The sequence below is a fragment of the Melanostigma gelatinosum genome (assembly GCF_949748355.1).
Source record: "Melanostigma gelatinosum genome assembly, chromosome: 20".
Lineage (NCBI taxonomy): Eukaryota > Metazoa > Chordata > Actinopteri > Perciformes > Zoarcidae > Melanostigma > Melanostigma gelatinosum.
Window position 1 is genome coordinate 9,984,921 of NC_136653.1, and position 144,179 is coordinate 10,129,099.

At 43.1% G+C, this 144,179-nt stretch overlaps 1 protein-coding gene across 1 annotated transcript; it reads right to left on the reverse strand.

The window, feature by feature from the left end:
- Window positions 1-13,198: 13,198 nt before the first annotated feature.
- Window positions 13,199-93,680, reverse strand: ofcc1 (orofacial cleft 1 candidate 1; the record flags this gene model as incomplete). Its single annotated transcript, XM_079292341.1, has 24 exons — window positions 13,199-13,272; window positions 13,496-13,637; window positions 18,986-19,183; window positions 37,205-37,364; window positions 44,249-44,412; window positions 44,834-45,086; window positions 47,687-47,932; window positions 60,124-60,269; window positions 62,133-62,321; window positions 67,002-67,048; window positions 67,960-68,263; window positions 69,033-69,147; window positions 69,304-69,452; window positions 72,591-72,833; window positions 76,843-76,969; window positions 78,228-78,304; window positions 78,677-78,763; window positions 79,912-80,009; window positions 80,318-80,545; window positions 83,238-83,318; window positions 83,974-84,078; window positions 87,159-87,338; window positions 87,712-87,778; window positions 93,663-93,680. The coding sequence occupies 24 exons, from the start codon at window positions 93,678-93,680 to the stop codon at window positions 13,199-13,201; spliced, it is 3,498 nt and encodes a 1,165-aa protein (XP_079148467.1).
- Window positions 93,681-144,179: the final 50,499 nt, after the last annotated feature.

Below are 144,179 nucleotides of genomic sequence, written 5' to 3' on the forward strand. Positions count from 1 at the left end.
GGGGCACGGAAAATGTTCCTTTCCGCCGTCCAACGTCGAGTTATGATGAACAAATTGCGAGGCAGATTTGTTTACAGGAGGAAACAAAACAAGAAACAATGTTGAAGAATGGGCGCCGCAGTTAGTTTTCGCAAAAAAAACAATTAATGTCGCTTGCGGTGGGCAAAATCGCTCGCGGCCAAAACCCATCTCTCGTTCTCCTCAGCTTGTGTATGTAGCCGACGTCGCGGGCCTCTCAGTGTGTCAAGAAAGAACATATTCAAATGTGTATGGCTATTAAATGTTAATTTGCACAACAGATGAATGTCAAGTACAGTGCTTCATCAACAAAATGTCCCTCTGTTTCAGTATGCAAAGAGCTGGGGTTTTTCGCCACGTCGAATGGGCTCTTGATTTTGGCATTAACAGACCTGAAACTCATTTGTTATGAAGTTTTTTAAAGTTTTATGATTAAGTTTTCCTCCTCTTCAACGCCACGCTTCACATTCACACAGGAGCAACAGCGTAACACAAGTAGAGTTGCACAGTAGGGGAGAATGCGTACTCCTCACCTCTCCAAGGACAAAATGATTCAACTTGTTGGCTCGTACTCAACACTTGATCATCAAAACAATTCTGCCTTTGCCACTTGTATCAACTCAAGATTTCTCTATTTCCTCCGAATTGTTTTCTGTTCAGAACTTAATCTTGGGCAAACAGCTTGAATTGGCCACAGGCCAGGAGTGACGAATGGTGGTTGCTCACACAAGCGCGAGTGTTGACGTCGGAGAGTGTTGACCCGTTATTGACAAATGTCACAAGATAAACCCAATCACTGGAGATAGACCGTTTTAATGCAGCCAGCTTAGTGCGCTGACAGATGGAGATTATCACTGCGGGTGTGAACGCTTGTACCTCTCAACACACGATTGAGAATTTCAAATCCAAACTCAAACAACGTCGAAGATTCAGTCATGCCTTATGGAGGCCTTGATTGTTATGGAACATTCTCTTTTTCAGTTTTTTTTGCCTGCAAGGCTATGGCCCTGAACTGAACTTTTACTTTTATCTTTTTCATTTTACCATATAATGTTTTTACAAGCCCCCGCTTCATGTTTTGACTGCATTTTATACACATATTGATCTTGCAGGTAGAAAACAATAACTAGTTCAATAACTTTAAAACAAAAAAAATGATCCCGCATGCTGTGCCGTTTGCCGAGTGTTTTAACATTCGTAGACTAGACTGAGGCTCGAGCTTTTAACTGTAACTCAGCCATGAAGTATTGTCCAGATGTGAGTCACCCCTCTTCTCTTTTATACACACACACACACTAAAGTGTCCCTGTCAGTAGTGCTCAGGTACAGTGCGTAAGCACCTGACAGCTTCTCCCAACCACGTCTGCAATGGAGACGCAACACTCACACACACACACACACACTTACACCCGAGTTGCTGAAACAGAGACCGAAGACGGAAACGGTCTTCCTCGCCTCACACCGGAGCTTGAGCTGATGTCGCTTGACATGATCAAAAACAGAGCTCAGTGTTCCTGCGCCGCTACGTTAAGCATCGAGGCCGGAGTGTCAGGCCTTACCTGCTTCCTGTTTGAAGGCTCCATGGAAACCCGTTGTGACGACGCCACCTGGTCAGTGTCGGCAGAAGTCAGCATGAGGTACATCGGAAAAAAAGAGAGGAAGGGAGGGGGGACCTGGAAGAAAGGCACGCTATCCTCGTGTCCTCCCACTCTACTGACTTGCTTCAGGAAACTGTTGTCCATTTCACAAATATTGATTATTTTGTTCCGAAACAGCAACATGCTGTACTATTGGCATATGTTAGTTTGCCCAAAACACTGACCTTTGCACTTTATTCAGACAATTGTGGAATTAAATGTTATTTAATAGTATTTAATGTAACTCACTCAGGATTGGAATCATAAATAGTTTCCTAATTTAGCATAATTTATTTGCCGTATAGCTGGAGCATGATGATGTTCACGGCGACTAAAAGGCAGTTGGTGTCGGGACACCCGTTAGAGGTAAAGCCCTGATAAAAAGATTCATTCATCTCCTGAGCCGACTGCTCATTCTTTTGGATGCACTGTTGTCAAATGGTTACGCACTAAAGGCTACAGAACCACTTAATGCCTTCAGGGGATTCATTTATCTATTCATTTATTGAGTTACTGATGCATTTTAAGAAGATACATGCATTCAATGTATTCATTGAGTCAACCCACTATTTATTGATCACTAAAGTTGTGCCACACACTCCAATACATGTGTACCAGTTTGAGGAATAATAATCGGCTATCATAATGTGACCATTGGCTTAATATATACCATGTAGACATGGTGCAAAGTTCAAGTTACAGCTGTATGTGTGAAGCATCAGTCTGTAGTTTTTTTTAAGAAAGTGAAATATTATATAATAAGTATCTGCTGGAGTCTTTTCTCCTCTCAGTGTTGCCGTTTCCTGGCTGGATCCGACTAAAGAAACAATCACTGAAACAATTATGCAAAGCTGCTATAGGTGATTTGTAGCCTCGGCAGAAAATCATCGTGAAATCCAAAATGTTCATACAATTGCAATATGATTAAAGTAGGGCATCGAAAACAGAAGTGCAAAAGATAAAGAAGAGCAGAATGCGTGTGTGTGTTTTCAGCCTCCCCCCCCCCCCAATTGAGGCCACACTGTTAAGGTCAGCAGAGTGCGAGGAAGTGCAGCGGGGTGCAGAATGTTGCTGGCACTTAGCTTGGCGCACTTCTGAACCTCGTAGACGTCTGTGGCAAGGACATCGCAGCAAGCATAAATGGGAGTTGATGGCTCCGTTGTTCCGTGTCGTCCGCCGTGCTCTCCACCATACTATTTGGGGACGGCACTACTGAGCGCAGCTGACATGGTGTACGTACATACACAAAGGAGGCCGGCGATATTAAAAGAAGCGTTGCAGAGATATAGAGCCTGACCCGACATTATTAAGACACAAGCTTCAGTTAGCCCGCACAATGTGATGATGGGACGTAATTGATGCGTAATCCGAGAGAGCTTTTCATGCTAGTCCACACAAACATTCTTGTGTCCGACTGCATTTTAGTGGAAGTTTTTTTGTGAGTATTTTTTTGTGGGCTCGTTTTTTTTTCCACCATTTTATAAATGCAAAAGGTTTAATGGAACTTCATGATGAGAGGCCAGAGTGGTCCTGATCCTTCGCTCACCCTTTTTCTACTCAAGACTTTTTTCTTTCTACTTTGCGAATGCATTGTTTTACTGCAAATTATAACCATAAAAAGCCTCTGATCCCCCATTCTGTTAAATTAATAGAATTACGCAAAAAATGTAATGATAGCAATTAAGTCTTGAAAATGCAAATTTTATAGTCAAGGACGATTACCTCATTTATAGCATGTGCTGGAATGATGCCAGACGAAGGTAATTTAGATCCGGGTTGCTCACGGTTACATCATGATGAATATGAGGCGAGCGGGGCCTCATCACGCACCTCAAGCCGCCCAACTCTCAATCAAATGGAGAGGCCGGGGCGGAGTTTAGGGGGATAGAGGAACATGAATGCTGTCAGGGACAACCCTTCTGCAGGAGAGAAAGCCATGCATCAGGAATAAATGGGACTGAGGGAGGAGGAAAACTGCAGGTGTTCTCCAAAAGGTGGGAGTGAGAGGGCATCTCAAATGGCTGCAAAGGGGCACTTCTGCACTGACCATAAGCTTTAAAGGGCCTGCTCTTGACTTCTGTGACTTTACAAATATTATGCATTCCAGCAACTCCTCGGCAGAAGCTGTAATGTATTTTACTACGGATGCTGACATTTTAGAGCGAAATGGATTCTAACACAGGTTTGATGGAAGCCTCCCAGGACGACACTGCTTTGCCATCTTCAGCACGCCCTGTTAACCTCGTAATGTTTATTGCTCGGGATTAAGAATTCACATCTAAACTCCACGCCCCAAATGACATTTAAATGCAAGGATTTTTAAACCGTAACTGCGTTTGGCTGAGTAAAATACCCACGTTAGTTAATTATTCGAGAGAGGCAGCTGGAATGGCATGCATCTTTTATGGGGGTCTGCCTGGTGCCATGATCTCTAATAGCTTAACATTTCACTTTAGCACTCCCTCCATGCTAGTACACTCTTCTAATCAACAACTGTTTTACAAGCTGGAGCGTGACGCAGGGGGCAGCATGGCACTAAGGTCCAAATCTGTCTGACAAAGCAAAAAAAAGAGAAATCACCAGGAGCAGAGAGACTTTCATTTAGTTGTGACAATTTATCAAAACATTTCCAGTGAGTTAACATCTACATCGGGGTTAGATATTTCCCACCTATCGGTCGTATAATGTTTTCACTTGATTTAGTTTGATTTCACCTCCGGGGAGCTTTAATCGTGGAAAAAGCACAGAGATAAAATAAGAGAAATAGCACTAGTATCCCTCCTGTTTCTTTTAAAACTGGAAAGACATTTAACTAACATTTCACCCAGGTCTGGCTATTACACAGTCTATTGACATACATTGCACCCGGGTTGTGCTCTTTCTCAACCCCATCCATCGGTCACACAGATTGTCCCCTGGTAGGCAGAAGGCCTGCGACGTTAATGGAAATGGGGCGATGCTGGGAGCATAGAGCCTGGAGAGGCCTGGATGATCCCTCAGGCCATGGCTGCCACGGGATGAAATAGAGAGACTATTACAGCGGAGTTGTAAAGCCCCACACGCTCCACGCACTATCATAATAGAATATTGATTCTATCAGATGCCAGGCCCGGGCCTGTCCCCGCAATGAAGGAAAGAGCACTAAAGGTCATTGTGTAAAAAGAACAGAGTGGGGGAGAGAGACAGAAGAGCACAGAGGTAGAGAGGAATAAAATAGAGTGGACAGGAAAGAAAGAGTGGACTACTGCTGTTGTGGTACTATTTCTGTAATAAGAGAATGCATCATGCTGTGAGAGTGCGCTATAAAGCCATCAGAAAAAGTAAAAGGACAAGTAGAAATGAGTTCAATACTGTATGAATGAAGTTGAACCAATCTTAACACATTTTTGCTGTTCAATTCAATTATCTTTCTTCTTCTTTTTTTTTTTACATTGCTGCATCTGTCTCCACAGCCATAAGTAACAAGGAAGCAATTTCAACCATTAATTGTTGATCAAGGCGGTTGGGAAAAGCGCCAAAGGAAAAGGATGACAAATAAGCGCCCACCACGCGAACAGCAGTACAAATTACACCACAAGCAGGAGACGTTTATGCTTGATTGGAGCAATTTAATGTTTTCGAACCAAAAAAAAAGCTCGCAAATCCTCGGAGGACAGTTAAGGAAATGACTTTTTAATCATCCAAGGAGCCGCTGTGCCTTGTCTCTCCTGATGGCCCCATATTGAAGACTTAAAGTCATTAGGAGAAGGAGTACTGCGGAGGCCGTTCCTAGCAACAGTTGGACTGATGTGACTTAAAGAGACAACTTTTTATGATGCGACTAGTCTGACCTGAACAGAGAGTCGTTTTTTTTAGACAATTAAAAAATGATTCACTTCTCAATTTAGATGTCAGGTTTTTGTAGGTGTTTTGTTTTGTGCAAGCTTGGATTATAGCGTGCTGACCGCCTTCTACTGTTGGTAACACACTGACCGTGGAAAAGTACCTCATTCAAGCCCACTTCAAAACACGCAAACTATCCCTTTAAAATGTATAGTATGCAGTTTTAATGATGCTTTTAAAACTCCTTTTTTTTTAAACAACATAAGCCATCGCAGTCTGTCTACAACCACCAAGTCAGGGGGAGCGTATGTTCAACAATACCACACTTACATGCACAACACATTAGGAACTTGACTAATCTTTGCTGTGACATTATGGCCTGTTCAAACTTCATGATGAATTCTGTTTTTCCAGGGCCCTTGGAAAATATATTCATGAAATTTCAATGTCCGATGAAAGAAGTCATCTTTTAACCAGAGCTTGACTGTGACATACCATTCCTCATTTCTATGCCAGGCAAGGCTTTATTTTAGTCAAATAAAGATCCATTTGTCTTGTTGTATTTCTTTTTTTTTCAATCCACACACAGCCCCAGTAATTGAACAGCAGTCGTTGTCGAGGGCCTGGGCAAATGAAACCGCTATTGTAGCATCAAAAATAATCAATTTGATGAGTCTTGTATATACTCCCATACTCAAAGTAATGTGATATTGATTTGGCGCTCTGATATAGTACTCCTCTTCGGCACCAGAATGATTACTGGCTTTAGACAAATTCCAGCACAATCTTTTATCCCCCCAGCTTTGCCGGGCCACGTCTTTTGTTTCAAATCACCGTTGCCAAAGCTCCAATTCCACTCCGAGCCAGACTCTGTGTGTGTGTGTTTGTAATGCACTTGGACAATAAAAGACTCTTTTTTTATTGTCAAACAACAGCAGGAATACAATTTGCACCGATCCGTCTGCATCAAACCATTTTACACGCAACTCAATTTGCATCTAAAAGACATGCAATTTCATATAGTGTGCCTCTCTCGCTCTCTCTCTCTCTCTCTCTCTCTCTCTCTCTCTCTCTCTCTCTCTATCTCTCTCTCTTTTACCTTCACACACAAACACACACACGGGCGTACCTTTAAGTTATTATGTTTCATAGTGGTGTGAGGCATTGTGGATGGTAGCTCAGAAAATCTAATACATTATTTAAATCCAAATCACCCTCCCCTGTCCGGCCATGTTATAGATGACAATGACACTGCCTCTCTCTCACACACACACACACACACACACACACACACACACACACACACACACACACACACACACACACACACACACACACACACACACACACACACACACGCTCTCTCTCTCTTTCTTTCTTTCTTTTATCCCTTTTCTTGCTGTCTTTATCCCTCTTTTCCCTCTGTATCAAAGAGATGCCAAGGACCAAAACAATCACAAGGATGGAGTGATGGTTGAAGCGTAAGGTGAAGGGATACGGGATGATGGATGCATGGACGGATGGATGGAATTCAGGGATGGAGAGACAGAAAGTTAGATGAATGAAAGAGAAGGAACGGGAGAGATGAGTGATGGGAAGGAGGGATGACGAGGGAGAGAAGGAGGCTGCAGAGGAAGATGGAAAGATGGCAGGCCTCAACACCGGGCCAGTCCGTATTGATTAGTGTGTGTAATAAAGAAAACGACACACTTGGCCCCAGAGAGGACATGGTTCACTTTGTGTCTGCTTTAACAAGGAGTGTATGTGTGTGTGAGTGTGTGTTTGAGATCCGAAGCCACTAAATATGCCGATGCGTGCATTTTACACAAAGAAATGCCTATGGGTGTCTACAGAAATGAATATATGAAAAAGCATGTGTGTGCGTGTGTGTGTGTGTGCGTGTCTATTTGTTTGTGTCGGCCCATGTACAGAGCATGCAAGCGTGTGTGTTTGTGCACGCTGCAGGCTGCATCCCCTATGTGCCGTGCATGAAAACACCTCACACACACAACGGGGGCCTGCTCATGGAAAAATCAATACGCTGGTGATAGAAATATGCTAGAATGTTCTCGAGGTGAGAGATTGATCTGAGCTCCACAGAGGGTCTGTCCAAAACCAAATAATGGTTAGGGGCCAGCGACCTCCAGAATCTCGACAGAAAACAATAATTATTACCACACCGCGTATGCCTGAACTAAGCATAAAGGACACGATCAATGAAGGCTAAATGCTAACTCTGTAAAGGTGGTGGCTCAGCATTCAGACAAAAACAATAATTAGGTCCGCACTGTAATTGTCAAGATTGGTGTTTTTAAGGGTCCGTTCACCCAGATGACAAAAAAAGAAAGAAAGGATTCTCCGCGTGTAACTCGTCATGCAGGAAGTTTTGCTATTATTAATCCAGGTTTTGTGATCCATCCATCAACTTTTTTTTTCTTTCCCCCGAGCCAACACAATACAACAGAGATGAATGGAATTTCATTTGTGGTGCTCACAGCGCGACTATTTCTTTGGTAGAAAGTACTTCTGTTTCCGGCACATAAAACAAAAACTGTTCATTTTAATAAAGTGACCCTTTAAAATGACCATTAACAGGGCATATGGCTCTAATGTTACACTGTATAGTGCCCGGCCTTCCTGAAAACTGAATTAAAGTTTGATAAAACCTTCAGTTCCAGTTTCTACGTCAATTACCACCATTTTATGACAGACCCATTTAACATTAGCAATAATCAACACAAAGACTTCTCAACTTTTACTTGATTCTTTAAGTGATTAAACCTAGAAAGTTTATTGACGACTATAACACAGAATGTCTTCCAAAAATAAGGATGAAATGAGCCAAAACAACCTGCATCATGATCCTTGCATACTGCCTGTAACCAGCGTCTGGTTACATAATGCATATTCAGTAGAGTTGGATGCACGTATGCATGGCTGCAGTAGCCACTGGTTTGGCTCTCCAGCACCTTGCACAATGCATGAGCAACAGAGCTGCACACAGTGCTCCTACTCTATGAATAAATCAGATAAAGACGACTTGTTCAAGAGGAGGAATGTGTGTTTCAAGTCAGATCGAAATCAAATGCATAATGTGTTTAGGTCACAGATCCATAGACAGACTCTTGGCATTCCTGTTGGGGATGCCCGTGTCCAGCTCGGCCCTGACCGGTGCAGTAACACAAGCTGTCTGTGTGGAGAGCGAGCAGGCAGACAGACGGATAGAGAGAGAGAGACAGCCAAGCCGAAACCCTGTGCTGGTGTGAGGAGGTCTAGTTGCTCTGTGAGGCAGCAAACTATCTGTGCCCAACCCTCATCATCAGGCATAGCCGGATGAAAATAGGATCTCAACAATATTTAGTTATTTTATTCAATCACGCTACAGGAGGCGACTGGTTTCCATATCAACAAAAGTTGCCGGACCGAGTCCAGCGTAAATGTTTGGTTCAAAATAGTGTATGAAAACGCCCAAGTCAAAATAATAAGTCGTTCTTGTTAATCCCAAAGGAAACTTCTTTTCTCAAGGCTGGATTGGCCAACAGAACATCATGATATTACCTAGCCAGCCCATCATCAGCACAGCCTCTTTTTGAGTGATGAGTCTCCTACAGGAACCAACAGCTGTATGTGCAAATCATGCATATAAATCAATTACTGGGGCCCTATGTACTTTAAACGCACCCATTAATTAAGCAATGTCAAGCACAATGAACCGTGAAGTTCATTACATTTTTAGCATTCAAACCCGGGATTATTTGAAGAGTGCACGAGAGAGCGAGGGAGACGGGTTTTACCTAGTGATTATCCCCATAGCTCACTGTCGGGCAGACGCCAGCGGAAATGTTCACGAAAGCTGTTGCGAGAGGAGACAGAACAGCAGCGGGCTGTCTCAGCAATCGACAAAACACGAAAGGGTTGATCAAAAGGAAAGGAACAACAACAACTACAAAATGATGGCTGTGCCTACTTTTGAGCTTTCAACAACAACAACAAAAACTGGCACACAACCATCCATACAAGTTCTACCGGGAGGATTGATGTGAGTCCATTTCTTTTTCTCACTTGTCATTTTGTCACAGCCAGTGAGATTGTATGTGTGCGAAGTGCTACGGAACATCCATTCTGTGAGTGATGTGTGGAGTATATATCTACATCAGAACAATTTTTTAAATTTCATCAAGTGACGATAAGAATCAACAAAACTGAGGGTTTTCTTCCAACAGCAATATGCAGGTGTTGCAGGAGATGTGCGTGTGTGTGTGTGTGTGTGTGTGTGTGTGTGTGTGTGTGTGTCTGCATGTGCGTCTGTGACCTCTGTGTCTGTTCGTGCCAGGCTGTAGTTTGGTTCAAGTTGCTGTGAGATGACAGGAGAGGTTGGGGGTGTTGGGGGAGTGCAGAGAGGAGAAGCTGGGCCCAGCTGCCTGGCATTAAGCAATGACCTCTGCATAATGAAAGATGGCGACAACATTTCCCACTCATTACAAGGTTCCACAATGTGACAAGATTTGCATATTCATATATTTTCCCCCTCCACCTCCCCACCCTGTTTTTTCACCGCAAATTATTATTTTTTTCCCTGTGAGCAGGACATCTGCCTCCCTGACACTGCTCTGGAAGAGGAGAAATAAATAAATGTGTGTGCAGAGAGGCACATGATCTATCCAGATGCCACAGAAATATGGCACGATGTTGACATCTCCGCACACCCCGACCGTGTGTGTTTTCCACGGCTTAAGCACCAGGAAATCATGTTCGGGGTCAGTGGAGAAGAATGCAGTTTGGGCAGGAAAACCTGACAGAGGTCTGGAATGTAAATCTGGTTTGTGTATTATTGTTCGACCACAGTGACATAAATGCCACCGTAGTTCATGTAACTGGCTTGGTCTAATCTTAAATCTGAGGTGAGTTTCCTTTGTATAAATTATTATTATTATTAATAAAAGATGGTATAATGAAGAGAGCCCTAAAACACACATATGTACAGTCAAAAGTTACAAATCACAAATTAAAGTCTTTATTTTCTTACATTTTAAATGTATGTTAAAACAGCGGTTGAGATTTTTTCAGAAGAATAAAGAAGAAGTCAAGACATACATTAGGTTACAGACATTTAATTGTCAGACTTCCCTGATGGATACTATTCTGTTTCCTCTGATCAAACAACATCAGAACAGCAAGCCCCTCCACTCTGTACAAGACACAATTACATTTCGACATCAAACAAAAAGATGCCACAAATAAAGTTGGGTGAGTAGAAGTATATGCAAACGCAGTAAATGTACAAAGTTCTTCATCAAAAGAAATGCATTGGTATGTGCTTTAAAAAAAAACACACAGCAAAAGTGGGAATTTGAATCCCTTTTATTTCGTTGGTAACTTTAATTCAAATGAATCAGGCTGAGCTGTACCCGCCAACCGTGCCAGAAGAGTCGCCGGTCTCAACGTGCAGCATAACGATCACCGCAGCACTTCTGAATACAAACTGTTTTATGTGAACACCTCAAGCTGAGGGCTACATAAATATAGAATTAGACAAAGTGTTATTTTTTCTTCTTTTTATGTTTTATTTTCCCCCCGATTTTTCACACTCTCCAGCAACATCCCAGGTTGGGTTGGCTCTAAGCAGATGCAGGCACTTACTTCAAAAAGTTGCAGCTCCCTTATGATAGCTCTGCAAAAAGGTTTTCTTTTAACTTAAATCAGCAAATGTGCGGAGCAGAGACCTAGCGGCGTGTTTCTCTCCCCCAGAAATAATTGCTCCCAGGGATCAATTTGAAATTTAAATCGTGGCGAAATGGTGTTTGTCATTAACAATCAAATATTTGAACCGTTGAAATACCTTTGCCCCCACCGTATCTGCACCGTCTGGCCCCAGTTGGAAACTATTGCAGAGGGCATTGTTTTGATGATGAACTGAAGAGTTGGTGATACTCTCAGAAAACATCAAACAAGAGAAAAAGCAGGAGTATATTACAAAAAAAATCATCAAATATAGATTTATTTAACACTTCAAAACACACCAGAGCTATTTGTATGCGTTTCAGCTGTGTTGAGTTTGCTTCTGAGGCCAACATCGTGTTGCACACATACTGTACTATTGAAAACAGACATACAGGGGAAATAAAAAGAACGGGAGAGTTGGGTAAGAGGATAAGAAAAACACGGATAGGGAGAGAGGTAGTAAGGTAGGACAAATGGAGAGAGAGAGAGAGAGAGAGCGAGAGAGAGAGAGAGAGAGCTTTCTGTCATCTCAGAGCCAGCGTCTCTGCTTAATGTTCATTAGGGGGCTGATTGAATTGGGGGGTGTAGCGCTGTCACTGTTAATGGAGTGATCTCTAATTGGAAGGCATTAGCTCTATAGGTTCTGGCGAGTGTCAAAGGCAGACAGAAGGACAGGAAGCAACACCAGAGTCTACCACGTCCTGCCAATGCTGAAAATACACCAAATTAAACAAAACGTCATTATCTGTTGAGCGTTGGCACACAGTGGACACAAACAATCAATGCAATCCCTGTGTAATTATGCCGACATGTTGTGCTTTCCTCAGTTTGTATTGCAGATGGACTGATAAATCTAGAGCCGCGTCGTCTAATTTATCTAAATGTTTCAGGCCCGGGGAGGCCCGCGTCTCCATCAGAGCCGCTGATGATCAGAAACAGAGGCGTTAGGTGTGAGAGAGAATGTGTGTCCATATGCACTGTGCACCCCCGGGCCATGGCTGGGATGGTTTAAACACGGAGGTGAAACGCAACTTCAAGGTGTGTTTTTCTGGTAATGACGGGCGCGAATGGTCGCTATCGCCATCCAACAAGACCAAGAACTTGATCTGTAATGGCTGCCCATAAAGGCGAATCATCGTCAATGAAAATGACAGGTTATTAAGATCCGATCTTAGGGAAAGGGGTGGGGGCTATGGCTTTAGTATGATAGGTTAGCCATCTATAAAACCTTTAAAGCCTGGCCCTCAACGACATCAGTCCCGATTCCCATCTCCCTGCGCCCCGTGCCAGAGACACATGCTAATAAGCTCACAACCTTTAATTAAGCAATATGTGTAAGTAGGCAGCCATTATGGCCTGATTTGTGAGCCACTTCATTACACTGAGCACCGGCTAGCAGACACATATTCAATACAAATCAAGCCGGCCTGAATATTATCCTGCTTAATGTGAGGCCAATATTGATATTTTATCACTCGTGTTCTGATTAGTGAATTTTAGAATCTTCATTTTTCAACGTGTTGAGACAGCGCCGAACACCTAACGACCTGCATTCACTGGAAGTGTTGCTGGACGTTGTTTATTAGGTTACAAACTGGTTCACAAATACTATTTGTGTTTACTTGCTGGGGGATGACAGAACAAAACAATTTACAATACTGTCTTTGGTTGCTGTTATTCTGATGAGTCCACTTTCAACAAGGCTGTAAAAAGGTGTTGTACCCTGGAATTGCTACACAAATTTCATACTGAGAAAAAAAAGTTCTTGAAAAAAGTTTACGAGATCCTTTGTACCACATTTTCCAGCTGACGGCAACAATACAGCACATTTGAATCAGTGTTTTTGATATTTAAATCCTACAACTATACAAAAAGCAAAAAATGATTCAAGAAATGTAACAACTACTGCAGTATGTTGCAGAGGCCTCAAGTCAAACAGACGCTTGATGAGATGACTTACATTAGTTTAGGCTCCAACTATTTCTTCCTTTGCTTTGGTTTCATTGGTTGAGGTCTTGAAGTGCAAAACTGGAGCCACACCCACTTCCTCCTACTGGCTCAACACGATTGGACCCTGAGGGAACGAAACACCTGATGAAACTGTGCAAATTCTGCTGAACAAACAGCAGGTATAGGAAAAAGGTTTACACAAGTAAGAAGGTCACATGTGTGTGTGTGTGTGTGTGTGTGTGTGTGTGTGTGTGTGTGTGTGTGTGTGTGTGTGTGAGAGAGAGATGAGGTGAGGTGATAAGGACTATTGAATGTGTACTTTGTGTGCTCTGAAATGTAACACTCACGCCCAAATACTTTCGTCCGTTTCCGTAGCTGGTGCGGGGCACTCGTGTCTTCCTTGTCCTCTCTCTGAATGGCCGAGGCCTCACCCGGGATACAGGGCACCATCCTGGTTGCCCTGTCTGACCCTTCCACGTCACCAATCACCTTCAGAAGAAAAACGCACACGGCCCGCGGGAGTCAGCAGGGCAACATGAACGGAAGCTAAACAACAAATGAACAGTGCATGGACTGTTTCCGGACACCCAAGGGGGCCGTATATGCATCAAGCATCTCAAAGCACAGGTTGAACTTGGATGACAGTGAGTGAGATTGGCAGGAGAACTGCTATTTTGCTCGAGGCCTGCGACTAGTGTTGTCATGCATAGTCTCTACCTCTGTCCTGGTGCTTTGAGTGAACTTGGAGGAGAAGCAGAAATGGAGACTTTATATGACACACTACCTCCAGTCCCAGAGGGGAAACAGCTCCCACAACTCTGGTGTTGGCCTACTTACTGTATGTACAGCGATATGAAATGCAACTTAAATCTCATTGGTATAAGCCATGATCAAATGAAAGATTAAGCTATAAATATATCAGGAAATGCATTCAAATAACTAATGAGCAGACATTTAAACAAAAACAAAGATGGGTTCATTCAAAACGACGTCTGCATTCTTTCCACACATTCATCAGCTCTAAATATGACAACAGCATCAAGTCGTTAAAAGGTAGGCTGGCACTTTTCTAAATTTGCAAATTACACAGATAGAGCAGCAATTGAGCAAACTTGAAAAATGTGCCACATCGTGCTTCTTTATCTAAAACTAGTATAAACCTGTCAGATAATTACATGCAATGTGCTTTGGAGAAGTCCTCCTGCTAAGCAGATATAGCTGCCAGGGAGGCATTAATCTCCTCATGCAACATACAGTATGAAGCCAAGGACACCCCCCCCCCCTCTTTCTCTCCCTCTCTGTGTCTCTCGTAACCACACACACGCACACAGACACCCACATGCAGAAAAGACATCACTCACAACGCATAGAGAGCACACTCACTTCCTGTATAAATCATATTCATATTTCTGAGGGCTGCCGATGACCTCACGGCAAATGAAGCGTGGGTCCTCAGCTCCGCAGCGGCAATCAAATGTGCAGCAGAGTAATTACAAAAGAGGGGTAGGAGGGAGAGTTGATGCGGTTTGTCAATTAATGTTGCTGCAAGGTGTTTTATTTTTATTTTTTCCAAAGGTTAACTTCTTCATATTCTCCGCATGATAAATTAGGTCAATATTGATGAGGTGTCCCTCACGAAAGGACAACCCGCTGTACTTCACCTTCCATTTCTCATATCCTCTGATCATCACCAATCGTCAGTATTATCATCGCAATCATCAGCTTTGTCACCGTTATTATGAAAATCGACAAACTATAAGGGGATATCCTCTCCTTAATTATACAAAACATGCATAATACAACACAGTCCTCCCTGCTGAGGTTGTGATAATGAAATACCGTACACTTAAAACCTTACGATGTGAATAAACTGCATACTTTTTGTTTCTGCAAATGGTTAAGCACATCCCCCCCCCCCCAAAAAAAAGGGAGAGAAAAACTAAACACAGCTGAAATTGCAGAGAATAGTGTTTTTATTTATACAAGTCGCTGGAGATGCTCATCATCAGCGTTTTTTCCGAGCCATAAATAATTTGCGGAGAGAGGTAATATTCAAGCTGGCAGAGCCTTAGTTGTGCATCTTTAATGGAAGTTTTACAGAAGCAGAGCCAGTTCTTGCATATGCTGCTGCCTCCCAGATGGAGGAAAGGAGACAAAAGGGGCACAGTTGGCTTGTCCTATCTTTTTATAAGTCCATCGACACTTAAATGCTAGCCCCGGAGAAAAAACGACACAGGGGGACATAAACCCACTGTGGTTTTAGGAGGGAAGATAATGACTTTGCCTGCATTAATTTCAACATCAGCCATCTTGTTTCCTCAGACAGAGTGGTTATGAGGCCTTCTCTGAAGGTCCTAGGTTATATAGATGCATTTCCCTGCATAATTTCGGCCCTAACAGTTGTTGTCAGCAGTGCATTTTGCGAGTTGGCAGCTGGGGAACATCTGTTTATAGGTAATGAGTGTTTGAAAAGCTACACCTCACTTTACCTTTAATGTCTTTTATTGGAGCACACTGATGGGAACGTAGCTTTAACTTTTTGTATTGTTGTGATTCAGCGAGAAGATTCCTTCAACATGGTCAATGTTACAAACACCTGCCCTGGGCAACGCGCTGAATGGGAGCATATGATGGATCATTAATATTAACTTTCTTTAAACAGAATTCAATATGCAAGTCAATAAAGACTTCATTATCGTTATGTTTTTTACTCCACACCCACAACTCCTACCACTGCGCTCCTACTTCTCGCTAACGATGCAACACCGAAAGACCAAAAAAAAAAAAAACTTTCAGTCAACATTGCTGCTTCAATGATGGCTGAATAAACAACAGAAATATTGAGTTTCTCATGACTCTTGCTCATGTTTCTCACTCTCCAGCAAATCAAACAGGGCACACCTCGCTGTTCCGTTCGGTTCAAACAGTGTCTAACAGTGTCTATAGCTCAGGGCACTTCTTCCAGGACTTGCTTTTTAATGTGTTCGTTTAGACACATTTTGGATGTAAATTTGCGTGTATTTTGCAGAGCATCTGGCCCCTTGAGCTATGGTCATGTTAGTCTAAGGGAGGAGCGGGTCCTTCGGGGCACTGGCGGCCAGGACACTGCCTGAGACAACAGAGCTCTTTAAAGGAAATGAGCCGTCTGTCAATATTTCCTCAGTAAATGGAAACAGACTCCTTAAGTAGGATTAGTCTTTTTTTACTTAACGGGGAGAGAGGAGTCATGTTAATACACAGTAGAATGATGTCTTTTTGCCACTGTCGTCCTATTTCAACTGTCATCTACGCAGACAACGTCAATATTTCACAACAGAATATATAAAACAATGAACATATTGAAGATACTACTACTCATAATGATAAGCAGAAAACAAAAAGTGTGCAGAGTAGGCTACATGTTCTAAATTGACATGTTGATAAAAAAGTAATGATACTGATAGGTATACATTTGATATTTCCACAGCGGCTTTTATATACATACATACATCAGCATATTTGGCTGAAAGTCAAACAAATGACATTATTTTTTTATTGCCAAAATGAATTGGATTCCTGCTATATAATACTTAATCTGGTAACATAGCAGTGTAAATACATCACCATGAAACGTGCTATTGGATAAGTGAATATAGTAATAAGCCTATTCAGGAAAACCCATAAAAATTGCTTTAAAATGTCATAAATAAAGAACAGAGAGCAACTTCTCTGCATCACTATGGTCACTGCATCGCATGCAGTAGTAGAGCATTTTTCTATTTCATTCTATATATATTTTTTTAATCTATTTAATTTTTGTAGAAGTGCCTGCACGGCTGTTATTTCTCTCCGAGGAGCTGTCACCTTACATCTGAAGGCCAGTTTGTACACAGCACCCTGTCACAGTGTGCGTACCGCTGCCAGAATTATAGAAAGCACTAATAAAATCAGCTCAAGTGTTCTTCCGAGTGCTGGGGATGCCCTTTGGTGATTCCTGGATCTTGCTCTAGCCATAGAAAGAAAAACCAGTCTATATATTCAGGAGAGGATTAGTTTTGAATATGTAAAGTGGGGGTCCGCGCTGCGAGGCCAAGGGGAACGGCATAGTGCTCTCTCGGCGATGCTGCGCGTCGGTGTTATCGTCGGTGTTATCGCTCCCCACTACCAGCGGGTGAAAGAGGATGCCATCGGCATTTCTTGCTACTGGACGTCCCTGCCTGTTACGTTGCAAGGAACAGACAGCAACACCCAAGGGACACGGTGTGTGTGAGAAAAGAGAGCAACAGAGCGATAGAGTGTGTGTGTGTGTGTGTGTTTTTTTCCAAGGACAGTAACACCTATCTTTCACTTAAGGTGGCCTCTATGAAACTCCCTTCACAGTTAGAATAGAGAGTCAGCACAGCGGTAATGATTTTAGACAGCAGAAATGGCAGGAATTCATTATTTTACCCAGTTAGGTAATGTTTCGGGTGTCGGGGTTGTGTGTGTACTAAATCGGCATCTGCAATTGTGTATGATATTTTCATAACAGGTTTTTTTTCCACAAGAAGTGAAGATCTGTGTGCGTTTGTCTGTGTCAACGACTGTGTGCTGTTTGGCTATGAACAATCCACCCAGATGTCTCATCTGCTATGCACAGGTCTAGAGGCTACATGTGCACACACACACACCCAGACAGTGCGACACCAGTAATAAATATACCATGCTGTGTGTTTACTCACATAAGCTCACCATCACTCAAATTATGACGGAGAACCATTAGAACGCAAAAGAGCCTCAGAGCTAATTGTTAGCGCCTATAACCCCCCTCCTTCCTCACTCCTCTGACATTCAAACATCAAAATATTAATTTAGTTTGGGATGATCCAGGTTGCTCTTGGGCGACTGACAGAAATGATTGAGGAAAGGAATGACTTTGTGCGACTGCAGCAGGAGTCACAAAGCACTACTTTTAATGAGGCACCAATCGGTGGATCCGTGTGTTTCTGACCTGTCTCGCAGGTGCTTGAAGGACGAGGAGCGAAATAAATGTGGCAATAATTACAACGCACGGCGCAGCGAGGCAGCCTTGTGTGCTTTCTTTGCTGTCAAAAGTTACATTTCAACACAAAGTGTTACATAGAATGAGGCGCTGGGATCTTTAACATGCCATGTAGATTGTATATGGCTGTTACTGGCAGAAGAGACGTAGGCAAAGGTGAGTTTTGTTGACTTAGTTGTAGTCAGGAACAGTTGTATTCACATGATGAACTGAGTCTCCATTTGTTTCTCGGGGCAAATCCTTCCTGACATTTTTGGTTTGAAAAGAAGAAATCATTTCAAATCTGTTTTTACCCGAGGAAAGAAAATGGAATCTGTCATGGTTGTTCACCCTTTCAGACCACAGAGCTGTACTGTTGTCTTTTTTATTGTTCAGAAAGCAGAATAAGGAACTACTTTATGCATCCATTTCTGCCCTCCCCTTCTTAGAAAGGAGGACGGAGGAGAGAGGAGAGAGGAGAGAGGAAAGGAGGGAGTGTTTACCAAACCTCCAACTCATTTCTCCACCCTTTTCCTCTCTCTTTCTTTGTCCTCCACTCTTCATTTGTCTTTATCTTAAGTTGCAAACTTCAGTTGGAGAAGGGCCTTGTACAAAACTCAGCTTGACCAGATCCAGACGCAGATGGAAATTATTTTCTTTCATGAAAACAACTGGTTTAGAGGATTGTGCAGCTGATATGTGCTCTATCTAATGTTATTTGTGGCCAGTTAATTCATACAGTGTACTTCTAAAAGTACCCTTTTCATATTGCAGTGAATTCATTGTAAATTGAAGTATTTTGTCAAAATGTTTTGCATACAAGATGTTCATATCCCACCTCAATGATAGCCCCATCCGGTTGTCGGAGGAAGTGCCTGTATCTTTGTTTCAGCCCACTTAGGTAGAGGGTGTAGACTGCCACATGGGTGCTGGTCTCGCCCTCTGGTCGAGCTGCACCCTCCCTTGGGAGGTCGGTAGGAGCTGCAGCGCCTGCCAGTGGGTCTTCCACTGTCCAGATATAGTCATAGACCGCCACCTAATCATGCACAAACACGAAGGGAGATAACGATAGATTGAGAGCAGGCAGGGAAAAGTCTTTGTTGTACGTTTGTCCGAAAGTTTGTGGAAAGCTCTGATACTCAAGGCTTCAAGGTGGGCTGCTGAATAGTATTGCATTGACAAGTTCTGTCGTTGGAAAATCTGAGAGGATATTAAAGAAATGCTTTGAAATAGAATTGAAATGACGGAAGTAAGAGGGATGATATGTCGAGTGCATGTGAAATATATACAGTCGGCACATTCGGTCAAAATCCTACACAAATACAAGTGTCAGTAACTTTATTTCATTGAGAAAACTGTGGAGAATTTCAGCATTAAACACATTATCAGTACGATTAAATAACCCCCCTATTGATGAGTAGAAGTGTCACAATAATCATATGTTAGTCACAATATGTTTACAATATTCTTGCTTATAGAAGATATTATGTGTTACAGTATATTAACTAATTGAATGTATTAAATCATAAAAGTACAGTCACTAAAGGTATTAAAACACTGTAAGAATAGTTTGAGGGTCAGTCAGGGAAACTGGTGGGACATGCAGCAAATGGAGGATGTGGTCAGTGGGGAGGACAACTGACCAGAGGCGGAGTCAAGAAATGTTTTGCAAGGAGCAAAGCTGTTTCGCTAAAGGATCGATCCAGGGAGGGGACAGAATTCGAATGGAGCCAATCACTGATCAATGGAGGATCAGTCACACGTTTTATGACACATAAGAGACTGTTCTGGAGAGAATTCCTCAGACCACATCCGCTCTCGTTTTTCAGTACCTGAATTCAGACCTGTGAGTGAGATGCGTGCGTGTGGTCTCTGTTCTCGAGAACATTACTATTGATAGTTGGGCACTAGGAAGCTCTAGGAAGCTCGCAGCAGAAAAGTCCCTGCGGCCTGCAGGCTCTCATCCTTTTGGTTTTTAAACCCTAACAAAACCCATGTACATCATGTTAAAATCAGCCTGAACCTCACCTTGTAAACTGCTGAGATGTTCATTTTAATTACATACAACTGCAGCCACCAGATAAGCACCACTGGCGTACAGTACACCAGCACGCTAATTCCTAGCGGTGCATGAGTCCTATGGGGCCTGATCTGTGGCAGGTAAAGAGACAGGTTGTGTTGGTGATCATGCATACATAATCCGGCTGGCTGGCTTGTTTATGACTCTTTGTGTGTGTGTGTGTGTGTGTGTGTTTGTGTGTGTGTGTGTTTGTTGGGAGCTTACACACCTGTAATGCGCTGCCCTTCTGTATTAGGGTGAGACACGGGGAGCAAGCGGAGCGTGTAACATGTTATATAGGTCATGTAACTCGAAGTCATCCATGTGTGAAGATCATGGAAGCTCTCTCCCACTCCGATGGTGTCTGCCGGTGAATGTTTGAATGTGTGCTGATACATGCATCACGGTAGAGCTTATACATCATCGTATTTACTCAAAGACAGAGTTCCATACGCTCCGAGAGTAAATGTAATGACAAGATGACAAAACAGCTTTGTGCCTTACGTAAATCCCAATTCATGCTCCAGACTGCCAGGCAGAGGTAGTTCCCTGTTCTTAGGCCTCAGTGAGTGCATGGTTTCAGTTGTGTGTGTGTGTGTGTGTGTGTGTAAAATACTTTGTATGAGTGTGTTTGTATGTGTACCTGCATGTGCTATAGGCAGCCACATGGGCCACAATTCAAACTTTAACCTTTACACCACAGACTCGGAACAAGGTAAGGCAAGGCAAGTTTATTTGTGTAGCACATTTCAACAACAAGGTAATTCAAAGTGCTTCACATGAAACCATTAAAAGCATAAAGGCAAAAGTAAAGGAGATTTAAAACATACATTGAAACAATAATCGATGTCTCCCTGAGACATTACGCTGCACGCAATCAACCATACACTGCCGCAATTCTGCAATTACTCGCTCACAAACAGCGGAAACCTCATGCACACACACACACACACACACACACACACAAAGTTGGAGCAATAAAGAGGACGTTTTTCAAGTGGTTTCTAAAATCCAAGGTGACCCTCCAATTGGCTGCGTAATTATGATTCGTCTAAAAATACAGAAAAAGGAAAAAGGCAAACTCATTCAGGGGGCCGTCAGTAGCAGGGTCAAGCTGAAGGAGAGGTTTAATTTGGTGGTGTATCGCTGTCACCCCACACTTACAAACAGTTAGCCAAACACAACTCCAGGCACTTCACCGAGAAAACAGTGGGAGCCATTACCCCACTCGTAATTAGAGACATTGCATAAACTGCAAACCAGGCAGCCCCATGAGTAGAAAGGACCTCATTGTCAAAATGTCAAAGAGTCACGAGTGCAGAGAGAGAAAGAGAGAGAGGAGCAGCTGAGAACATTTAGGTGTGTGTGCATGTGTGTAAGGGGGGACGCAGGGATGCATCTCTTCAACGCTAATTAAGACGCTCATTAGTGAAATCGCCTCAACTGCGCCTTGCCTCTAGCTTGGCCTCGGCTCACACTGGGGAAAACTGATTACCTGAATTCCTTAAGTAATCAGCACCTCTGCTAGGCAGCAATCACTCTGTTTGGATAGTGTGTAGGTTGATTTGCTGTTTTTTTTTTCTTTTTGAGGAAACACAAATAGGAGTGTGCAGAAAATCCTAGATCTCTTCCTATATGGGGGTCCTCAGCTTGTTCATCATAAAGTCAGAAATCATAAACATTTAAAGTGACAAATGTGGAGAGAACCGAATAAGAAAGCATTCTTTCCCGCTGTGCTGGCCACAGGAAGTGTGCCTATAACCAAGCTGTACAGTGGTGATAGAAACACCACGTATTCAGCCGCTGTACTCAAAGTCACTTTGGTTACACACACCTGCTTAAATACCCCAGTGTGCTGTGCATGTGTATGTATTTTGGCTTGCATGAAAATAGATTTTTTTTTCAATGTTAGCCATGCCACCATCCTACGCTAATTAGCACGTGAAATCCAGTTGACAAGACCAGACAAAAGCTTGAAAAGGTGTTTGTGTGTTCGGTTTGGGTGATGCCATTTCATGCAATGCACCATGGCTCTCAGGATGCATCATTGCTGAGACACAAAAAAGGAAAGAGCATTAGAGGGCCTGTCTGCTCTACACTACTCGGTTCTGGTCTGTTGTGTTGCGTTATGGTGCTAGCCTGGCTTCTAGCCCTAGCTTGAGTGCTCTCTCCACTCCACCATTGTTCCATTTGATAGCACTAAGTGACTGATTTAGGTCCAATGCCTGCATGGAGCAGACAGGCCAGCTGTGGGTTAAGCAGATAGCATTCAAGTGAGCTAACCCAATTCAAACCCAATCAAGCCGGGATTTATTGTTGGGGTCTGTATTTATAAATCTGATAGAGTCCGCATCAGTCCCTTGACTTGCATCAGGAGAGACGGGCCTTATTTCTTTTAGCGGGGGACTATAAACGGCAAACCATGTTTTCCAGCAGGGACATAAATTTCAGGATTTGTAGACATTACCGCAAATGCGCATGAATAATGGGGAGGGAGGGACAGGGGCACAGGAAGTGGAGATGGCACAGCTGCAGACATGGCTCCATGGTTCACAAATATAGTCTGCCTGTCTTTCTGGGAGAGGATGCGATTTCACACCAACCAAATCACAACATACCACATATGAATGCAGAATAAAAGCAGTCAACACTTAAATAGAGGCGTCTGTGGATAGCTTTTATTTCTAAAAATGCACTGTGACTTGTAAGAACATTTGACTGACCTGTCAATCATTTAAATTCAAGTGTGTGCACATGTCATTCATGAGATGGATTTGGAATTCCTTTGCTGTTTTGTTAGTTTGAGGCCAACACTGCCTCAGAGACAAAAGGATAAATGCGCTACATTTTTAAACAGGATATTCTTTTGTGTTACATATAAAAAAAAGTGACCCATATTCATACCTAAATTAGGATTTTAGCTTGCAACTAACAGCTAAAAAGAGGGCAGACAGTTTCTGGGAATTAAATAGTCATTTTTCATTGGGTGACAGACTGGTCTAGTAATAGCTGTGTCTGGGGTAGGTTCCTTGACTGTCACAAATATCAATGTCTGACATTTTCCTCCATAGTGTTACATGTCGTACATAAACACGGTGTCTAGAGTTGACCGTTATTAAAAGAGGACATTTCCGCCGTCCGGCACGGTTCCAAAACTTGACCCCATGTGGAAAACTTTGCCGTCTTCAAACGGTAATCAAAGCATTGTGTCAAAATGCGAAAGCAATCATATGCCGAATGAGCAAACTCACCCGTGTTTAACTCATGCGCGCTTTAATCCACCATTTTGAGAAGACTACCAGAAGGGGGGACGCATCGCTGATTAATAAACACAAACTAACAAGGCCCCAGAGTGAGCTATCCATAGGCATTAAATATTAAGCTTTTATTGGGAGTGTGAGTATACATGTGTGTTTGAATGCATTTGTGTGTGATGTATGAGCACACACTGTATGTACATGTGCGTGTGTGTGTGTGTGTGTGTGTGACTGAACTGAAGGGAGGAGAGAAGGAGAAGTCTCTATGGCCAGGCAGACTGAGCCAGGCTGGCGACTGTCCAGGACAGGAGCCTAAGGCGTGGGCACGAACAGGCCTGTCAGTCCCCCGATCCTTTAATGATTGATCCAAACTAGATAGCCATCATTACCATTCGTGCACTCTCTCTTCCCCAGGTCTCCCTTCCTCTGTCTAATTTTACCTTCCATTTGCATGTTCCCATGGACTAATTAAATCTTTCCCCTCTCTCCGTCTCTCTACCTCTCTCTCTCTCTCTCTCTCTCTCTCTCGCTCTCTCGCTCTCTCTCTCTTTCTCTCTCCGTGTCCACTGGTATGAAAAATAATGCAGCACTTTTTTGGCAAATTATTATGTATGAAATGTGAGGGCATAATGTATTCCAGTTGGTTGAAGTTCTCCAGACCTCGTCTGTAATGAGCACAACAGAAGTGAGACTTGCTGCACTGCCTGTGTGAATGCCTCCCTTTTCTCGCCTCTCTGTCTCTCTAGCTATCTCTCCTCTTAAAAAGCTGCTGACCATCCCTCTGTCCACCATCCACACACTCTCTTCAGTTTCCAACCCTTTACCGGCTGGGGCTTTCTCCTGCCACTTCCATGATCATTCTTGGTTTGTAGTTCTGTCCCACTTGGCTTTAATTTACAGTGTGAAAATAATTAGAATCTCACTTTTGCGAAGACTGGAGTGAAAATGTAAACAATGCTTCCCTGCGGGCGGGTGCTTCATCACTTTGACAGGTGCATTTGAATTTGCCTGGGTGGCGGACAGGCTTGGTTATTGATGTGTCAGTCGTACATGGAAGCCCCTGTTGTGGCTGGGACTACGGTTGGGACCGAGACTAGGGACGAGATTGGAGGTCCGTTGAGTGGGGGATGTAGGTTTAGATTTGGGGGGAAAAAACAAACAGAGAATGGTGTTGGTTCTGCACCTGGTACTTGGGATGGGGCTGTGGCTGGTTCTGGCTGAGAACAGATTCATAGCTGTAGTGAGGAGAGGGCTGAATGCGGCAAAGTGCTAATACCTGGAGGAGGCTGGAGTAAGGAAGTGAAGGAAGGCTGAGTTTGGCCATGGCTGTTTGGATGGTGCTATCTGTTTTTGGACTTGGCTTTATAGGCTCTAGACCTTAAGTAGTGCATCCTATATAGAAAGAATCATTTTGATTCACATATAGCCTTTGAATGTTTTATAAGGTGCAGAGTCACCTGCTTATTAGCCAATCTTCTGTTCATACATTTTGATGTGTCAAATTAACCAAATCTGAGTCAGAAAAGTGTCTGGGTTTGTTTGAGCAGCTCTGGTTGTTGGTGGGCCCATCTGGACCACTGCAGCATATGCAGCAATGCCAGGCTTGCCTCACACAAACATGGAGGAACCAGGTAGTCAACTCACACAGCAATGGATGAGGCCTCAAGGTGTCCATGATGTTTTTCATTCATGACTGGTTTAAGATTAAGAGGGAAAGGAACATTCTTCTGGATCATGTAAATTAAAAACAATCTCAGGACAATGGAAACTGTTTAGGGATGCTGGGATTGTTGAACCAAATATTCTTTTGTGATAATAGATCAGCATTTTGAGTTGTATGCCTGATAGAAATGGCATATCTGCTCATAACAACTCCATCAACCACCGCATGGAAGCTATACTAAACCGGACCGTTGATTTCTGTGGCCTATCTTGTTACATCTGTTGTATATATTTTGTCACTGTAACATATTTAGGCGTTTTCCATTTGACACCGATTTTTCTGTGCAATCCAAAACAAAAAGCAGTCAGAACATAAACATAAAGTGGGCACACTAGAACAGATAGAGAAGAGAGGAGCGTCAATGAGTATTGCCAAGTGAGAGAAGAGGTAGACATGGTTGCTTCTTTTGTCCACAGATCCTCATCCACACGCACACACACGCACACACACACTCATCTACATGTTAACACACACACATTCACGCTCACAAGCAGACAAAAGCCTCACACAGTGCGAGGCAACGCATGCGTGCATCTCCAGTGCCTGCGGGCGCTTGGGGCTAGGCAGCAGGGAGTGGGGGGAGGGAGGGAGGGAGGGAGGGAGGGGAAATGGGGGTGAGGAGTGTGTACTGTGCAGAGGCTCTCTAAGCTATAGAGGTACAATCCCTCCACTCCACCCCCACTACCACCACGCTGTCTGTCAGAGCTGGCCTGGGCTCAATGCCTGTTTGCTGAGCACTGGGTTCACGCCACAGACAAAGACTGCATGTAGGCACACGCACACACACACACACATAAAACACAAGTGCCACTCCGAGCTCATGGACACACGCACACATGCACTGGGTTCACACGCCAAGTTTTAAATAATAGGCACATATACTGTAGTACAGATGCACAGGCTTCGTATGTCAGGGGTCACACTGTCCAAATGCACATGCTCATTCACAGAGATATTAATGGGCGCACACACATACGCACACAGATGCACACGCGCTGGCTTCATGCACCACATACAAGGTCAGGACAGGCTACAGCACATTGCACATGGCTGGGAACAGACCGAGCCACAAAGCATAAAAGACCACGACATACATGCATGGATAGGCCAAGCAATGTCAGCCATTAGAATGGAAATAGATATGCTATTATTGTAAATTTGGCCAATATGTGGACGGTTGGCAGATATAATTGGAGCAGCTTGAACATGGCATGGATGCACACTGTCTGCGTTGGGCCTGATTTGGCTGAGGCAAAGGTCTGAGTCTGGTTAACCGCACCACCGGACAAGACAGGCCACCCATTCACATTTGCATGCAGGGACACACGCAGATGTACACACACACACACACACAGAGTGATGAAATGGCTAGTACGCTAGAGTAGCTTTCATCCACCCTCCTCTCATTACCGTGCGTATTAAAGCAAAGATCATTGGCTATACATATTTCAACTTGAGTTATCACGGTTGTGTGCAACAACACACTCCATCCAAAAGTGGCAGACACCAAATTGGACTTCGAGAAAAGATGAACAAGCAACAACGACTATATTTACAGTCAGAACTGAACAACTTTAAAGGAGATTATCCGGTGAGATAATATCTCTGAGTGCCTGAGATAATCCAGAAAATAAGATGTGCATAATTCACTGTTACTAATCTCTTTGCAGAAAAATAAAGCCTTCTCCCAGCCTACAGCAAACAACTCCGATAGTCACCCATTCCACTTCCACACCATGTCTCACTCACCCTGGGCCCGAAGGATATCACTTTTCCAGGTTTGTGCTGGAGCGCGTTAAAGTTTACCTGCAACTTTAATTTAACAAAGGAAATGACGTGTGCAATATACAAGGATGATTAAAACATGATGAAACCAATGACTCAACTTGCAAATATGTAATAAGCTCAACCCTGCCACACTAGCACACATAGGCCAGATGCAAACAAAATGACAACACTTTTGTGCAAGTTAAGATATTAGCAAGAAGATGGAATAAAGGATTCATTTAAGAATAAATAAAGCATATGCAGCCGCCATGCACATTAAAGCAAATGCCTCTCTTGACACTTATATTTGCAAATACTGTAGTTCAATACTAGCCTGCAACCAACAAATACAGTGTTTGTAGACAAGCCCCCTTCTGGTAAATCCTTGAAAACACGTTTTTTTTTCTTTTTCTCACTGGTACATGTACTTTCAGACGTTGAGCTCAATTCTCAACACTTCAGGAGCCCAGGCTTCATATTAAGATGCTGCAGACAGATGTCAAAGTTGAGCATTGCCTTTGATATCCAAAATTTGACTTTGGAGTAGCTTCAACCTAATCAGGCCTCGTAGGCTGGAGGTGATAAGTATCCAAGCCAATAACCGAAATGAGAGCTGGAGAATCGGTGGTACGCCGCACACACACACACACACACACACACACACACACACACACACACACACACACACACACACACACACACACACTGTCTCTTTAAGGTTATGAGTGAAACCCTTATGAAAAAAAAATAAAAATCTCCAAATGTCTATTTCTCCTCGGGATGTCATGTGGGTCTGTTAAGATGCGACACCTGTCACAATCACCAGACCTTCCTCATCCCCTGCGGGCCGCAGGAAGCGGCCAAGGTCAAACTCTTTAAAGGAGAGGAAGGGAGAAAGGGGGGAAAGAAGTGACTGACGCCGGACAGTCACAAAGAATCAGATCTGTCAAGTTCAAGCTGTAAAACCTCTGTGGAGTCAGAGGCTGAAAATGCATCTTCGTATGTGTGATTGAGCCGGCGTTACGTGCAAAATTGCCGATGTGTGCACGCAAAGTAAGATTTCATGTGATGCATCCCTTGTAACATTTCTCCAGCTGACATAATTCTCTTCCACAATAATACTTACATCCTATTGGTCAGCACATGTAAGACTAATCAATAAAACCTTTTGGTTCATCCACATTTTATATCAGGTGGTTTGGTCACAAAACCTCTGGAACAGACATAAGTCCCATTCCTGTTTGTTCCATGAGTGTAACTCTTTTCTCACTCGTCAACGGTCCAATTTGTTGCCTTCTGTTTCACATCACGGGCTGGCAAGGGAACAGGCCGGGACTCTGTAGGACAGAGGAGGAAGGAGGGGAGGTAGAGGATGAGAGGAAGAAAGGGAAGATGGAGAAGCATCTCAAAAGTGGTGAAAAGCTGCCATCGATTTAACCTCCTCCAGCTGGAAATGTTTTGACAGCTGACAGGGCGAAGTCCGTATTATGAAAAAATCTCTTCCTCGCTATCGGAGTCACAAGAGGCGAGTGTCCGAAACATACGAAGAACACAATGTTTTGAAATACAGCCTCCAAGAATCTTAGCTTGATCCCTTTGTGTGACACAGGGGATGACCATATAGGCTGCGAACCAAAGGCTCTTTCTTTTTCTTTTTCACTCCCTCACTCCCTCCCTCTTTCCCTTCTGACAGAAAAGCCTGCCCAGGCCCAGGCTTTGGTAGATAATGACATCCTCTCCCTGGATTAATTGTGAGGGACACATTAAGCAATGGGGCTGACACTCCCTGTAATTAAACTGTTCACACCGACGAGTTCATACTGGAACACTCTCTCTCTCTCTCTCTCTCTCTCTCTCTCTCTCTCTCTCTCTCTCTCTCTCTCTCTCTCTCTCGCTCTCTCTCTCTCTCTCTCTCTCTCTCTCTCTCTCTCTGTGCTGCTGGAACTGTTGGCCTGTTTAGAAATGGGAGGAGACATTATAGTGGTGTGATTGTGAGGACAGTGAAATGCATCACCTTGTGAGATTTGTGGGCTCTGCCATGTGTTCACAGAACTAGAATAACCATATTGGCCAGAATAATGAACCCTGATTACAGGATGACCTCACCCTTGTTTTGGGGATTGATGATGCCATTTGTTTTAATCACAGTGATGATTTTTCGTCTCGTTGTAACAGGTGGTGAGAGTCACTCGCAGGACTCTCAATACAGAATCATTCAGAGGTTTAACTAGTGCCTTTTATTACTTGATCAAAAATGATTCTGTCTGTATTAAAACATCTGGTTACACGACACACTGTTTAGTAACAAAGCACTGTTAAGAAGCACTCACACACATTCTGGTTTTTAACTTATTTAACAGGTTTTTTTGAAAGTTAGATATTTATTTATCTCCACAGTTCTTGCACTTTTATTTCAAATATTCACTTTGAAAACCTTATGAAGGAGTTTATCAATTTTCCATTGTACTTCTCTTTGAAATTCCTGTTGCTTTTGAACTCATGAATAGAAATCTACCCGTAGTTGATCATCGCTGGCAAAACATGACAGGATTTGCCACAGCGATTTGCACCCCCACACCTGTGTCTATGTGATGCCTATTTAATCTATCGTTCCAATAAATCGCCTTGGAATACATTGAAATGAAATGCAAAATTGCAATGCATTATATGGGTATCAGCAGATATCCTAATGCAGGTGTTGGAACAAGATCAGAAGTAAGAAAAAAAACGGATCGTTGCATCGAACCACAAACAACGAATTCCTTTTTGAGAAACACCTCAAACTGCAGCCGTAATGCCAAATCAGGCCACGGTTGTAAAGTGGGAGGGCCAATGACTCCTTCCACACTTCCTACCTCCCTACTTCCAGTGCTCTTGCTGAGACCGCACCCATCTCTAAAAGCAGCCTTCATTTTGATCTCACCTGCACACCTGTAAAGTTTAAATGACAGCATCTTGCACAATTGAGACGCTTTTGCGGTGACAAAATCTGTATAAACACCTGGCAAAGTACACACACACTGTCGCGGCTGGTAATAAAATGACTCATATATAATAAATACTCACATTTGATAAATCTGATGCTGATAAAAAGAAAGACTAACTTTATAGAAAACGAAGATGCAGACATTGTGCAAAGTAAGGACAGACTAATGGAGGAAAGCGCAGCGCCCGTATCTCATTTAAGGAAGAGGTGGGTTCATGTTACATGTGCACAAAGAGCCCTTAAAAGAACTGTTGTGTGAAAAGTTGTTCTTTAAGTAATTTGTTACCATAAAATCTTATAAGTGTGAACTGGGAAGGAGGTGAGAGGGTACACGTGTCTGCTCTTTATCTGTCTACCCCCCCCCCCTTCTGTTTTAACCGCTATGTACCGCCTTCACACATTACTGCCCAGCAAAGTCCGTGACCTTTTCATGAACACAGGCATGTAGCCTTTGCAGTCATATCTCATATTGAGCTCCCTAATGCTCAGACTGTGGATGCTGTGCTTGCTGCTACGTCGCTCCTGTCCTTGCCTGCCTGCTTTGCTATCGCCTGGGGCCATCGGGGCCCTCAGTGCTGTCCACTGGAGAAAAAAAAAAAACCCATCCGCTGTAATTGAAGAAGCCATCCTAATGTGACACGCACATGCGGGCTCGCAGAGAGGTTTGCATGCTCACACTTCCAAAATGTGCATGATGGTAGACACACATGCACAGACATACTGTGTAAATGCACGCCGTGCACAGGCAGCTAAGCACACGAATGCACACACACACTGACCACATTGCTCTTTGGTAGAGGTTATTGGGGGGTTGGTAGGACTCCGGTGATCCCATGTTCACACACACACACACACACACACACACCATAGACCAATAGTTGCCCTCTGACTCTAGTCAACCCCTCCTGGAGCACTCAGCTCCTCCTCTCCTCTCCCGGTGTTCCTGTGTTGCTGTTATGGGTTCCTGTTGAGGAGCTGAGGGCTCTATTGTTGTGTGACAGCGGTTCCTGTGTACCATGTCACGGCCTACTGCTCCCTCTGTCCGCCTTCCTCTCCAAAGCCTCCTCTTCCTTTGCTTGAGTTTAGATTTGCATCTCGGGTGACCTCATCCGCACTTTACTGTACCATTGGCACAGCAAGACTGATGAATAAAGCAGGTGAAGTTGTTGTCTTGTAAATACTACTGAATTACTGCAGAAAGTTAAGAGGCCATGCTGACTACGATAACAATGACATTATGGTAAATAAGGTCTATTTAGTGTTTTGCAAGTTCATGCTATATAGCTATACATCATACTATTTTCAAAGGCAAGGCAATATAGAATATTTCTGAATTAACTTTTGCAATAAGATGAAAGCAACACACGTTATTTTCTGTCACATGGTAATTGGTAGGAAAAAGGATGACCCTGGTATCTCTCTGGTTAGATGGCACCATCGTGACGCTGCTGCATACATTAAAATGGAGAACACATCTGACATGATTAACAGCCAGCCTCCCAGACTCGGGTTGTCATTACCACTCCAATCTGTGCTGCGTGACTCTCAACAGGTTTACTCCCCACCAACCACGCTGCTGTTGCAAAGCACCTTGGGTGTTCCCAAACTCGCCCGCCGGTAACCCATTACCTAGACATACGGAGACAAACGGCGCGAAGGTGCGCAAATGTTGATGCAATCAGGTTGCGAAAACATCTCCAGGGCCACCGCACGACCCCCCCCCCTCCTCTCCGCTCTCTCCCTCCTTCCCCACTTTTAATCTCTCCCTCTCTCCTTCAATTATCACAATGTCACCACCACCGGGAAACTTTCCTTTTGGTGATTTAACAGGGAAAGAGCTTTGCAGCGGGTGAGCCGGCGCTCCACTCTGTCATTGTCATAGCTGTGGCTCTGACAAAACAGTTTGCGTACCTGCTTAAGTATTACAGAAATGAACACCTCCCTTCCAGGTACAGTAATCAACGGGGTGACGGGAGACAATTAATTAGGTCCATCTGCATCACTGCCTTTACATAATTAATGGGGCTCATTACTGCACCACTAGCATGATGTGGAGCATGCTAGCACACTCACTAGCTCAGAGCACGATAGCATCAGAAGCAGTCGGAAAGTGAAGGCTTCTGTTTGTTTCTTTCATTTTGTACAAACTGCCCTCTGGTTGACTAACCTGCAGTGCCGATTGCAGTTTCCTAACAAAACATGACGACTTCTTATTGGCTTATTCCGAAGGTTCTGTTGGCCTCCATGCTAAACCAGAGCAGCAGAAAAGAAACAGTGTGGGTGAAAGTGAATGCCAAGACCTTTACTTTACTTTTCCTTGTATTATAGAACAGCTGCGAAGTGACAACCCACTCAACCACACTTCACTATAAAGGAAGATATAAGGACATATATTATACATATATAACACTTCTTTTTTAATTCAAAGCTTTGATCGAGGGATTGGAATGAGGCTTTTAATGTGTATCATCACATTGTATGACGTCATCATCCTGAAATCATCCTATCTGAATTTGAAGACGGTGATTCATCGGAATAAATGAGTTAGTAGTTGTTTTTTTAAGACTCGTCAGTTTCGTCACACACATATATGTAGGTGTAGACTGAGCGCTGCGGAGCTCGCTGTGTGTGTGTGTGTGTGTGTGTGTGTTTGAGAGAGAGCGAGTAACAGAGAGAGGGGAAGAGAAGGTGGAAGGGGGACTGTTGTACGAAAGGTGTCTTTTAGTCAGTCAACCGCCAGCCCGAAACCGCCCCAACATGCATCACTTCTGGAATCTAAGTATACAAATAGAATAGCCAATAATAATAGTGCATGTAGCATATGTGTCCTTCATCTGCAACTGTGCAGAAAGACCGGATTGACAAAGAACGAATGGACAAGCAAAAAAATTCAGATAAACTGTGCAGAATTAAAATGTTGATTTATAATTTAAATGTCAACATTATTCGGTAAGGCAAGGCAAGGCAAGGCAAGTTTATTTGTGTAGCACATTTCAACAACAAGGTAATTAAAAGTGCTTCACATGAAACCATTAAAAGCATAAAGGCAAAAGTAAAGGAGATTTAAAACATACATTGAAACAATAATTGATGTCTCCCTGAGACATTGCGCTGCACGCAATAAACCATACACTGCCGCAATTCTGCAATTACTCGCACACAAACCACGTCTGGAAAAGATCTCTGCCGATCTGCGTTTTATAGTGTACGCCTTGCACGAACTCGGTCCCGGAGGACATGGCGATATATTGTGCAGTCCTTTTAAAACCATTAAAAGCATCAAAACATAAGGCAAACGAAAAGGAGATTTAACAGCAATTAAAAACAGTGTAAGAAATAAAATACAGTAGTAAAATGCAGAAATGCAGGAAATTGATTAATATATTAATTGAATGTGGTTCAATTAAAGGCAGCAGCAAACAGAAAAGTCTTCAATCTTGATTTAAATGAGCTGAGGGTCTCAGCAGACCTGCAGCTTTCTGGGACTTTGTTCCAGATATGTGGAGCAGAAAAACTGAACGCTGCTTCTCCAGGGTAGAACCCTAAACATTACATGAATAATAAAAAGTAAAGTAACAATGGAACAACGACACATAAAGTATGTAAAAGGTGTGACTTCTGCTACATATGTAAATATCAAAGTGTGAGGCAAGTCCTGAAGAATTTCAATTATGAAAAATGCCATAATTGGTGTGTGAGCTAATGCCTCCTCTCTCAGCTGTTATCCACAACACTTGAGGCTAATGAGCTTTGACGGAAACTCGTTCTTTTTCCTTCCTTCCTGGGATCAAATTAAAGAACACACAGGTAGATATAGAGCCTTGACTCATTCACCCGAGAGTCATATTTAAACCTTGAAGCAACTCAAATGCTCATATGGCATGGATGAATCTATACTATAAAGGTAATTGGTGAGAAAGTAAAATTAGATTATGTTTTATTACTTCCCTGTGAAAATTACAAGTTTGATAATTATAGGCCATTTGCAAGTTGGTTATTGAACGTGGATTCTTTTTTTTATTGTTTCAGTGCTGGAGGGAGATACAGACTCTTTCTGCTGACTTCTGAGTTACAGCACAGCACATCCGGAAAACTATTTTTCGCTGAATTGATTCTAATCATCTTTCATTTTGTTTTACTTGCTTCAACCTTGCTCTGCTTTGTGTTCCTGACTTGTACAAACAGTGGGTAAGTCATGAAATCGCACATGACATTGGGAAACCTCTGATGCCCTGCACACTGCAAATGCATTTCCTTCATGAAAGCCACATTTCATAGCCTGTTACCATAAATAGCCTGTGATTTTAGTCACATCACGTGCAGTTGAGTCTCCACGTGATGTGACCAGTGGTGACAGTTTAAGGTACATGCATCCCTGATATTTCAGGTAAAAAGAGGGTTGGCCGGTCAAGCAAAGTGCTAACTGACAGATTTCTAACTTGTTTCCATGACAGGTTTCCTGACTGATGCACAGTCAAGCAACAAATTACTAACTGTGATCCAGTACAGCTGAGAAGAGGTTCTAAAATGACTGCAGCGTGTTATAACCTATACCCTCAACTGCTAAATGAACCTTCAACTACTTTTCACTCGTGATTCTCTCAAAATCATTTTACATTTTGCAGTTGCCATGTCTGGCACCCTGACATACAACCGGCATCAAATTAGTCTAAAACAAACAAGAAGCATTTGCAGTTCCTGCTGCCCCAGATCTGATTTGTTGTAAATGTCATTATTTTTCCTTTCAAGAGCACACTGTTCAATAACTTTCTAAAATGTGCTCAATATCAGCCTGCTGCTGCTGCTGCTCCTGTGAGTACCTTGTTTTGCTTCTCCTCATTTCTCCTTTCTCTCGCTCAGCTAATGAAGGCCTCGTGGCCCACTGTTATTAAAATTACGCCCTTGCCTCTGATATTAATTGGGTCCGTAATAAGGAATGCGTCGGATTCATTATTTAATTGCAAGGGCACATTTGGAATACAGTTTCTGAAATGTATTTTTAATGAAAAACACTACATCCTGACCTAATCATATCAACCTTATTCTATCTAATTAAGGATGCAAAAAATCATTAGAGTTGCAAAATATTAGCTTCAGCTCTGTCGGGCTGCTCCTTTGCTCGCCTTCATGAATATATTTTTTTCCTGTCGATGATAAATAGTTAATGAGGGGAAAATGACAAAAATTTGCATGTAGGCAAATTAGTCTAATAGGGATATGTCTTTGCTGAGTTAGGAAAGTGACCCTTTTCACAGGAGAAAGTGTTACAATAATTATGAAATAATGGCACGGCCCATCTTATTTTGATGAAAAATGGCCAGCTTGAGTAATGTAAAAATCATAAAATGCAATAACCCTAAATTTTCATCATGCTGGAGAATGTGTTAACGTGTTAGCATTTTAGCAGTTTAATAACGGCAAATTAGGGACAATATGAAGTATGCTGTAATTGTTGCTTTGGAGGGAGACTTGCAGTAATGCGAGGATGATTTAACAGTGCCACCGCAGCAAGAGGCCATCAGTGGCTAAATGAAGCATTTTCTTAATCACAAACTTTGGGGGTGTAATTCCCTTCAAAGTCTCCAAACATTGGGAGGTTCAATTTTCTCCCAATAAACAGGTCCATCACCATCCCATTAGCAGTAGTGTAGTCACCTCTGGCAGCCAGGGCTACAGTATGTTAAGGACAAACAGCAGTTGAACACTTTATGTATGTAGTGAGTTACAGATAGCACAAATCTTATCTCATGAGTGTAATAGTAAATTGCAAGACAATAAGATGGATGTGCCCTTTTCCAACACTATTCATCTTCTGTCTATTTCAGGAGGTCAACTACTGATACTATGTTTAGGCAAAATGATGGTTGCTGTTCCAGCCTTTTGAAGATGTCTACGATCTGCCCTCATAGTGTTCAATAAAGAGTGTTCAAAACTAACTGGTTGTATAGACACTGACTGATGAACTGCAATCATTATTTCCATTTGTGTGACAAATTCCAAGAGATACACTATTTATTAATGGTAATCGGGTATTGGAAAATGTCAACCGCTACCAGGGGAGTTTTCTGTGAAGTGTCTGCTGCTAATTGTGTTTGCAGAGATGCAGATTGCTGCCGTTCACACTGTGGGGAGTAGACCTTCAAAAGTATGTGTTCTGACGATTCGATTTTCACAATCATACAAACATTAACTATCTTAACTCTCACAAAACATGTTTTGGATTAGTCAGACCGTTTTTACTCCCCCAGTATGGCAAAATTATTGATAAGTTCTTCCACCATAAACCGAGAATGGACCGTAGTTCCCGGTTCCATTTTACCACTTTACAGCCACATAAACGTGTGCAAGCAAAGAGCAAGGGTGTTAATGAACACCCTTGCGAACACCGAGCGATGCGTGCCACTAACAAATCCTGCGGAATAAATTAAAGGGGGCTGCAGTTTGATCGCTGTGTTCCATTTCCCTTATCTCAACAAGTCACATTTTCAATCACTATGCAAAGATTTCACATCGGGTGTGGGCTCGGTGCTAATACACTCCCCTTCCCTGTGTCATCACCATCGACCTACGCTGGGCTGTCAAACATGCGACTGCTTCTCCCAAGCAATAGTCATTTCATGGGGACATGGGATTTATGCAAACTAGCGGCCTGCATTCCCCATGACACCAAGTTGTCCACGTTAAGAGAATGCCCGGCACAGCATATGCTCATGCGCCCTAGTATGTGTGTGTTGATTGAGCAGTCTTTCTTTAATGAAATATTTTCGGAAATTGGTTTCCGCCGACTAATCAGGCAGCCCGCCAGACGACTTTCTGTTTTGGTAATTATCTTGCACTAATTAGAATGAAGCTAAAGACCTCTGAGATGAATTCTCAGCTTTCTGAAATGTAACTAAAGAAAATGTAATGATATAAAATGAGCCGATCCTATACATCCTCTCGGACGTAATATCTTCGTTTCAGTGACCAGACTGGACGCGGTGTTGATGAACCGCGTGATGCCATTATGGCTGCCGTTAAATGTTCCGTTTAGTATCGCGCTCATGACGCCACGGCCAGTCTTGCCTTCAGCGCCGCAACATGGCAGAAACCGAACTGTAATTCCTCGGCTATACACGGTCCAATCTAATGGACAAGTATCAGTGACCTTTTGGCTCATTCTCTTGTCAGGTAAACATCAATTAGCCCAATTAAACGGCAGGGTTTTGAGGGGAAGACCATTTTCTAGAGCGACAGGAGAGGCTGCAGAGTGGTGAGATGCTTACCTTGCGCCTCTCCCCATTAAAGCCTCTCCACTGCTCTGCCTTCTTCACAATGTAGCTCAGCTCCTGATTGGACAGCTCCATGTCTTGAGGCAGGAAGTACGTCCCGTCCCTGGCTGTGAGCCGCTGAAAGACGTCCAGCATGTGACCGTCGTTGTGGTATCTGGAAGGTGTGGTGTGAGAGAAGAAGTGAGGAGGGGGGGGGAGTGGTAGCAGGGGTGACGCCATCCTGAATCACTGTCATTGCCCTGTAAAGGTTGCATGGGGTCAAATGGCAAAGCAAGAAAACCTCCATGCTAAACACGTCCTCTTTTTTCACAATGGCCGGCTTTTAGGTAACTGGTCAAATCCCAACGGTCCCAACTAGCTGGTACAAAATATGAATCTTCGATTGATTTCACAAAGCATGTTTGCAGTGTGACGCTCTACAAAAGTCTAATACATCAATACAAACACAATGAAAGAGCAAAAGGAATCAAACAAATTGGCCTGTGAGTGGGAAGCACTTTGTTAACACAAGCTGCAGCGATGTCTGTGTTTTGGCTGTGGGTCTGCGTGGTTGTGCATCTGTTACTGTGTGGGAGTCAGATCCTGGGATATTCTTCAGTGTTAATGCCGAGCTTCAAAGATGGCAGATGCAATGGACGTGCTGGTTGCAGATGTGTCTGGAGAGACCGGCTTGAGTCACAAGAAAACGTTCGGCACAGCAGAAGGCATATCGATTCATACCTCCAGATGAGCGCACATCACCAAAGTGTTGGTTTTCCTTTGCACAGAAGGGTGCATGCAGCCAAGGCCTAAAAAGAATCACCATGTCTGTAAACAAATGCCTTGGCTGACCATCAAAACCGGCAGACCTTGTGCCCTTCCATAGAGATTCTAGTCTGTCAGAGGGTAATCAACTCTCAAATAAAACCAACATCAAGGAGACGGGGATTTATACAAGAAGCTGGTACGGAGCTTTGAACTCAGCATCATTCCCCATCGCTCTTGGGAGAGGGCTGTTTGTAGAATCTTGACCTCAGACACAGGAATAGCATGTATTCATTTTCATCCTACACTTGAATCTTGCTTCTCATTCATTTATGCGGTCTCTCTCTGGGAGGAATTCTCCATCTTTGCATCTCGGTGCTTCAAAACAGGCTCATTTCCTTGGTGTTGGAAGTGCCCTGAATGTAGGTTTGTGTTACTTACATCTGAGGTTCGACCTGGATGGTAAGGCTCTCATCAGCTCTTCTTCGGTGAAGGGGTCACTTTAAGGACACGTGTTAAACTCACGGAATATATTCTCACGGAATATTCATCATGACATGACCATGGCGGATCAAAAAGGGAAGGGCATTGTTGCATGGGAAGCGTACGTACATTAAATTAATTTCTAGATTCATGCAGTGTTTTCTGTCTTTGACTAAATCAAATCAATGAATATTTTTTATCTATTATTACTCTTTTATTGCAAACAAGTAAAAGAGTGGCCAACCTCCCAATTGCATGCCAATACACATGAACTGTACAAGATATTATAGCCAATCGGTGCATTTTTGATGATGATCTTTGAGTGATTTGGCTACTGTATAGCTATGGGGTCTTACCACCCCCTTACGTCCGAGTCCATGCTAAAACTATATGCTTTATATACATTTATAAACATGCAAACTCGGGAAACACAGACATTATGTAAGGGAATGCAAATCGACTATTTCTTTTTCGAGTTTTGAACCTTGTAATCGGTGGAATGTAACGACACCAATATCAATGTAACGTCACTCACTTTGTGTTTATGAAGTTTCAAAGAGGATAGAGGTGCAAAACACATCAATGATGTGTATATTTGCAGCCAGTGAATAAAGGCTGCCTAAAATGTAATTATAAAAGGATAACAGTCCATTCTATCTATACATATAGCCTGGGGGATTTTTTTTAGAAATAGGTCACGCTCTGTGTCAGAGCCCCTTCCTTGCAGCCAATAGGAAACTGTAACCCATAAAATGATCAGCCTTGCTTCAGCCTCGTGGCCTACATTCAATACAAACCCGTGTGGCGGTTGAGTGGCAGAAGTCATTATTCCCGGCTGCTGTTTTAATATTGTCCATTTAGCTGGAGCCCGATAAGCGTCCCGCTTACTGAAATTAGATGGCACGCTCTGTCAGGATCCAGGATTCCCCTGTCTGTTGTGGTGTGCCATGTGCTCTGTTTGTCCTCTGCCTTCAGACACCTCCCAGGGCCGCACCCTTAATCGTGCACGGCTGAGGACACTCAAGCTGATCACCTCCTGCAGCCTGACACACCAGACTCAGGGCCCCTTAATGAGTAGCCTGCCACTATATAAACTCTGGTCCTGCAGTCTGGGAGTGTCAGGTCGTACCGTCTTCTCCCGCTGAAACCCCGTGGTTCCTCTGCCCGCCTTGTGTCTGTGGATTACACTCCGCTCCTCTGCCCTCCTTGTGTCTGTGGATTACACTTCGCCGCTCTGCCCTCCTTGTGTTTTGTGGATGCGCTCTGCCGCTCTGCTCTCGTTGTGGTCTACGGATTACACTCTGTCGACTCCAGTATCGAGCCACGGGACTTCACGCCGTCAACTCACCAGCCCTCCAGTGTCGAGCCACGGGACTCACACCGTCGATCTGTCAACTCTCCAGTGTCGAGCCACGGGACATCACACTGTCGATCTGCCACTCGGGTGTCGGACCACGGGCTCCACACCTGCACCCACCTGTCTATAAATAAAGCCTGTTTAACATTCACTTCTGTCTCCTGTGGTCTTGCGTTTGGGTCCTATCTGTGAACTCCCGTGACAGAACGACCTGACCATAATGGACCCAGCAACCACAGGAGCAGCTACGCTGGCCGGATATAGCACGCAGCTGGAGGCACCCCAGCAGATGCTCATGGAGATGCGTCAAGCCCTGCAATCCATGGAAGCTGAGGTCTCTGGGGTTGGCCGCATCTTGCAGGGACTGGTTCGGACAGGCCAGCTTCAGCCGGCTCCAGCACCGGACCCATCACCTGCACTCCCCTCTCCTGTCCTCGCTCCGCCGGTCTGGGAATCCCCCGTGCCGGCTCCGAGTCCCTATGATGGAACACTGGGGAGGTGTCAAGGCTTCCTGTTGCTATGCCAACGGGTGTTTGACCGACAGCCCCTGACTTTCGCCTCAGACAGGTCCAAGGTGTCTTACGTGGTCTGCTTACTGCGGGGAAGGGCTTTGGACTGGGCCATGTACACAGTGAGCAGCGACCAGCCTAATACTGTGGGGTATGTGGACTTTGTGACTGCTCTGATGAGAGTTTTTGACCCTCTGGGGAACTCTGAGTATCTGGTCAAGCGCCTTCTCAGCCGGAGACTGAGCCATGCAAGGGTAGCGGAACACTCAGTGGCCCGGTCGACTCCGGCTCCCCGTAGTCAGACTGCATTGCAGCCGGCTCCTGTTCCTGTCACCTCTTCGCCGCAGCTAGCTCCGGTTCCTACCGCCTCTGCGGCACAGCTTTCGCCAGTCCCGGTCGCCGCCGTCTCCGTACCGCGGCGACCTCCAGTCCCGGCCGCCGCTGTCTCCATACCGTGGCGACCTCCAGTCCCGGCCGCCGCAGTCGCAGTGCAGCAGCGACCCCCAGTTCCCGCCGCTGTCATCCCGGAGCAGCAGCGACCTCCAGTTCCCACGGCTGCCGTCCCAGCGCAGCAGCGACCTCCAGTTCCCGCCGCTGCCGTCCCAGATCAGCAGCGACCTCCAGCTCCCGCCGCTGCCGTCCCAGAGCAGCGACCGCCAGTTCCCGCCGCTGCCGTCCCGGAGCAGCAGCGACCTCCAGTTCCCGCCGCTGTCATCCCGGAGCAGCAGCGACCTCCAGTTCCCGCCGCTGCCGTCCCAGATCAGCAGCGACCTCCAGCTCCCGCCGCTGCCGTCCCAGAGCAGCGACTGCCAGTTCCCGCCGCTGCCGTCCCAGAGCAGCGACCGCCAGTTCCCGCCGCTGCCGTCCCGGAGCAGCAGCGACCTCCAGTTCCCGCCGCTGTCATCCCGGAGCAGCAGCGACCTCCAGTTCCCGCCGCTGTCATCCCGGAGCAGCAGCAACCTCCAGTTCCTGCCGCCGCAGCTCCAGTTCCTGCCGCCGCAGGGCCAGCTCCAGTTCCTGCCGCCGCAGCTCCAGTTCCTACCGCCGCAGCTCCAGTTCCTGCCACCTCTACGCCAGTTCCTGCCGCTGCCGCCTCTACGCCGCAGCCCGCTTCAGTTCCTGCCGCCTCAGCGCCGCAGCCCGCTCCAGTTCCTGCCGCCTCAGCGCCGCAGTCCGCTCCAGTTCCTGTCGCCGCCTCCGTGCCGCAGCCTCTCCCACACCCGGCCGCCGTCCCAGAGGCGCAACGACCTCCAGTTGCCGTCTCTGAGCGGCAGCGACCTCCAGTGCCCGCTGCCGTCTCTGAGCAGCAGCGACCTCCAGTGCCCGCTGCCGTCGCGGAGCAGCAGAGACCTCCAGTACCTGCCACTGCGGCACCAGCATCCTATTCTCCAGAGCCCTTCCGCCCGCCCGGCCGCCCGCCGGAGCACCCGGGGCCGGAGCCCTTCCGCCCGCCCGGCCGTCCGCCGGAGCACCCGTGGCCGGAGCCCTTCTGCCCTCCCGGCCGTCCGCCGGAGCACCCGTGTCCGGAGCCCTTCTGCCCTCCCGGCCGGCCGCCGGAGCACCGGGGGCCGACGCTCTTCGGCGGCCCCGTGGCGGGTCAGAGCCTGTCACCCCTCCTCCGGACCCCCGCCGCCCACCCTAGTCGGCCTTATAGCTGTGGGGACATCCCTCCTCCGGACCCCCTCCACCCGCCCTGTGTTGGGTCTTGTGTTACGTCTGGAATCCGTGCCTTAAGGGGGGGGTACTGTCAGGATCCAGGATTCCCCTGTCTGTTGTGGTGTGCCATGTGCTCTGTTTGTCCTCTGCCTTCAGACACCTCCCAGGGCCGCACCCTTAATCGTGCACGGCTGAGGACACTCAAGCTGATCACCTCCTGCAGCCTGACACACCAGACTCAGGGCCCCTTAATGAGTAGCCTGCCACTATATAAACTCTGGTCCTGCAGTCTGGGAGTGTCAGGTCGTACCGTCTTCTCCCGCTGAAACCCCGTGGTTCCTCTGCCCGCCTTGTGTCTGTGGATTACACTCCGCTCCTCTGCCCTCCTTGTGTCTGTGGATTACACTTCGCCGCTCTGCCCTCCTTGTGTTTTGTGGATGCGCTCTGCCGCTCTGCTCTCGTTGTGGTCTACGGATTACACTCTGTCGACTCCAGTATCGAGCCACGGGACTTCACGCCGTCAACTCACCAGCCCTCCAGTGTCGAGCCACGGGACTCACACCGTCGATCTGTCAACTCTCCAGTGTCGAGCCACGGGACATCACACTGTCGATCTGCCACTCGGGTGTCGGACCACGGGCTCCACACCTGCACCCACCTGTCTATAAATAAAGCCTGTTTAACATTCACTTCTGTCTCCTGTGGTCTTGCGTTTGGGTCCTATCTGTGAACTCCCGTGACACGCTCTCCTCGGCCGCCAATCTCAAACTGATTAATTCAATAAGGGTTTTCTTACATTTTTGAGCCGTTAATGGGATTTGGTCTCATATGAGGGTGGGAGAACACACCTTGGACGAACACTGAGTTACATTATTCAGTAATTTATCATCCACCCTTTTGCTTTTTCCTTCCTTCCATCCTGGAAAAAATGATGTCCTTCTATTATTTAAAAAAGTGCAATAGTCATCCTTAAAGCTGTGAATTTAGAATCGGGGGTTCTGCTGTGCATGTTTAAATCTGCCCTCCCATTGCAATGCAGTGCCAATCTCCTGTCATTTTCTAAAACGGAGGGGAAAAAAGCAATATGTGACTCAACAGTTAGTGACCGCAGTCGTTTGGAATCATCTAACAGCTCTATAAAAAGGACACAAGAGCTGAGTAGAAATAATGTGTTAAAACAGTCTGAGGTGCTAAAACATAATACAAACCAAAATGTGTGACCTCAATCTGCAAGACATGAGTGGAACACCCAGTGCAGTAAAATAGAGTATGTGTGTGCACCACCATGTAGATGCAGTCCATTTCAATATGTATGAAACCTGCAATGATATCAACCATGCAAAACATTCAGCCTAATCGGATAATGCAAGGGAGTTATATATTCACGCTATATTAAAACACATCTAACTGTTGAATTACAAACGCTTGCGGTTTTCCAACCAATTGCAGAGGATGCTGTGCTCAAAAAAAGGCAACTGTGTGCTGCGTATATTTCTGCGTTTGTGTCTGGTAACTCTGTGTGTGTGTGTGTGTGTGTAGATGTGTGAGGTTGATGCATAGCCGCATAAGTAATTCCATGCGACTATAAAATCAAAATGGATTCGATCAACATTTGTTTTCATTTTATGTTGGTTTTTTTTTTTATGTGCTTTTCTGTGGACAGAGGAGGGGAGGACTTGGTAGATTGGGTGGAACATGGCACGAGGCTGCGGGGGTGAGAGGTTTAGAGTCATTTATGAACCGGTGCTTGGGAGTAGTAGGCTGGTAAGGGCTGGAGTTGTTTTCAGCAAGGGTTTTCCCCTTTTATTGGTTTTACCGTCCCTATAGGCTGCGTCAATTCAAAAATACCCAAATGATAATTCCGAGCTAGAGCTGCTTTTTGGACATCAGGAAGGTAAGACACAGAGCTCAGAGTTAGGGTTGAATGAGCAATATAGTTTAAAGAAGAAACCGGATCCAATGGATTGTATTTAACATGCTCACCGCTCTGTTTTGCCTCAATGTAAACCCAAGTACTGACATGCATTGGCATTGTGTTGGTTGCTCCTCCAGCAAGAGCCAAATTTGGTGCATTTAATTTCTTCCAGAAGATTGGCTCATAGCAGGTAGCTTTGCTGTCATATAGAGTGAACAAAGACAGCAACCTAATCCCGTTTGGCTCTCAAAATAATGCTCTTTTACTTCTCTTCTAATGGTTGAATATATTTTATATTCGATTTGGTGAAAATATGCCAGAGTTTGCCAAAAGACAGGAACTGGATCAGGTCATCGTCTTGCGGTGTGTCTCACCTGAGGATGTTAATGGAGAGGATGGTTATGGAGAGCAGGAAGAAGACTGCGTAGAGGAAGAGAGTGATGATCACTCCTGCTGCACCTGATTGGTCAACCCGATAGAAGTGCCAGTAAAGCTTGGCTGCGTCACCCACCGGTGTGTCTGGGCTGTAGGCGAGACGCTGAGGAGACAGAGATTGAAAGAAAAACAAACAAACATCTATAACTGTTAAAAAAGGCTGGACATTTACACTATTGGGAAGCTCTTGCCCAGGACAGAGATTGATCAAAGGAAGATCACGTGACAGCTCAAGGACTAAGTCTCACATGGTTTCACATCCATAACAACGCCATTTAGCTGGGATTTGATTTAGATATCACCTCTGGTCGACTGTGAACCATCCGAATCATTTCAGTCTTCCTCACTGACAAAATCCAAGCCACTAACAAAAAAGACACCCATCTAACCTTGCACATTTTCTTTCTCACCCTCTCCCCCCCCCCCCCTCCCCCCCTTTTTTGTAATCTAAAGTCACTTTGCCAAGATAAAGTGAACTCCTATTTAAAGTGCACAAGTGTCCAAGTTATTTTTAAGTGACTTACCCCGAGGACGGCGTCCACTGCAAAGACTGCCAGGGGGTCGAGGACTGTCCACACTCCCTGAGCCATGATAAACTTTGACGTGAAGGAAGGGAGTGAGCCAAACATTTGTTGACAGCCGCATCTGATCAGAACCAGCAGGAACGTTATTGCGTTCAAGGTCAGGGGACCCACCACCACCATCGCCAGCTCCTCCCGGGTGTGAAGCAGAGAACTCTGGTAGACGAGGTCCACCGTGTGTGCGTGGAACTGGAATCTGGTGGGGGGGGGGGGGGGGGGGGGAAACGGCGGTGGGTGATGTGCTGTGATGTGGGTGTGTGAGTGTGAAATATGTGTATGTGTCAACATGCATCTAGTGTATATTTGCGTTTGTGACGCTTTGCAGCTTAAGGGCAACTGGTTCCAGCAATTCACACACTACGTTGTATTGTTTGTGGTTGATTCAATCATAGTTAAGTAGTCTGATGTCAATTAACGTTGGAATTTGCTGTTTTACTAGCATGTGCTGCCTTACTGGTCACGTGTAAAATGTAAGAAAACTAACATAAGATAATCTGAATATCTATACATAAATTAAACAAAAAAATGACATACATCAAAAATTGACTGAAGCTACAAGTAACAGTGTTGACACCTGTGCTGTTACTTGAGAGAGCTTTTCTCAGCCCCCTGGTGTAAGTTAGACTCCCCATTTACTGCAAGCCTCATGAGTTTCTTAATCTTCCCATCAGTCAGGAGGAGGTAGAGCCAGTGTTGGGAGGGGAGAGGTCCAGTTTTTGCTCATTAATTTCCATCTGATTTGCTCCAAGAGTCAAGCTTCTCTCAGATACTGTCCATTAATCTGACAGTGGAGGTCCACTGGTGTTTTATCTCTGAAAAAAAACACCTAACACACAGATTCGATCCTCCAAAAGTCCTTTTAGAGCACCTTGTTGAGGTTACCTCACTGAATGGCCGGTACAGACAGAAGAGTTCACTGTTATTTTGAATACTGTAGAGTTATATATCCCAGATAAATTGCACTGATAAATCTCATTCAGAGAATGACAGGGGAATATTTCATTTATAGGGAATCTTGATATAACACAATAAAACTTTCCAGTCCAATAAATTCTAACAGCATTTTGACATTGGCTGCATCATTCCATATTAAATCTAATTCGGTGTCTCTTCAAATGTGATATTTGAAATTTCAAACCTGCATGTACAGGTACTTATGTAATGGTGTCAGCATGCACAGTGCTATTGTCAGGCAATGTGGATGTCGATTGGTTGTGGAAACTAAGACTACTAACATTTACTCCAGGACAACAGGTTAGTTCTTTATGTGCGCATTTTTTATTTCATTACAAAATAAATCTTGAAAACCTAGAATCAACATATAATACATTGTATTTTACATTGTAATAAAGTACACTTTATTTGAAAGTGTATTTATAAAGTGTATTTATTTTCTACCCAACGGGACAAAAAAAAGAATGTTGGCCCTACCTGACCCAGCAGCTAAAATGTTGCTTCGATAGTGATGCATGATTGCAATAAACGGCCAATAATATAATATCGAATAATATTCATCACTGAAAGGAGCATATGACTGGGTGCATGATGAGTAGTTTTGCATTTACTTTAGTGAAGCCAACTTTCGAAAACAGGACTTGTACAAGAGCAATTATACACCGTTGTATTACTTATGTCAGTATATAAAAAAAACTAAAAAGAAAGGAGGAAAGGAGAGCTCATAGGTGACTGAAGCAACATTTTGGCCCCTGGGCACACTTTGCTGTCCACTGATGTCCGAGGGTGAGGAAGAAGAAGGCAAAGAGAGACAGAGAGAAAGAGTGAGAGAGGAGGAAAAAACTGAGTGAGATAAAAACAAGAAGGGAGGGAGGCCTGTCATCACACTAGCCACTCTGACTGTCACTTGGCCTCTCTCTCTCCCTCTCTCTCTCTCTCTCTCTCTCTCTCTCTCTCTCTCTCTCTCTCTCTCTCTCTGGGCACCACCAGCTCTGGCCATTGCATGGAGAGAGAAGTGCTCGGAGGAAGAGCAGCAGATTTGGACATGTGGAAGTTGTCATCCAACGTTGACCCCCTCTGTTTTCGCATTTTTGTTTTTTCACCTCCAATCCACCCCCTCAGTCCATCCCTTCTTTTTATCCCTCAGCCTCTCTCGATCACTTTCCATGATTTAATGTGTGATGTTTGCACCCCCATGTTATTGTAATAAAAACCGGGTTGTATGCATGTTTGCCAGCTTGTTTTATTGTGATGAATTAAATTAGCACCATATGCCATTGAGATGTGATTTAACAGTCCTGTGGTATCTTATTGCTGTTTATTATCAATGCTGTGTACCAAATAATAACAATAAATTCCTTCCAAATAATGTAGCCTTTTGGGACTTTAAACCGTGCGGTGAAGTCAACAAACTCCCCCAGCAAATGGTTTGTTAATATTCAGAGAGTCTTGTTAAAATGTTAATGGGGGGATTCCAAACAGATGATTTGGGCGTATCCAGTGTACACACACACTGCACATCCTCGTTCTCTCCTCTGCTCCTTAACCCCTCCAAATCCCATTTCACAAACGTACTTTGCATGTGTGTGTGCTTCTGAGCTTGAATGCATGTGTCGTGGGTGAGTGCACGTGTGCGCCTCCGCAATTTGCTTCAGTTATCTATGGATGTACCTGGCCTCCATGTAAAAGGATTTATGTCAGCAGCGATGCATGTGCTAATGTAGTCCTGCTCTATGCGAGTATATCCAATGTGTGTGTGAGTGTGTGAGTGTGTGTGTGTGTGTGTGTGTGTGTGCGTGTGCGTGCGTGCGTGCAGGGTGATATCAAAGCAAGCAAACTCACTTGTTGACAGGAACTGCTATGGCCTGGAGGTAGAGCCACTGGCTGCAGTAATGCAGGTAGAGCCTCACAAACCACATCAAAGCCAGCAGCAGCATAATGAGGCCGAGCTGCAGAACGGAGCAACGCCAGCTACTATGCGACTGTTGTTGCCGCGGCAACGACAGGCCCAGCTCGGACGGCAGCATGCGGAGGGCCAGACGGGCTCGCTCGGACAGGCGTGACGGGCCGGATCCAGTCGGTGCTGATCTGTTTTTAGACAGAGGAAAATCAGATGCACAATACAGGACAAGTTTTTTTTGTATTTTTCTTTTCTTCTGACAAACATAATATGAATAAAACATATATTTAAATAGCTGTACAAATGCAATATTGTGTATCAGTGTTGTCCTCTAACTGTACAAAGTCTTAGTACAATATGTTTTTCCTCTCCTTTCATTCTTGATCTTTTGCATCACATTTCCAGCTTCGCAGCCTGTAGACCTCAGCAGTTACAAATATAAAGGTGAGCTTCCACACCAGATGTTATGTTTACAAACATACGCTGCAATTCACAGTGCAAATACGTACTTTTCAGTGCACTACGTGTAGTATTCAAAAGCATTTGTCTGCGATCATCCGATGCAGGCAATAAGAAATAGGTAGGGTAATAGCAGTATTCAAATTGACACGCATTCACACATGCACACACAAACACAAATATAAATCCCTTCCAGCAGTGCTCGGCTTCCCTCAGCACCTCTGCCTCCTTTGTGCCGCCCTTTGTCAGGCCTGCTCAACTATTCCCTTTCAAATAAGAGGGCACAGATGGAACAGTGGAGAGGAGAGAAAAATTCAAAATATGTTACAATGGGCTGGTAACAGCCTAGCATAAAACACTCCGTGCACAGCATGTGCAACACTGTACAGTGTGTGTCTGTGTGTGCAGTAAATGAGTGTGTACAGTTACAAAGTGCATAGAAATCTATTTATTACAGTTTGAACATGTCAACACAAGCAGACATTGATGAGCCCAATCGTCTGGCTGGCAGTAATTCGACGCAGGCTAAAGTCGGTAGCTATGGTTAGCATCACAGAGTGTGACTTCAGGCCTTTGCCTGTGGACATCCCTGTGTCTCACCACCGTGTCCCAGAGCACAGTTGGAATTCACTTTGTAGTGTGTATCTAGGGAAAATGGTACACTGCCTAAAGACCCAAAAATGAGAAAAAAAACAGAATCAATTGTATTACACCCCCCCCCCTCCCCTTACCAAATAATTAGGCTAGACTTACATCAAAGTGCAGCGCTGTGCTGTCTTTTGCTTGTGTTGCTGCTGAAATAAGAGCCGTCGCACAGCTGCATTTAAAACAAAAGAGATCATCTTCCCTGTTCCTGTGAGGTGGGTACACTCTCTGAAGTGTTAAATTATTTGAAGTTATCGAGTTCCTCAGTGGATGCACACGAGAGCGGCGGTGAAGCGCACGGTACACGTGGGAGAACTCGAGATTCATTCAGAAAATGCTCAGTCAACAGTTTGCGCCGCTAAATATTCATAGCTCAGGCTGAAGTAAACTCGAGCAGAGAGGATAAACATCTGACGTAAAAGTCAGTTTCAGGTTGAGATTGTAAAGTACAGCATGCGTTCCAAGCGTCCCACTGGATGTACACTGTAGATTTCCTGTGTGAGGTCAGTGAGATGCTGTTCATTCAAGATCATATATGCAGCAGGGATGTGGGAAGAATTCGTGGCATCTATTGCTTTTTCATTCCATGTAAATTAAATCATCTGATGGCCTTGGTTACTGTTGTTAGAGTAATTAATGTTAGATGAGAGAAGCAGTCTGTGGTAAAAGAACAAAGTCTCAGCTCTTTATAATGTGATGCTACATCCTCCACATTGATGAATGACACTGGCAATAAAGATAACTTTAAGATTCAGATAAATAAGCGACACATGAGACTTTTGAATTACAGAAGATATTGCAAACATCATTTTGTCAGCTTTGAGGTCACTGCAACAAATATAAGTTTTGCTTTGACTGTATTCTGGCGTCAAGTGTGTGTTTATAGAAGATTTTGAAGTGTGACGCAAACCGAAGGGTGATGATGTTTGAGCAAATGCGCGCCTCTGCCTCTCCAGTATGATTTTGACAAAGGCTCCGACATTCTGTTCCAGGCTTTTCTCACGACGCGCTTCACTGTGTGGTGGTACGAAACTGCTTTCTGCGTGTCTGCGAAAGTGGAATTACAGAGTAGACAAAAAAAAAAAAAAAAGCAGTGTGTCACAGACACAGGCAAGATGCTACCCTGTCAAGTGACATTAAACGAAAACAGCAAATACAACCTGACGCCCATCTTTCATATCATGAAGATATTGATGATGCATGAAAGAGGAATATTTTTAGCCGTCTTCATGTAGCGGCTTCTCTTCCAAAAGGAAACCGGTAACGTGATGTGAAATCTGTTATCACCACTGAATTGATTTGATTATGGCACCTCCAATTACAAAAGTACAATACAGAAAAAGAGGGAAATGCAAGGAAGGGGGTGGAGGTGTGGGCTTTTTTTTTATCTTGCAGGAAGGAAGGATGTTTCACAGCTTGTCCCCTGAACGAGTGATAGCATGTGGCGTAGCGGCCCAGAGATGATACGAACCATTTCAACAGGCATGCATTGGCACATAATACTGTATTTTAATTGTAGTGTATGATTTGGGGAAATCTGGGCCAGAAGATGTTCCCTCATTATCTCAGTCTTAATATGTCTGTTGTTCATTCCCATGTCATCAAAGCACGTCGCAAAATGACTCGTTCTCCTTAAACCTTGCCACAGAGTGCCAAAGCCTGTAAATCACATTTAACTAGCATATATCTGTCAACCACTGGCGCAAGAATCATCTCCTGGACTGGTTTTCCCGTGGCTGTGTCCCTTCGTGTTGTGCGGCATGACAACAAAGGGAAGTGTGCTTTTAAAAATAGCGCAACGTGAACAGCAAGTACAGACAGGTATTAAACCTCTAAGACGCTATGAGTAATGAGAGACGGAGGGGTTGATGAGAGGAGAGTACAGTGGGGTGTTACATTTTAAAGAGCAGATTCATGCTGAGGAGGCTCCAGGGCTGAGGAGAGCGAAGGTAACCCTCAGAACCCCTTTGCGTTGCCCTGATGTCTTAAACCCTCCAGTCTAAGGCCACTTTAAGTGTTGGACTTATCCATTTATTTTGAGGATTACGTTATTTTCTGTCACTTTATTATTTTGGCCACCGGCATTGTTTATAAATGCACTAAAACCCCAAATCTTTTCCCACATAGTCTAAGAAGGGTTTGCTGTTGGGGAAACAGAGAAAGAAAAAAAAAGAATAGTGTGAAAATAGACTGAAAAGATTGACGGATGACGTGATTGTTTTCTCAGTGGCCCAGATGCATGAGTGTTTTGGTGATTATGGAATTATCTTAGGTGTCAAGAGATAGAACTGAAGATACCACATCTTTGTTTACATTTCATTTTTGAAGAATACTAATGATGCGTTTGTTTTGGATTGTGAGAGAATCAGTCATCTGTCCTCTGTGGGTTACACAGCTAGCTCCTTTCTGGGGACTTTTGTTGTTGAGGAAAAAAGATAAATCACGTGAAACTTAATTTGCAACTTGTAAACAAATGTACAAACAACAGACGAACAGACTGCTGCACCAAACTGCAAACTATTTTGTCATTTGTGGCTGCATGCTCAAGGACCTCTCGTGGTCGCAGTGACTCAAACTTTCTCAAAATGCCTTTTATTGCCTGTTTGATACGCACATTGATTGACTGCTGGCTCCTCACTCACTACTCTTGACCACCCCCCCCCCCCCCCCACCCCGCCGACCGGTAGCTGCAGGTCAGACACAGTGAGGTTTGCTCAGTTGTATTGTTTTAGGCTGTGTGTTTGCTAACAGTTAACAAAACTGCACACTGCTGCGTTCATCGCCGCCTGCACACAGTCTGTGTCTTTTTATTGTCGAACAGGTGATGGCGCAGACGTGAAATGAGACCGTATCTGTTGTGAGACGTGCGAGTGAAAATCATGGCCGATACCCTTGCAGTCTAGACCGGGGGTTGGCCATTTGTGGGTTGTATTCATTTCATCAAACTAGAACTGCCACGATTAGTCGGCATCATCAATGACGTAGATGCTGAAAATGCGTCGTTATCAATATTCTAAACCAACTTTCAACATCCTTAATCTTTTGTTCTTGTAGCTGCTAAATACTCATGAAACCATATTTTGAAAATCTCATATATAATACTGCACCCATGAGAGAATCGTTTTATATTAGGCTTCCCCACACTCCAAACTGTACCAATATGGGGAGCATATGTTTTGCACGTACAGTCGCACATCGACATCAACCTACAGTTTTGCGCTTTAACATATAAATCTCACTTAAAAAATGTTCTTGTGCTACATTATTCAATGACATATTGTTTGTCAAAATAAAATAAACTTAAATAAAATGAAGGAAAATTAATCGTTTGGAATCATCTGTAAAATAGATGAATCAATAGAAAATAAGTTTTAGTGACAGCCCAACGTCAAACACTACAGCAGTGGTCGCTGGAGACACACCTGGCGGAGATCTGCACTCTACTGATTGCACCTTTCTAGTCAACTCTGTGATGCATAAACATGAACTAATGCACACTATGAATGCCAATCCAAGTTTATAAATCATGTACAGATGCTACAGTAATTCCCACAGTAGAAACTTTAACTGCCTATTTATTGCATTTACGCAGAAGCACATGAGCTGACGTAATGATTGGCATGTTAGCGGGGCTTTGCACAGGTGGGGCAAATATAATACAGGAAGCTATGAAACCTCACAAAGTGGAAATCACAAAGAAACCCGCTCCCACAAGATGTATTAAATGATAATCATTGGTTGCTAAGCTGGTATCGTTTTCCAAAGCACCTTGAATGTGTGTGTGCATAAAAAACAAGTTGAACAAAGCAGCAGTATATGCCTGCAAGGCTTTTAGATAATTGAGTCCTTTTGTATATCATCTTGTGAAAAGTTTTATTTGTACTGAAAAAAAAATACACAAAAAATGCCTCAGATTTAACTTTGTGCATGCTCTGTCTCTCTCTATTTTAATTGTATTTGTTCCAAGGGCAATTACCTTTATAACACAGCTCTTTACAGACACTCTGGCAAAGCAAGAATACATATAAATGACTTTCATTGACAAAATGGGACCACAATGGCAGGTATTCAGGGTGTAGCCAAAAGAGATTGGGTGTAGCATTTTTACAATGCGATGGAGGATCTAAGTGGACAGGAAAGAAACGTTCACATCAGTGCCATGCTGGTGATTGAGGGTATCATGTGGGGCATTTTATGTGGGCAACCAAAAAACCAAAAGTTGGGGTTGTGCATTCTGGAGGATGACATGGTAAGGTAATGACCATCAAAATGATCCACTATATGTAATCGACTCAGATAAAAATACTAATTGCTACTCTTTGCTTATGATCAACAATTTGGCATGCGATTGTTGCAACCATTCGCTGAGCAGTAACTTCCTGGAGTCTAGTTGGCTGGCAATCTCACGACAAAGATAAGACAGGAAGTACTGAATCAAGAAATAGCCCGGCACATGACCCCCTCATTTATACTTGTTTTGAATGGATTCAACAAATGTGTTAATGCAATAGCTTAGAGGTGAGGATATGAGGATTTGGTTACTGTTGGACAGAGCCAGGCTAGCTGTCACCAGTCCAATACACTGATATGCATTGTTGAAAGGCAAACCTTGTAGGCCATGTCTACACATCTACAGGTCTTCTTTAAAACAGATGTTTTCCTCTATGGCCTCTCATCCAAACGCAAGTAGAGTTTTAAATCACTGAAACGGATATTTTTGAAAAGACCTTTTATTAAAGGTGTCGATTTTGACTCAAATTTAGTTTTTACCACTCACCAAATATCAAAAAGTATAAATACATCAAGAAATATTTAGCTATTGCTTTACTGTTGTTTACTATTTGTTAACGCCGCCAAAGGAAAAATAAACTCACTGAGCATGCTCAGAATCTTCTTCTCTGGTATTTGAGGAAGTCACCTACTGGCAACCCTTTCGAGTTGTCTTTGCGTTCTAGTGTTGAGATATTATGTAAAACAAAAGGTAGCGTGGACAGAATTATATTTGAAATGTAGAGAAAATGTATCACATTTGTTTGTTTTTTAAAACGCAGCTAGCCAAAGCACAATTCAAGAACGCAAATTTGATGAGCGAAAATCCAGTTGTGCGACTCCTGCACCGGCCAAACAAATCCCTCCTGAATGTGCAAGAATGTGTTTTGGCCTCCTCACACACCTTGGAATAGTTTCAGTGTACATGGGGTATAGTTTCACCGTCATGCAACATGTGGCGTTTTTATGGAGCGCCTGACTTAGCACGAGAGGGGATTAAAACATGGAAATGGCAGGTCCCTTGGTGCGCCATAAACGAGGATGGAAACATTTCCAATGCAGATGCACCCGGGATCAACAAACACACAGGGACTTCCCAGGCATCCGTTACACACACACACACACACACACAGACACACACACACACACACACGGCTACTACAGCTTCCACCACAGTCCTCAACAATGAAGAACAGGTTGTTTTTCTCTCTATAAACTTTTATTTTGTGTGGGCAGTGAGAAAAATACTCAAAACATGGTGCCAGTAGATGTGTAATACATCCATTCATCAACTTGGGTGAGGCGTGCAGAGAAGAGTGCTGCGGAGGCTTGAGTATGGGCCTTGCCTCATAACTGCAGGACACTGTCACCAGAGAGATAGAGACGGAGAGAGAATGAGGAGGGGACGGCAAGGCAAAGACGGAGTAAATTAGAGGCAGAGAAAGCGAGGTAGAGAAAGAACCATCGGGAGAGAGGAAATAATTACGAGCCAGCGAGACGAACCATGTGTTATATGTGTGCACGGAGAGAGCAATTAAGTGGCTGATGGACAGAGAATAAAGTTGTTCTGTGCAAAGACATGACTTGAAATGCCACCAAGCGTCACAGAGCAGATTAGGCATCAGTTGTGTTAAACCTGTTGACTTCTGATGAGGCTGGGAAACACAGCGTACAGGGGCCACATGTTTGTGCTGGGCAGTGTGTTTTCAACAGAGTCACTCTTATGTCATATGTGTGACATGGCGTCAGTGCAACTTTCAATCAAGCGTGCTCTGGTTCTGAAGTGGCATTGGTTAAAGTAGGTTCTGATGACATCATGCATACACACACAAATGTGAGAATAAAATTGTGATTGCATCGACATCCACGGCTTGTCAGTTATATTATCAGAGCTGCCAGTCAGCGGTGTGTATCTAAAAGTTCATATTTATTTGCACAGGGCAGAGTGCGTTCGTGCATGTTTGCGCTACAGTGCATTAGCTTACATGTATCTGCATGCACAAATCCACTTTGAAGATCTTGGGGAGTTGTTTGTTGATCTTTTTTAGATGGTTATGTCAGACTGGGGTACCAGTCATTACAGATGAAAAAAGAAGAGCGTGAGGGAGGTGTCACCTCTGGTCTACCTCTCTTTCTCTCACACACACACACACACACACACACAATCATGCACACACAATCATGCTCAAATCGCAAGCAATCACTCAAATGACCCCCCCCCCCCCCCCCCACACACTCACATACACTTACTTTCTCTTCCGTGTCTGTGGGAAAGGCATACATTTGACCCAGACCACCAATGGGACTACAGTCAGCTCTGACTGACAGCCACTTCACTGCAGATTAACCAATCATATTGCAACATTAGCCTGTCACAGAGCTGACAGCTCCGATTTCCATAAAGGAAGCAGCACGTAGGTTGTGTATGTGTGTGTGTGTGTGTGTGTGTGTGTGTGTCTGTGAGATCCGAAGTGACCCAGGGCGCGTCTGGCTGCATAAAAACCCTAACATGTGCACTCGGGCCGCGGTAGCCAGGGGCCCTCTCTTTCACACATGCACTTGCATGCACTTGCGCACGCACACACACACACACACAGACGCATTCCTGCCCCCTTCAGCACAGGAAAGCACTGGAGACCCAGGGGTGAACCGCGCTGCCATCTCCACCCACCTCTCCCACCAGCATTACATCAGAATTGATTGACCCTTGCACTGAGTCGTGATTCGGAGCAGTATGCAGGGGGATTGACAGCCTGGAACTCGCTGTTATTTCAGGTGTTTTATTCTCTCTTTCTCTGTCCACTACTGGAGGCCGATCTCTCTCCCCCTCAATGATAGCAAATGGCTCTTCTTCAGAAGAGGAGTGACACTGCAGGGTGCATGTTATCATCGTCTTCCGCACATGATACCGTGTAGCTGAGCAGCCGTGAACAATGTAACGGCAGACTTTACTGCTATAACCTGACACTTGAGCATGTACAGCGTGCAGACTCAAACAGATGGAGGGCACAGGAAGAGACAGAGACACTCAGTGAGTGAGTGCTCTGATAGGCTCGGTTGGGGAGGATTGTTGGTCCCCAACGAGGCGAGCTAACTGGGGGAAATTAGGTCAGTGTGTTCCCTGACTCCACAACAAGAACAAGCTGTGCATGTGTGCGTGCGTGTTGTGCCGGTGCACCAGCGCCATACTGCACCGCTATAACATACTGTGCAGGTCTGTGCGTGTTTGTGTGTGTCATTGTGTACTGCTGCCTGCCACACGTTGGCATATGAGGGACTGTGCAACCACAGGTGATAATTATTTCCACCTTATACTCATCTACGGATTTAACAACGGTGTTTGATTTTTGGCTCGAAAGCGAAATGCTAAAACTGTATTTATTTTGACTCATCACTAGGATGTAACTAATCATAACATCATTGCCGGTAACAAAATAGTTCTGAATATGAAGGGGAAAAAAATGAATAAAGGTTAAGTGACATTTATCCCCAAAAGGCCAGAGAGTCTTTTGGAATAAACGCTTTTGGGACAGATGGATTTAGTTCTGCAGTCATTTAGCCTCCAGAGGATGTGGATTGCTCTTTTTTTGTATTCTACCTCCCATACAGCCTTGTCTTTACTCTGTCACTTTCTCTCTTCGTGTCTCCTGATCAGGACAAGTCAGACATACTATAATTGATATGAGATTTAGGGGGTATTTTTCAATGTAATTAGAATCTTGATAATTGTACTAATGAGATCTAATTGCAAAGTGAGAATGACTTTGATTAAAACAGGTTTCTCTCCTCAAAACCAGAGAAAGAAAAAAAAAATAGTTGGGTGACATTGGTGAGACACAAAGCTAATTGGCAATACTCATGGATGCATGTAAATCAAACTTTGTATAAGTAAGAACCAATAGAAGCGGCATGTTTTCCTAAAAAACAACAACTGATAAGTGATTGTTAGGTTGTAAGCAATTATTTAAAAGAATGCTAAATGTTTGTCAAGCTTAAATGCAAGCTAGCAACAGTAACCCATCACTGTGCTGAGTATACTTAGTGTAAAGTACTGCTAAAGTACCCTCTGAGCTGTGAAATCAATTTAGTCGGGGTGTGTTTACCTTTTCGAGAAGTTGTTGCCGCACAATCCAAAAGCATTAAATTGGCCCTGTATCGAATTACAACAGCTGTATTGAATCAGGTGCTTTGATTTTGCTCAGTGCTATTCTGTGAGAAAAAAAGGTGGTTGAGATTCCATTTGTAGACATCAAATAAGACGGAAGGTCGGCAGGAGCCTTTTATGCATGTTCAAACAGATAGATAGCATACCAACTCAAAGGAATCATTCCTGGCTTTTTTTCATTTTCTTATTTTTATTTGCCCGGAATTGACTTGCATTGTCAATACCTGCAGTAAAAAAATTGCGCTGTGTTGTCTTTGAAATTGTAATTCATGGTTTACGGTTGTTATGATTCCATATATCATTCAGTTCTTTTTAGGGGGATAGTTGAGCTTTTGAGGTTCAACCAGGAGCTTTTGTTAAAATAATTTAAAAAAGAACATAATCAATACTCGAACTCCAAATATGAAGTTGATCCTGGCCCCACTGAAACAACAACTTGAAATGAAATACAAGTAAAAATACAAAAAAGGCGTCAGTCATACAATAACATTATTATGAATTGTGCCAACTTGTATGTGACTGGCTAATGACTAATCATTTGATGCAAATAAACAGTTCGTTAACAATAACAATATTAGTAACAATATTTCATTTTTATATTTTCAGACGGTTTAGTTGCATTCTTAGCATAAAGTTAGACTTTGAAGTCACACCTGCAGCTACATGCATGATATGTAATGCTGTTATGCAGTAACTATATGTCCTGTACATGCTGTGGAGCTCTGCAAGACACCGGCCTGCTTCATCCCAATGCATTCCATCACATTCATTCTACTCAGTGAATAAAGTGCTGACTGTGACGTTCTGGATGCATTGTGTTAAATATTTTGTGTGATTCCGAGACGATCCGAATCTTACTGTTACTAAGTGTTTGCTTAATAATGCATGAGCATCCGATTTGCCCATTTGTACTGTGACGCCCTATGACAATTTCAATGAGCTCAATCTCTTGTGGCTCAATAGATGGCAGTAATATCCCTCAATCACTGCAGAATGAATCCTGATCCCACATGAAATGCATGTATACGCAGGCATTCCTTGCGCTCACACACACTGTAACACAGACACAGTCAAGAGATGATGTACACACAAACACGAACACACTCCCACACACGTGCACAAACGCATATAAGCACACACGCACTCACACAAAGATACAAACAGAGCAGTGCCAGAGGAGATGGAGATGACATCATTACGGCAAATAAAATCCGTAAGCAATTCCTTTCGTCTGCGTCTCTGTCAGTCCTCAGGTAATGTAGAGAATCCCAGAAGAAGTCAAACAGCACAGCGGGAGAGACGGGTGAGGCTCTGACTTTGAGACCGCAGTCTTTAACTTCCCTGTGAAAGCCATAACTGGCACCGTATCTTTCTAATGTTCTGATTAGGCGAGGGCAAAAAAAAAAGCAGCCCTCAGCTCAGAGATACTGTAATGTGTGTGCTTGTAAAGATAAAATCAATAGAAGCAGCACCTTCACAGGGCACCAGGGAACCGGCAGGGCTCCGACTCAATACAATCCGTACCTATAACTGACGGAAATGTCTCATCTCACGGAGCCCGGCAACTGCTCAGAGGTAAAAAGCGGCACTATGAATAATCGTGGAAACCATTTAATTGTGTCCCTTTGTGTGCAGCCTGCCTGGGTTTCTGTGTTCGTTTTGTATTCACTCTCCCTCAAGATAGTCCCAGTGTCGTCATTTGTTGGCAGGATACGCTGGTAATCATTTGAATTCCCCCAGTATGTTCAGAAGATGTCAGGGAGTAGTCTCTGATCTTGTTTAATATGTGACCAGCAGCTATAAATTACCAACTCCCAGAAATGAGGAAACATGGGTCCTTTTAAATCTCCAGGGAGAGCTCTCTTTCTGTCTCCCTCTCACACACACACACACACACACACACACACACACACACACACACACACACACACACACACATGCACACACACACACACACACATGCACACACAGGCTCCCTCTCTCTGCCTCTCTCTCTCTCTCTCCCCCCTAGTGTAGTAGTGTGTGTGTGGTAATCCCCTCCCCTTAATTTATTTTTGACGTTCAAATAAAAACAAATACCTGTGACTTTTTTTGTTGAAATAAGCAATTTCTCTTTCAGCCTATTGTGATGCTTCGTGGGCATACGCAGTGGTGCACCTTGTTGCGTTTAACGCGTTTGGCCAAGGTGTTAGAAATGCTTTTCTTCCTGCTTTGTTTGTATTTAATATATCCCCACTTTTTCTCATTAAAATCAAATGCTGTAAGCCACGGCAGAGACGGAAAATACATTTTTCCCAAACTTCCTTTGTTGCATTTTGTTGTGCAGAGGAAACAAATACAAACACATCGTGACGTAAGAGGCTAAATGTAATATTGTTACAAACCAAATTAGTGTGAATAAGACAGATTTTTATTTCTTTGAAAATGACTAAATGAAAAGTTGACAATATAATAAAATATTTTTCTGTGATATGATGCATCAATGTAAGCTCTTATTGATAATAGAAATTCCCTGCTTTCTTGCAAAGCTCTCACATAATTGACTTTGCCTGTGACTTATTTATGTTAACTAATTAAAGATGACCTATGCAAGATTAAAGCACCAGCAGATGCAAACTCTGGATGACACTTGGCTACTGTAACTACATCCATACAGGAGGTGTTGCAGTCGGCACATTCTGTTGTCAGCGTCTGTCTGCTTGATGCCGCGTGCGCATCACTGTGTCTGTGAGGCACAGGAAGCCGTTGTCACTCGCGTTTTTCTTCTCTCTTTTTATTTATTCCTTTCCAACGTTTCGAATTTCACAAGACTGAGGCAGGATAATGAGTGGTGAGACTCACTGTAGGGAGAATGTATACTCCTCCATCTCCTCCGTGGAGAGGTTCTCCGTTGAAGGCTGCATCTTCTGTTTGCCTGCCTGCCGAGGCGGTGCGCTGCCGCCGCTCATGCTGGGGCCGCAGCTATTTGTCTTCTTGATTGGCTTCTTCTGTGAGGAGCAGGAATCGGGGAGAACACATGCGGATGTCATTTGTAATCAAAGCAGGAAACAGGCCTCTGAATTTATCTTGGGGGATGCACACGGTGACAGTGACAGTGTGCGCGGCACTTTAGGAGTCTCTCCTATATCTCAACCGCGCCTCAATTGACATGAGACGTGAATGACGGCAAAATCGCACACGGCAGGCCATCATTCAAGTCGAGTACATTTGGGGGAAACGTGCGTACAGTGACGGGCGGCGTTAAATATGTGATATTTGAGCAGCTGGCACTGTTTTTTTCCACACAAGTCGTTTACCTTCATCGTCATAAACACAGTCAAATGGAGTTAGGAAGTGGGGTTTTAAATATTTCACCAAGGTACTTGGGAGCAGATATTATTTGTTAAGCCGCCAACATGTTAACGGCTTGCTTTCCCTGGCCCTGTCAGCCCTGCCTGTGTTGCCCTTGGGTGGGCTTAGTGTCTTTCTGCTTGAAGTTGTGAAATACTCGCTGATGTATGTTAATGAGATCCACAGTTGGAATAAGCAACCTCTCGCTTTCTTCCACCCCTGTCTCACTCTGCCTCCCTTCATTTGTTTCATCTTTTCCTCTCCTCCATCTCTGTCTTTCTCTCTCTCTCTCTCTCTCTCTCTCTCTCTCTCTCTCTCTCTCTCTCTCTCTCTCTCTCTCTCTCCCTCAGAGATGAACTGGGCCCAGGAAGTAGTAAATGGGCAGGGCCCCATAAAAGCTCCATCCGTTTTCATAGGGCAATCTTTGCCAAAGCAAGCTTGGATTCCAGAGTGATGATCACAATAAAAAAGGTGGAAAGGAGCGGGAAAGAAAGCACAGAGGAAAAGAAATGCAGGAGATATATAAACCACAATGTTCTCCGGTGTCTCCCTACGATAAATTTAATGCAATACCTTAAGAGCAGATTCCGTATATAGCTGGATTCCTGCCCTGTGGGCAAAGTGGTCGCCTGGAGAAAATTCATTTTAATTAGGCTTGCACTGCAGGTTGAAGGGTTGAAATCTGATCCCCTGCGCTCCCAGGCTGGTGCAGGTTGGAGATCACTCCACTTAATCATTGGACAACTGGGTTCCACACCATGACATTTGACAGAGTTAGCAAGGTTTTAAAGGCCAAGAGGAGAAGGGAAAAACAAAACACAGTCTACAGAGGCTGCGGAGAAATAAAACCTCATATCAACAAACTCATTAATTTAACAGGTCATCACTGATTAATGGTGGTCTGGAGAGCCTCTTGTACATCAGTGGAGGGAAGTTAGTAAGAATAAAGACTTGAAGGGATCGAGGCTCAGGCGGGAGTGGAGGATGTGTATATATATATATATGTGTGTGTGTGTGACAGACGGAGGCTTGATGTCGTTCATAGGCTTCTCACTACCTCAACAATAACATTACGACAACAAAAGGCCGCAGCCGAGGCACAATGGCGGGGCGGACCGGGAGGCAGCAATGCCAGATCAGCACACAAAGTCATTTTGCAATTACCACTTCAAAGTATGGCAGGTAACATGCAGGCTTTGATTAATTTAGCTTAAGTCCTCTGTAGCACAGGAAGAGGCGTGTTTAGAGCGGCTTGGGGAAGAAGAAAAAAAAAAGAGAGAGGCCCTGGCTGGCGTTTCTGATTTCACAGAATTTGAGCTGCTTTGGCTTGTCAAGCAGATCTGAACTGGCTTTGAAGGCTGACGAATACCTGTTAGTGTGAAATGTATTTTGACAAATCTCAGATAATAAGCCAGGGAGGTGTGTGTAGGGGTGCAGAGAGGAAAAGGGAAAGGAAGGCGAAAGCGGAGCGGGTGATCATTGCAAGGGAGGGAACACTTTGCCTTGAATCCCAACGTTACCTTGTAGTGAGTTGCACCCTCGGCTTTCTCCCTGCATGGATCACTCTTGTCTCCCGTGTTTCCAGAAATGGCTCCCGAGGAGGAATTCTTCCCTGCATCCCCCCCCCCCCCAAAAAAAGAAAGAAATAATATGCATTGAGTGTGAAAAAGAAAGAAAGGTTGATGTTTGTTTTCCTTTGCAAACCACATCTGGCAATCATAGTGAGGATCAAGGGTGGTTGAGTGGTATTTATATTACGGAATCCAAATGATTACGAGTATACACTTCAACTGCTGATGAAATATTTAAAAAATATATAATTGACAAAAAAAAGCACTCTGAATCCTATAAATAATTAAATACACCAAAATACACAATAATATAATATAAGTAAAAAAGTACGGTTTCATTCCAAAAAAAAGTCTAAAATGCCAAAAATTCCAGGTTTGTAATCAGACTTAAAATAAGAAGAATACCTGTTGTTGGATAATATGTTCTTTGCAGTACCAAGAAATAAAACAGTCTTTGTGAACACACTGGAAGTGTTGGTGCCTTTGTCTTATTGTTCTACTGTGAGGCAGTCTGAGGTACAAGGTGTTTTGGTATTCTGGTGACTCTGATTTGACTCTTTAAAGAGAGTGGGAGTGTTGACTTATAGGGCTCCCACTGCACATCATCTCTGTCTCACACAATCTCAGAGCTGAACCTTCCCAGCCTCAACGCTCTAATGTATGCAATTAGAAATGATGAAAAATCGAAAAAGAAATTAAGTTTGGTTGTAATACATTTTCAGCCATTCTTCTCTTCCTTATAAAATTACTTTTAAAGTATTTTTTCATCCTTACCCTTTTTTTTCTCCTCTCTCTCTATCTGTCTCACTCGTTTTTTTTTTTTTTGCTGTAATTTAAATGGTAAGCCGCCAGATGTGTGTCTCATGCTTGAAGAGTTGGAGATCTGCATTATTTAGCATATTAACATTCACAGAATTTAAAAAAGGGTTCCTGCATTGCCTGGAGGATGTAATTAAGTAAACCTTAGCTTGATACATGTACAAATCTCACGATGTGAAACTTTTTTCCCCCCGTCGAACCAGTCACATCTATATGATGCATATGGAAACCTCTGCGATGATAATTTTTTTTCTCGCTGCGGGATTAAATATATCAGTGATAATAATTTAAATATAGGCGACACATCAGGAATCCTCCTGACAGCTTAAATGGCAGGAAGAGTCTGCTCACTGCTATTTTTAAGCGAGTCTGAAATCAGATTTCATCCTAACACAGATGTAGACTTTAATTACCAGCGCTTTGCTGGTAAACAGGTGGAGTGCCTACAGTTACAAGGTAATAAGGTTATATTTGTTCTCGTCAAGGGATAAAATAATTTATATTTATACATTTCCATGACATTACATAACTGTAAAATCACTGTTCTGCCAAGATACCAATCATCTCCCATCAGTCAAATGTTTTTTTTAACACGGTGTAATCATATATTAATGCCGGGACAAAATATTTCGTACACACTCTGAAAGTGCATTGAAAAATGACTGCCAATGAAGAAATGTCAAAGATGGGAATGTCAGAGACCCTTTGTATCAAATATACGAAATGTTGGAACTTTGTCAGTTTTGCGTTTATCACAGATTCCAAGCAGAAATAAAAATACAGTACATTTGGCATATCTAACTTTTAAAAACATCCAAATCAGCTGTTGTTCATTTAAGTTGGAGTGCATCGTTTTGACAGTTTATCGCTAATATGTGCACTTGAGCACATTTCAGCAAAGTATGTGTGTGTTGCTGTTTAATTATGAGGCCGAGCAAAGCCAGCTGCTTTTACACACTCACACACACACACACACACACACACACACACACACACACACACATCACAATCTCTATTAGCAACAACAACAGCAGCCGTGGACTCACAGAACTGAACTAAGGTGGATAAAGATGCTTTCTTTGACTGCACAATCACACACACACACACACACACACACGCACACACACTCATTACACAAGGCCCCACTTGCTAATGCGCAGACGCCGTGGAACCAGAATGAGCGCGGAGGCAGCAGCATCGACAGCTTCGACAGCTAAGGGCTACATCTGTGAACTCAGAGCGCTGGAGCTGCCACAACTCCAGCCTCTCCGGGCACTCAAGGCCAACAACAATCTCCTTGTTATCCCCCCCCCCCCCATGCTCTGAGCTGTGTTAAGACCAGCAGACACACACACACACACACACACACACACATTCATCCAGTGCACTGCATTGACGCACCCACACACAGGAAGGCGTACAAACAAAGATATTAATATGTAGACACTTGCATACATGCACAAACATTTTCCAGGGTAGAGATACAAATGAGTGCACCTCGCAACTGCATAACTCAACACACCTCTTTTCTCTCCTGCTCGCACACAATAAAAAAAGGCAGAGGAAAGAGAAAAGCCTGAGGGCCGCAACACTGTCAAGACCCCACCGCTGTGTTACCGGTGAGATGCAACCAGGCTGGGATGGCGGTTCTTGCTCACCTAGGCCCCTAATTGCCTGTCGACTGGTCCGAAGGTACAGAGGGATCGGAGGTCATTGACTCACGGATTACCCTCGAGTCCATGTCCGGATCTTGTGTTGAGGTTGCTAGGATACGGCGAGGACTCGGTGTCGCTTCACACAAGAGTTTATCTTCTTGTAATCCACAGCATTGTAATGGCAATAACAGACGCTCAATGCATACTGGCATTTTCCAATATGCCATTTTTAAGACCCGTTCAGTCTCCCTGGTGAAGTTCTGTTGCTCTTGAAAGTTGAATCAGTCTTGACCATGTTCCAAAGGCTGTCTTTGTCTTTTTCTGGGAACTGGGAACTTTCAGTGTGCTTTTGAGGCAAGACACTGTCACCTTTGGGTCTGTTTGTCCCACATGCTCTGTATTTGCTCCCCACATGCAATCCTTTAGGCTTGTTTACTGCAACCACTGTGAGCGTTTACACGAGTATCTCTGCAAACGGGATTCAAAAGGTTGAATCCATCCATTTGGAATCCGGACATTGTTGAATTAATCGGCGGGATGCGGAGTGCGACTGATTGGGACGGCATGATGTAACGTTGCGGTTTGAAACTCTGATGACTAGGACCGGCCTGGAGGGGAGCGCATCCTGAATGTGCAGGGCAGCGTTCCAAAGAGGACATTAGATGAGGAGTCCTGGAAAAAAGGCAGGGAACTGAAGCAGCCATGCAGTTATGGGCAGACTCCTCGGCGTGCTCATAGTGATCCACTAAAAGCGATCATGAAACAAGAAGCTAATCTAATTAGTCATTTGGGTTCAATCAAACCCAATGTAACTGGATCATTCAGTTAATGTGAAAGGTCAGTTAACCCTGTGTGCCTTTAGCTTATCTCTACGTTAAAACACCGAATACACTCTCCTGAGGTAAATCAGGATAATTATCATCCAATCACACTTCATTCACAAAGACAACAATGTCGACGCAAACACAACAGCACTAAAGCAGTAAAGTAACCTTCAGATTTCTTGATCAAAACTTGTCTTTTTTTTTTTTTTATCTTGGATTGTTTTGTCAGGTTTGGTTCTGTAATAGACACCTCACCACGAACTGATTTTTCAATGGGGATTAATTAACTGAAGGCCTCAGGAATATAAACTTCCAGTCTCACTGTCAAGCTCTGCTGTGTGTGTACGTTATCGCGGTGACAAGAGGTCTCCAAATACTTGTCCCGATTCTGAGACAAACGGGTAATGAGGAAAATCCAGGCGTCACACGCGCCGAGAAAGTGATCTCCACACAGCACGCATCAGACACAGAGAGGCATGAAATGGGAAGGAAATGTCTGTAACTCCCAGACTTGACAGAGGACTGAGGAAGGGGATCATTTGTTCTTCTCCTCGCTGAATTGGATTTCCATTTTTTTTGGCTGGATTAAAAGTTGTCCGTCCGATCGTTCCCTTCAAACTTGACGTAATCTCCCCATCTGAAGGCCATAATTCGCTCCAGAGGTAATGCAAAATGAACAGATCTGTATGCAAATGAGGCGCAAACGTCAGGTCGGCTTAGGGATCGGCGTGGATGAGGTGTTGTGCAGGACACCTTTTGATCCGTTATTTCACTTACGGATCGGGTTCACTTCCCAAGCAACCTTCTCAGCTAGCTGCGAGAATGTGTGTGTGTGTGTGTATGTGTGTGTGTGTGTGCTGAAGTCCGTGTCTGTCTGTGAGCCAAGGTACGCAGACTTGGTACCTTTGCCTTGTGTGGCAGAACATAAATCTCCCATAGTGAGTGCCTCCCTCTCTTTCGCTTTCTCTCTCTGGAAAGGCAGTCAGTTTGTTGGGGACACTTCCCTTGTGGGCGTTAGGATCTCTGTGGGGGGTCACAGGTCAGTAGGCGGAGGAAGCGACAAGCTGTGAAATGTAAAAGACCAATTTCTTCCACATGTTTCAGTGCTGGGAGAACACTGCCAAGCTGTCAGCCGGCATCACGTTTAAAATGGGCCAGGGTGCTACCCAGCAGACCTGTCACAACTCATTTGTAATTAAAAAGCCTGTGTGATGTTTAAAGCAGAGCACCCCAGAAACTTTTGAGGACTGTTAAATAAAGATGAGCTGTGCGTGCAAAAAAAAAGAAAGAAAAAAAAAGGGGGGGGGGATGTATTAATAACAAAGACGCTAGCCAGTTGCCTTTGTAGTAGATCAATACCAAATGAGCCTGGATTTGATTCCTGGCAAAGGCCAGGATGTTGGATTACTGAGGTGGGAAACAAGAATAGTTTGTTTTTTGAAAATCAGGAAGTGGACTCTCATTGCTATTAACAGGAGGTCATTAGTCACCTCTAGATGTGGTTACAATTGTGGTATGACCTTGCCTGGAACACCAGAAACCACATCAGAACAGTTCATCGGTGCATCTGATGGACACACGTGTACACATTCAGGATCATATCAGGCGTATGGAAAGAAAAGCAAAGCAGTGCCAGACCATCACAGACATAAAACATGGAAACATAATCATATTCACACCTGGGAATGTCTCAAATAAACCTGACCTGCATATCTTCGGACTGCAGGAAGGAGCGACATGCACCCGGAGGAAAGTAGCACAAGTGAGGAAGGAACACGCAAGCTTCACACAGAAAGAGCATTCTTGCTGAGAAGCGACACTAACCACCGAGCCAAGAAGCAGTCGCTGCTATCTAAAATCCTTTCATGATGGATAATGGGACTTAGACATCATAATATCTTATGTTTGCATTATCACATTCAAAAAGTAGTCCGTTAAAGCCAGAACATCTACGTATATGTAATGATAAAGAAATAAAACAACATGTGTCTGCCAGGTCAAAATGCTTTGTTTAGTTTAGCTTAGTGAGACAATAAACAGATACAAATAATGCCGTACTGTGTAAATGTAAGACGAAGTGACTGCTAATATTCCTATAATTCACTATTCTAACATCTAACTGCTAAGAAAAGTTCAAAAGTAGTCCAAGTACCCACCGCTCATTTACAAAACTTGTTTTTTGAATTGTGAGAACATCGGTGTTGAGCTTGCTGCTTAACCATTTGCCTTAAGGCTACAGTGTATCTGTTGGATTTTTGAATGTAATCCAACGAAAAAACAACCTTTGTTTGATTTGACTTCTGTCTGTCAAACTTGGCCCAAGTCTCTACACCCAACCCTACCCTGGAGCACATTCACCTCAGTGGAAGACTGCTGTAAGTGAGGCCTGCCATTCTTCTCATCCCAGTGCTTGTGACATTAGGGTGACATTTTCTCCCCACTGTGGCATAGTCGGGGGTTTTAACATTGGACCCCTACCTGGCAGAGATGAGGAAGAGCAAGCGGAATCAGCTGACAGGTGGAGAGGAGACCCCCGGTGAGAATGCACCACAGCGGGCTCGCCTGCTCTGCTGCTGGGGCCCGCATGCGGCTGCTGTTGAGGGTATAACTGGGACTGGGGATGAATGGGCCGAGCAGTGAGCTGGGGCTGGAGTGGCAGTTGGCCTTGCGGTTGGTCATGATGCACCTCAGGTTGGGACACGAGGTGGGGGTTAGGTGGGGGTATTGATAGGGTGATGCAGCGCTCTGGTCCCCCAGACGTTCCGGAAGGGAGCCTCTTTACCTGAAACACCACAAACAAAAGGGCGGGGGGGGGGGGGTCTGTCCATGTGTTTCATGTCTCAGTGATCAGTGAACATTAATATAACCTCGAGTTAATGTAATCAGCAGTAATGTTCATGTCATTCCATTGCATCACCATTGTTTTTGGGGTAAACAGCACGTATGTGTAATTACACTACAGGTGTTCGTGATCAAACTGCAGACGTAGCTAACTGTTAGCGTTTGTCATAGTGGGCCATAATGGCATAAAATCATTTAATTAAGACCACAAATGTGCCGAGTACAAATACTGCACATCCTATGGCAAAGATGTACAAAAATACCTCTGTTTTCATCCCTCGGAAATGAAAGCAGTGATGATAATGCAGTAATACGAACAACATGTCACAGTTGAAGGGACAAATAAAGAGACCAACCCAAGCCAGAGAGCTTTGTTCTGGCTTTTAATTCAATTAAGATGTTTACTAATCTAATCAATGCATCAGCTCAAATGCATCCGGAATTTTTGGGTAAAGATGTGGTTCTTGTTTGCTCTCTGGGGCCAATTTCCAATTGCTTTTATCATAGAAAACCCCCAAAAATCAAACCCCCATCTACCCAGATCCACCAACCTGCCTCCCAAATAATAGGGGACAGTCAGAGTGTGGGAAAACACACACAAGTATATGATGTACCCATACCTGCACACAATTATGAATATAACATGAACAAAAACAACAGATACGCGTATGCACATGTTTCCGTCATTGCACACACACACACACACACACCTGAAAGTACAGGTTGCACAGCCAGTGGTCTAGATCAGAGGAGATGACGGCTTCAATCTTTCTGAACTGGTCCAGTTGTGTGTTCGGCTCCCCCCTGAGCAGAGGGGTTTTGAACCTGGGTCAATGACACATAACCGGTTGTGTTCACTGTAATTTCGTGTCACTCCATGTGATGTTTTGCTGAGAGGCATTGTAGTTTAGCAACCTATACTGCTTATGTACATATACACAAACTCCTTGAGGTCCATCAGCTAACTTTGATCTGACGCACCTGCCCTGGACAAGGCCGAGGCTCGGTCCGCAAACAGGAAATGCCCCCCAAGCCAGCACAGAGCTGACGTGGCTGCTGTGTCCCGGTAGCGCGATCAGTTGGAAGACCAGGACCATGGAGGGGACGACCTCACGGGCTGCAGGTAGGATCTGCAGACACAGGAAGGCGCAACAATTCACAATTCCACTCACATATGCCTATGAACACACATGCCTACAGGCGCAGACACGAACGTATACATGCACATGCAGACACATCGACACATCGACACAGACAACACTACGGTACTAAGCAGGCATGGACTTGCTCACAACCAGGAGGCCAATGGAGAACAAACACACGGAAAGCAACAAACAGGACAGGAGCCCTCAGGGAGGCACTTATTAATCTACATCCTTGACTTGAATCCTCCTTTAACTTTTTTTCCGGTTTCTTTTCAGGAACTTTCTTAACTGCCATTCTTACTCGTCCGACTCGGCAAATTGCCTAACAGGAGATGATAAAGACTGTCGCCGTCAAATGCAGGGTGGAGGAGCACTTGGGATTGCCGTTGTAGCCTCTGAGCTGACGGTTGCTGCATATCCGATGCAGTGAGGCCCGCCATCAATCAAAAGTGATGATATTAAGGGTATCTCGCAAGAGGCAAGAAGTGTTAGCGGTTAGCAGTCAACGGCAAACATTCTTATTTACCTAGAGAACGGCGGGTTTGCTTAAAAAATGAACTGACAGTGAGATGTGTGCCACTTCATCCATCACTGGGTGGAAATATTTTATCCCTTTATTAGTTGTAATGGGAAACACAGGGGACTTGTTTTAACACATAAATCATGTGTATCCCTCCCACCCACCCCTGATAATCTGCTTTTGGTATGCACCTGTGAAATGATGGGTTAGTGGTGTCTGACGCAGGACACAAATTGATGGCATAATATCACGGATTATGGATATTGAGGATATTTCATATTATTCATTTGCTGTAAGAAATATGACCTGCATAAATAGTCATTTGTGTGCGAGTGCATATGTGTGAGGGAGACGTGCGCTTGTTTGCATGTATGTGTATGTGGCAAGTGTTGCTGTGAGGTTTGTGAGGCTGGATGATGTGCTGCAGAGGTCTTCTCACTTCCTGTGTTAGCTCGGGGAGCTGCTCAAACTACCAGAAGCCGACATATTATTGTTATAGTTCTTTGTCAAATGACTAAACCTCTTTCCTCAATGATCACAACATAGGACAAAAGATTTTAACGAAAAAAATATATATATATATATATAAAAGATCTCCAAAATCACTTCCTCTGACCGTTTATCTTGTTTTCAATTTTCTTCCTGAGTCCTTCTTCTTCCCCCTTTAACAATGAAATGTGGAATCTTATGCCTGTTCCCATTCGGTGCACAAAGGCCGTGGGCCCGACTCCTCTTGTGTGCTCCCACTTGCCAGCAAATCCAAGACATCTCCAACTGAACTGCACTGTTTCTGTCTAAATCCAGACCCAGATGCACAAAGCAAAGGGTGATTGAAAAAAAAAAAAGAAGGAGAGAGAGGGAGGAAAGGAAAATAAGCTCCTGGCTTCCTCTTACCATCACTAATTCCTCATTTCCTCTTAGAAGGGACTGCAAGCACTCCTAAAATCGCACGCTACAGTGTGGGCAAGAGGGAGGGAGGGAGAGAGAGAGAGAAAACATCCAAGCCAATCCTGATAGTGGTGGAAACGCTGATCAGATTTGTCTGAGACTATCAATGGGGACAACAACAACAGGTTTGTCTATAAAGCACAGCCGAGGGTTTGGGGAGGAGAGGAGGTAAGGAAGAGTGACACGAGGCATTTACCATGCCGTACTTAAACCTTTTTTTACCTCTGAATCAGATCCCAGGTCCGCATTCAGTTTATGCCAGTTTTTACCCCGTCCTTTATGTTTGATGGGAGCTGCAGACAATATTATCAGGATGCTCTCGCTCAGTGAATACGCCCACTAGCACATTGGCAGTGTCCACATGTGCTAAATGCTCCGGCTAAGGCCTTTAGAGTTGCCATCAGAACACTGAAGAAGCCCTTTCTCAGCATGTACAAAACTATATGGAATACTTTCCGTCATATCAAGAGGTTTAAGAAAGTGGTTGTGAAATGTGCATTGACTTCATCAAATGTAATCTGCTGTGTTGTTTCATCAGAAGAAGCAAATGTGAAAACACGTTTAGTCTTTGACCATACATTGGAAATGGAAGTTGAGATTTTTAAGACTTTAGTTTATAACTTTTCCATTTCTTCTTGTATCCGGCTCAACCATGTTACAGACGGTCAAATACATGCAGAAAATAAACTAAATCTTTCACTGCATTTGTACAGTTTCATTCCAATAACACATCACTTCCTTATATAAATGAATAATTGATCTTGGGTTTGATTTACATGCATGGATTAAATGTCATGTTTGAAAAGTTGTTGTTTTATTCATATGGAGATCCCTGGAGAAAAACCCAGAGGCTGTGTGAGGCATATTTTCATATGCCGTCTTTTACAGCAATATAACTTCTCATAACCCTTTCAATATCCACTGCAACTGATGAAACCAAGCGAAACCGAAAGAGGAATTTGGAATTACTGTGTTAAATACAAAAACTAAAAACGCATTGTGGCGAGTTCTGTCATATTAGCAAAGCATGTTCTATTCTTTGCTTTTATCTGAGGGGACTGTTGGTTTTTTAAGATTGCGTTTTACAAAAAAATCTTCCATTGAATTTCACATCAAAGGCTTCGTCCATGTCATTGGAATTTAGCGTGATTTAATTCAGGTTCCCTTAATGTCAAAATTGCTTTCAGATAAGAGATGTTTTATATTTATTCTAATAGTTCGCTGGAAATAAAAGAAATATTCAAAGCAGCTTCCCCACGCATCACATGAATTAAGGGATTCTTATGAAATGAATCACAACCTGATTATGTCCTGGTTGAATAAAAACACATTATTGTCAATCGAGCGTCTCTTGCATGTTCTCTTTCAAATCTGCAACCTTGACTGTGAATGTCAATGCTGACTGCAAACAAAACATTTGGAGTTCATAGTAAATGGTTTTTTTTTAGAATTACGCCATTTATGTTTTGCCAAAATCCAAAATTTAAACAAAGCTAAAGACAAACTGAAGCTATGACTCTTGACACATTTATCTTAAATGTTCAATAAATCCATATGAATGTATTTACCACGATTTTGGATGCCTTGTGGACTTTTTCTGATTCCTGAATTGTTACAGTGTCATCATGTTGTGCTTCTGTCCCACATCTCCTCACCATGAATAGGCTCTGGTTGAGGTGCAGGTCGGTGTCCCAGAAGCGCCCCCGATGCTCGATCGGCTCGGTGGACACCGCCGACTGTTGCTGCTCTTTCTGACTGCACCGGGCCAGAGCTGGGCCCCCTAAACGACTGTGAAGGGCCACGCTGACCGCGTAGAGGCCCCTTGGTAGCTTGTCTCTGGTGGCTCTTAGGCAGCATACACACACCTCCACGGGCTGCGGGGTTGTGCTCTGGGTCACCTATAAGACAAAGTGCAGAACATACGATTTTACTACAGTATCTTATCCATTACATGTTATGACAGACACATATTAGAACTGTAAATGTACTGTACATATTACACTTTAAACAAACAAACCAACAATTTAACTCTATTATATGTATTAACTCTTTTATTTTGTAAAACTTTCATACCTCACACAACAAAATAGAGATGTTGCATCGTCAACTCTACAATCATACCCAATATAGAGCTTTACACTTATCATTACAGTAAGACCATACAGTCAAGTGTTTGTTGGTAACCAGGGTGTAATTGATAATCAACTGTGTCAAGCTGAAAGACAGTTTGTCTGTTTGCTTTCGGAATTTACCACTAAACCACTAGCGGCAATTAGTCAACCTGCCTCTAAAACAAACAATTTGTTGGCAGTGTGACGCAACCATATTGGCCAACATTGTAAATGTTGTCAGCAAATACGTTATCTAATCGAATCCACATGTGTAACTACTGTTTGGAGTGCTGTGTAAATACCTTTTACTTTGATACTCAATTGCACTGTTTCTCCACAACACCTCCTCAATGATACTTAGCTGTTATTTAAAATAGAAATCTCTCACATTTCATTGTCCGCAGGTTAAAATGGAAACTCGTGTTCTTTTTAACATCTCTGTGACAGTACCAAAATAAACATTATAGGCACTAAAAACTTCATGGCAGAACACATGTATTGGATTGTACTACCTTGTCCAGGTGTACCCAATACAGATAGTACAGGTAACACCTAATAACGTTGCCACTGAGTGTATATTTGTAAGGAATAGAGTGCTGCAGGCATGACATATTTTTGTGGGCCTACCCAGATGTTAGCATCGCACTGGTTCCCTCGACAAAGAGCCAATGGGAAGTAAAAAGCTAAAATTAGCCACGATCTCATGACTTCACGTCACCACCGCTATGCTGACTACTGCTCAGCATGATGGCGTTCAGTTGTCTTATTCCACCACCTTTTTTTTTTTTTTATTCAGGTATGTTTGCTGAACAACTGCAGTGTTTTCGTCCAATTGCTGTCAAGCAGTCATATATGTAAGACATGGCCAGTACAGCTGCAGGCTTCCATCTGGTGATCTCCATTCAACCATTTAGGGGCTAAGTGCCTCGCTTCAAGGGCACATCAGCATTCCTTGTTATCGAAAGTTGAGAGTGGCATTTATTTTCCCCTGGCCACGCTGCCCATTCAGAGGATGGTTTCCAAACGCCAACCTTCTGGTAGCACGCTCATCCCACGAACCTTCAGGCGACATCAGCCCACTTGTTGTTTATTTGCTTGTTTGTTTTGGTGACATTTGCCTCCTTTTTAGGGCTTAGGATGAGTAATAGGGTAAGCTCGTGAGACAGTTAAGTTATATATTTCTTTTTTTGATGAAACATAATCGGAGAACAATAGAAATACAAATTCAGTCTTTTGTCCCCTGTGGCATCTGTTGAACAGCACTGAATGACAAGTCAATCTGGCTTAAACAGAGCCGCTTGGTCTTCATCACCATTTAGATGTTTTTAAACTTCAAAAGCGATGCTTTTCCCATCCTATATTGCCAATCCCATCCCATCCCACCCTATCGCATCTTTTCCCACCATATCATTCCATCCCATCCCATCCTGTCCTTTCCAATCCTATCCCATTATATCTGATGTTATTTATCCATCCTATGCTATCCTGCCCTATCCCTTCCTTTCTTGAATGCCGGTATTTCTTCTTCTCTAATCATCTAAGTTGCTTCTCTTAATTCCCATTCATTTTCAACTTAATGCGCATTCATTTTATGAACTCAAATTTACACCGTGTTGACCATCTCCCCAGGGCTAGTTCTGAGTGTCTGGCAATTAAAGCCCTCAATTCTAATCAATGACATAGTAGCACTCAGGGCTACATGTGCACACACACTCATATTCATACATGGTTTACAGTATACTGTGTGCAGTGCAGTCACCAAACAACTGAGACTATCCCTATCCTTCTCCGCACACTTCACATCATAACCTAACACCGGCGGGTGGTGCCCATTGCTTTGCTAGTCTGTGAAGGAGGGGGGGGAAGGTGTGTGCTGAGCCCTCCAGTAATGCCCCTCAATCTCCCCACTGTGCGCATCTTTGCATACCAAAACAACAAAAACAATTTAGGCAGAAGTGAAATTAGTATAATTGGTGGCAAAGCGGTTTAGCCCACACATCTCACATTTTGTGGGGGGAGGTGATGGAGGCCTCCAAGTCCCCACACTGGAATAGATGTATGCATGAGGACTGGAAAGGGAAGAGGAGGAAGATGAGAAAGGACAAAAATAAGCAAAAAAAAAAACAATAACATCAAACCGGTGTCAGATTTCCACTATGTATGTTTTTTATGAGGTATTGTTATTATCCGGCCCACATGCTCGCACAGGCGACGTAAGAGACAGTCAAGACAGCAAGGCGAAGGTAAAAGGTGAAGTGAGCCAATTTTCCATATCAGAGGTGGTTTGTTTGCCCCAAGCCTGAGTTGTGCCTAAAGTGCCATAACATTACAGCACTCCTACAGATGAGATCAAAGGCTCTAGCGAGGGATCCTCCGTGGTTTTGCTGGCAAGCAGCCGTCCTTTCGCTGAAACATCTTTTCAGGGCTTTCCACACATTGACTGATCACACAAAATGCACTCTTAATAGAGAGGAAATGCCACATACAAAAACTTCCTTTCTTTCTAAGTATGGGCTAATATTCAGAGATTAAGCTTTCTCGTTAATTATTTTCATTTTAATTAGTAAATCTTAATTAACAATGAACATTTACCCTTAAAATTTTTTGGCTTCGGAATGAAGGAGGGGGGTGAAGAAAGGAGAGAATAAATATGACAATCTTTTTGGGACCTCCGGGCAGGATTACTGATGCAGGCTGCCTCCGTTATTAAACACGTTCTAAATTAAATGCCTCCATGAATTTTGCACAGAAATATATTTTCATAGTTTTGCATGCCAAATGTGACATTTTATATTTCAGATTCATCTCGCTGCAGTAATTTTAGGGAAATGTCATATAAACAAAGATTTTGTCATTTACCAAAGGAAATTACTATGCGTGGCAGGTTTGGCCATTGCTTTCTCTCTCTCTCTCCCTCTCTCTCTCTCTCTCTCTCTCTCTCTCTCTCTCTCTCTCTCGCTCTCTTTGCCCCCTATTCTGCCTGTGCCGGTTGTTTCAAGTCAGCAAGCCATAAAAAATCTTTATCTCAGTGAAACACAGCAATTTGGGAGATAATCGAATGGTGACTGGGGGGCACAAATGCCAGTCTGAGGAATTATACCACAATCTCCCCTGCATTTACAACCTTCCTCAAAGCCAGTTGTCACCCTGGAAGGAAAGCCCCCGACTGAAGATTCATTACATCTTTAAGCCAGCACGGTGGCATGGCAGCCTCATCCCCAGATGCAACACAACAGCACACTCCTCCCACAGCTGGTGATGCTACCGCTAAAGCTGCAGCTTCCTTCTCTCTTTTCCCACTTGGTTCTCTGTTCTGTCCTCTCCCTCTGTTCCCCTTTTTCATCTCCAAAGACTCCTTTTTCCTCCTACTTAGATTCCTAAAACCACAGACAACATCCACACAAAGCAGGCAGGAAAAAAACAAAAATCTTTGTGTGGCTGAATAGTTAGCATCTGTATGGTGCCTGCATGTGAATGTGCCTTTGTGTGGGCATGTGCACATACACTACCCATTAGTGTAATGAATAGCATGCAAGAATATAAAATATGGGGTATTATTTCCCCATTCATCACATGATTTCACATAATTACATCATTGGACTGTTTTTGAACAAACAACCCTCCATTTATTTGAAGATTTTGTAAACACTTTTGGGATCAATACGTTCCTCTTGTGTCTCCTCCTGTGAAACAAGCCGCTTAGCGATTCAAAAGGTATGTCACTTCCTGTTTGTGTGCTTTCTCTTTGCAACGTTTGCTACTCAGTCCACAGTCTTGAGCGGCTAGTGGAGCTTACCTGCCACGGGGGCCGTGATGCTAAAGAAGAGGATTGTGGGAGCGCTGTCATCTGCCCGTATTTGGCTATCGCTTCCTCTTGGCCTTCCCCCAGCGCTCTGAGTGACAGGTTTTCAGTGGTTCTGCTGCTACATGCACACACACACACACACACACACACACACAAACACGCGTATACAACACACAAGAATACAAGAAGCTAACCCTGTTAACAGCCACCTGCATTTTGGACTCTCTGTTGTTCCACTCTGTAGCCAACAGAGGCTCAATCTAATAACAACACAACAAAACACTTTCCACTGGGTCCCTCTCTCTCTCTCTCTCGTTCTCTCTCTCTGCCTTTCTCGGCCTTTCAATCTTATCAGTGGTAACGTAATAAGCGGTTGCTTCGCTCTGTCTCCTCGCCACCTCTCTTAATTCCTCAAAATAAAGCAATATCACAGGGGCCCTGGCCTGCCTGTGACTGGGGATAAGATGCTTGTAAAAAGGAAGGATAATTCCGCAAATAAATGCTCGGCATCAAAGGCAGGCACTGGGTCTTTCTTTCCTTTCTCTCGCTCTCTCCCTCCTTACTGTTCGCCTATCAAAAGTATTACATGTGCTTTCATCAGTTCACAACAAGGCACAATGTGCTTCCTAATGCAATTACTCGACCTCCATTAAATCAGAAACAGTGGAAACAAATGAATTACACATTTGTTACAAAAACCACAAGTCAGCTCCCCGTCTCTCCTCTTTATTTTTTTTCTTCCCTTTCATAGGCGTAGGGAGAGAGAAAAAGTGAAATCATTTCTCATTAAATTTCAGGCAGATGTAGCCCTAGGTGATGCATAGAAAGTCTCCCATGTCTAATAGCCACCCACCATTGATATCAGAAGGAATTTACTGGGTTCAAGGCTGTCGAGAGGAGGTCATCGCGCTAAACTCCGAACCACATTAATCTGACAGGGCTGGTGTCCGACTACTAGCCACCCATAAAACAACCAAACACAAGAGAAGATACTGATGTGTACAGTAGTTCCTTGATTTTATCATGTCAGCCGGCATGCTAGTCCGTAATTGCTAAAAACTTAAACATGCTAAGCCGATCGCCCGAGGCGCTCTCGCTACGAGATTTGATGCGTGATCTCCGACGAAAGTGGCGGGACCGAGAATTGATGCGCCTCCAGGCCCAATGACATGGGCAGATTTCTGTCACCTCGAGACACGCTATACCCACAATGCAATGCCCGTCAACAGGAGAAGACATGCAGAGGACGTACGACTTACTTATTCCTTGCTCGAATGTCAGTGGAATCGCAAATGCTTTTCACGCAATTAAAGATTACAGTCATGTGACATCAATTGTACATATGGAGAGGAATGTGAAAATGGGCTGGACTTTACCACCGGAGCAGTGTGCTCAGCCGGGGCTGCGGCGCTTCTCTCACTGCCTCGTCACACTCTCTTTGTGAATGAGGCACCTTTAAATATTAAAGTGGATATGTTAACAAACACTGTTAATGTGGTAACCGTCGTTAACATCATCGGCAAATTGACAATTTCGTGTAAACACCACATCACTCTAATTTACAATGCAAGATATTCATTTTTGTGACGAATTGTCATGAAATATTGTTAAAAGATGAGCACTCAGGAATGAGAATTTGTGGCGGGCTAATGTTATGGAGAAATGTAACAAGAAAGAAAATGATTGGAGGACTATGTTGAGCTTGTGAAATGATCTCTAAACAGCACACAGTCCCGAAGTTAATGTCCTGTGGGCGATTGTGCCTTTTAACTAAAAAAAGCAACGACTCCTTCACACAGCATATAAACAGTACACGGGCCTTTACCTCAACATTCCCAGCAAAGAAGGCCATTAGTCTCTTCTTTCTCTTTGCCCACTCCCTCCTCTTCAGTGGTCCCTTCTGAGCCGCTCGCTGGAAATCCGTGTAAACACACACGCACACTTTCTTTGGATGCCGCTTTGTGAAACAGTGCAGTGCACCATAATGGCAGAATTAAGCACAAGGAGCAACTGTAATGCAATCTGCAGGCAATCGATACTGAGCCAGGCCCTAAAGACATGTAGCGTTTGATGAGTATTTCTGCCGGTTTTACATTCAGTCAGCACATTCGCACTCCCCATTCAGACGCATTGACACTGCTAAGTGACAGCGTCTCGCCCTGTAGAGGCTTTGTACGACAGAATAGAGGAAGAAGAAAAACACTGTTATTTTTAAAATAGATGTGAAATCTCTGGTGGATAATGTGCTTTCAATGGGAGGTGGGTGTGGAAACAGTAGGAGAGCGCATACACATTATGGCAGAATAAGATAACACTGATCCCAATGCTGATACAGTACACAGTAGACGCTACTATCATCCAGTCAGGGAGGATGAGTCAACTGTTGCTGTGGCTTCCAAGTGATGGTGAGACATTGTTGAACCATTTTTTCCTCCAATTATGTTGACTTTATATTCATATCATTTGATGCTCCGACTCTCTTTTGAAGTGAGATTATAACTAAAAATACTGCGGATCGAAGTTCTGCATTCTTTTAACGTATGCGTTAATTTGTCGGGTTTCCCCGCAATCTAGATTTGCCAACACAATGGAAAGCACATGTTCTTGTTGTCCTCTCCCATTTCCTTTCTGACTGACGGAATACAAACACTTGTTCTGAAAAGAGCTTCAGATCTTAACGCTAGTTCACTCTGTCCCGACTCCCCAGTTGGAAAATATAAAGTAGTCACGCTCTATTTTTCCTGAAAAGACTGTAAGACGGGTAAAGAAAGAAGGAAATCAGCTGCTGTCAGAGACAAATATGCATAACAATGCACAACAAAGTTCAAAGGCAGAACAAAATATGGAAAGATAAAAGAAAGAAAATGAGTAAGCCGAGTACGTAACACACCCACATACCCATATACACATAGGCATGTGAACAGACAACATAGATAAATGTACACGCACACACACACAATGTCCATTAGCTAAAGCCACTGATACACAGCGTAATGGACATGGCTGATGTGCTGGTGAATATGGGATGATGACACAGATATTCCTCTTTGTAGCCCTGACCTGCTGCAGTGAAAGGCTGCCAAGCGTGATCATGTCAGGCCGCACACGCTCCCTCAGCTGCTGGGCGTAGTGGGGGCTCACCTCCTCAGCTGTGCTCGCTGCAAGAAATAATACAGTGGCATCACAAACCGTATAATATTTATCCAAAAAATATATAATGCCACAGCAGCATTATGCGGAAGTCTTTGAATATAATGTTATGTGTCTTATCATGTCCACCAATAAAATCGGAGGGAATAAAATAAAAGAGTCCAGAGACAAAGAATTGCATGAAAATGTACACAACTCCCTGCTAGCTTTATGAATGTTCAAAGGAAATACATGTTCTTATCATACTAAACTTAATAGTGTGATATTAAGATAACAACAAACAACATATAAAACGTAAATAAAAGGATAGCATTACTTTTTACAGTGCTTTCTCTGCCCATTACCATCCTCCCTGCTTTGAGTCCAGCCTCTCCTCCCAGCCCAGCACCACTAGCCCCAGCCTGGGTTTTGGCAATGGTATGGGCCTGGGAGGGCCTGGAGCCCGAGGCTTCACCACCACCGTGGAGCAGCAGTCGCCGCTGAAGCACCGGATCACCCGCCTTCACCTCCAACACCTCCTCATCCCTGGAGGCTGGCAGCGTACCTGGAGAGATACGCATCAGCGGGCATGCACAGACACACACACACACACACACATGCATACACATACTGATGGATGTGCATACTTACCACATCCAGTAACAGACACACATGTATATACAGACATGTATGCAGGTTGGACAGTGGTGTACTCTGAAACAGCAACTCACATGAATACAATATGAACATTCACAAAACCAAAGTCTCATATTCAGGCCTTAAATCCTGATCTTCACATATTCATATTGGAGACAAGACCTTAGTTCTGCACAAGAACCACAGTAGCCTGCTTGGCTATTCTTTTGCTAATATGATGGCGGTTGTTTATTCAAGCAAAGTCTGTGGTTTTTAGATACAAATATCTCATAACATTTATTCAAACTCGTGCAAAACGATTTGACCAAATACAAGGAAGGTTTGTTGATCTTAAGAGCAGATGTAGAATAGGATACATGAGGCTGAACTGAGGCTTTACTCTGCAAGGAATGAAAAGGAAGATGTGGTGCTTTTGTTGCTTGTAGCTGTTGTGAACAACGGGCCTATACATTGAAAGAAAGTTTGTCTTCTGCACCATACGTGAACTAGTTTTTAGTGAGCAACCTAGAATCCATTACTGGAAGCAGGGAAGCATAACTTACAGCAGCTAACCTGCTTGCTTTGTGTCTTTTCAGTTTTGCCGCACCGCCTCGGTAGAAAGCAAGAGGTATTCTTTTGAGCATCTGCGTATTCAACATGTGCAGTCCAATATGCACAACAGCCAAAGCTGTTACCACTGACTAATGCTTTCCACATAGAAGCTGATATCAATGCCCGACGTCTTACCGGGAACTAGAATGAATAGAATACCATTCTGTGTTCTTTCATCTCCAAGCCAAGGCAATAAAATGTATCACGATAAAAAAAAGGAAGAACTGAAAGATCTCAGACAGACAGAAGGGATTTCTCTAGGAATTTCTTTTTTTTGAGAAAATGTCTACAGCACTGGCCACTGCCCATTTCATTAATACTTTGTCGTATTCATGCTCTTTCTTGTGAAATGTGCATGGTGCTTTATGGCAGGCTATAGAAGCGAAGACAAAAGCCTGAGAAGCAGTCACAGAATGTCAGGATCAGCACTGACATACACTGCGCTGGCCGTGCGGCTGCAAAGAAGACATGGGGCCTACACCGGTGGGAGGCATCCATACAACAGCATAAGGTGATTGTCATGAAGCCTATTGTCGCTTGGTGAAGTGCTTACTGGCAGTCACCGCAGTCGGACTCCAACGGTACAGAAGTAGGAGCTCTCTCTCTCTCTCTCTTCCTCTCTCTCTCTTCTCTTCCCAGTCTCTCAGCCTATTGCATGGAGGAACTGTTAATCCAAGATCCTCTTTACTTTTTCAGTGGGATTTCATGAACATTCCAAGACAATGGATGGGGCTGCTAATCTCGGTGGTACAGCTAAATCCAAGACAATGGCAAATAATACAAGCCGGGCTAAATTCTACCGTGTTGAAGCGGGCCTAAACCCATCACTTGTGCGCTGGAATTACAAGGGAGATGTGCGTCATGTCAACAGGATCTGGTGCGACTGTCTTCAGCCAGAACAATGCTGAGCTTAAACCTCCTCAGTGTTGCCAGGTTGGCTACATATTTAAATAAAACTGAGCTAATGAGAAAAGGCACGCCTACTGTGAGACAATGGCTGTGCTTGGAAAGCTGACTACAAGTGACGGTCCATTTCGTATTCTTTGTTCCGCGTTAGTGCTGCGTTTTAGTGTTGGTAGCATCATATTTTTGTCTGGGTTGTTTATGATTTCACTTGTTTATGTCTTAACCTAAAGATACTGTACCTTTAAAGTCCCACTTGAACGGAAGTTAGAGCGTCTTTGGTTTCTGTTACGGTGTCAAATGTGTGATGACTCGTCCTGCACTCAGGGGCGTTTACAAAACAATAATCCAATCAAATGAGAGTTTGGGCGACTGGCTAGCCCCAATGGTCATAAAAAAACAAACTTCACCGTATGTGCACCTTTCATCTCTCCCTCGTCATCCTCCTGCATCTAACAACAGTTGAGTGAGGTGTGTGTGTATGTGTGTGTGTGTGTGTGGCAAACCAGCAGTCCTCTGTCGCTCCGTATCACGCTAAAGCACGCCCATTTTTAGTTGCCAAATATAATGTAAAGGATTTGATTTAAATCCCTTTTGTAACTGCACACCGCTAACATATTTCGTTTCGCTGTGAAATAAATCACAGTGCAGGAGATGAAGCTGCTGTAACTTCTGTCTCACTGGGACTGGGTCATTGTTTCAAATGGGGACTTTTGAAATGTTGCTTCATAATGTTAAAACGTGAACTTTTATCAATATATCACCATGCAAATTAAAATATACATCTGGTTTTAAAGTTTGGAAATTAAGTTAATCAACAAAATCTTAACAGCATTAACCAGCAGTTACACATGTGACCAGATATGGAAATATGTTGGAATCAGATACATTTTTCTAAATCAGGACATGTCAACTAAACAGTGCTCACACGGACTTTAATGAACATTATATTACCCAAAATGTAAAAGAAAAATCTTCATTTAACTCATGCAAAAGTCAAGCAAATGTTCTGAGTTAGTAAGTTGTAAAAATTGGTGTTTTTGGCAACCAATCAGCTGTGTCCTAATTACCAAGATACAGGAGTACAGTTATATGGGGATACATACCAGGGATATTTATGAAGGTATCCTCCTCATCCAGCAATGCAGACATTCTTTGATACAGTCTGTTTTCATCCGCAGTCAATACTGCGACAAGTCAAAACAATTATAAAATGAGTACACCCTCAAAGGTGCCGGGACAAATGACATGCATTTGTGTGCAAAAATTACTTTCCATTTATCAGACAAGTCAATCTAAACCACATCTTAACATGCAAACCAGATACATTAGCCGTGGCTGGAGAGGGGTGAAACTCAAGTGTATGCAGAGGGGTAATGAAATAGGAGCATTAACATGCCTGTTAGCCGGCCTGTCATCATGTGATGAGATTTGGTTTGGCGAATCCTTTGATATTACACGGCAGTGATATCCAAAAGATACAGGTGAAATGGCTTCTCCATTAATAGCCATGTTTCATTATAACATGCATATTACTTGGCTCCCAGGAGCTCGCTTTTAATAGGCTATACTTTAGGAGGGGGCTGCAAACTATTGATGTGTGCTCTGCGTGTGTCATTTGACAGGGGAAAGAAAGAAAAAAAAACACGGTGAAATGAAAGCTGACCAACGATACGTGACCTTCGTCAATGACAGCGAGTCGGGCAGCCAATCTGGCGATGCCATCACTCGGTGTATTTACATAGACGGTCCTGCCGTCACAAATGGCGGCCTGCTACCAGTGATCTCTCTCACCTCGCTGTAATGAACCGAGGAGAACCATTATGACGGAGAATGACATACTTAATTCCAGCTCATCTTCAGCGCTGACCCCAGCCATCCTGCAATGCCTTGGGTCCGTCTGCTCAGCCGACGACGGGTCAAAGTCATTTTGGGCACGTTCATTTCCTGTGGAAAGTGCGAGAGGGGAGAGAAAGAGGGGTTGGGAGTTGGGGGGGGGGGGGGGGGGGGAGTTGTACAGGTTCAGGTTAGTGGTTATTAGAAGCACATGAAGTGAAATGTTAATTTTGAAACCCACGCTGTCGAAGGGCAGGGGCAGCGGCTGCTACCAGATAAGGCAGAGCCGTGATGAGACAGGGAGTACAGAGGCAGAAGGAGAGAAGTGGGAAAGAGACTGCTGGGTTTCTCAGTGCGACTCTGCGCGGCCTGCGGTGCTCTGGGGCCTAATTAGCATGCCGCAAAAGGTCACGGCAGGCAATCTCTTAAATACAACTGCCATATGTTTGCCGTGTTCAAAAGGAACTAATGAGAAAGTCTACAAGCGCAAAAGTACCTGGAATTTCAAAGACAATACCTTCTAAATACTCCGAGGTCAGCGGCCCAGAGGACCGGGCAAGTTTGGAGGAGCAGATCCAAAGGAAAATAACCTGAGCCCATGTCTCATTGACTTCTTATTAGCAATCATTGACCTATGGGTATCAAGTCTGCTCCGCAGAGTTTATGGGAATCCAATGGCTCCAGGGCTCTTTCATTGAAGGGTACACCCCACCAAGCAGCTTTCTTAACCCCAAATCATTCTCATTACAGGTCTTGAATATTTCACTCCAATCTAAATTGCTTTACTTGTATTTCTCAGGTTGTGGGGCAAAAAATAAATGCATGGTGCATTAAATCATGTCATATTCCACACAAGGATCGCCTTCATAGTCGTCTGTGGGTATCGGCGCTTGCTTGCATAAAAATGTGAGTAAGCGTGTTTGCACAGCAGCACTACTGGCCCGCTTGGCCACTACCCGAAAAAAAAAGCTGAGTGGGATTATTTGGTGCTCATATTAAATATCTTGCAGGAGGTTTCCGCACACTGTCTTTACTCTAAGTTAAAGAGTCAAGAGTGAGAAAATGATTTTAAAAAGGAGGAGCCGCATGACACCTCGACGGCGCCATAAATTGACTGTGAAATCCACATGTTAAATCCCTCGACATCGTTAACAAAGAGTTTGAACAATTTCTCTGCAAATAGCTCTGAGGTTATGAAACCCTTTTTTCAAACACAAATTTGCATAATGGTGGTGGCTTCGTGGATCGCCTTTTGAATCATATCTGTGATTTACCCAAATAGTCTGGCCGTCCTCCAGTTCGTCTCTCTAATGAAAATTTCAATTCTCTGTTCTCATATGCACATTATCAGCAACGAGAACCTCTTGGCAGCCGGAGTTACTGCTAACGGAGAATGAGAGATGATGTCGGATTTTGGTTAAGGCCAAATAGAAGTGTCACAAACATGGAACAATCTGCCGTTGTGATCTTCCAATAAGAGGCACACGAGTCACTGAGCTGTTCTGCATATTCTGAAGAAGTGCTGCTCATTTTGTGCGAGAGATTTATAGTTTGTTTGTGTAAATCATTCAGTGTACTTACCACAAAGATATTAAGTTATAAACACATGGAGTGTGATATATATATATATATATATAAAATGCCCTTTGAGACATGAGTGTAATAAGAGGGTGTACGTGGACTTGACAGAGCCCTGTTAATAACAAAAACATATTCATATAGTGACTGTGCTGATGTGAAATATTTCATATTTTCCTGAGTTCTAATATCATTAAAATACCATATGGTTAAGTTAATTTTGTATGCTTTAAGGGTATGGCGAGTGGCCTAATTAGCATTTCCAATTAATAGAACAAAGAAGAAGAGAGGAAAATCAGTAACTTCCCTCATCAGCGTCAGCATGTCAATATCTGTTTGGAAAGAGTCGGTGCACAGAGAGACAGTGGATCCTGTTTCCCCAATAAAACTAACTCTTCAGAATTAGGCTTAGTTGTGTTCTCTTGATTTGATGAACTGTATTCCTTCATTAAAGGGATACTCTCTTGAAGTGGGGTTGAATGCAAAATCAGTGTAAACTGAAGAAAAAAACAATACCTGTTTAATAGTATGCTGTATTTCGTGTATTTGCACCACTTAATCTCGCCGTCAGACAGCCCTTTCCGACGGGAAACTGAACTCAAAGTGAATCTGTGTTCTCTTCAAAGCCACAAGACTGAAACAAGACAGTAAAGTTTCACTTTCAGCGCGGTTTTCCAACACAAATATGAAAGGGAAGCGCGCTTGACTGTAGATAATACACAGACTATGGAAAAGTACCTCATACATCCGCCACTTGAAAACACACACACACACATATATAAACAGAACAGAAACAAAGATGATGACTGGAATGTTTGATCGCTTTTGCTAAAGCCAATATCTTCAGCCAATGAAAAAGACGTTTTAATTCCTGGTTTAGATTTAACATTAGTCTCCTATATCATATATTTATGGTCTGACTTTCTGGACCTGATGGAAAATATGTTTTGCTCCCATGACGGCCAGTTCCACGCACCACGGTGAAGTGCAATCCTACCCCTTGTGCATTAAAAAACGTTGTGACAATAATTGATAATAATTGCTCGCCATGCACAGCAAAAAGCAAAATAAACCACATTAAAATCAAGAATCGTACATGTGACTCATCTCTGAGAAAACTGGCACGCTCGTAACCTTGAACGCATCCTAATTTACCATCCCATTCCTCAAGAGTTCTCCCTGACATACTGAATTATAAGGGGGCATATTCGTATGCCTGATTGGCCTTAAGCCGTGTTTCGGGGGCGTTGTGAGTACACCACACAGACAGCGGATCGGCTTGGTAGCGTAGTAGCGTATGTAAATGCACTCTCCTGTGACTCCAGCCCACCACAAGGCATGTAGCCGAGAGTGGGAGTCAAGGCTGATTGTGTCGAGGGTACTTCTAGATAGAGATAGAACACCCACTACTGTGGCGTTCTCCAGTGGAGGAAGAAGTTGTACGAGGGTTGCTTGTTAGGACACGCTTGCTTTGGAATGCAGGGACCAAGGGCCCCACGAATGGAGAGAGGCAGAGAGCGAAAGAGGAGAAGAAAGAGGGAGTGAGAGAAAGGTTAGATCAGGAACACAGCTACTGTCAACAAATTTGAGGCTAATGAAAAATGAAGCTTCACCTCTTTCTTTGGCAGGGGCTTGCAGCTCCATTTTTTTTGGGTGAGCTGCAAGGGTGCTATCTGGCCTGTCACCTCGCATTTCTCTCCCCAGCCAAACAGGAGGAACAGAGAGCTCGGTGCTTCCTCCTCCATCGAAGGCTGGGTTGTCTATGCCCACCAGAGCTGCTCTCTCCTCTCTCCCTGACAGAATAAGGCAGAACATAAATACAAATACAAACACTGACACGAAGGGGCAATACAACCGTTAGGTCAAAGTGACTCGTAAAATAACAAAGCACATTTATTGGCAACAAAATGTTTCTATTGGTGATTTGTCTGCCCCAAAATGTTCGAGCGCATCCTCGTAGAATGACACTAAAACACAATTAGGTTCAAATTAAATCAGAATCCTGCAAAGGAGGAGAAAAAAAAGAGAAGAAGAAGAAATGATTAAAATAATTACAAATTGCGCCCTGACAAGCAAGAGCAAAATTTAGCCCAAAGCCATTTGTCTGTAATTAGTTAATTAATCCTTACACAAATTATGAGCAATAACTCATCAAGCAGGACTCACCCATCAGAAATTCAGCCGACTTGGATTTCTTCTGCTTAGGTTTCTGCAGAGCCTTCTGCTGTAACTTCTGGAGGGAAATTGTTAAATGAATAAATTAGCTGCAGAATGAAGATCATCATTTATGATCCGCAACTAACGCAGTATTTTAAATATGGGACGACACTAAAATGTCATTTAATTTACATCGCCGCTAAAGGGGTCAAGCACTAATTGAACAACAGGAGTGGAAAAGAATTTAATCATAAATAGATAAGAAAAGTTTACATGAATGTGTAATGAAGGTCACATTAAAATACGTCCTCCCTGTTTCTAAAATGAATGGGCAACAACACTCTCTCCTGGAGAATTATGCATTTTGTTGCACAGGCTGCATGAGAGTACACAGTCTTGGTGTGCAAATGAGTATGGAAATCCAGGCACACTTCTCATTACTTCCATTCACATGCACTCAACCTAAACAATCTCAAAGGAGAGACGAAAATAGTCTTTAAATAGTCTTTCAACAACACCATGTCAGGCCTCCTTGTGTGCCGTACAGCTTGGAGGATTTTGAATGTAGTAATTCAATGTAAAGCATGATTAAAACAAATGCAATGTAAAGGTGATTCATCTATCTCTCTGTCTATCTATATACATATACACACACACATATATATATACATATACACACAAATATATACACACATTTATGCAAAGTCAACACTATTTTGACTTGTAGGTGGTCTGAATTGGCATGAATGGAAAGAAAAAGGAGGAATGTATGTAAGCAAGTATGGGTTCCTTTGAAAATCAAGAGAAACAAACTCTGGAGTCCCACATTTCTCTCATTTCTGCGGACAAGCCGAACAATAAGAAAGCTGAGGTAAAAAGACATAAGCAGTTGTTTTTGTTATGGATATGTTTACATAAGGATGCGCCATATGAAAGAGCTCTGTTGCTCAAAGCGTATGGAGCTCTTTAAGCATCGTTTTATGCAGATTTCAATGATGAACTGTGCTCATGCCCATGAACAGCATGTATTTGTATACAATATTTAATTTCAAAGGCAAAATCAAGGGGCAGAATGGATTGTGGGGGGGGTGGGGGGTCTTATTTCAACTGTAAATGACAGAGCAATTAAAATGGAGAAGGACTACTTCCAGACCAATCTGGTAAGAGGAGTTTTTGTAAATCTGTTTTTATATTCAACAAGCCCTACAGCAAGACATTCATTTATACCACTGAGATTAATGCTTATCTAATTGTAACTTATTTAAAAACCATTTTCATTTCGACTGGGTACCAATCAGTTTTTCTGAGTTTCACATGCGGAGTGTGAGACTGGCAAATTCGACATCAGTGGTGATTGTGTCCCTGTGTTTTCCCTCACTTTCTTATTTCCACTTCATCAGACACACCTTTTCTGCAAGACAAATATTGTTTGGGTGCATATGCAAATTGGGAAACTCCCTGAAACAATTATGGGATAATGAATCAGGTAATTTTACTAATTAAAAAGAAAAAAAATTGCAAACAATCACCATTTGCTCTGTGTGATACCAGGCCAGTTTAACGTTATTGTGTTGTAAACTGAAGCTGTTATTTAAATAAGCTACATGACATTTGCATTCATTAAATGTTATTTAAAGTTTGACTGTTAGTGAACAACCATAAAGAATGCTTTTAAAATAATGTTCCTCCTTAATAAATTCTGTGTTTACTGCACATACTGTGGAGGTCATAGATTGGAGTTGATGCATTATTTTGCCAAAGTAATTAATCATCAAATTAGAACAATGAAGGAGGATAACACTCCTTATTTGTTAAATTATTGCTCTTGCCCTAAGGACTAAAGGCACTTTGGAGAGATCAAAGGAGAAATCACATTAAGTTTTATCTTAGGCTATTCAGATGTATTTTGTTTACTACCGCAATTAGTGAACATAATAATCTAGAATATCATCTTCCACTTAACAAATGCTTTGAATAGCTGCCTGTACATATGTATAGTTCAACCTCCAATTTCACATAAAAATGTTCAAGAATATTACTTAAGATGTTTCTCTTTAAAAGTTTATATCGTCCTTTTATTCTTTGGCTTATGTAATGTTTATATCAGCTCACATGAGTTCTCCTCGAGGCGCAGTTTTTGTTTTGGTCTCATTTCTAACAGTGCCCATGTTTCTCACCATGCAAAGTAAATTAGCTCCATGTCCTGCAAATGCCAATAGGTCCTCTGATTACCATGAATGTATTCTTGCTTTAAGTTCAGTTACAGTGGGGGGGAAAAACACACACACACGGCAAAGTACACAGTAGTACAGTACATACACCCCAGGCCTAAAGCTTTGGGTCATTGTCAGTAAAAATCGAATCCACACAGCGCCATGTGAGCCTCTCTGTCTAGAGAGCTAAGAAAAATGCCTGGTTCTCATCTCGTTCCCCAGACCCCACTGACATTGACAGCATGCTCCTTGTAATACACGGACTGTTGTTTAATGTGCCATAACCGGATGGAACATGCAGATGCTGCAATTCAATCCTGAGGAAAAAAAGAATAGGATGGTAGAAACTGGATTCTCAGAGGGAGGAATGGTAGTTCAGTGCCACTGTGATAGCAGTGTAAACGGGCCCAGTGCAATGCTAACACTTTTAAGATTCCCTGTCGACATTGCACATTAATGTTAAATTCACGGCGCTGCGCCAAAATCCAGTGCCAAGAAATGTGGGTACATTACAACATACATATAGAGTAACGCAATAGCCCCTGAGTTCATTGTGGTGTCATCTGACAGCATCCATGCGTGCCCCCTTAAGCCGTCACACTTTCTTCATTGCACTGTGCAGCACACAAACTGCTTATTTTGCCGTCAACATGAGAGAAAAAATCATTTATAACTGGTGTCAAAAAAAAGAAAGAAATCATGACTTTTTTTTCTCTTTCTCTCTTTTCTCTCTTTTTTAAATGTGATTGTTGTCAAAAAGAATTGAGCACAACAATGCCTTGTTCAGTTCTTGTTGCATTCAAAGGCATAGCTAGAAGGGCTTGGGGAAGACCGCTCGCTGCTAGGGGCTGGTGGGCACAGACCAGCTAGAAAGTGAATTTTGCATACTGTACGGATCATCGCCCAGTTCAGCACAGTCACATTGAATCTGCCGTCAACCAATTGTGCTTCATGAAACCGTCAGCCCTCATTTACGTCTGCCTGTTTTCTTTCCCCACGCAGCTGTAAACAAGGCCCCGGCTTTGAGCCGTCTTCCTCCGTCCCTGTTGCTGCTTGCCTCGTCTTCACAGAGCGACTTGCAGCTTCCCTTTCTGGACAAGCACCCTGTGCGCTAGGTAAAGGAGTCGAGGGCATGAGTGTTTCTGGAAATGACAAGAGTTTTAAGAGCTTTACAGAGAGACCCCTGCACATATTTTGTCTCTCCCTTCAAAAAACAAATCTATAACGTTCGGTTTGTGTTTGTTCTCAGGCTATTCTGCCAGCAGAGTGGCAAAGTAAATGCAGAGTGGTAAAATTGATCAGAATTTGAATGTAAATGAATGTGCAAGTGAATAGAGTCATGTTGGCCTAATATAAATATATGTGTGACTAAATGTCATAATGGGGTGGTAATAAACGGATAAATGACGCAATAAAGATGAGACTGACTGCCTTGCTAAATCAATAGACATAAAAGTGGATTTTGTTTTTATGTTTATAAAGTCGTGTTTTATCTAGCAACATAATAGCAATGACCATATCGATAAAATGTCACGGGAATAATGAAAACATCTACAAAGCGTCCTTATTTAAATCACTGCAGATAAGGTCAGCGTTTTGTTTCAAAGGCACACAAAGCCAGTTCTACCCTTAAAATGTGAAGCCCTCTTAATTTATGGAAAAGCCTTATATGTGCACGGTAATTGTGACCCACCAAACTGTTTCTTATTAAACAACAACCGCGTCAGTTGGTGTAGACAGAAAACATAATTAGTATTCAAGCTTAATTAATCTACGCTGGCCCCCTTTAAGTGAATTAGTCAATTATTTATGCATGTGTGCTCCTTTGATGCTAACAGATTATGTATGTTACTGGAAAAGAACCTTGAAAAAATGAACTTTGAAAACTTTCCACCATAAAATGTCACTACAGGCTTCTGCACCGACTTAAGAATGTCAATGAAGACCATGAACGCGGAATGATTATGAAAAATACAGCTGAACTTGAACTGTGAAACTTGTACAAATTCTCATAATGGAAAAATGCCAGTGCCAGTCGAGGAAAAACGTTGCAGTTCATTGTCCGAAATCCAGAGCAGAAGATAAAATATATCAGCCAAAGATGTACCGTTTTGTGTGCCCTAATCCGTGGAATGGAAATCTAACACAGGTCGGCTCAAGGTCTTTCCTGGGATCATGGGAACTCCTTGGGATTTTCAAGAGCCTTTTTGTTTTTACCCTTGAGAACCAGGCTCTGGCCTCTGCACCCTACAATCCCCCATTGAGAACCCAGCGGCAGCGCAGAGGAATGCTAAATGTCAATGGTCAGACTGCACCAGCACCTTCAGTGAGAGAGACGGAGGTACAAGGCCTGACCTCCCTGCGTTCAGCTATGCTCTGCTATGAGGGGGGGGGGGGCAGAAGTGAAAACTGTACTCACGCTGCTGAAGGTGTCCATCTCCACACACTGCAAAAGATCACCACTGGCTGACCCGGATCGCTGAACAATGGCAAGGCCTGCAAAACAGAACGTGTGAGAAAACATTTAAGATAAATACGACGTTGAATGGCCTCCAATAATCTGAACGGCACGTGAGGAGAATATGTTATTGACAACCCAAACTTTAAATTTGCCTTACAATTCAAAGTTTGTCCATGTCATTAGAGTCAGAGCTCTTTCAATAGCTTACTGTGCAGCACTAAATCCTTGCTCCATGCAGCGTTACACTATCTCTCCCCTGCTTGTCTGTTTAAACCTGTTATCTCTGCAATGCATCTCGGTGAATAAAAAAAGACAACAAACACTATTTATTATCAGACAACAAATTATTTGCCCTGATTATTCAAATAGTGTATTCATTTACATCCGATACAACATCATTTGGTATTTTGATGGTCTTTTTTCCTATGCTAATTCACATGGCTTGCACAAGTTTCTGCTGAAATAGCAAAACAAACCCCAGGCAAAACGTGAAAGATTATCCCATACCATGCGAGCTACGATGAAACGCGATACTTTTTCACACTGAACACTACTCCACTGGGTGTGATTGAAAAACATGTAAAGCTATTGAATCTGTGGTTTGTATATGTGAGGGGAAAATGAGTGTTGTAACAAGTGGGCCAGTGTTTTTGTAATTGTTTCAAATTACACTCGGCGTAATAACTCAGTGAAAGCAGAGCCAGTGTGCGGTCTGTACACATTAACTAGGCAAAGACCACAGGATATCCACGCACCTTATCGCGGCCCACGGAGAAACTTGATTGTGTAAACAACTGTGGAGACTAAAAACGCCTTAGCTGTATTTCCAGCTGTGTCTATTTGTGTCCAATGGCGCTTATCACCAGCGACACAAAAGAAGGACAATACTTTTAGATAAAGAGGCACTTTGCAGCATTTCCTTTACATGTGTATTTTATTGAATTAAAGACGGCTTTAAATTCATGTTTTTAATTCGTTATTAATACGGACGTGTGAGAATGTGTGTGTGTGTGTGTGTGTGAATGTTTTATACAGGCTGTAAAATCGTGATGCTGTGAGAAAAATAAGTACATACGTTGTTAAAACTGCACGCCTCCTGCCAAATACTGGCTCCCTAACCAATGGGATTGCCAACATCATTGTTAACCACATAAATGTCTGACTCACTTTTCAGCTCGAGGTTCAAGCCTTCTGTCAAAAAGTCGTATGCAGATTTTTACAGTACGTGCAACAAACCCCTAAAGTCCCACACCGTGTGATGGACTTTGCTGGACTTCAGTTCTTACCGATCCAAAGAGAGCCATGTTTGAGTTCACTGCTGTGGAAAACTCCCCCACAGAATCCATTGCTGTTTGGCCTTCTGTGAAACCCCCCCCCCCATCCCCTTTTTTAAACCAGTACAATGAATGAAGTTATTTAAAATCCCTACAAAGTCTACAAATAATGACAGTAGGAACCAAAAAAAACGGACCTACCTTCCAAATAACACAATAGTTATGAAGAAAGCAAGTGTGTACACTGGTGCCCCAGAATGACATGCCACTATATTTGACCTGCGAATATATTTTTTTGAACCCCATCTCCCTCTCCTGCCCTGAGAATGACCATCTCCTCTGTCATCTAGTCAGCTAAACTCAATCGACCCTTAATCCAGAATGACAGTGGGGTCTGTGTTGCACCAGACGAGGCACTTCCCCTTCTCTATGGCATAGTGCGACCTGAAATCTTTGCTTGACATTCTTTTTCTTCCCCACCAACATGGATAAGGGATGTAATTCAATAGTCACAGAGGGACAGGGCTACCGCGCACCAAAGACTATTTGATTTGCTTGTGAACAGAGGCCTTTTCTTAATGTTTGACAACAGCCAGTCTCCCTGAAGACACAGAGTTCACACAGCTGACGATAAGGGTAGAAAAAGGGCAGACTCGTTCGACTTCGCTGGGCAGTGGAGACGTTTTGCATGCGCATTTGCTCTAAATGTCCTCAACAAACGCTTTTATCAGCAGTGCACTGTGAAGGGAACAACAGTGGAGTATTTCGGAGTGAATTCATGCAAGTCTTTTACATTGTATTTATGGGAATAAAGGGTGCATTGCTCTGGTAACGCCTTTCTAAGTACACTTCAGAATGTAACTTCGTCATACTGGGTTGGAAGCCACATTTATTTCCAGTAACTGGCACATTATATTCGTAACCGTACACATGCATGTTGTTTTTGTTAAGAATCAAATGGTGTTTTACCTTGTGAGGCCCGAATTCTTCCTCTTCATGGTCAGCTACACCTCAGTCGTCATGGTGATGACGACGCGGTCCCTAACAACACACACACACACGCACACACACATGTACACGTCGTCTCAGGTAACCGCCTCATGTTCACTTTCACTCACTGAAACAGAAAGCATAAGAGACAGTCTGAATTAGATTATACACCTCAAAAATGTATACAATACGTCATTTAGATCTCAGGTTTCTACCCGAGTGTCTGTTAGATACGCCGTATGTTATAAATTAACTTGCGCAAAAGGAAAATGGTACTTTATTGATAGAAGCAGGAAGTGTGTGTATTTAAATCCGGGGAAGGAGAGATGTCTGACCAAAACTATAACCGTTGAGTTGTGCCAAGATAAAGTTTCATCCGTGTCAATCTCCTCTCCCAGAAGGCATCACTGCTTTTGTGTTTTAAATGCGCTTTCATTATTAATGGCGAGTGTGGGATAGCTTCCCTTCAAAGAGACGCTTACTCATTGTTTCACCAGAGCCAGACATATTACGATCAACTCCCCCAAACTGAAGGTAAACTCACACTGCTTTGTAAACATCCATTATGCAGGTTATGACAATTCACACTAAAGCCCCCCCCCCCCCCATGCATTATTTAGAGTGAACTGCAGACAAACGAATGTGCCCAGCCAAAGACAAGCCAGCAAGCTTTGCAGCGGCTGTGAAGAATAGGTGCAGAACGCCCGGCGGATTGGCCCGCTCACGTTCGGCATCCGGCATATTAACACTAATGTCCCCCTTAGAACAGATCATGGACTAAACCTAATCCATCCCTCCCAACAAACAAGCCAGACTGGGCTTTATTTATGACGGCAAAGCCATCAGGCCATTGGTGGCCTTTTCGACTGAGGGAGAGAGATTGCTCGCGCGTAATGGGAATGAATAGTCCTCGTTTTGAAAGATGAAGTTATTGTTTGATGTCAAGTTCATGATTGGTGCTGTGAATTCTGTTCTGTTCAAGTGACCCGTGTTACAATGTCTCCTTGATTATCCCGCAACGCTGAAAACAATCAGGAGTTAACAAGGCACAATAATACATCATTAATGCACATTTTAATCAATACGGTGCATGCGAAGGGGATCTTTACCGCATCTATGTTACAAACCAGTGGGATCTTTATTTATTTTTTGCTCATTAAGCTGATAAAATGTGATCTAAATAAGATGCCCACCGATTTGGACCTCCCGTTACAGGGCTAAGCTGTCGTTGATCGTTTATGTGATTAAATGTAGACCTAAATCTCCATTTTATCCAATTAATTCTTCGTGCAGGCATGAGAGTGGCTAATGATGTTATCTTACCTAATTAACCTGTATAGGGATTCAACTCCAGGACAGGGGATTGTTCATCCTTCAGCCATGTGTTCATTATTATCATTATCATAAAGGGGCTAACTTATGATGTTGGCCATTCTATCACCATTAATCGAGATGAGTCCTTTTTTTTTTTTTTTTTTTTGGATAGGGGGATCCTTTGGGGTCATTTTTAATCATCACTAAAAAGGATGGGAATTCTGGCAAAACCGATTTAAGTTCAGTTGTGGTCACAGCAATCACTGGAATCCCGTGAGAACGCGTTACTCGGATGTGACTCGACTACTCGTGACTGAGGGGACCGTTTCCGGGCCCCGAGTCCCGCACGCTGCGAAACTCTCCTCGCAGTTTCCTGTCAGCTCTCCCATTGAATGTCGGCTTCAACCTATTAACACAGCAGACTCGGAGCGGATCGATAGCCCTCGTTGGGCCATGTGTCATTAGTTAATCGGATATTGATGAGGCTATCGACACGCTCCTAATTAATCTCAGGCCCACTGCCGGCTTTCATACGTTTCCTTAATTATGCACTTCATCTTAGTCCTTAGTACATCAGCGGGCTGTCGCTTCCCGTTTGACAGTGAGTAGTTTGCTGTCAAGTCTCACTCTTGTATGATAAGTTTATTTTCTGTCTTTACTCTTTTTAAACTGTCACATACTAGCAGCAGCCGCACAGTAAACAGGCATGCTTAGCTTTAACTTAGTCACATGCCATTCGCATTGCCTCACAGCTATGAGGAAGCAAAGATAAAGTTATTTTCTTGAAAGTTTAAGCAATTGTAGAAGTGTTATTTTTTGGTCAATCACAAAATGCAACTACGCAAGCCAACAGCGCACATATTGATATTCATTAGGGATATCCTCAATTTAAGAAGTCCGTCAATTAACACTCATAGGATTGTGTCAACTCATCGATTAGTTGATTTAATTGACAGATCTGTGGAACTGAATTCCTCCACAAAGAAACATGCAAAAGTTCACCTTTAAATATTGTGTTCACCAAAAAATTGTGCGCATACGTTTCTTGGAAATTCATGACTTGGAAAGTCATTCAGCATTAAAAAAAAAGCATTAAACGACTAATCGACGAAAGAAATCATAAGACCAAAACAACAAATTAGTCGACCAATCAACTAAAACAGGACAGCCCTAAAATAAATGAATAAATACATTCATACATGAATGTATTGCTCAAAGCATATCTCTACCATCCCAGTACCCTGATGTGTATCTTAGCATGTGTATAAGTGCTGATGAAGCATCATGCGTGTAACCCTCTGCCTATGTTCATGCTACTGAATGTGAGCTCATATCTGTGTGCTTTGTGTGTGTGTGCGTGTGTGTGTTGACGCATACATGCAGATCAATAGAGCTGCGCATTAGCGCGCTGGTGTACAGATGAGGGAGCACCTGAAGGTGACCCTGACTGCTGGCATCACCACAGGTCTCCAATAAGCTCCTCCGCCGCTGCTCGGCAAAGCGCAAATCTCAAACTTTTAGCCCGCTGCTGTTGGTGTGATTATTGTTTATAGATACAGCCGAGAATTAAAGTATGGCCCGCAGGCAGCATAATTATTTACAGCTGAAAACTCATATCATTACCAGCATGCTCCTAATTGCCAGAAGTAATATCAATGTTAGTTGATTAAGTGTATTTTTTTTTTTTTTTTTCATCTTCGCTCTCCATAATGTGCAGAGATTGTTTTCCCTCAGCATATGGGGTGACGGTTTATCTCAATACAGCTGTTCATCTGGCTTGACTTCTATTTCTTTCTTCTTCCTTTTTTTTCACTGTTCATTCCAAAATACAATACTGCGGCATCTTCAGAGGGTAGCGATCGATTGCTCCACTTTTTGTAGTTTGTTCACAAGGTCAAAGAAAACACGGGAGATTCATCCTTCGTTGCTCCAAAAAAAAAAAAAAAAAGATTTATCTCCGTAAAGATTTTCCTTAAATAGATACAGATGTGACTAACGGGGGCAGACTTCTGACTCAAGGTGATGTGAGAGCTGAAAGAGAAAGGCCAGTGGGCTGTAAAAGCTACCTCTTAATTCACAATCTAGTGATTAATTAAAACAAATGTTTATTTGTCCTGGACCTCCCTCCCTCTGCTATGAACATGTCAAAATATTTCATCCTGTATTTAAGGCGGCAAGAAAGATGAGGCTATTAATAACACCGCCTGTGAAGGGGAAAATACATGAACCTTGAAGGCTACTTTATTATTCACATGTGGATTACTCAAACATGAATGTGGTGCTGCAGCACTGAGTGAGCATAGACGTCTCTGAGTTCAGAGAGTGAACCTATGTTGAAAAATTATATTTCAAAAGGGCAAAGGTCAAATGTAGATTGACATCCGCCATTCTTTTAAAGAGTACAATTGTACAATTGACGCGTCATTAAAACGATTGCTAATAACAACATCAGATGTGTTCCTGTGTGTTACTAACACATTAGTGTAGTTCTGTGGGAGAAAATGAATGCGTCAAGCGTGGATTCTGGTCGTCCAATCAGGAGTCAGTGTCATTTAGTTTGACTTTTTGGTTGAAGTTATTTCTATCGCACTTGCTTTGCTTTCTCTTTGACCACAGAGTCTGTGCAGCCTCATAAGAGTGGGAGTGAGTGACATTTAAGAAGAGGAAGAAAAAAAAAAAAAAAAGGTTTCTATGTGAAGCCTCAACTTTGCTTCAATCAAACGTGGGAGCAACTGCTGTGGAAGTCAGATCGCCTTGCATGATACAGCGTCAGAAATACGTAGAGGAAAATTCATGAGAGCCAATATTTCTACGTTCAGTGCACCATATCTGGTGAGGAAAAAAAAACAGATGCGCCCCCCTCCCCCTAAAGATTGTGTCTATGAGGCATTTAACAATCACAGTCATCCATCTCATACTTCTCGAGTTACATTGTGTAGAGCAGTGGAATCAATGTTAAAAGGGCAACGCAAATAGTGATTAAAAGTGGGCCTATGGTCATCATTAGGGCATGATCCCAGATAAATTGAGAGTGTAAGAAATTTGAGTAAAAAACTGTAGTTAGTAGATATAATAAAAGTGTTTAATAATTCATAATTAATAATTCATAGTTAGTCATAATCATAAGGGTTTCGAGGATGCATAATTAAGATAAACAAACATGCAGAAGCATGAAACTTCTGCCAAGTTGCAGAAGTATAAACTTTCATTTTGAAGGATTATTATAGATGGGATTAAAACGTAACTGACAGTCATTGAATGTGATGATGAACTCAGAGCCAGACAAGTGAATACGCTCCTGGAGGATAGCCAATAGGAATCGGGATAAACGGAGGAGGAGGTGTTTCGAACAGATGTGGGAGGTTTAATTTAAAAGACTTTTTTCCTCGCCCTTGTTCTGTGATGGCTCCCGGACGACAGACGTGTTTACACCGGAGGAGCCGGGTGAGGTTTTTGCAAATGGGGTTTTATTGTTTTAATATGTCATAGGAGTGTACACTCCAATGTATAACTGTAATCGTGCTTACATCAGTGGAATTAAATTCCTTATAATTGTAAACCAGTTTTGGTAGCGTTATTGATGCAGCGTGTCGACGGCACAAGCCGGCAGCATGGCTCCGGCCTCCCCTTTGTTATGAGGTAAAAATACTATCTTAACAAATTTGGCGAACCCCAGATGGGACAGTCTTACCGGCCTCGCTGTGTGTGCGGAAGGCGGCGGTAGTCAAGCAGACAATCCCGGGCCCACAATATCGGTAGGCAGAGCCGTTTCATGAAATCTGTGAGTTAGCGTCTAGGAACCTTAGGGGAATCTCTGCTTGGCTAAGCGCTGCTAACGGCTAACGCTCCGTTGCCGGTGGGTACGTTCCAACGAGGGAGGCCATGTTCCACTGAGGTAAGTACGATTTGCTGTCTGAAGTATGATGAACTTAAGGGATTAGTCAAGAGTATAAGGATCCTAAGAATTAATTAAAGACGGACAGCGCTGTGTAAGTAAATCACCACATTGGAATCAAACAAGCTGTGGTACGGGCGAAACTGCTTTGCTCATGCTGGGAGCCTCCTTCGGCCCAACATAAGTATTGTTAGGCCTGCAGATAGCTAGTTTAAAGCAGTTATGTAGCGAGGCGAACTGAGATGTTGTGGCTTTGAGAGGCTTAGGTGTGCAAACCTTTGTGGGCTTAGTCCACGAATGTCGGGTCACGTCGCATAAGCTGCTTAGAGAGCTAGGCTAGCGGGAGTTAGCTTCTGAGGCCGCAGGCTCCAGGAAAGACACTCTTGCTAGCTTTGGCTGTGAATATAATTAGTGGATCATGTGGGTGATTCAGAGGGCGTAGAATAAGGGCTTTGGTGAAACTAGACAGACTGGGTGAGTGGTTTGTGGCGTTGGAAGTGAATAACTCGCGTTTCATATACGTAACAGTGAGCTCGGGTCCGGATGAGCTAAAGCCCGTTAACCGGAGGTTTAAGGGTTAATAAAACAATAATACGTGTGACTAGTCTGTGTTTTAGCAGCGTGGAAATACGTTTAAAATGATGACTAAATAAGTCCAATAATACGTGTGACTAGTCTGTGTTTTAGCAGCGTGGAAATACGTTTAAAATGATTGATATTGCATGACCGCGCTGTGGGGAGCTAACGCTAGCTACGTGTAGCTCCGGCGTTGCGGTACTATGTATGTAAAATAAGTGCTTATAAAATAAAATAACGGCTGGATTGAGAGAGGAGACAGAAGGCGTATGAGTGGAATTAAAGTGTGGGATTTTGGTGATACTTGTGTGTGCGTACGCTGTATTAGAAGCTCCGTTTTTTTCGTTAGCATTGCGGTTAGCATATCTGTACAAAAAAGCCGGTTTCATGACAACTTCCGGTTTGGCGCAGAACAACTTCCGGTTCGGCGCAGACGGCAAGGCAAGTTTATTTGTATAGCACATTTCAAGGTGCTTCACATAAAACCATTGGAGGCATCAAAACATAAGGCAAAAGAAAAGGAGATTTAAAAACAATTAAACAGAAGGAGAAACTGCAGATAACTGTAAATAAGTGAGTAGAATCTGAATTTTTCAGAGATTCATTGTCTAAGAGCTGTGAGCTTATATCCTGACCTTAGTTTTAATTAAGCATTATAACTTTAGTCGTTGACTTTGGTTTTAGTTCAGCATTTTAACAAAGATTAATGGTTTCAGTTGTGTTTCTTCAATTCTTGAACTTAATTGTGACTCAGTATTGTGCAGACCAGAGTGTAAGTGCAGTTCAACAGTTTGACTTACATTGGTATTTCTGATTGAATATCTTTGAACACAGTTATTGATTTTTAAAGTTGAATTTAATATTTAATTGATTAATTATTCATTGTTTTTTAATTTCATTTTACTTCCAATTTTAAACCTTTCGAATTCTGATTTGGAACTGGATTGTGATTGTGATTCTGATTTAGATGTTGAGTTTGATTTCGGAATTCCAGCTTCAATTTTGGATTCGAGATTCCTTCACATATCCAGTATTGACTAATTTTGGTACATTTACTATTTTACATAGTTCCTAAGAATCAATTTTGACACGGACGGCGCAACATATTTGAGAGATCGTTGACCTCTCTTACACTACAGACGTATGCTAACATTTACTGCTGAACTTTTGGCAGTTCTGTGTTTGTTTTAGTCAAGGTGCGTGGTTGAGTGGGTCCAGATCTGGGAAGTGGAGCAGCGGATCCCAGTTTTGGAGTCAACGGCCACACGCCATACAGCACAGAGGGTGAGTTGACTTTGATTCATGTGATGACAAGCGTGCACATTTAATACACACATTTGAATACTCCTAGGCTGCATAATGTTTACATTAAAGAAGCAGAGTAAGGAAGTAGGAGCACTGGTAAGAAGACTAAAATGTGAAGTAAGAGAAGTAGAATGCATCAGAAAAGATTTGCAACAGCAGATAGAGGAAAGACGAGCAGAAAGTAAAGAAGACGAGGATATAAAGAGCATGCAGCGGCGGCTGCTGAAACTTCAAATAGCGGCGGCTGACAGAGAAATAAGTAGAAAACATCTGGCCAAGAAACAGATGGCCGTAGCCAAGGCTCAGGCCTCACAACAGCCCCAATATCCAGCTGCACCCCCGACCTCATACCAACCAAATCCAGCAGTACCAGCCCACACAGTGGTGTACTACCAACCTCCACCACATTATAGAGGCAGAGGACGTGCACGAGCATCTAACAGAGGGAGAGGTAACTACAGAGGAGGTTATGAAAGACCTGTAGGTAGAGGGAAGTGCTACGTATGTGGGAGAGAGGGTCATTGGGTAAGAGATTGCCCACATAAAAGGAGAGGAAGACAGATCAGTGCAGCACCACAACATGCTCCGTTCCCACCACAACATCAGCAGCACCTACGACCAGGTCCAGCTGGACCTCCTCCCGTGAGACATCAACAGATGCCCATGCTGTCACCAGGACCATGGGGGGGTTCACTGTATAGCCAAGATACATAGATGGTTGCCATGTGATCCCTTACAGCAGAGATATCGAGGTGAAGGGGGGATATGGTAAGGTGTCAAACATTTATGGTAAGGTGTCAAACATTTTTTGTAGATCCACATTTAGAATCGTTTTCAGTAAAGGTGCTACTCACAAATTTTGAGATTTAATAACGTCATGATAAACCACAACTAGACTTGCTAACTCTAGAAATTGAGAAATATACGGGAGCTCTAACTAACATGAGCCGAGTGTTGTTTTCTCAGGTGACAAACGCAGAAGCAGCAGCTGACGAAAGGAAGCAGGCTGATGTGTCACCAGGCAGTCTGGTGTGGATAAGAGTCCATGAGCGCAGGTGGAGTGAACCAAGGTGGACCGGTCCATGGGAGGTAGTATTGGCAACCTCACATGCAGTAAAGGTGAAAGGTAAAACTGGAGCTACTTGACACCACCTCACTCACTGTGCAGCAGCGAAGGTAACGAGTGTGACACTCGCAGAGACAGGAGTGAACATCAGACAGGAAAATTTGAAGCCAAAGACACCTCAAAAGAGGGGTTAGACAGTACTGAAGATGACGTTTCCCCCACAGTTTAAGCGAGGGCGTCCATTAGGAGACTCTAGGGTCAGTGGGTTATGGAAGTCTGTAATTATTTTATTCCTGAGTTCAGTAGCTTCCCTCTTAGTATGTGGAATTAACCACAGACAGGAACCAGAACACATGCATGACTACATCAGGATTCGAAATTTAGCTTCAGTAACTAATCAAACCGATCTTAGACCACGTAGAGAGGCTTCTCCGACGACACTCACCTATGAAAATGTAACTCTCACTCTTACGTTCAAAGAAGGTACAACATCAACGGTCCAGTTCGACTTCTGTGAAGTCGTTTCCGGTCCCAGGTATGAACACATCTACGGGTGGATGTCCAAAACCTTGTGCATCATAACTGACGAGTGTGGGCCCGCCACAAATAAGTATGGTAAGCTGTTATCGTATCATAACTGTGATTGTGAAGATTGGGGATGGGCAACGATGAACACAGGTGGCGAGGGTTTAGGAAAAGACCCCAACCCAGGTCTTAAAGACCGACTAAAGATGTTAAATGCCCCAGCTTCTTATCACATGTGTAGAAAAGGGGTGGGTAGATGTAATCCTTTAAGACTTACCTTAACAGACCCAAAATTGACTGACGGAGGACTTTACGTAGTACAGGGAAAGGCTACTGATAGTCCTGCCCCACAAGGGCTCATTAGGATTATTGTTAAGCCTGTAAAAAGACCAGGTTCGACATACGACTGACGTAGAGAATGAGGTAAGGGGTGGAAACTGGAATGGCAGATGGGAATTTATGGTGGGTACAATAGACGGCTTCAAGTCAGTAGTACAGATTGTATTGTGTGTTTAGGATCTAGACCCCTAGCAACACCAGTTCCTTCAAGATTCAGACTCCTAAGTCCTGAATTAGTTGTATTTTAACTCTGTTTACTGATGACACTTTGCCCCTCCAACACACTTGTCAGAGGCTACACTGGCATTACCCACCTGTAGAATATAATACCCCACCTCTGTTCAAGGTTACAGAGGGTCCATTTGATTGTATAGTCTCAGATACAGCTATGGGGCCCAATGTAGGTAGTATTATTGCAAATTGTAGCCACAGTCACAATGCTAGCGACTATCTATATAACAGTGTGTTAAGACAGACAGCACCTAGAGCTGATTTATGGTGATGGTGTGGAGGAAGAACCATACATCCAATCCTGTCTAAAGATTGGACAGATAGATGTGCGTTGATGCAACTTATATTGTCATTCTATATCCTGCCTGTCACTGATGCAACTTATGGAGAACTCATCTCTCCACGCCCACATGCTAACAGAAGATCCAAAAGAGATGCCGGTGGCCCGAAGGGGGCCTTTGATGACCAAGTGTACATAAGATGACATAAGACTGCCAAGGGGGGTGTCTAATGACTTTCAAGCCAGAAATCAAATAGCAGCAGATTTAGAATCTGTTTTCTCTCAGAGGGTGATGATTAATAAAAATGTCGATTGGATCAACTACATTTACTATAACCAACAGCGTTTAGTAAACTTCACCAGTGACGCCATATCAGGACTGCATGCACAGCTGGCGAAGACTAGTTTAATGACCTTGCAGAACAGAATGGCATTAGATATGATTTAGCAGAGAAAAGTGGCGTGTGCCAGATGTTTGGGTCTGCGTGCTGTACTTTCATTCCAAATAACACAGCTCCTGATGGATGGGTGACCAGGGAGCTGGAGGGACTGACAGCACTCAGCCAAGAGCTAGCAGACAACTCTGGTGTCACTGATCCGTTCACCGACTGGTTGGGAAGTATGCTTGGCCTGTGAAAACATACATTTTTGGCAAGCGTAATTATTCTGTGTGCTGTCATCATAGACCGCCTAGTTGTCTGTGGATGGGGGTTCCCGTGCATCCGTGGACCTCTACAGGGGTTTATTGTTTCACCGATGAGCCAGACACCAGTCCAGGCAACCAGTTATGTGACGAGGATGAGGACGAATTGGAGCTTCTGATGGCCACAGTCTAGATGAGGCCACCAGAGGGACTTCACGAGCGGTTCCTGACCATCCAGATGGACTTCTAAAACATCCAGTGAGATGTTGGAAGTTTGGAAAATAGACGGATTGTTTTGGATGAGTATTTGGAGATTAAATTTTTTGTTTAATTGGGTTATAAAGGGATTTTAGGGTGTAAAAGATTAAGAAATGTAATTTTGTCACGTGTAAAAGAACAGTCAAGGCTTCTCAGTATGTGTTCTCTAGCCTACAGGCTGTATCCTGATCCTGCCAGCCCCAAGACATGGAAGGCAGTGACTTTCAACGCACTCTATCTTGAAACGAACTGAACAGAAATACTTGAAATGATATCTGTGTGCATGAATTGTTTGCCTCTGTTTAGATAGATAGGGAGCCTTTCCCTGGATTGAGTAGGGGGGAGGTCTCCAGGGACATTTGCATAACTAACTACATTTGAGTAGCTAACTCACAGTGAACTGTGAGTTAGGGGGGAATTGTAAGAAATTTGAGTAAAAAACTGTAGTTAGTAGATATAATAAAAGTGTTTAATAATTCATAATTAATAATTCATAGTTAGTCATAATCATAAGGGTTTCGAGGATGCATAATTAAGATAAACAAACATGCAGAAGCATGAAACTTCTGCCAAGTTGCAGAAGTATAAACTTTCATTTTGAAGGATTATTATAGATGGGATTAAAACGTAACTGACAGTCATTGAATGTGATGATGAACTCAGAGCCAGACAAGTGAATACGCTCCTGGAGGATAGCCAATAGGAATCGGGATAAACGGAGGAGGAGGTGTTTCGAACAGATGTGGGAGGTTTAATTTAAAAGACTTTTTTCCTCGCCCTTGTTCTGTGATGGCTCCCGGACGACAGACGTGTTTACACCGGAGGAGCCGGGTGAGGTTTTTGCAAATGGGGTTTTATTGTTTTAATATGTCATAGGAGTGTACACTCCAATGTATAACTGTAATCGTGCTTACATCAGTGGAATTAAATTCCTTATAATTGTAAACCAGTTTTGGTAGCGTTATTGATGCAGCGTGTCGACGGCACAAGCCGGCAGCATGGCTCCGGCCTCCCCTTTGTTATGAGGTAAAAATACTATCTTAACAAGAGCAGGGGGGGGGGGGGGGTTGAGAAACATCCTGCTGACCAACAAGTGGCAGCTTGCATGCCAGTGACTCCTCTATGACTAGGATTTAGTATGTGCCTCGTGACAGGCAGTGACTCGGCCCCTTTGATGAGTTCACCCATGGAACGCTTGAGGGAATTAGACAATTGTCGGAATGAAACTTTGCACTTATAAATACATGTTCTTGTCTTTCTTTTGTCGTTCATTGTGAGACGCGGTGATGTCATCGCACAGTGATCCATTTGGAAAGATCAAGAGGCCACAGGCGGTGGAGCGACAGTGGCTCAAAGGGTCGGAACGTATAGGACAAGTTACCAAGTACAGTCTGAGGCATTAAACTACATGAGCGGACGGATGAGTTTGACTCTATTTCAAGAACCACACTTTGGTGACTCATGATACATGAAGAGAAATGTGAAAAACTGGGAGATATTGACTGGCATGCTTTGTTGAGCTCATACATTGATTTATATTCTGGTAATGCTTATAATATCTACAAATAGTTTTCTTAGTTGGACTGCTAAAACAGCACCAAAGCCTCAAACATGTGTGTCCAGTGGCTTTGAGACATCTTCCTTCTTCTTTTTAAAAAGGCTGTGTATAAGATGAAATCTGAACTGCTATAGCTCTCCTTTAAATAGAAGTTTACAGTTGAAGTAAGTGTTTTTCCAGCCAACTTAATTCAATTAGTCTGCAGCTCTGTTCGTCTTCTTCGACTTGACAATGAAGCCTATGTTTCATGGCTGTCATTTGTTGAAAAGCAGGGTGATTATAGGCGCCCCTAACTACTTAACAGTTTGAATTCCCTAGAGGTGGTGTAATGACATGTTCACTTTGTTTCTGTAATAGCGTCAGCAGTTGCAGTTGTAGTTACTAAACACCTGACGGTGTATCTTCTTGAATTAAATAAATTTGATGATGGTGCAAACAACTTGATGTGCAAACTAAACTTTGCTGTTCATCGCCACAGAGTTGTGAAGTAAGAAGAGCCGCTGGTTCGGATTTTAGTGTTACTTAGCAACTTAAAATGACACACAAAATGGTGCCATAGTAACTATAGCCATCCGAAATCAACCCTGAATCCGGGATTTAAACTGCAGATGTCTCAATAGCATCATCTGTAGCTTCCCTGTCTGCCATTAAGCTCCGTGATTGGATGTTTCTTACCAAAATGCACGTTGGGGGTCATATACAACATCTTATCTTTACATTTCCATGCATGCACTAAAGCAGTTGTTGATTGTTGTGTAACTGGAATTCCATACCCAGCTGTCAGTGACATAACATTGTGTACAGAAAATAATTTGTGGGACTTTTACCTCAGACACTCTATGCCACAAGGCAGGTGAGTCATGGGTGAGAGGTTAATTCAAACGTTCTCTGGTTTCTAGTTCTGGCCTGTGCATTTCTTGAGGAACCACTGATACAAGATAGTTGTACCTTGTACACAGCGGCCCAGACAGTAACGTCACAGCGACACACACACACACCGTGTCATTGGTGTGGAAGTTGTTCTGCGCGAGTGAAGAAGACGTAAAGCTTGCAATGTGTTACAAAAGCAGTGCCAAAATAAGCTGAGAAGGGGGGAACAGGAAGAAAAAGTAACTTAGACGGTTAATATATTGTAATTCATTCCCATGCATGCTGCTCGGAGTAAGACCGCAGTGACCTGCTCGTCTGCCAGCAGCACAGGGTCTCTCCCTAGCACACAGTCCAGCTTACAACAGAACAAGACAGCCAACATTAACTGAGGTTGCATTGACATGATTATGTGTTCAAGCCGCATTCAATAGTAGCTAGAATAGAAACTTGAGTAAATACAGTTGTCCATAACAATCCATAACAGGCATGGGTTATTGCACAGCTCTAAGGACAGACACAAAAACACTTTCCTGACATCCATTCAAAGTTAGAGCAACAGAGGTACCTGACACAAAATGAACACATTTCTTTCAATGAACCCACAATGAATTGCAATGCTTTTTTCTGCCAAGATTTTTTGAATCAAAGCAAGTATTTAAAGGAAAATACAATCATTTATTTCCTAGTCATTTGAATGTGTGTGTGTTACGCAAATAACCACTTTAGATGACGATGACAAAGTACAGAGTGACTTCAGTTTGGAGCCATTCTGTCAATTAGATCGTTAAATTAGAATCAGCAAAAATCTGAATCAGCAGGTCAGACTTCTTCTTTTTTGATTTTTTTTATCAGTGCATCTCTACAGTCTGGTTCACGGGAAAAAACACCCCGAAGTCTGGCTACTCGCGGTCGGTTCATGGGGAAAAAAACACCAGGGCCAGATTTGACAATGTTGCAAGGTAGACAACTGCCTGGAGCCCCCAACTAAAAGGGCCCCTTGTAAAAATAGACTTGTCTTGATGTTTAGATGTTAAAATGATCTAATAAGTAACTAAAAATAACTAACAAAAGGGCCACCACAGCACTGAAAGATATGCAACTCAACTGTATAGGTTACTATACTAACTCTGTACTTCTACTATTTTAGGCCAATTCGTTTTTAAATGCTTTTGAGACCGAAAGTCTTACGAATCTAAATTTGAGATTGGATTTTTGCAGCCAAATAAAATAGTTTCCAGGATATTCAAACTATGTTTCTTAATAATGTATTGAATACTTGACTTATTTCTTTACAGGGCTTGTATAAAGGCAGTAAAGTAGTCCATGAATATAAAGAAATAGTTTGCAGTTCATTTCAATTCCTAGTAGGCAATATGGAGTTTGGTTTGTAGTGTTTTGCCGGTTACACTTGCTGTCTTTTTGCCCTTACATTTCCTGTCACTCTGCACTCTCATTTTCTGACTGCAAAACATTTGATACTGCCAAATGCAAAACATATGCCTTGGCATCATTTACTGTGAAGCAGCTACGTAGAACAAGTCTTGTTTTTTTCCTGCTACTTTTTGATAAAGCTGTTATTCATTGCAGCATCAGTGTGATCAGGAACAACTACTGTACATCCAACAATGATTTAGAGTTTCAGCTCATGTACAACAGCGGGGAAAAAAAAATTTCAATGTGTTGTGCTTAATATCAGGATGTTTAAAACTAAGCATTAAAATAGTCAACACTAAAGAGAAGTTTTATGGGCTTGTTTACTAAAAAAAATCTCATTGACTGATGAGTCACAAGGCTGTAAGCCTGTTTGTCCTTGTTGGATTCCTGCTACAACAGCCTGAAATCAGATCAACCCTGATCTCCCAGTTCACTGGCTAACCCACACATCTGTCTTAATATCTCGGAGAATGTTTGAAATGTAAATGCCTTCAATGACCAACTCCACTCAGCCAGCCTTCAATGGACATGCAACGTTGACCCTTAGGGCAGTAGCGAGCTCATTGGACTATTCATAGACTGTGTCCTCTGCCTCTTTCCTTTTAAGTTGTTTTAAAGGGTGTAATGTTCACTCTGTGAGTTTAACCTGGATCTCTTTTGAACTTTTAATGATCTATTTCCAACAGTTAATGATTCAACACTCAGTTTACTACTGTGTGTGCACTGACATATTAACGCACAGGCAAAGGAAGGACACGTTATGATGTCGAAGTTAACTGAGGTAACACTGTAGTTCTGTGTTTGCCTCATTCAACCCACTGGATATTTCATATTTCAACATTTTGGCGATACGTTTCGAATTCACGTTTGTCAGCAGAAGATCTAATGCATCAGTGAAAACCGTAGAGGACTGTCTGTAGTTTTGGCCTAATGCTATCTCCCACAAATAATCCACTGTCCTTGTATTGTTACACAATATGTTGAACAGGTTTAGTGCAGTTTTTTGAAGTTTTCCCAGCATGAATTAAATGAGCTTTAGGCAATCAAATTATTGCCTTTAGCATTTGCTAAGTAGGCTATATTTGTTTTGGGCAAAACAGTATAACTACTCACCCAGGTTCCATAACTTCAAGCTACTGTAGGCTTAACCTGAAATCGTTTAAAAGATTGTTGTAAATGTGGCTCAAAGTGCCCAATGACACATTATCAGCAACTTGGTGAGGGACTGTGACACTCACTATAACCTGCTACAGTGCATTAGGTTAGTAACAATGTAGTAATTCTGAAGAGAAGGAGTAGTTTCCACTGTATGTTTGGTCATATTTCTCATAGTTTTCTTATTTTATTTTATTTCAGATTAAAGAAAACATCAAGAACACGGCATATATCTGTGAACTCCTCTCGGGGGTCACTAACTGCCGTGGTTGTTCTTACCGACAAGTCCCAACAAATACTTTTTTTCAAGTTTCCAATGAATCTTTGTTTTGGCATTGTAAGGTTCATGAGATTATCTCTATTCACTTCAGGGATAAAGAGAGAGGCTGATCAAACGGAACAGACAGAAAGTCCGTTCCAAAAAGGTGTGAGAAAAGGCCCCGTTTGACAATATAATTGTATAGTATTCATACATATTATTTATTGCACTCTATTATGGTACACATAAAAGTGAGCACAAGTGTTGAAAGCTCACACCCTAAACTCAAACTGGATTTTTAAGAATGCGGCGCATAAAGCCAGATAATCCAACTGACTTTGTTTGCTGTGAGATGAACGGCATTAACAGTCACTTTGAGGAAGTTGTTCAGCCAGACGTGAAAAACACATGAAAGGCAAAGTCAATCCAGGTGATGCATGATGTCAGCATGAGTCTTTAATTGCTTGCGTCTTACTCCACATTTCCGTGCAACAGCTCAGAGATCAGATGGATTTGTTGATATAGTGTAAATCCTGCACATTGCATTGGATTTTTTTTCTGTCTGTTTTTCATACAAACAAGGAAACACTCAAGAGGAGCATCAAGAAAAGGGCGAGGTTAAGCAACTGTTTCAAAGCTGTTGCAGGCCTTTTTCAGTTCAACTTGTTAGTACTTCTTATTCCTGAAGACATAATAACTCCTTTTTGTCAATAATGATTGAGATTACATGACATAATCATATTTGCGCCCTTTCTTTATGTATGCTGTACAATATAGTCAAGGTTTCATATTGTTTAGACATTCAGAGGTTTTTTTCTCATTTCTTTTCTGAATCTCAATAAAGCTCCAGCTTTATCATCGTGGGGGTATCTTAGAGTGATGACTGGCGTTCAATTGCGCTCTCTCGTCAATATTTCTTGTCCTCTCTATCTCTCTCTTTCTCTGCGAGACATGGAAAAAATAAAATAAAATAGAGAACGCAGTCAAAGCTGAAGGCAATCGCAGCACCATTCTCACATGAGCGTGTGTTAGATGTGGGCCTGCGTGGGGCAAGTCTAAGAGCTCCATATCTCCAGCACATGAAGTTATAAAGACAGAAGCAAAGCATCCTCTGTTGTATAAAAGTCATACATTGCTCCCAGGCACCGAAACACAGAAGAAGTTGAGCCGTGAACGTATTATGAAACAAGATTGGAGAGTGGCAAATTGGTAATTAGCCTCTACGTTGCAAATGAGCATTACAGTCTTGCTTATGACTTTCCTCTCTTGTCCCCAAAGCCTCTTCTATTAATTTAGCTCTGAGGGGCCATCCATAAACAGGCTGAATAAGCTGTTAGCCTTAACGACGAGTGCAAATGAAGGGTTGGCTAAATATGCTGAAGGTAAAAGAGATTGCGAAACATCCAATACTCAAAATTACAGGGAGTAGAGGAACAAATTAGTTTTCTCAGGTATTGCTGGAATCATGCACACTTCTTGTGTAATGTCAGAGAAAATATGTTGTATCAATTTGAAAATAATTTAAACAATTTGCTATTTGCATATAACTACTTCCACCGTGCAGGAAAACACATCATTGCCTGATGAAGTTTTCAAAAAAGCTAAATCGTCAAAAACATTAATTGTACATGCATGTTTTACATACATGTATTTTACATGTAAGTAACTCTTCGTATGTATTTTCTAATTGCTTTATGAAAATGTCTTTATTTGGCAAAACAGTTTAATCCATTACATGAAACTGTTTGTTTAACTTACGGGTTACAAAAACAATCTAGAATACTTCAAGGCAAGGCAAGGCAAGGCGAGGTAAGGCAAGGCAAGTTTATTTGTATAGCACATTTCAACAACAAGGTAATTCAAAGTGCTTCACATAAAACCATTAAAAGCATCAAAACACAAGGCAAAAGAAAAGGAGATTTAAAAACAATTAAGAACATTCATTAAAACATAAAAAAACAGTGCAAGAAATAAAATGCAGTAGTAAAATGCAGAAATGCAGGAAATTGATTAATATATGAATTGAATGTGGTTCAATTAAAGGCAGCAATTAAAGAAAAAATGTAATGTATAAAATCAAATATTCAACCGTTTACAGCTAAATTATTATGTTAATGATGTGTTGAACTTTTTTGTACACGACAGAGAGTCAAACAGCAATAATCTACGTGTAAGCTTTTCTGCATGCATGTAGCGACTTGGCACAATATGCTCGTCTGGCATCGTTTGTCACATATCATGTTCTGTCTCCCGGCTTTAATGGAAATAGCTCTGAACTCTTGAAATTCTGTCTCCCTCCCTCATGAGGTCAGTTTCCTGCCTCAGAATTCATTCAGCCCTCTGGTTGTCTTGCATAAGAACAAGTACAGGCCATTACTACCAAAATGAAAAGGAAGTAAGACAGAAACTTCCAAATTAATTTACAGTAGAACACACCTTACAGGTAACTGACTTGAGTTTGATGTAATTACTCCAGAAACCATAAATGGCTGTAATTGAGAAAAAAAAAGCCTGCAGCATACAAGGATAACGAATGGTGAGATAATGGAGGCAGTGAAAGTCTTAGCTATTTAGATTGATGTTCCGGGGAGAAATATCTGGCTTCCTTCAGATGGGCAATTCTCACAAATACACCTCACCAACACTGGTAGCACTGCTGCCCTGCGCTTGCCCTCCCCTAAGCATGGCGCTTATATTCAGATGAGCCAGCCATTAGCTCTAAGTGGTCTTTACCCCCAAATTCTGCCATTTCACAAATTAGCCAATTTTCAACATTAGATGTTAGCCAGTGGCTCAGGTCAGAAGGTCAGCTGTGGTAAATATGAGGTGCAAACCTGCAGTTAGGGGGATTAATAAGGGCTCGTTCAAAAGCACTTAAATGGAGCGTGCGGCGCGTTTAGGGATGGGTGCTGGCCATTCAAGATGAGCGACATTTCAGCTTTTAAAATGTTGGGAAATATTTCACTGTGACTGAGTTATGTGCTGCTCCGACCTCAACTGGCTCAGGTTTTAAAGCCGTAACTCTCTCCCTGCCGTGGCCTACATAGTGTCCTAAATGGCCGCTGCATGGTTTAATGCAATAGACAAAACAGCATTAGCTCTGCACCAGAGTGGGGAGAAAGGCTTGTCAGCCCTGCAAAGTAGACTGGAAATAGAGAGAGAGAGAAAGAAAAAGGGAGCGAGCACTCTCGCATCCCTGCCATTCCACTCCAGCGAGTATGCACCAGGGCAGACGGACATATGGGTGACGCTACATTCTTTAAAGGGAGTGAGGCAAATTCCTGACCCTCCCTTCCCGCCCCCATCCCCGTCGCTCACAAATTGCCCGTTCGAATGTCAGCCCTCCTCTTTATCAAACAAGTCCATTGTCTGCCAATTCGCGGGGCACTGACAAGAAGAGGCTAGCAAACTGTGGAACCTCTCGCCTGCGAGTGTGTGTGTGTGTTTAGATATGCTCGCTAGCTGCCGTATAAGCAGTCAGCCTTTTTTTAACGTGGTGGCACACGGTCAGACACACGGCCCACAAAATCAATACAGCTTTGCATGGGCCTGACCCACATACAGTGAGGCCAGTGGCTGCCGAGTCCAGGTTGTTCCATTATTTCCGATGTGTGCGTATACACCTGTGCATGTGCCTACATGTGTGTCTGTGTTTTGCATTTGTGAATGTATGCATGTGAGTCAAAGTGCGTGCATGTATACACGCGCTTGAGGAGGTCAGGTGTTTCTTGACACGGCTTAGGACACGTTTGTGTCTGTCTGTGTGTGTGTGTGTGTGTGTGTGTGTGTGTGCAAATCGAAACATCGAGTCCGAGTGGGTGTTGAGTTCACACAAGCCCTTCCTGCTGCCTGACTTCACTGTCACTGATTGCAAGCGACGCAGAGCTAATAAAAGAGCAAAGCTGACTGTCAGCAGCGATTAGGCTGGCTACACAGACAAGACAAAGAGAGGGGAGAGCGCAGCGGCATTAGCTGTGGTCATTAAACAACTTGAGTCAAGGAGAAGACTAACCTGGTTTATTAAAGGGGAGGAGGGCAGCGGCACAGAGCTGGTTGCAATAATTCTCTAACCACATTGTACAACAAAATCTTAATTGAGTGCTTTCGAGTTTGGACAATGAAGGTGGTAAATATAGGCACGCAGTCATGTAAATAAGCCTTTATTTAGTGATGTACGCAACAGCTATTCTTCTTCTTCTCAGCATCCCACCTGTGTGCCTGTATCTGTCCCTTCTGCTTGCCCAGTAAACATTATAACGGCAGAAAGAAGGATACAGGATGCCAACTCCAACTTCTAATGGACCTTGACGATTCCTTCGCAATAATCTTGCTCTTACTCGTGTTTTGCGCTCGTCTTCAACGGCTTTCTTGGAGGCTGCTCAGTGTTGACATTTTTTTTTGTATGACAGGGAAAGGAAGTGATGTAATTGTATGGTGCAGAACTACAGGTGAGTCAGCATGAGTGTTGCTCAGATGCACAGCTGCAGAGTATGTCTGTATTGTGAGCTTTATGTGTGGCCGTTTCTGTCTAATACCAGATCTCATGCATGAAAAAGCTTTTTCACCCAAAAAGTCTCTCCTGAAGATATTTTCCTTTCTTTTCTTTTTGCGTGGTGCAGTCATTTGCACGCTCACAAGCACACAGGCCATTTTTGTTCCCGCCGTGTCACATGCACCCTCAGTTGTTTCTTTTCGACTCACTAGCTTGTTCGTGCACATGCAAACATACACACACACACACGCACATGATCACATTGAGTCAGTTCCAATATTCATTCCAGTACCTGGCTGCTTTAGCAGGTAACTGAAAATCTCCTGACAAGCAGGTGGGGATTAGTAAGTCTCCTCTCTTTGCCTTTCAGCAATGGTCGCGCTCTGGCTGGCTGGCTGGCAGGAAGGTTACCTCACTCTTCCTTTAACATCATGCATGCCAATGATATTATCTCGAGATAAATCAAATCTGAAACCAACCCATCTGCTTTTTTTTTTAGGATTAAGGGGGTACAAGTCATGTGTGCAAATGCACTGAAAACGGCAGAGGATGTGTGTTGGTATTGCACAGAAGGCTGCTAAGGCAACAATCAACCAGTTAAGGAGGGCTCCTGGCACATCAGCACTGAGTGAGACATATTTCAGCCAAACTAGCAGCTACGTTTCATCTTCAGTGGCTTCTAGGAGGAAATGCAAGCTTAAATCTGAATCGGTTGATGACAGCATGGATTATTAGCGAGAGAGAGAGAGAGAGAGAGTAAACAGGAGGCAACACATATTTTGGATAGATACACAACAGAGACAAAAACTGTATATTTGGATCAGAATCATTAGCCTGTGATAACAACTCAACCTTCAAGTCCCGCAGTTCACAGCAATCTTTTTCTACTATATTAGTTATGGCGATGCCGAATGTATCAACACAAAGCCGTACATGTGTCACATGCCCGAACCAGAAAATATATGTTGCACATTTGGATTCCCCGGTGATAAGGTTTACAAAAAGCCAATACTTGTGTGATCAACAGTCTAACACATTGTGATGAAGTAAAAACTCACCCAAGTGGTTAAGACCGCACGCAGGCCTTTTGTGCTTCAAACGTAACAAGTGCTGCTCAACACCAGAGAGCTGCAAGAAATGTAAAAAAAAAAACTGGTCTTTCGTACTTTAATCATTCCCACGAAGGAGCCAACAGGTAGAATTGGAAGAATGAATATATGGATGGAGGGATGCAGGGATGGACAGATGGAGGTAATTAAAGGTAAGAGGTGACCTGAAAGCCCAGACAGGAGGCAGTAAAAACAGCAGTTAGAAGTGCATGTGGTATTTCTTAGGAAAGCGTGTAAGTGAGATGTAAACGGATATCCTTCTTTTAAACTTTGCCTCAGAATTGATATCATGACCCTGATCATTTAAATTGTGTTATTGTGGTCTGATGGCACACATTGAACTATGCCTTTTCTCTACTGTTGTGATATACAATGCAAGTTCTCAAATTTGCCGAAAAGCTACTGATATTGAAACACAGAATTAGAATAACTCAGATATGAAAACTCTTTGTACAGTGTGAAGACAGTGTGTCTGAGTAACACGATATGAAATGTTAAAGATTTTTCTTTGTGCCCCTGAGGCAATTTAGCCCAAATAAAATGAAAGAATAGAACATGCTTAAAATGTAGACTCTGCCCTTCTATCATTGACATATAAATCCAAAAAAAATGTCCTGCATAAAAACATTTAGAAATCCTTTTGTTGCATGTACAAAAAGTCAGAAGGAGTTTTTTAGAAACCATACATTTTTAGAAACCATACATTTTTAGAAACCATACATTTTTAGAAACCATACATGTCAAGTTGGAGCTGGATCCGTCTTTTCTTATTCTCTAACTGATTGTCGTGTCCTCACATATTTTGTCATTTATTTTCCAGCGTCTCCATCTATTTATAGCTCTGTTTTTGCCTGCTACAATCTGCACACACAGGGAAATGTGCATGCAAAGCAGAGGCATGCAGACACGTTATCACCCGAATAAAATGCACAAGCCTTACAAAAACACACTCACACTCATGTGAAAACTGAAGTGACTCAGAAGCACGGACACGCACACACAAAAACCCAAAGCCTGTTTTTCCGGCTTGTGTTAGAAATGACTGCCAAGAAGCAGGGGTATCCCACAAGCCCTGTAGCCAAGAGACCAGGGCTGATAACCAGATTGAACTTTCTCTCCCTCACTGAGTGTGTGTTTGTGTGTGTGTGTGTGTGAGGTGAAGGAGAAAGAGAGTTGTTTTGTTTGCAGAAGTGAGAATCTCTGTCCTATGTGTGTTGGTGTTCAGGTATACAAAGCGTTTTTTTCTTGATTCGGACTGTATAGCTTTTGTGTTTACCACATGTGGTTGTGCACTAAATTATGTATCTGGGCTCAAGTCCTCTGCTTGTTTTATATGAATGTGGTTTTTGCATTAATATGGCAGTATTGGCTCCCTGAATCCCTCCCACTAACCTGAGCTTGAAGGCCCAGTCTTATTGCTCCCCTAACCGTCTGCGGGTCACCGTCTCTGGGAAGAGGTTAGCAGTCTGCCCCCTAAGGCCGGCCAACATGGGGGTCTCCTTCAAAAAGCACTTGAGAAGGATTTTACACATCTCCTCTGCAGCAATTATTCCATTACCATCTGTGTCTAAATGTTTTTTTGCTGCTGCAAATTGATGTTTGCAGACATCTGACACTCTTTCAAGACTGTAATGGGCTGACTTGAGGTTGGAATCAGGAATGCTTTCAGAATCCCTCAGGTGCTTTCACACCTGTAGTTCGGTTTATTTGATCCGGACTAAGGAAAAAAAAAAGATACATCGTTGCATTTTAGTTCTGGTTCACTTTGACTAGAGACAGGACATAGAGGAGGCGTCTTGTAGCGTAATGATTAGGTGCTTATTACAGTGGGATCAATGTCAAACACTTGTTAATGGACTTAATGAACTGACACAGTACACAGTTAGAAATACAAGCACATCAGTTTATAGACATGGCCTTTAACAGATCAATGATCCTGAACAGATTTTGTGATCATCACGTGGATTTATTAGTAGTTTGGCTTTTAAAATCATCCTAAAATCAGTTCGGTTTTTTTTTTTTGGTCCACACCAGGGTTAGAATGACAGCTTTCACACAAGTCCAAACAAACTGTACTAATCAGGCAAAACGGACCAGATCAAACAGGTTAGGTGTGAGTGCACCCGTAGGTGTCTGAGAGGACTGACTCCATAACTGCCACATCTGAGACGACTGTGCTAGAATGCACATTGTGTTCACTGGACACAACCAGAGCCGCTGCAGAAAACACCCTTCCAGGCAAAAAGGCAAAGACAGCTTCTCACTTTTCTTGCTTATTTCTTCTTTTTATGTCGCTTGCACAAAGATGGACAAACAAAGGAGTGAAATAAAGCTCATGGTTTATGCTGGCCTCTGTTCCTCCATTAGCTTCTACCAGCACAACAGCTTCTTCTTCCTGGGGTCCAAAGAAAAATGATTACTGCAGCCATGTGATCATGTAAATACAATGATGTGAAAGCAATATTACATGCATATGCATATGGACATACCTAACAAATGTACTTACAAAGAAAGCGGGTAATAAATATAAAAATACATTCAAAAAAAGTACACCACTAAGTTGTAATGTGCATCAATCAGTATTCATAATCATTATTGAATTAGTATTATTGCATGCATGTATGTGTTCGAACATACGATAAAGGCAAAGAGAGCATAATAACTCTTTTGCTATTTGGCTCTTCTATGGACATTCACACTGTTCCAGTCGAGTAGCTGCCTTTATCAATGCACCGCTTCAAGCAACAGAGAGAGTGAGAGCAAGCAGAGAGAGAGAGAGTAGCTTGCCTATAGATGAGGAAATGTTTTCCCTGAGCCATCAGCCATAACTGACATTTCCGGTTCCTCTTAGTGAGTCTGATTAACTGTCGTCACTGACTTTGTTCAGACGCAGCCCTGAAATGCTATACGGTGAAAGCGACCATGAAATGCCATTTTATTCCGTATTAAAAGACCAAACGCAGCCACGGTATGTGCTGTCGTTGAAGTCCCCTGCTGTGCACTTGTTCACTGGATTGCATTGAAAATGCAGAATGCTTTATCAACACTTAAACGACTTAAAATGAACCAAACAACAGGGAGGCCATCCTATGACTTTAAGCGACTTGCCTTCTCACTCTCTGTCACACAATCCATATTTGCACCATTATGCAGTTACACATTTACACAAACACACCGACTGAAATGTGTTCAAAACGTTTTTGCCTGCAAGTCTGCATCTTTCATCTTAGTTTCTGGGCCCTTTAAGCTTCTTCTCAAACTCAAGATAAAAAAGCCCAATGATCCTCCTTTGTTTGCAGCATTGGTGAGAGCTCTGTCAAAACGAACACACACTGACGCAATCCAGATACACAAGCCAGCAAATGCACGCGTGCACTCGTAAAAATACACATTCACAGTCTCGGCGCTCAAAACATTACCAACAGACACTTTTTTGAACTACTCCACATGCTCAACAAATCAATACAATTATCTTTTGTTCGTGGGAGGTGTTTTAATTCCCCAATAGAAATCGAAATTTATTTTTATATGCCTAACACACAGCGGCAGCATGTTCAATGACAACACAGCGTCTGGGGAATGAGGGAAGTCTTCGTCCCGGCAAACAAATACGTGCATGCTATTTTCTGCTCCTCCAAGATCAGATATTTGGGGCAAGGTGTTCACAGTTTCCTCGTGGGTCTCTCAAGGGAGTTGTGTTTTGTGCTTCGTCTTCGGTCTGAGATAAATGAAAAACCTTTTGACATTCCCTCCAAAGAGAGAGTGCGAGCAGGGAGAAACTGTGAGCTATGCTGTGGAGAACGCTGGATGCCTCTAACGGAGAGTAAAGGCAAGAGAAGAGGGGGGAAACATCAATAAAACAATTTATTCTCATTATAATGCTGTTCGGCTTTCTATTTTTATTTTGCGTTGGGGAACCTGCGTGTCACTTTAGTTGGGAATGAATTTGACACAGAACACTTTGCCACAGTGGCATATTGTTGCATGTCTTTCTCATTACTCAATGTCACTTTTTTTTTTATGGCATTCCATAATGTCATATATTTGCCTGTTGAAATAATCATTACAACAGTTGCATATCTCTCTGTTTTTTTCAGCAAGTCAGTTTTAGACGTAGAAGCCAAACGTTTTATTCAGATTATTAACTGTGCTCCTGTCAGCTGGGCAGGCATGTTTCCAAAATAATTCCTTGGGGATTGGGTGACAGAGAAGTCCTTCTTTTAGCACCGTCATCTGGTCTTTTGTTGAACCCTTTATTGGCCTTTCAGCATCTGCTGTATTTGGCTGGTCAACTGCCCATCAGTCTGTATGTTGCACCATTAACCTGAACTGTGTTTTGGGCGAAGAAACTGTCCACTCGCCATCCATCCATTTCTACACCCATCTCTCCGTCCTTCTTGTTATCATCCTTGTGTTTTTCTGTGTGCCTGGCCGTCAATGCCACATCACTTCGTCAGTCGGCATCCAACAGTTCCCTATGATTGACTGAGTAAAGAGCGAGATGCGAGTGTGTTGACAAGGCTTTGGTGATCAAGCAGAGGTGCCAGCTTGCGCCAGGCCGTTGATGGATATTAATACAGAACCTTGGGGTTACTCTGACACTCTGAGACACTCTGAGGGGGGATGATTGAATTGACTGTGGAAGTAAATCATGTATCGGAAAAGTACTTTTTGCATTTGGTTCGTCATTGTAACTGCACTTCCCATGACAGGAAGGTTAATGCGATTAAGCTCGTCGTACAGTACCTTTGTTTGCAAAGAGTCAGCAATATGGGCATTTTGCCCGACACTATATTTGCACTTATAAAGTCAATATGTTAGAGTGCGTGCTAGTGTAGTAGGGTGATTTATTGACACTTTAGATGGCAGGAGCGCAACATGTGAAGGAAACATTGTCATCTACTGTAAACTCTATGCGTGTGTTCATTTTATGGCGGTCTTTCTGTAACAGCCTGCCTCTGGGTAACATTATGAACAACGCTAACCAGCCTGTGCAGAAACATCGTCTAAGCCCATGAAGAAGTTTACATGAACAAGTTGTCGCTAGATTTAATGACTCTTGACTGCCTAACAATAATATCTCTTCTTCTTCTTCTTCTTCTTCTTCTTCTTCTTCTTCTACTACGACCCTGTTGTAAGTCAACTCAGTGTGAACAGTTAAATAAAACATGCAGTATTTACAGAAATACCACAGCTCTTCCGCACACACATGCGCAGTCATCGATACAGGATTTAATATGTGCCGAGAGCAACATATATGCAGCAGAGCATGAGACTTTTCATACTGTGTTCCAACGAGCCCGCTGTATAGGTGTGTAATCTAAGTGCGTGTGAGTGTTTGTGTGGTTGTGGGTGTGTTTGTGTATGTGTGGGCGTGTAGGTGTGTGTGGAGGGTGTGAGTGATGTGGGGTAAAGGGAAAAAAAAAGAAGGTGTGGCGTCATTAACCGGCTTGTTGCCACCTGCCAGAATCACAGATGGGTAGCGTTGGGCCATGCCTGAGTATGTTTATGTGTCACTTGACACTGAACGTTAAATCAATGAAAAGACTTGACAGTTAAAGTTAAATGAAGATGCTTATTTGTGCAATCTTCCCACCGTGGTGGATGACATACATGCACGCGCACACACTCACCCACACACACAAACTAGTCTCCATCTTTGATTTGACTTGCTCTCATGTTCTCGCTCTGCAGTAATGCGTCACCTCCACCTGTTCGTCATCAGTGTATCAGACTTCTCTCTATGCGGCTTTAGGTCTGCTATGACTCAGATCTGTCTTTACTATTTGGTTAAATAATTCATGTTTGGCAGTATAGAGTATGTGAGTATGGCCTCGCAACCATTTGTGCTGCAGTGTTCCAGTACCACGCAGTATGGGAATTCAAAAAACCAAAATCCAAAGCACTGAGTGACCCTTGTTTCTCTGCATTTGGCAACATACACAATTGTCATCATGAACAACAATGCTGAAAAAAAAGTTCAAAAGAGGAATTATTTGAAAAAAACATGCACTCACCACCGACATTAAATGAAGGCACTTAAATATCTACCACTGCTGTAAAAAAGCAGAAGCTTGGCCATTTATTTTCTCCATTGCTTAAAGACTGGGAAGAGGGAGGGTTGAGCAAAAGCCACCTCCATCATCTTCATCAAAGTGTCCCTAACCACATGTTGAGAGGAGAGAAATCCCGTAAACTTGCTCAAGTGGAGGTGTACGTTCAACTTAAGGCAGGGCAAAAACAGCATTAAAAAAGCTCAATGTTCCCCAGTAATCCAATCGCATCACACCAGTCCCTAAATCTTTGTCAAGGAAATGCAATTGTTATAATGCGTTTATTGAAACTTGGGCAAGGTTTTATTTCATCATGCTGCTCTCTAACAGCACTGGCGGTAGATGAGAAAAACACACAATCTTTCATCACACCATCATCCTTGGGAAATCCAATTTGTTGCTGTTCCTCTCGCCCCGGTGCGCACCACACGTGTGATTGCTACATGGTACAGCTTAAAACATGGAGTAAACTCTGTGTTAATGTGTGTTGCATGTGTTTCTTTCCCTCTTTATGTCCTATTGTGTGTCATAACGGTTTCATTTTTCTAGTGATTATCAGAGTATTTCAGTGTGTTGGTAAAGGTAGAGGGTCTCTGCTGAAGTGTGTGTGGGAACCTTGATGAAACCCAGAACTAAGAGCATAAACCTATTGACCTAAAACCAATACAAAAATGTATTCTTATTGTGTAGCATCTGATTCCACATGGAATCTGCTTTGATGGTTTGCAACATAAAGGCTGGTTGTTCACAGCTCACAATTGTTAAAAGAAAAAAAAGCATGTCAAGGTTATCCTGAAAAAGATACAGCATTGACTGTAAATGAGAGGTGGCCGTATCACCGTGACACCCACCCCACAGGTTCATGGACTGCCGTCTTCAGGACTGAAGTTCGGCATTTTGGCTGTTCCCATATCTTGGCTTTTTGTGACCAGAAGTGACACAAGAGGAAGAGTAAGTGCAACAGAACGCTGAATACGATATTCAACTTTCATCAACTAAAAAACACACTGTGAAAAGGTTAATGTTGTAAGACGAAAACATGGACGACTCCCAGACCGGACAACGCCTTGGCAGCGACGTGTCAATACCAAGGCGCTCACACCCCAATGCATAACCAGCGTTACCGTCTGTGCTACTCTGAATGGGACCATGATCTACTAAATAAACATCATGCTGTATTGAAGACAACTTGAAACTAGAGATTGAGACCATGAACACTTGTTTACAATGTTTACTGAGGTAATACATCACGTGAGAAGAAGGGTCAATTTCCTACATACTCATATACGTTTTATTGCAATCAGAGGACTCACTCCCTGCTGTCCTTCAGAAAGAATGCAAGATTACTGCACTTCTGCATTTATTTTTGCAGACCTGGAGTTTGTTGTCTGATCAACAGACATTTCCAAATGATCCCCGAGCACTCACAAGCAACTTTAACATTGCTCAACAACTTTGTATAATAGTGATTTGGTCTTTCACAACAGTAATTACTGTTGTGCATTCATTTGTGGGTCTGTTTGTACTTTTTTTAATGGCCTCTGGGTTTTAACTGAGCAGACCTGTGCTGTAGGCCTACTCTGAGTAGCATTTTATTAGAGTAGTACAGAGATGTGCCGCTTGGCATCAGTATCCGCCACACCTTGGCAATGGAAAGTCTTGTGTGTACATGTGTATGTGTGTGTGTGCGGCTATATAAATGGATTATGAGTGCTCCTCACTCCTCCACCTGCCAACCTGGCATCATTTTCTCCCTCCCTTCGCTCATAAAATTTGCCAGATGTTACCAATTAGTCAGCATTTCACTTTGGCTCTAGTCTCAAGTCAAATGCCATCACCCCGAGCCACCCGTAGGTAACCATAAAGGCTTGAGGTCAACCAAATGGAGGAGGGCAACAAAACATAGTTGGGCATTGTTTGCAGATGGGAAACCTTATGGTTGTAAACCAGAGAGGCTCTAATCCAGCTGTGTTTTAAGCCATTACCGTGATGTAGCCTCAGAGAAAAGGAATTTCACTCCAACATTTCAGCCAATCGGGTTCTGCTCAAAGATTCACAATGTGGTTGATAATATGATGAAGGCAAACAGTGACAGTTGGCAACTCTCTTCATCAGGGGACCAACAGCGTGTGGAGTGGGACCTGACACTGTTTGTAAGGTGTTCCCAGAACAACATAGTTGACATCTGTATTGACTATGTAAAACACACAGAAGGCATCACCCTCCTGTGTTATAATCATATGGCCTTTATCATAAATCCAGTGGATCTAATGTGCTTGCTTACGAGCCATCACTGGCCTTTTCTTGGCCTGTTACACACACATGCATTAGAAGCAGCATAAAACGATGGTCTGTTTGTATGGAATTACATGGAATTCAAATTGTTAAGCTTTTTCTTCGGTTCTACAAAGCATGTGCACTTGTGAAAACTCACTCAAAAGAGAATCAACCGAGTCTCCGACCTTATTAATCCCAACCCAAACATCACCACAGGCATACACATACACAGAGCCACACCATACCAATGTCTTGATGTGTTATAGTGTTTGTTGTGTATAAGGTCTGTGTGCGTGTGCGTGTGTGTGTTGGTGTGGCTGAGGTTAAATTTCAAAACAGGTTCAGGTCAAAGAGTGTGTGATGTTCAGTGTATAAAGTGTCCACAGCTCCAATGATGTTGCATGCGTGTTTGTGTATGAGTTGCAGTGCGTGTGTGTGTGTGTGTGTGTGTGTGTAGCATTAAGGTGCTTCAGATGTTCTGGAAGCTCAGGGCCTCTGGCTTCAGCCAGCTGGAGTTCTCCAAATTAGCCCAGCGCTTCATTATGCGGATGCTGTCTCCTCCTCTTCCCTCACCCCCGCCTCACCTCCCCAACTCTCCCTTCTTCCACATTCTCACCTCCCTCTTCTTCCTCACCCCTTACCCCAACAGCTATCCTTATCATCCTCGCTCCGCTGCCCCAGTCTCCTTTTTCATCATCAAATTTTTAACCATTTCAGCCGTGTCTGTGATCTCTAAAAAAAATCCTGCTCCTGAGCAATCTCAAGTTAAAAATGATATTAAGAGGAAATTATCAAAAGTGGTGATCAGATAACGATCGACAAAACTGTTAAAAGTGTTCTATCCAACCTTACAATAGTTGCCGAAAAGCACCTGCTCTCCCCTCTCTTCACCCTTCTCCTCGACTCTTCCCCGCTTGTCCCCCTACCCTGTCCTCCCCCATGCTTCTCCCTCTCCTCCTCCCCCTGCCCTCCCTCATCTCCCACACCTCCCTCTCCTCTCTGACTCCCCTCCGCTTTAGATATTTAGCTCCAGGTGAAACAGCGAGCCGACCCTTATGTTGCTTCTGTCTGTGAAGCTTTTGTCCTCTTCCTCGTAATTGCACCAAGGCTCAATGCAGAGAGCGTGTGCGGCTGTCTGTGTGTGTGTGTGTCTGTGTCTGTGTGTGTGTGTGTATGTGTCAGAGAGCAAGACCAAAAAAGAGAGGGTGGTTGGGGGGCGTTGGGTTATTTGTGTGTGTGTGTGTGTGTGTGTGTGTGTGTGTGTGTGTGTGTGTGTGTGTGTGTGTGTGTGTGTGCGCGCTTGTGTTTGTGTGAGTCCGCCTCCTTTGCTTTTCATCTGTTGCCTATGGTGCAATCCACAACCCCACTCCCAACCGGCTGCCCACACACACACACACACACACACACACACACACACACACACACACATAGCCCTGCAGTGAGGTTGTTAGCAGGTGTGTTTAGTTTATGTTAGCATTAGCTATGTTAGCCTAGCCGCCATGCCCCCCAGTGAGTCTCTGTCTCAATGGAAGGCAGGGATTTTGTTTCATTTGAGGGCTGAAGGGAGGGCCTTGTTGCGCACGCATACAGACACACACACACACACACACACGCACCTAAACACACACATTGCGGGGCCTGAGGGAGGGCCAGTAACTGAGCCACCAGCCAAGGGAGCTGGACCAATTACATTGTTAGGATAAATGTAGCGTCGGCTATGCATGGTTGTGGTACTTAACAGCCGGCGCGAAAAAGAAAAACCCTCCCTTCACTCGCCGTGTCTTTTCTGCAGTTCTTCTGGGCGTTTTTAAATGGAGGGGAATTTAAAAACAGATTTATGGGTCAGTTAAATATAGTAGGCAAAACTGATTCCCTAACCAACCACCCCTCCTCCGTAACTCCCTCCATTGTACCACCATCACTACCTTCCATCCCCCCCCCCCCCCAGTTTTTGTCTCCTTTTCCCTCCCTTTGGTCTTTTATAAAATGATATATCTCTTAAAAAGGATGGAAAAGTTTCCCCAGTGGAACGCTCAAACACAAATTGACAATCCAGGCCTTGTGGTTTAATAGGCACCCTGTATCTCTCTCTCCAGCTTCCCCTCCCTTTCCTTCTTTCTTTCTATCTCTGTCTCCCTCCCACCTTCCTCTCTCCTGTCTCTTTTCTCCTGACCAACAAGGACTTATTAAATGAAGCCTTAACTAAATCTGAGTTAATGAATTATTCTAACACCTGCGATGTGATTATTGTAATTAATGGGCCACCGACGTACCTACCTTCACACCAGGTTTCCTAAATGAACATCTTGCACAGGCCTAATGTCTTTCTTTTTGACACAGATTTAAAGCTTCCTCTGTCTGCCTTTCCTCCTCTTCAATTTACAACCCCAAATGCATTGTGGGATAGAAATCTGGGTCTGATATTCATTTTTCCTCTGCTAGGAGAAAAAAAAATACACATGAGTATTTATATTATGGTTTTAATAAAACCGAGAGCACAGTGTTTAAAGGATTAGCATGATCTCAGTAGGTAACTTATATTTCGATGCAGGTTTCTGTGGGGACGGTGCCCTCACATGAGTTGCTTTCCATTTAGTCAAAAAGTTTAAGTCCATGCGATGGTATCAGGGAATGTTTGCATTTGGATGACAAGCATCATTTGGCAATCCAAAATGTTTGTTTTAGGGGCAAACAGAATCCCTCCTCTGGAGCATTGCTATTTTGGATATGTCTTTGCTGCTTTTCCTTTAAAAATCGGCAGGAGGAGGGGGCGGAGGGGGTTCACTAAAAATGTGTTTACCTCACCATACTGAGAGTTGTAAATGCAACGGTTAGCAGGTTTTCAGCAGCGTGCATGGAGGTGCGAATCTCCCTCCTCACCACACGCTAGCCTCCAGCGCCGACACACAGACATGCACACACACACACACACATACACACACACATACAAGTTACACACGCTGCCTGCTGCTGCCTCCTGCTAATCCACAGCACCAGCGCAATCCACTTTCAGGGCTGCGCTGCTGCGACCGCGCCAAACAGGCCCCAAGTTTGGTTCCTTCTCCAAGACACACAGTTCCAGGCCATGTTTGAGATTATGTTTCAGCAGCATACACACAGGCCAGCACTGTTCAAAGTTCTGGTTGTATAAAAGCAGATCATTTGACAAAAAAAAAAAAAAACCTTCCTGGTGTCGGCGCTGGTTCACGAACCCCGGCCAAGCCTTTCATCCCGAAGCCAATGTGTATGGGGCAAACTTTCAGTGCGCTTTGATTTTATAACCACTTAAGAAGATTCAGTCATGCTTAATCCAGTTTCTCAGCCGAATTTCCCTCCAAGCTGGTAATTATGGCTGAATAAAGTGTATATTTGAAGTGTTGCCGTTGTTATAGCTCTGGTGTAGTACCCCCCTTGTTAACCCGCAGGTAAATTGAGGAAGTTATCACCCAACCTGATGAAGTGGATTAAGGGCCTGCACTTCAGGTACATTTCTGCTATTAAGTTTCTCAGTTCTATGAAGAAATCAATGTAATATTGTCGTAGTTCTGCACATACTTTATTTACTCATAGAGATAGGGAATGACCAGTATCACTTTACCTTTGCGTCAATTTATTAACCTACCTGGCGGCCGGTCACAACTCATTTTTCAAAGCTGGAGAAGAAGCCGTAAGCCGCTCACTGTGACATTTGAAGTTTTGTTGTGCATTCTCACTGTTCTCACCAAGTGTCTGCAACACATTTCATAGTCACACGTCTTAGTTATAGTCCCCGCTGTGGTATGGCAAAGACGACGATGTACAAGTAACCGAACACGTAAAAAATGTTTGCAAACTACATTTGATTACCATTTAATAATCAAACATGCCCGTATGTTCATGTGGCATTCCTCCTCCAGACATTCTTTTCAATGTGAGCCTGATAGCAGAGGGAAATCTGGACAGACTGTTTCCTTGTCTGCCTGTTTTCCTGTGTTTCAACAGGTGCATGTTGAAGTTAGTGTTATCATTCCTGAATTTCAATTTCGAGAGATCCCTGCCACTATTTCTATGTATTTATTTTACCCAGAATTGTTTATTGGATAAATTATACCAAAAGGCTACATCATTTATTTCGCTGTATCAGCTTAATTTCTAGTTTGTATGCTGCTTCTGTTTGCACAGTCTTTGTCAATGGTTGAATTGTAATATAACATTTTGTCCTATGTTGCAAACATATTTTATTTTTTTTTACATTTTTTTTTTATACTTCAGATCTGCCAAAACCAGCAGCACTGCATCTCCCAGGTATGCTCATTGTGTGGAGATGTGAGGGGTACAGGGCTGACCCGTGTGGACCCTCGGCTGGTCTGTATGCTCTGAGCCTGCAGCAAAAAGGCAACCCGGCACTGATGAGAACCCCTATAATTGGCCCGAAACCTGCACACATGGCCTCAAGCTCCTCCACTCTACATTGCCAATGAGAGTGGAGGATACAGATGGAGAAAGTAAAGCCGAGGAAGAGAGCTGACCTGACTGAAGATGCAGCTACATATTGGTGTCTGTGAAAGGATGCGGTTTACTAAATTCTAGGTAATGACGCTGCTCACCTCACCACAAGAATGTAACACTGAGTTATTTTTCTTTTTATTATGCAGTCAAACAGCTACTTAGCAGGCCTTGAAAACTATTCCAAGAGACACGAACATTGTTTCTCTTACTTCTTTTCTCTTTCATTTCTTTTCGCGGTTTCTGTTGTTGTTTTTCTTACAGTATATCCTGTCTCTTCAGCAGAATTTCTCTTGTCCATCTTGATACATGCATTGCTCCATCCCCTCCTTTTGACTGTCAGTGCATGTGTGTGTATGTCTGTATGCATGGTGCACCACTACACGTGGGCCTGCTATCTCCCAGCCACACTTCTGGGGCTGGCAGTGGGACAGAACATCCTGAGGGCCCTAACTTTCCCCGGCTCCCCAACCCCTCCCTCCTCTCTCTTTTCCTCTGTCTGTTAGCCGTCCAAGAATATGCCCGGTCCTGGGCAATCTGCATGCTGCCCTCCTGCCATCTTCCACCTACTCTCTCATCCTCTCTCTGACTCCCTTTCCTCTGTACACCCATTATCATTCCCACTTTCACTTTTCCTTTCTCTCTTTTCCTCACCTTCTCTTTGCATCTCTCTGTCCCACATTTTCCCTCCGCCTACCCTCCATGCTCCTCTCCTCTCTGGCCTTTGGCAGCCGCTGTCAACCCGTTGCATGAAGCGGTGTCTGTTCGTAGCTCAGTACCGTATGTGTGGCGACGCCCTCTGGACACGCTGGCACGCTCGCTGACAGCTTGATTTGGACCCAGTGTGGCAGAGAGTAGCAGGCTAGTATTAGAAAGCTTGTGAATCTCCATATGAGTGCAATATTAACTAGAAAAAGCATTTCCTGCTGAAAATGCATTGGAATGCTGAAAACTGAAATTAATCGCAAAAACATTGCTGAAAATAGATATCCAATTCAAAAACAAATTGCAAAAAGCTTAATAATTCAAAAGGTTTAAAGATTACAAATATGAAAAGTCATATCACACCTCTCCTGAAAGAGCTGAACATTTTGATATTTGAACAGTTTCTGCGGCTTAAAAAAATTCTTCAGTGGTGATATTTATAGTAGTATAAGTTGTAGTATAAGTATTATTCGTAGAAGTATTAGTAGCATTAAATTGTAGTAATAGTAAATTGCTGAAGTTCAAAAAGTTTAAAAGATATCAGAAATTATGAATTATGCGGCAATAGTTGAGGGTTTTCTCAACATTTGAAAGTTGAAATGGTGTCTGTAGCTGAAAGTATGAGGAAGTTGAAGGATTTGAAAGTTGAAGAAGACCCATTCAAATATAGAGACCCATTCAAAAATAAAGTTGCTAAAAGCTTAATAATTCAAAAAGTTTAAAGGTTAGAAATATGAAGAGATATAGCACCCCTCTGCTGAAAGAGCTGAACATTTTGATAGTTGAACGGTTTCTGTAGCTTAAAATATGAAGGAGAAGAAGAGTTGCAACGAAAAATGGGGGGGACGGAAGAAATAGTGGAATAAAGATTCGAAGAACAATAGTTGGAATTAACAGCATTCCAACAATAATATATAGTTTGTTTGTTTTGATGAGTTGAGTTAAAAGTGAAAGTGATATATTGAATGATATCCGGTTGGTGATAAAATGTCAAACTCTTGTGTATATGTATTTTTTCAACAGTTGAAGTAAATCAACACTCTTTTTTCAAAAGAGCTCCATTATATGTGTGCTACTTTTATTTTACTGGTCAAAGATAATTGTGTTTGCCGTCTATTCTTAGGCTGTCATTTACAATTCCCGATTTGAATAACTTTTCATTCACATTCAGCTACATGTGCTGAAGGCAACATTAGGCAGTATTGACTGCTACAGAACAAAACTACCATCTAAAATCTAAACGTGATCTGTAAACCGAACACTGCTCCACTGAAGCCTGATGTTGCTGCATCTGGCTTGCACCTGTTGCAACGGGAAATATCACAATTAAGAGCATTATCCAAACAGTTTTGACAGTTTTAAGCTCCTGCATGTCTTCTAAAGTTGGCTTTTCAAACAATTCAGTACCTTAAAAATCCATAAGACCTTTCTGTGTCTTATCATTGCAGAATGGATTGAAACGTTTTTCAAATGCTGTTGCATGTAAGATTGATCAGAGTTTCATCATGTTTAAATTTCATGATTTACCTTTCATAATGTCGTCATTTCCCTTGCTGATATTTAATTTGAATCACTTACCATGGGTAGGACAGTGTACAGGTTTTCTGCTTTTTTCAGATGACATCTCTCCACTACATTTAGGCAGCAGCTCCCAGATAGATCCGTGCTGTTCTTTTGCAAAATAGTGACAGAAAAAGTGCTTTGCTTTGTTTTGTTTGTATTTAGGGTTATTTTCAAAGTGTAATCTGTAACCTATGCAGTACGCACAGAAACTAGATGCCATTGTCAGTGGGTGGGATGAAAGAGTGGACAGCCCGATGGGCAAATGGCCTGCTGTTATTGAATGTTATTGATTGGCCGTCGAATTCCACTGAATAAGGATTGATGTGACTTCACTGTAGGCCACATCTGCATTGTAACAAATGGGAGGAAACACAACAGCTACTGTAGCAGGCCCTCCTTCGAAAAAGGGAGTGATTAATGCAGACTCCTCCAGGGGCAAGGATGGAGGGATGGATGGATGCTAAAGAGGAGAGCCTGGCAGCTAGCTCCTAATGCTACAGGGAGAGTGACGAGAGGGAGGGAGGAGAAGGAGAGAGAACGTCCGGGGGCAGGCAAGCAGGAGCGAATATACACACACTGCACACGCTACACACACACACACGTGGGGAGGATTTTGACTCTTTAATCTTGCCCTGTGTTGCTTTGATAAGGAAAGAAATCCCCCCCTTGCAACGAAGATAGAGCTGTTCTCCTTTTGTATAAAAGTTATGGGCATATTTATGCATGAGCTGTTTATTTGTGTCAGGCTTACAAATTCATTTCTCAGAGTCCTCCAAAAAATAAAGTGCGCGCCCAAGTTAAATGTGACTTTTCAGAGTTTTGAGACAAAGCGAGTCAGTGCGGATGTATGTGTATCGATTGCGTCCGCCAGCAAAGAATAGCTTCCTTGGCTGCAGCCATGAGTATTTACGTGTACAAAACCCACGCACATTCACAGATTCACATTCCTTTGAGTCTTTCAATCAAGTTTCCCAAGAGCAAGTGCACGCCAAACCTGCAGAAGGTCACTGGATGTCAAGTACACCATAGCTCTCATTCTTCCTCCCTCTCAGTTTTCGATCCAAAACCAAATATGCACATGCAAAGATTGGGACAGCAGCTTTGACAAAATGACTGCTGACCTGAAGGAAAAACTCACTACTGAGTGAATACTATTCTTGTCACAGCATCCTTTCCTCGAGTCTGTTTCACAAACCGACCCCCTTACAGTAACAGTTGAGTGTTTTTACTGTTGACCCATCAACATAAAGCACCTGTTCTTTTTGGCAGGCCTTCACTAAAACCCACAAATCAAAATTCCCCTTCATGAACCACAAACACACACACACACACATACACGCAGCTATGCTGTGACACATATATTATGTCGCTGTCAGAGGTGCGGAGCTCTGTTTGGAAGCTGCTTCCAGGCTTTGAAGTCTTTGACCTTTAGGTCTGACTCGTCACACGCCGATGCAGAACCGGACTGTCAAGTTGCCACTGCCTTCTGCCACATTCCGCAGCGACTGCAGCCGGGAAGCTATGTTCTGAGTTATTTCTGTGTCACTGGCATAGACAGGGCACCTCAGAACAGAGCCATGCGCTGGAGCGTGCATGGAGCCTCTTACATAAAGACGCACAAACAGCCTTCCATGCAGATGGTGTCGAAATGAACAGGTGAGTAAGGCTACCGGTTCAAGAAAAACAAAAACTGAGATGGGGAAACTGAATGAAAAACATATTTTTGTTATGCTTGTAGCAAGATACTGAACTCCGAAATGTGTCGTGCCACGATAGATAGTGACCTAGATAATTATTTATACACGACATAACCTGTATGCAATTCTGGGTGATCTTAAAATACAACTGAATAAGTGTATTAACCATAGTTTGTACTGTACTTACTTTCCGAACAGCAGTGGCTGGGAATACAACGCATTTTGTATAAACCTGCATATTGCTAATACTTTTAATGTAGAGTACACACACACAACACACACACACACACACACACTTTTAACTGTAAAAACACATCCCTGCTGCATAAGTATGTAGGAGTGTATGTGTGAGGGAGACCTTCAGACATCTGTTTATGAGTGAGTGCTGGCATGTCTATTTGGTCCACTTTTTTTCTCTCCCTCTTCTAGACAGTTACTCATGCACTTAATTTATGGAACACCTGCAGAGAGAGGGTGTGTGTGTGTGTGTGTGTGTGTGTTCATATCTGTGGGTCTAACTGTGTGGTAACTCTCAGGCTCACAGTGGAACTGTTGATGAAGGAATGCTGCTCCCTCTGACTCACCTGATGATTTGTCTCCTATTTTGTGAACAGCGCGGCGGGGAGATCCCACAATGGGGAGGCGATCAGCAACACACAACAACAGGGTTTTGTCAGTTCAGGGGGGTTGAAATTCAAGGATGGAAATTGTCCCCTGAATAATATAAGGTTTAAGATATCAGCTAGTGTGCTGCCAGAACAAAACACAACATAGTGGCCTCGTATAAAATGGAAAAAAAGTACATGATCCCATTACACGCAATACTGATGAGTTACTACATGTGTGAAACGAACAGAAGCCGATCAAACATACATGTGAAACAACACGCCCACTCGCACTAACCCACACACAGTCCATCACAGTCCCGAAAATGAACTCCTCTTGGGACTTGCTGGAGGACGACGTAGTTGTGCTCTAAAGCAGTATAATCATATAATCAATGAATAGAGAGTTCAGTCCGCTGCCCTTTCTTAAGACGGACGGGCAATGGGAGAGAGCTGGGTGGGTGGTATTTAAAGTTCACATGTGTAAAAGCTTTTGTGCGCGGCCTTGGATGGATGGAAGCGCTCATTTACATTTCTGCTTCTTTACACTCGTGTCTGTCTTCTGAAGCGTGGTCTCTCCCGCGTGCTGCCATCTCTCTCTCTCTCTCTCTGTCTCTCGCTCACACACACACACACCTACACACACCTACACACTTGCATTGTGTGTGTCTCTTTGCATCTGTCTTGCTCTCTCTCAACTGTCAGATGTGTAAATACAAGCCATGCTTCCAGTAAAGCCTTTAGGCTAGCTGGAGTACACCCTAATTATGTGGAGTATTATTTAGAGGACACAGTTGTTAGAGCGGTTACTGTTACTTGGCTGAGGTAAGTCAGACGGATGTCCACAGGGACAACGTTTTCGATGTGCGTGGAAGTTAAGGACATTTGATTACTTTTGTTTCAATTGACATTTCAAGTTTCAACCTACGGTCGTCATGGGAAATTAACCTTCCAACTTCAGATCAGACTTGAGGCCAAAAAACAGATGTGCCCTTTTAGACGTAATAAAAACGAAAAACTAAAACTGACCATTATAATTGAATGCTTAATCTGTATGAGCAAAATCATCATAATCAGCTATGATATCAGACATGACCTCTCTATATATTCAGCTTCTAGAAAGAGTAGAGTGATGTCAATTCTATTCATATGGCCCAATATAAAAAAAGTCACAAAAACTTGCCTCAGCGTGCTTTACAATCTGTCCAACACACGACACTAAGTGAGACCGTGTCTTGTCCAAGTAAAGCACAAGGCTGAAGATCACTCGCAATACCAGTTGCACTACTTGGTGAGCATCTGCAGAGAGAAGTTCCTGACTATGATGATAGGTGTTCACTTTGATCATCCAACCTCAGCTAAGGCAATGAATAAAGATTGCATAATGGCATCCCTATAAAATTCCTTGTGGGGAGTAACAAATGCCTGGTATCTTGAGTCATGATTTACCAGAGTCAGTGTTGTTGTTGCTGAGTTAAAATGCTGCAGAGCTACGTGTGCAAGTACAAACAATAGTATCATGTTTCATGTTTTGTGTAATTAAAATAGTAGTTTTAGGGTACATGCTGAAAAAAAATGAATGTAGAAAAAAAATCCATCACAGTTTGTCTGACTGTGTTTTGCTGTTGTGGCTGCCTGCCGTCTGCAGAAATTAAACCATATGTTTGCGATCAGCAACAACACATGGCACGAGCGTGGGATCCTGGGAAAGAAAGGAGCGAGACGGGGCCCATACATCCTGGGTCGGGAAGGACGACAAAACAGATCCCATCTTTATTAGCAGGACTCGGACCGCAGGCTTATGTGTCCTTTTGGGCTCAGCTCAGAGCTTATTAAAGAAATAGAGAACGCTCTCCACCCCCACTGTCTCACGAGGCGGCGGGAACATTAAAGTACCTGAAAGGGATCAGCGTTAAAAATGGCTATCGGGTGGTGACAGTCGGGAGTATAGCGGCAGCGCTACTACTCCAGGCCCCCGCAGCCATGTGACAGTGATGTGATCTAGTTTAAACAACAGCTGTTTGTGATTCCAGGGGAAATTAGGAGCAAGATTCCCCTTGAGATGACAGCGACTCACTACTTATCTAAATGAGGTGTCTCGACGTCTCAGGCACGCTCACCTTGTAAAAACACACTGCCTGCTTCTCAATTGTCTCTGATGCTATTACATCACTCCATCTCTCAGACTCCCCTTCGTCTTTCCTTCCCTGGTGGATCTGGTGAACGCAAACTGCCCAAACTTATTCTCTTTCTTGCTCGTTTGCTTCCTTCCACCTCAATCCTCTCTTTTATCCTATCTCACGTCCCAGTGTCCCTTCAGGTTGCATGTTGTCATGCATTGGGTGCATAAAGACACCCTCCTGCCAAGCCTCGGTGCTGTATTGAAATGATTAGCGAGCCATTTTTTTTATGATGCTTGCCTGCTTTCTAGGCATGTGAATACTTGCACAGGACTTATACCACACTCCTCTTCATCCCCCAGCCTTACCCTCCAGCTATCCCTGCCCCGTCCCGTAAAAATGATGCAATAGAACTAAATTAAAGAGGCTGAGATCATCTGTAAATCTAGCAGTATTGTGGCCCCTATAAATACCTTTAGATTGCTAAGTACGTTTAATACAGGTCTGCTGTTTTGTGTCACATTTAACCCTTGTGAAACTCGTTTTATAGCAGGAGGCTAGATATGTATTAATATAGATCTGACAACCAGGACTTATTAAAATGTACAGATGTGAACACCAGGATTAAATATCTACTGCAAAACACCAATACTAGCAATATACAGTGCAGACCCTTGTATGCTATCAGCCTTGGAGGACAAACAAGTTAATTGTTAATGCCACTCAAATATTAGCTGCAAGATACAAGTATTCAGTTACACATCAATTCCTCTCTTTGTTTCGGTAAAAGCATAAAATGTGAATCATGAATTATCACACTATTTTCCTTAAAGGACGCCACGTTTATGATCTTAGTGCTAATAACAGCCATTGGAACAACATATGGATTCGTAAACTGACTGATATTTGTAACAATATATTCTTATATTGTTCAGGGAAGCCAAAAAACACATTAAAAAAAACTTGGATTCCAAATTTGACTGGCATTAACCTTTCTCTCTCACTGCTCCAGTGTTTTTGGGAAACCAGCATGAGACCCTAGAGAGGTCCCAGCCTCCCGCTTCTCCCTCACATGTCTTTTACCAGGTCATATTGTTGCTGTTCCGTGTTAAGTACTTGTACCAGCCGACACATGGGTGTGTTTAATTAAAGTTATACAGCCACCACAAATGGGGTTGCCATTATGGATAAGGAACCTTTATGGGAACTTAAAAAATTAAGCAGTTTCTTTGAAGTGGGAACAACATCATGGCTAGAAATAGTAAAAGTTGTGGTGTAAGACACATTTAAATGATATTCACTTTTTTCCCCATAAAACACCTGGGTTTGATGTCAAACTTTATTGTCCTAGTAGAAGTATTAATTGGTTATTTTAAAAAGATTATATTGGCCAAGTTAAGAGTTTTATAAACTGAAAAGCACATTGGCAGCATATGTCAGTGTTTTGATGTATGGGAATGGGACAAGGTGCAACACACTGCTAAATGCAAACACAGCCTGAAATACTTCGGGTTCAGTAACTTGAGCTTCAGGGAAGAAGCTGTAAAATCCAAATTGTGTCTGCCTTAGACACTGGTTTTATTTTCTCTTCCATGTTTGAGGCATGTGTCAGTCCCAATGTTTAATTGACAGCTAGATCAATTATTTCAACGATATGGAAGTACAAAAACATGAAAACACATAATATATTAAATATCTAATGCAAGCCAAACATGTTAGAAATGCCACACCAAGAGACTCTCATCCTCAAGATAAAGATAATGTGAGAAAATCACATCTGTGCGAGCAGTTCACTGAACTGTGATTCTTGCAGTCTGCGTTTAGAGCTAAAGGCTTTGTTGTCAAGTTGGAGCCACAAAAACAACTCCTCGCACCAGACTGCACATTGGCCACCAGTACTCCCACAAATATGCACTCATTCATCAAATCAATGCATTCCCCTCCCATTCACAGAGATCTCCTCCAGCAGTGAGCAGCACACTACAGCCCAGCGCAGCAGCAAGCTAGACATGTCTGTTGGAGACTTCACAATGGTTCAGCAAGCAAACATACTTCCCGTAAGGCCCTTGGGACAAGCACAGCATCAAGCGGAGGGACTCCAGGAGTGGTGTCTTTTTTTTCCTGTGTGTGCGCGCGTGTATTTCTCAATGTGTTTTGTGTGTTTACAAGTGTCTTACTGTACTGTTGCACCTGTGTGTTGCCCTACCAACACATCATCCACCAGATGGTAGTCAAATTTGTAATAATACACTTAGCAGGGGTTTTTTTCACTGTTATTACTGGGCTTTGGGATTTTATCAAATTATTTATGTGCAGTTGTGTAATATACTGCAGCCAAAGCACACTGAAGGAATGAATCACTTGTTTTGGAGGAAAGGCGTCACCACAGGGTTGGCTGAATGAAGAGATTTTATCCTAAGGCAGTCTTGAATGTATTAATGAGATTGTAGTTGTGAAAAATGAAATAGAACAGATGAGGAGACTTTTTCATTTGTTGAAATATTTTACTTTTTTCTAGTCTTTGCTGATGTGTCTTCACTTAAACTACCAACTCCTGTGGGCATCAATTATCTTTTCTTGTTGATAACTAATCATTAATTATGTAATACACTGTAGCCGTAGCTTACAGAAGGGAAGTGAAGCAGACTTAACTTTGGGCACAATGATAGTCAGACATATTTTGCAATCAAATCCAAAGTTAATTTAATGGGATATATTTTCGGCAAAGGAACAATGTTTTGGGTCCTGAATCTAAAAGTGGTCTTTTCAGTGTAGGAGACATACAACTATCTATGAGTTGTCATGAATCACTGAGCAGCGGGGTAGGGAGTGAGAGGTGGGGGGTCCACCCGGGTTGGCACACCACACTGGGCCTGTCAGAAAAAGCGGGAGGGGTGCACATTCTTCACCTTCCCCAGAATGGCACCTTCCAAAGCGGATCCCCTGTCTACCCGTTCCCCAGGCCCCAGATAAGAAGCTCATCCGTCATCCACTGGGGCCGCATTAAATTTTAACTCTGGTTACCGAGTGTGGCCATTCAAACTTTTATCTCAAACCTTCTTTATCTTCTTTTCATTAAGTTCTCAAGCACTAATAGCCCTGCGAGTCTCCGCCGGGGTAAGGATGATGTTCTGAATAATGAAAGCTCATTATTTCTCCACAGAATGCTTGTTAATTCAAATGATGATATTAAAACTATAGTAGCCCTCAGCAGTCGGGTGATTTCTAGCATACTTTATCATGTATCAATATATACTCTGTTTGTCAAAACTGCCCCGAGCCTGGGCTGACATTCTCCTCCCGAGGAGTGGAGTGCTTCAACAGGGCCTGCAATACTCTAAGGTGACAACTGGCAGAGTTTGTGCCTTTAGGAAAGTGGGGGGGGGGGGGGAAGGCAGTGATGGGGAGAAGGATGAAACTCAAAGAGCAGTCATTGTGCTCCCATGTCTATTCGACATTTTTCCATCATGCACACATGAATCCCCCTCGTCCTCCTCCTCCTGCCACACACAACCATGCACGAATACACTCACATCTGTCAACCTCATCTGTCTTGCCTGATATGTGCACGTCAGCAGACATTTGCACATATTCATATACACACGCGAGCGCGCATGCACATGAACACCCATGGCCATTAACCTTTAAATATACGACTCCAGTATTTTATCTTCAAGACATGACTTATGTTCAGGGATGTTAGTAAGATGATTGTGAATGAATCTTGATATCATCCCATTTTTTCCAGAATCATCATAATTCCTCCTGTCCCATGGACAGTATCAACATCGTAAGTGTAGCTAAGTTTGTTAGATCAGAATCGTTTGTTGATCTGACAACACTCCTGACAGAAGTTTCTACTTCTTTACGACAGAAATCAGGTGGAAAAGACATTTAAAACAGTGTTAAAAAATATAAAATTATGAAATATTAACATATTGTCTTTAGTTTTTCCTACCACACTAATAATAACCAAGTAGGCTGTGACATACAACATGATATTATAAGCTCAAAATCTCACAATAAGGGATTATGAGAATATGAGGTGTCTCATATGTTGACACTGTTTCTTAAATAATGTTCACACAGTGAAGAGTGGGAATCTGACCCAAAGTCTGGGGGGGGGGGGGGGCGGGGTGAATGTGATGACAATATGTTTCAAATAGTGTGGAGGGCATATTTACTCCTGATTCCTCGAGAGAACAAAACCAGTGAAAAAGGAGGAGAGCGAGGCATTCAAAAAGGCCTTGGGTGCCGTAGATGACACACTTTGATAGTTGTGATCCTGGACACGTCTTGTTAACACCGGGCCAGATGCAAGTAAAAGAAGACATCATCTGGATTGTATGGATTTGGATATGTGTGCAAGCTCATTGTGTGTGTGTGCGCGTTCCTTCCGGACACAGAGGGGTGGCTATATGAGAACTTGGAGTCAAGAAGACAGGCACTCACACAGCAAAACACAACATAGCAACAAGACACACGGGCCTGACTGGTTGGTTCACTGGACGGCAAAACGCCCTCAGGCTGACTCAACCCGACTATCTGTAAGCTTCTGCTCCAGGCATCAGGTTTCAAAAGGGAGAGCCTCCAGCACAATGTCACTAAGCCATAGGCCCTGAAGGCCATTCACACAAATGTGTGCATGTATGCACTCGGGAGCCAAAGCCTGCCTGCAACGTGAAGGAAATGCATAGATAGGTGCAGAGTAAAGCGGACGGGATTTCTGAAAGATTCTGCAATACTTTGATGTTGTGTGTCGGTCATGAAAGAGAGTGGGTGGAGGTAAGTGGAAGTAGAGGTCAAAGGTTAAGGGGTCAGAGGTGGTACAATTCAGGTTAGACCTCATGCTTGAAAGTTGAAATGTCCCTACTGGCTACATACAAGGGGGGGGGGGGGGCTGACTTTCTTTTTTTTATGACAGAGATGTGGAGCACTTTCCCTGCTAAGACTGCTCCAAAGCACATATATTGGAAATCAGCTGAGAATTCTGCTTCTCATCGATTTTTTAACATTTATTTATTTTTAGTTCACTGCTAAAAATGCAGTATCCTTAAGCAAAGTCATTTCTAATTTTACTAACATCTATGAGTAAGACACTTTCTTGGTTTTTTCATTCCTTAAAGTTTGACATGATAATATAAAAACCCAACTGCCACATTCTCCACTTTCTGCCCCCCTAAGGCAATGTTGCCTCAAACGTTGCTCTGATAGTATACCTGTCTCATATCTGTATTGAAAAAAAAAGAGTGGACTTTTGTCATTCTCTTTCCATCGTTTTTTTGTTATTTGTATTATTTAACTTGCTTATATGCCGCTGTCCTTTTCCTTGAAAGGCTTTTAGAGGAGCACAGTGAGTACTGAGAGAGTGGCAGGCAGCCAAGGACGGTGGACCTGGGGGGGTAGGCAACATTAGCCGGGAATTAGACACACTCACGCTCAAACTGGCACACTGGCCATCACTACTGCTGCAATGGCCCGTTGGTTAGTCCACAGTGTAACCGTGTGTGTGTGTGTGTGTGACAACTAGTAAATGCTGCCAGTTGCCAGTGGTGTTTCAGTGTCCCTAGTATCTGGCCAGTCTCAACAAGCACAACCCAGCATCAAACTGTAGCGTAGCTTTCCACCTGGGTGGAGAGATATTTCTTGAGATTAGCAGAAGTCTGGCTTGTCCCCCTGACACACACACACACACACACACACACACACCTGGATAGAGTAGACTAGAGTAATTAAGTCAGGAACTATTTGTATGATTTACCGGTACCTTGTTTTATCATCAAAGATTCTTCAAAAAATAGCTGTGTCTTATCACATGTTTGTATTGGCAAGCAAAAAGTGACTCACTTGACATACCTCATGCTTATGCTTCATCTGATCTTCATCTGTCTGTAGTCAAGCAGGTAATACTTTGAGTTGCTCAGGTGTCAAAATAAAGCATGCTCCTTTGAAGTTATTTGGTCTTATTCAACGTTTTGTGCAGACATGTTTCTAATGTATGACTCTGTACCACACTTGTAATTAACCTGTACCTGAAACAGTGGTGAGAACGTTGAGGTACTGATAGAGGATGTATGTAAATCCCTACTGGGTATTTGTGAGTATTTAAGCTCTGTGCGGGATGCCACTGTAGCAAAAATGTGGTGTAAAATAAACTCTTTTAACAGTTGTATAATTTATCTTTCAATTTGCTCATAATCTGGTTTGAAAAGATATTGCAGACCCCAGCTCCCCCCATCTTCTCCTCCCTGTCTTTTCTCCCTCCTGCCCTCCCTCCATGTAGTATACAGTGTGAGTGAAACAGTGTGGGAACTGTTGTCCTATACCTGATAATGGATTTTGGTGGCCCCCCTGCAGGCATGCACCATTGGCAGATACTGAATACCACCGAGGGATCAATGGGAGAACGGGAGGACAGAAAAGGAGGGAGTTACGAAAGGGAGGGAGAGAAAGAAGATGAAGAAGGGATGGGGCGGATACAAACAGAAATCCTGTGGCTTCTCCTGTTTGCGAGCGGTGTAGGGTAAAGCCGTCGCCGTAATCTGTTGTCAAGACACAAGGCCGCTGTAATGTCTACCATCAGCAAGTGGATTATGTGCAGGGGAATTGTAATTTACACCAGCTTCACTTTTATGTGTCGCACGGCTTAAAAGTTAATAGCATTTAGCTCAACAATAGCCCAGCCACATGGAAGCCGGTCTGCAGCGCACCGATCTACAAGTGAGGTGCCATTGAAGTGCTGTCGTGCCGAACCCAAGACAATAGGCGGTTCCCACTGAGCTAATTAGCTGACGCCTGCCTATCTCCACGCCACACATGTCCATTGTTGCTGTCACTGCAAGAATCTCCGTCTCACTGTATCTGTACAGGCTATTGTCTGCTCAGGTTCTCCTCAATAATCCGATGTAACGCCTGCATGTTTTGTCTTTAGCTTGCTAGATCAGAGTCCTGAAGTGACATGACCAGACATGGCTTTACAGACCATATTTGATTGCCTCCGTTTTTTTCTTTTGTCTCAAAGGAATTATAGGCCTTAAGAGGTAAAGCCTCATGTTCACAACTTCAAGTTATCGAAAATAACCTTCAAGGAAAATATAGAATTGCGATTTAAAATAAGACGGTTGCATATCTTTAAGCCACGTCTGACAGATTATCTAAAAAAACGCACCAGAAAACCCTGTTTTGATTTGAAGCGGCGTGCTATATATACAAAGTGTTCCTATTTGACCCAGACAAGATGTAGGTCACCCTCTTAAAAATAGCGTCAATTTGGAGGGCAAAGTCTGTTATTTTCAACATCCAATACTTTGCGTCAGACTATTGGCTGGGAAACTTTGTCGTGAGATCTTTAAAACAAAGTCGTTTCCAGGATGCTGGGGTTGACCTCGGGATGAGTTGCATTCCAAAAACACATGCCTCCTATTGAGTAGCAAGCAGAGAGAGAGAGAGAGAGAGAGAGAGAGAGAGAGAGAGAGAGAGAGAGAGAGAGAGAGAGAGAGAGAGAGAGCGAGAGAGAGAGAGAGAGCGAGAGAGCGAGAGAGAGAGCGAGAGAGAGAGAGAGCGAGAGAGAGAGAGAGAGAGAGAGAGCGAGAGTGAGAGAGAGAGAGAGAGAGAGCAAGAGAGAGAGTGAGAGAGAGAGAGAGAGAGAGAGAGAGAGATTTTCCCAAGCCATGTTGCCCTTGGGGAAGGCAGGTGTGATGTTGCGAAGTGTCCTCTGTTTTCTCCGGGAGCAGTTGAGAGGGAAAGAGGAGTGGGGTGAAGGTGGGGGTTAACCTGAAGATATACAGATCATCTGATAGCATGAGTTATGAAAGAGGGAGAGTGTGTGAAAACAGCTGCTTTTGGCCAGCTACAGTACCTGCGCAGGTGACGTACAAACCTGTCAATCACTATGAAAGCTAATTGCGGCCTGCGGTTTTCTTGCCAGAAATACTTCATACTGGGCTTGCCTGCAAGAGGACATGCCTGCATGCGAGCCAGGTGTCTCTTACAGCCTTCCATACTATCATGTCATGAAAGCGGAATGACAAGGACAGTTTACATATCACCTTCTTCGACACACTATTCATACAACAGTGATTGTTTGGCCTTGTGTTTGCTTTGCACGGCTGTCGGGACAGAGGTTTGCCGTCAACGTCACCCAAAGAAACGCTGTCTCCTCGAAATCACATTTGCATTTTTCTAATTTCTTTAATTCCGATGTAGGACCGAGACGAACATGCTGCCTGGAATATGTTCACAGGCAACTTTCGCTAGTTAGCATTGTAATATATTATGAACGCAGCATGCTCTATACATTGCAGTCTGTATGGCTGGGAGGCTGCCTACTGTACAGGCCGCTACTGGCTCTATTAGCTCCAGTCCCCCCTCCTGCCACACCCAGAGCCTAATATACTCTAAAGGTATATGAGGCGAATAAGTGCAGTCTTGAATAAGTAAAACTCCATTTCAGCACTCTGCTCTATTATTAATACCGAGCAGGCTGATCTTTGATTAAGCTACTCAAGTGTTCTTCCTGTGTGGGATTTTGATTAAGACTGAGCTGTGTCTTGGAGCAGGAGAAAATGGCGTCTCTTTCCTTTCTGTCCAACTTGTTCTTTCTCGTGTTTCTGTCTGCGTTCGTCTCTGTGCATTACCCGCAGATCGCAAACTGGTCATGAAACGGCCACCTCACTCGTCTTCTTCACTCACTTTCACCTGTAATTTCCCATTTTTTTATTTATTT